The following is a 138,352-nucleotide window of genomic DNA, read 5'->3' on the forward strand; positions in this document are numbered from 1 at the left end:
CATGTTTCATCAAGACAAATCCATTCTAATTTCTTTAAGTGGAAACTAATTTTAACTGAGGGTTATGGGTGTAAAGAGAGTTTGGGCTATTTTTTGTTTTCCCCTGAGTGTGCATTGGGCTGAGCCCTTAGGGGCTTCGGTTCTTCCCCTCCTTCCCAAACAAATTGTGCCCTGGCAGCTCCTCTTTGGATCCAAGGTTGCTTTCAGCTCATGCCGGTTGCTTTTGGCCCCTTGGACCCAGTCCAGAGCCTTTCAGTAAAGTGATTTTCAGATGCCCAGATGTGTCCTGTGGTGCTCAGAGGGATGGAAGGCAAGGGGTTGGGGATGCAGAATGAGTGAGCCTACTCCTTGGGCTACAGCTATCCAGGAGGCTGACAGACTTGTAGGAGGGCAGGACAGGGCTGAGAAATAGGAAGGAGGCACTAAGATCTGGTCACAGCCCCAGGGACAGAGGCTGGGGGCTTTGACTAGGGAGTGGCCGCTGGGCCTCCCCGATGCCACAGCATCCACCGCTCCTTTCCACTGTCTGGCTAGTCTCTTCTGGAGACACATACCTGGCCCCACCGCCCACCTTACAGTCCCCAAAATCATCCACGGATAAGAACCCCAAACCTAGTCCCCCCCAACCATATTCTTCCTGGACCCCTACACTAGGCTTCTTTTCAGCCCACTAGCTGAGGCTGAGCCACTAAGCCAAAGGGCCCTGACATAAAAGATACATGGCTCTCATTCCAATCCTTTTCTTTGGGGTTTGGGATTTGAAAATCCACAGTGGATGTAGCTTTCTTCACATTGATTGACAATAAAGCCAGGCATGAAATATTCACCCAGGGCCACTCTCTCATACTAAATATTTAACACAACATTAGAGAAGGTTTTTCCCAGACTTCGCCAGGCACCGGCTGGGCGGCTGGCGCACTGCTCACCACTCATTTATGACTAATCTGACTCCCTAGCCAGCGGCAGCACAGCAAGCCAGACAAAGTTGGGACACTGGCTTGCAGCTGGGCTGCCTCACCTTTGGGAAACTTCAGATACTCTTCTGGGAGTCTCTCTAAGGACTCCAGAAAGGTAGTCTTGACACCCAGCTCTGGCCAGGAAAAGAGTGGACTTCTGCAAACTCTTGTGAACAGGCGGTGTCTCTGCGGGTTGGAAGGGTAAGAGTCCCTGAGATTTAAGGGAAAGGATTCACTTCTCTGGGGAAATCAGGCAGTGGGGAAAGAAGTCCTCACTCCCACCCTCCTGGTGCTGATCACAGAAAGGAGGCAAGACCCCCATACGTGAGAGCCCTCCTCCTCCCCCCAATCCTGGGGGAAAAAAGCAGCAGCTAGAAAAAAATACAATTACCCACTCCCAGCCACCACCCTCGCCCATCCCACCGCCCACCCCACCCCAACCCTCTCTCTCCTCCTTTGCTCGTGCTGTGGTATGGAGAGAAGGGGAGTGACGAGAGAAAAACGAATACAAATCTGCAATTGATTTTCATAATGTTTCTGCGGTGTTTGCAAACCAATCGCCTGAACGTCCCCGATCTTACCTAAGAGAGAACCCCTCCTACGTCTGCGAAGTGCTCCGAACTGATATATGACAATATCTACTTTGGATCACGTGCTCAGAGAGAGAGAGAGACTAAGACGGATAACGCGTCATCTCGCCTTCCCAAATTTTCCCCCCTCGCTAGACCGGGTCCAAAACCTCCATCCGGAGCCGGCAGGAGAGGAGAACGATGTTTAACTCGGTCAACCTGGGCAACTTCTGCTCGCCGTCGCGCAAGGAGAGGGGCGCAGATTTCGGCGAGCGAGGGAGCTGCGCCTCCAACCTCTATCTGCCCAGTTGCACTTACTACATGCCTGAGTTCTCCACGGTCTCCTCCTTCCTGCCCCAGGCCCCCTCTCGTCAGATCTCCTATCCCTACTCGGCCCAAGTGCCCCCGGTCCGGGAGGTCTCCTACGGCCTGGAGCCATCCGGCAAGTGGCACCATCGGAACAGCTACTCCTCCTGCTATGCGGCCGCCGACGAGCTTATGCACCGGGAGTGCCTGCCTCCTTCCACCGTCACCGAGATCCTCATGAAAAACGAAGGCTCCTACGGCGGCCACCACCATCCCAGCGCCCCGCACGCAGCCCCCGCCGGCTTCTACTCCTCAGTCAACAAGAACAGCGTCCTGCCTCAAGCCTTCGACCGTTTCTTCGACAACGCCTACTGCGGTGGCGGCGACGCGCCCGCCGAGCCCCCCTGCTCCGGCAAGGGCGAGGCCAAGGGGGAGCCCGAGGCGCCCCCGGCCTCGGGACTGGCGTCCCGGGCTGAGGCGGGTGCCGAGGCGGAGGCTGAGGAGGAGAACACAAATCCCAGCTCGTCCGGTTCAGCCCACTCCGTGGCCAAGGAGCCGGCCAAAGGAGCCGCCCCCAGTAGGTAGCAGCGGCCGGGGAACGGGCGGGCAGCGAGGGAGGGAGCGAGAGAGGGAGGGCGAGAGAAGGGGGGAGGCAAGGGGAGCGGGGACGGCCTCGTGTTTTGGGTCAGTCCGATTTTATGTGGAGTTTTATAAGCATTCAAAGGATTTTATTATAACCTACAAAGCCCTCTCTCCCAACGACTCGACTTTTTACGATGGAGAAGGGGTGGGGAGTGAGGGAAAAGGGCTGTTTGGAAAAGCCGAGTGAACCCCCCTCCCCCGTTATCTCCCTCGGTCTGTGAAATTTTTAAAAGCGCCACCATTGCGGGCGATATTAACTTTGATCGTGAACTTAGAGGAGCATTTAAGGAAGCATGGGGATCCGGGCTGCCGAGGAGTGGGGAGGAGGGGAGGGGTGGAGGGGGAGAAAGGGGAGGGCGAGGGAAACACAGGGAGAGATCCAGAGAAGGGGAGAGGTGGGGTAGAGGAGCAATGGAGCAGAACCTGAGAACGGAGAAGCAAGCCAGGGCGGCTATGATCCTTTTTAAAACTAGTTTTGAAAATGTTCAAACTATGTGTTCGCGGGTCCTCGAGCAGAAACCCAAGCAACTCGGGTCAGCGGCGACAGGGGAATGGGGCAAGGCGGCGCAGGACTCCACTGCGTTCCAGGCGGGGGTCTGGGCGTTTCTCCTGAGTCCGCGGCCTCCGCGCTTGCCTAGAACTGCGGTGTGGAAGGCGCTGCCCCGCGGGCGTCCCGGGGCGCCAGGGCCCCGGAAGCGGCTCTCTGGTGTCTCGGTGCCTGCTGGCCGGCTTCCTCCCCGCCTCCCGACTGCTCTCGCCAGATCTCACTGCTTCGCGCCTGTTCTCAGCTTTCCCCCCATATTTCTGAGGGAGGGGGTGGGCTTTCCGAACCACTAGGAGGGCGGCGCAGGAAGGGCCCGAGGGCGGAGGGGGAGCAGACAGGGGGCCCGAGGGGACGCACGTGTCCCCGGAGGGCTTTCCTTCTGTCCCAGACCCTGTCAGCCGCGGCTCTCGCCTGAGAACTGGGGACGGCGTCGCGCAGTGGCGGGGGGGTGGGGACCCGCTAGACCTGGCAGGGGGTGGAGGCTTGCCCGGGCGCTGCGGCTGCAGGAGAGCCAGCCGCCTGGCGGGAGGGCTGCCCGCGGTGGGCTAGGAGAAGGGCCGCTGAGCGCCCAGCGGGCTGGGGTCGCCCGGGTCTCACATGTCTCTCTCCTCCCTCTCCTCGCACTTGCCCCCTCCCCTCCCTCCAGGCGCCCCCCGCACCCGCAAGAAGCGCTGCCCTTATTCGAAATTCCAGATCCGGGAACTGGAGCGAGAGTTTTTCTTCAACGTATATATCAACAAAGAGAAGCGGCTGCAGCTGTCCCGGATGCTGAACCTGACGGACCGACAAGTGAAAATTTGGTTTCAGAACAGAAGGATGAAAGAAAAAAAGCTGAGCAGAGACCGGCTGCAGTATTTCTCGGGAAATCCGCTGCTGTAACCTGCAGACCGGGCCCTTTTGGGGGCGGGGGGAGGGGAAAATTATTTTATTTTAATTTTTTATTTTCTAACTCGTCTTCTTTCCGCCGATGGAAAACTGGACTGTGGCCAGGGCTGGCCCCCACCGCTGTGGCAGGCACTCCATTCCAGAACCTCCTGGACCCCTCTATCTGACTCTCGCTGTGGGACAGGGACCGGGCCTGGAAACGGGGTGAAGGGAAGTGTCTGATGCACGGCGAATGAACACCGTTGGCGCCGAGGCCAAGACTTTAATTTAAAAGAAAACACACCTCGGCGACAACGTCTTGCTGCTCGGATTAGGTGGGGAGGGGCGACAGTCGTGAGCGCCTGAGCCGAACAATCCTCGAACTAAAAGCCTTCCCTTGCCCAAGTGAAAAGATCCGCTAAGACAGCATGTCTGCCAGCGGAAACTTCTCGGGCTCCCCCCTCTACCCCGCCCCACCTTGCCCCACTACTTTAGGGGGCAGCTAAATGTGATCCTGCCTTGCTGTGAAATTTCTGTACCTTCAACCTGGTGTTAGGTGCGCAAAGTCCGTGTCCTACCTCCATTTTCGCCAAGGCCCCGCCCGAGCCTAGTTGTTCTCCCCCTGAATGTGTAGAACCTTCCTCTGAAATTTCTTAATTGGTGCATTGAGGTTTCCAAATCTTTTTCCAAGCAGTGCCCCACTTCATGGATTTATAGCTATAGTCTATGCAGTCGTTACCTCTTTTATTTTATTTTTTTAAGAAAATTGAAGATTGGGGTGGTGGAGGCAGTAGAGAGATGGGATTGGGCACCTCCCCCGTGCTGGGGCCTGGATTTTTGTAAATAAATTTCCCAAGCGTTTCTTTCCACCTGGAGGGGAAGGGGGGGACGCCCCCAGTGAGATTCCAATCACCCATCTCTCCTCCTATGCGTGAGTGCGTGTGTACATGTGCACTCTCCACCCTGCTCCCTTCCCAGAGGGATTGCTGTGAAATTTTTTTGGTGGCAAATAAAGATAAATTTCATTCTGTTCAATATTATGATTTTATTTGACCCTTTTATTAACCCCTCCCCTCTTAAAATCCTCCATGCTCCCATGGCGGCGGCGGAGGAGGAGGAGGCAGGCGGGCAGAGCCCAGCGGGTGAGGACAGGAAGGCAGAGGTGAGATAGGCCGGTGCTGGCCGGCCTGGAGCTCCTCTCCGCTGGCAGGGCCAAGAGTATGGCCGTAGTTTCCTCACATTCTCAAGCTGAGGACATTCCATAGCTACTCTGAAGCTCTCCTTTCTCACGTGCAGCTCGAGCTGTGTCCAAACGCCCAGCAACGGCTTTCTGTTTAAGTACACGTTTGTTGTGGAGTTAATTGTAACCATCATCGAATTTAAATTTATAGGAATTTTTTTGGCTCCACCGCCCTTCTGCCAGATGTCTCCGTCTGTCGCAGTTAAATGTGTAGTGTGGAGGGTAGGGCTTTTTTTTTTTTTTTCTCTATGAGAAGTCTGTATTGGAATTTTTATACACTGTTTTTAAGGAGGGAGGGGACAGAAGGAGAAACCAGCCCCCTCCCTCTCCTCTCCACAGCTCCTGGGGGTGGGAAGGTGGGGCCTGGCTGCTTTCCCTCTGGCACAAATGGCCAGGCTCTTCCAGACACAACAAGACACCTATACTGGGGCCACCCTGATGTTTATACATTGGGTGTCCCACAGTAGAAAGCCCCAGAGGTTTGTTTTGTAGGGGTTGGCACTGGAGATGGAGATGACCTGTGGGGACTGTCACCATACCCATCTATATTTGCTGCATGTTTCTTCTGTATAAAGATAATCATGGCCCTTGCAGTGCTTTCAGTGAGGGCACTTCATTGGTCTCTGTTTCAAATTCGTTATTTGGGGGCAGAGGTTCAGGACAACTTATCTCATCTTTCCCTCCTCTTTCTGTCTTTGTATAATTCAAAGAAAATGTTTTTGTCAATACAATTCTGTTGGATGAAAGGAAAAAGCATCATGACTATCAAATCTAGGTTCTGTCATTTTTGATGGTAGGAATCCCTGCAGCTTAGATATCTAAATTTCTAATTTGTAAACGTGGGTCAGGTCGTGAGACAAGATTTGCAAACTAGGGTGTATATGCAGCCCACAATTCCCTCATGTGCCCACACACAAACGTTTTATTTAACTCGGTGTGCCTATGGGTGCACATAAGAAGGAATATTATTTGTGTGCTTTTGTCTGTTGCATGGAGTAAACCTGACCACATACACATCTAGAGCTTGTGTCTCTGTGGTGTGTAACCACTGGCAGTGTCTGTTGAGTGTGGGCAGGAATGCAACTGAGGGGCCTCTGTACATTTGTGTGTGTGTGTGTGTGTGTGACATTTCTCTAGGTAAGATGTTTATCCACTAGCCACATTAGGAAGTATTAGCCTGCTGGTGATGTTTCCTGTGAAATTAGGATACAGGAAACTCTATAAGATGAACCTATTTATAAAGCAAAATATTAGCCTCCAAATGCCTGATTTTGGAGAAAAATATTTAAAACCCGCAGGTACCACTTTCTCTGCAATGTGGAGCCCAGAAATGTCCTCAGCTCCAAAAGAGAGTTCTGGTGGATGAGAGGAGAAGGTCTTCATGAAAGAAAAACAAAGGCTTCTGTGACCCAAGCCAGGAACCTGCCAGTCCTTGGTGACCCTCTAAAAAGGAGGAAAAAGGGTTTTTTGGCCCCCAAACAAACCCACCTTCAGTCTCCCAAGGTGTCCAACCCCCCTTGCAGGTCAGCAGCACTCTGGGCTCAACCTCTTGGGGTAATCCCCTCTAGCCGCAGCACTGCCCGGGAACAAAAGATCCTCGTCTAGACGCTGCCATAAAGCACCCCCCCACGTCTCTAAACCCAGTTTCATTTCGACCTTAATGACCCAGTCTGGCCTGTATTAGAAACCACTTCCGCCCTAAATAGTAAACAAACCTGTAGTGGAGGGTCTTGGCTCTCCCAACACACCCCAGACTCCCACCTCCTCAGCCCGTTGCCCCACATTTTTCCTCTTTTCTCCAGCCTTTCTCAGCTCCCAGCACCCCTTCCTCCCCGCCCCGCCCCCCCCCACAGTAAATAAACCTGAGGCCGAGTTCAAAGTTTCCCGGAGCTAAGGAGGAATGCTGGTTGTAAAAATCCAAGTTTATAGCGCACGTGGGAGTTTACAAGGGTATTAAGTGGTGTGGGCTGAGAGAGCACTCTGGTCCCCTCCCCCTCCCACCATGGGCTTTGGGGGTGCAGGAGGAATCAAGGGCACTCGAAATGAGAAATGGGTTTGGGAGTAGCCTTGAGTTTGGGGTTTCTTTGTCACTTAGACTCTTAGGTGGCTGAGGAATGGCGATGCAAGGGCCCCTTGTAAGAAGACTCAAAACCCCTGCCAAGCACCTCTGAGAGAAAGCTCCCTGGCTCTAGGTGTCCCAGATGGAAAGACTGGGGAGCCCTGTTCTGAGGGAGCGAAAGGTGCAAACCAGGTGTCTGAAAGGTGAACAGAGTTGGGAATACCTAGAGCCAGTTCTCAACCAGAAGGGGAGAAACTACCTTGGGCTAATTTCTCGAGTGGGCTGAGAGCAGAAAGGGCTCTTCTCTTAAGGGCAAAAAAGAACTTTGAACTTCAAGGGAGTCAAGGGCACCACCCCTTCGCTTTCCCCGCCTCTCTCAGGAATCTGTAGGGCAATTGTTTCTGGGCCAGTATTCCCTGAAGGGGGGAGCTACTGGGGTTTTCTGGTGCCCCAGGGTTGGATAATGCTGTTTGCTAACCCCTCCCTACTGAGAGCCCGCCAGAACCAGTGCACGCGACTGCATTCTTTATTATTCATATAAACCTTTGGAAAAGGCAACGCCCGGGAAGTTTTTATAACTTCGTTTGGCATAAAAATTTTACAAGATTCCCCATCCCTAAAAAAAAAAAAAAAAAAAAAAAAAAAAAAAAAAAAAAGTAAGTTTTGGTCTTGCCGTAGGATGAAATCACAAGTCTTTGAAAGGCAGGGGAGAGAGGGGCTCTGAGGAGTGGCAGTGCAGGGAAGGGAGTGTATGGAGCTGCCTTTCTCTGTCTAAGGCAAAAAGGCTTGAAGGTCTGAGTCAATCCTTCCTGAGGCCCATCTTGGACTCAGCTTTGGAGCCTCTTTGGACAAAGTCCTGTCCACTCTGCTCTTGCACCTTTACAAACTGTAAAAGTGTGGACAATATCAGCATGACAAGACCTTCCCCCATCACACCCTCTTGTTCTCCTGTAGGCAATACTCTCTCTCTCTCCCTCTCTCTCTACACACACACACACACACACACACACATCTCTCTGCACAGTACCCCTCCAACCCACTGCACAAAGCAAAGACCCATAACCTTGACTCAGACTGCTGATTTGGGAGGGTCTCTGCACACACAGTCCTGCATCCCTGCCTGCCGCCTGTGAAGTTGACAATGGGTTTGAAGAAAAAATCCAAAACACCAGGAAACTCCTGCCCAGAGGTTGCAGTGGTTGCAGGACCAAAGGAGACGGAGGGCCAGCAGGGCTGCAGTCCAGGAGCAGAGAACAAAGGCGGCCATGTGGGAGATGGCCTTGCCCACGGATGACCCCTGGACCTGCCCCTCAACCTGGGACTGACAAAATCCCACTCGCTCATTTCCCCTGACTCCAGCCTTGGGAGCACCAACTGGGCTCAACTTTGGGCCATTTTAATGTTTCAGCTCCGGAGGTCAGGACAAAGATGGGACAGACTTCTCCAAAGGTAGGCCTGGTAGACAAGCCTCCTTTGGGGTGATGGAAGTGAAAATACATGACCCCTGAATCCTAACACTTCAAGAAGCCATCAGCATTAGTGTGGATGTGCCCCAGAATCCTATTTTTCCTCCCTCTAATGGCGACTGCTGGGGCCTGGCTGCTGATGACTGGCAGCCCTACACTTCGCCTTGTGAGGAGGAGCTGAGCTAAGGCTGTAGGCAGGAGAAGGTCAACTCCAAGCCTTAGCAGCTGGGCTAGGGAGGCATGCGACTGAGCCTGGTGCTGTCCCCCTCACTAAGCCCAGCATACCAGAGAAAAATAAGAAAGGCTAGGAAAGAGAGTCAGGGAGAAGGAAATAATTGGAGAGAGAAAAGAGCAAAGAATGAATTGTATAATAAAGAAAGAAGGAAACAAGGAAATGGGAGAAATAAGGAAGACAAGAAAGAGAAAGGATTGGAAAAAGAAGGAAAAAATCAATTACAGGGAGAAAGGAAGAAAAAGAAAAACAGAAAGAAGCAAATAAAGAGAAAAGAGAAGGATGAAACAAGAAGGAAAGAAAGAAGAGAAGAAGAAAAAAGAAAAATAAGAAAGGAAAGGAAGGCAAACAGAGATCTTTGAAAAGGAATTATCCGGTAAGAAAGATTCGATGTTTTTCTCCGGAGCAAGCCAGCTTAACCACAGCCCCGACTCTAGCTAGAAACCTGACTTACTGGGGGCAACTTAGAAGCAAACCACTAAAGTGGGGAGCAGGGCCTGCCCCTAAGACATCCTCCCACCCTCCTCCCAAAGCTTCTCTCCGAGGTGTCTTCGGTCTGGTTTCAATTCAGGGAACAAAATTAAATAACTGGCCAGCTTCGGCAGGGCCAGGAAGCAGTCAGACTGGCGCGGGTTATCAGAATTCGGGATTCGGAGATCTTAGCGCTTTGGGTAAAAGTGAATATCTGTGGCTGTGTACACACATTTAAGTGCAAGTTAGACACGTGTATAGATGCTGAACTCCATAGCATCTGTGTGCAAGTGTATACAATGTCAAGACGTGAGAGATTCTGCTGGCCGCGCTGCCCGGGGGGCTGTGAGGTCCAGAGTAGACCAGAGGCCCCGCTAACCGTCCTCAGCCTCCTACCTCCCTCTAATACCTGTTTGAAAATCTTTTTCTTTTCTGGGTCTCTGGGTATTCCGAATTTTGCCTGGAATTTCCCTGCTCCCAATTCAACTGGGGCAGAACCCGGCGCTAGTGAAGAAGAAAAGCGAATATTTTCTTCAAGTTTTGGGAAGGGAAGGATTTATCTCGGCCTCCAAAGCAAGAGGAAAAAACCTGCAATCTCTGGTGTGATTCTGTTTCCTCTTGGCTTAAAAAGATTTCAGTACACACACTTTATTTTTATCTTATTATTTAACCCAAAAGGGAAAGACATTCTTCCTTTTTCACTTCATCTTTTCAGAATTTCCCAGTTGACTTTCTTAACCTGTTGGGGAAACTCCAATTTTTTGCTGGAGAAACCAGGGTGCTTCTGGGGTGTGTTGAGGGCTACAGCCAGGAAAGTAACCAAGGTCCTTTTTTGTTCATTGAGCATATTTTCCTTCTTCTGCTTTCACGTGGGGACCCCTAGCGCCCCAGCCCTTGGGCTGCCCTGTGGAACCCGCTGGATCCTCCCAGAGTATTCACAGAGCTCCTGAACCCTCCTCCTCTGCATTGCTCACAGCCTCACAGGCAGAAGGAGGCCCAGCCCCGTCCTTGCTGCCTTTCCAGGATCTGGGTACCCGGGAAGGGAGAAAGGGGCCAGGGCATTGGCCCTGGGTGGGATTTGTCAGGTCGTATGCACAGCCTGAGCCCCACTGTGGCTTGCAGCCCCTGGATTTTCATGTTCCCAAGTTGAGGTAAGAAGGGGGAGCCCCAGACTTAGACATAGGCATAGGTGTCTCGGCACCCTCGGAAAGTTGGGGAAATGGATTAATAAGAGTCCATATGTGGGTGATTCTAGCAACACAGGCCTCCCCTGGATCCTAATCCAGTTGCCAAGGGCACAGGCTGAAGGGTCTTGGCCCTGTGGGGCAGGGCGGTGGGTGCCTGGCAGTGGCGGCAGGCGGGGTGGTTGTGGCGGCCCGCATGCCTTTGAACGCCAGGCCCGGACAATAGGACCGAAACAGCCTTTGCTCGTGGCCTCGGGAAAGACCGAGCCCAAGGGGGCAGGGCTGGGACCCAGGCCCGCACAAATGCTCCCTTCGCCAGGATAAAACACTCACTTTTTCCTTCCTTTTACCTCCACTGAAGCAGAATCTCCAAGTCTGTGAAAACCCAACAAGTTATTCAGGTCTGCGTCCGAGCGGGCTCTAGTTTAGCAGCTCCCGGTTTTCGTTTATCTTGCATAATTAGAGGCAAACATTTGTCCCACCGGGGGTCCCACTTAATCTGATGAATTTGATTTCTTTTTTCATTAATGGGCCGTGTTTATCATACTTCTAATTATTTCAACTTTAAACACTATTCTTTCTTGTGAGGAGGTGGGAGTCGAGGCGGGAGGCTCCTCCCTGGAGTATTATTTTCGTTAATGATGGCGAGAATTCCGAAGCGACTCTGTCCTCTCCGTTGGCTAAGGTGAGAGATGGGCTTGGAAAGAGGTTGGGTGGTGGGGCCCCTGAGGCCGATAGGTCTGCTCCCTGTCTGCTGGTTCCCCAGGCTACGCCTTGGGGCTTGTCTGAAGTTTATCTCCTTCACACTTTGCTGCCGACTCCTTCACCCCCTCCCAGGCTGGGCTCAAACCCTTTGCGGCTCTTCCCTGGAAACCTTTCTCTGATCCCAGCCTGTCCTGGCTGGCCTGGGCAGAGGCTCGGGTAGCACTGTCCTGGCCCCCAGCTACTAACACCTAGAGAAAAAAAAAGAAAAGGCTGAGGTGGCCAAGGGCCACTTGGCCGTGGGGAAAAAGACCCACCAGACTCCAAAGTGGGGGGTAAGGGTAGGGAACTGGGACGCTAAATTCCTAGGAAAAGCACACCAGGCAGGAAAATAAAGGAGACGTAAAAGAGGGGGGAGGGAACCCCCAAAGCCATATAATTCTCAATTGCTTTGGTATTTAATTTCATCGTCCCATAAGTGAGGAAATATCAGTTCCCATACTAAATTTTTATCCCTGGCTGATAAATATGACGGGAAATTTTCGTTGGGTCCTCGTAAAAGGGAACGGTTTCGATCAAACTGGTGGGGAAAGACTAATGCAGATAATACAAACAGAGTGGCCATAAAGTCTTGCCCGTTTCCCGCGGGATGGGCGGTGGGACAAATGGCTCCCTGGATTGACTGCTGCCCGGACTGTCCCAAGTCTGGGGCCTAAACAGCCTAACCTTGCCCTGGATAACCCCCATGCTGAGGCCACGGTGACCCGGCAAATGAAAACACAAAACCATTTCAAATCTCCCCTGGCCGGTCCTGCAAGCAAATCATACACTCTACATTTCCTTCCAGTTTTCCGGAGGTTCAGGAATCCCTGCGTCTTCTCTCTCCACTCCTGGATGGGGAAATTCGGCGGATTTCTTTCTGCGGGCTTCTAGCCGCAGCGGGCTTGGGCCTCCTTAGAAGCGGTCTAGCCTCCTCACTCCTCCACGCCAGGGCGCTGGGCTCCAGTCCTTTCCCCGCCAAACTCCAGCCCTTCGGAAAGTCTGAACCCTAGGCTCTGTCCAAGGAAAAATGTGGGGCGACGGGAAAGACAAGTTGTTCTCCAGATTCCGTTTCCTGAGGAAGGGGTGGAGAGTTTAGTTCGCTTTGGAAGAAGGCGATGGAGAAACGGAAATAACTGTTTGAAACATACGGTTCCCCTTATTTCTTCCTTTTATTTAAAAACAACCACAAAAATAGACTGGTCTGTCTTCTTTCAAACATGCTCCCAGCCCGTGCGCTCTGTAAAGGACGCTTCTCTCGGTCGGGTTTTGTTGTGTCCTGTGTGCTGGTTTCCCGTGTGATACGTGACTCCTCCAAACTGACCGAGGCTCCGCAGGTTCCCTCTTTCTTTCCCGGAATATTCCCTGTTTTAGTGGGGGCAAGGTCAAGCGGAAAACGAGGACCGCCAGGGCCTGAAGTAAAACAGCAGAACCGGCTCCAAGGCCAAAGCCTTGTGGGCCCCTGAGATGGTGACCCAGGAGCCGTCCACCCTGCCAGGCCCAGGCCACAGCTCTCGGGTCGGGGATCGGGTGCTTCTGGTCTCTGGCTTCCTCTTTCCCCTACCCCGCGTCCATTCGGAACCTCCTTTTCCAAGCAGCCATGAAGTGACCGTGACCCCCTCCCTGGCCCACCCTAGAGGCTGGAGATTCCCGGTCAACCCCCACAGGAAACTTGCAACTCCACCAACCTCCAGCGCCGCGGCCCCCAAGCTTCCAGCCCCGAGGGCCAAGCCCGGGGAAAAGAGGAGGCGGGAGAGCAGAAACTTTAATCCTGTTTGGGATTCCTTAACTTTTTTTCCCCTTTCTCTGCTCATCAGATACCCCAAACCCCCCCAAAAAACCTCACCCCACTCCCATCCCCAAGGTAAGGAGCGGGAGTCGGGTCCCGGGAAATGAAAAGTGGAGATGAAGAGTGGGGAGAAGTACCTGATTCGTGTCTCGACCTTTTAATTTGAATTTGACTGTTTTGAGCCCCGGGTTGCCTCGCTCTCTCCCTCTCTCCCGCATTTTCCCCCTCTCCGCCCCCTTCTCCCCAGGAGTTACAGGCTGGTTACTGGATAAACAAACCCCCCTCTTCCTAGAACCCCCACCCCCACTCCCCTCCACCCGCCTACCTCCCCTGCCGCCCGGGGGGCGCTTCCTTTGTTCGCGGGGAAGGGCTCCGGTGCCCCTACCCCGAGGCAGCTGCTAGATGGCGCTGTTACTCCACTCTGCGCGCTCCGCCTGCCGACAACTTGACCCCGCTGACGTCACGGCAGTCTGAATCATCAAGGCCATTTTCAAATCCCATTGGTCTAGCCGTCACATGGTGAGAACCGAATGCGCGGATAATTATGGAGCTGATATTTCCCCCCCTCCCCTTCTTTTTCCTCCCTCCCCTCCAACCGCGCCCCCCCTCCCGGATGGGGAAAAAAAAAGATGTCAGCTCCTCTGCTGTAGTATTGCTCCTTAAAAACCCCTCTCTCTGAAAATGACATGCCCTCGCAATGTAACTCCGAACTCGTACTCGGAGCCCTTGGCTGCGCCCGGCGGAGAAGAGCGCTATAGCCGGAGCGCAGGCATGTATATGCAGTCTGGGAGTGACTTCAACTGCGGGGTGATGAGGGGCTGCGGGCTCGCGCCCTCGCTCTCCAAAAGGGACGAGGGCGGCAGCCCCAGCCTCGCCCTCAACACCTATCCGTCCTACCTCTCGCAGCTGGACTCCTGGGGCGACCCCAAAGCCGCCTATCGCCTGGAACAACCTGTTGGCAGGCCGCTGTCCTCCTGCTCCTACCCACCTAGTGTCAAGGAGGAGAATGTCTGCTGCATGTACAGCGCAGAGAAGCGGGCGAAAAGTGGCCCCGAGGCAGCTCTCTACTCCCACCCCTTGCCAGAGTCCTGCCTTGGGGAGCACGAGGTACCCGTGCCCAGCTACTACCGCGCCAGCCCGAACTACTCCGCTCTGGACAAGACGCCTCACTGTTCTGGGGCCAACGACTTCGAAGCCCCTTTCGAGCAGCGGGCCAGTCTCAACCCGCGCACGGAACATCTGGAATCGCCTCAGCTGGGGGGCAAAGTGAGTTTCCCTGAGACCCCCAAGTCCGACAGCCAGACCCCCAGCCCCAATGAGATCAAGACGGAGCAGAGCCTGGCGGGCGCTAAAGGGAGCCCCTCGGAGAGCGAAAAGGAGAGGGCCAAAACTGCCGACTCCAGCCCAGACACCTCGGATAACGAAGCGAAAGGTAAGGCCGCCTGGGCCGCGGGCGCCGCTGGGACGTTCCGGCACTTGGTATTCGCGGCCGGGGAGGGGGGCAGGGGAGAGGGTTGGGCCCAGGAGGCCCCAGACCATTTCGGGAATGCGACCCTGGCTTTCGACTAGTGTCCGCTGAGCTCCAGGCTGGTGGCTCGTCACTTAGCTGGGGAAGGTAAGCGGCGACGTGGAGGTGTCGGCCCGGCCCCGGCCATGGGTGCTAAAGCGGGGGCGGTGCGCACCGCGGGCAGCCTGCAGGCGCAGTGTGCTGCACCGGACTGGTGGCTGCTCCCAGGCGCGTGCTGGCTGTGGTTTGCTTTCTCAATGCTGGTGTCCTGGGGAGCTGACGTCCCCCAGCTCACGTCAGGGGCTTGCAAAAAGCCTAAAATGGCGATCTTGGGCCAGGGACTAGGGAAGGCTGGGGAGATGGGGGGGTTCTCTTTACTGCGTTTTCCCAGTTGAAAATTGTTTCCTGCGAAACGCGATTTGTTGTTTGTGGGTCTGATTTGTGCGTGCGGCTTGGGCTCCTGCGGCTTTTGGCTCGGCCGGGGGCCTTGGGCAGCGAGGCTGGAGCCGGAAGAGGTGGAGGTGTAGGGCTGCCCGCCACGTCCCTCCCTCCTCCAGATGCCTGGCTTGGATGGCGTTGGAACGGGGCATTTGGAATGTTGTAAGTTTTCTGTTTCCTCTTTTAATTTTTTCTTTTCCATTTTTTTCTAGTTAAATTATCTTTTTTCATTGGTTTCCAAAAGCAGCTTACAAATGAGTGGTTGGGAAATTTCTGTGTGCGTGGCAAGAGGTTTTCTCCTGAAAGGGAATGTGGCTTTGGTTGGATTTCACTGTAATTTTGGTTGAGAGAAAACCCAGCCAGAGTTCAAGCTCAGGGTTCAAGATTCATTTCTGCTGTGGGAGCTGGGGGCCTTCGGGATCTTTCTCTGATACTTGGGGAAAGAATGTGGAGGAAACGGGAGCAGGGGACGAAAGCTGAGGGGAACGACTTTTCCTGAAAAGTTGTAGCAAAGAGCCTCAAAAAAAGGCCCAACCAACGGGGAAGAATAAACCTGCTCCCTACAACACGGGCTACTGGTGACAGTATATAAGGGGCTCATTGGGTGTAGAGGAAGATGAAATACTGAGAGCGGAGCAGGCTGGGGGCGGCCTGGTGCTTTGTATATGGACGCGACGCACACGCATGCCTACGAGCGACCTGTGCCACACACACACATCCATATTGCATGATCCTTGCACACTCACGCATGCCCGCTCACACACGCACAGGCACTCTTTTGGCGGGCAAGGGCAGAGCCTCATCCTCTTGGGTCGGCAAAGGTGGCCTTGGTAAATCATCCCCATAGAGACACTGACTGGAAGATGAGCACTGGTGTGTTCATGAGGATAAGGGGGAGAGTGAGGCGCCTACAGCCTCAAAGCCTTTCCTGTGGCACGTGTGCAGTGTGAAGGTTTAATCTTATACCCTCTCTACAGACCCTGAGCTTGGTTAGGGAGCAGATTTGGGTCAGGAAAACCTGCATTCTAGCCCCACCAAAAGCAAAGTCAAGGTTAACAAGTTCACCTCTTAACTCGACCTGCACCCATTCCCATAGGCTCTCCCTTTTCTCTAGCTGTCCCCACAGCAACCTAATCCCTCCCACCCCAAGGAATCCCTCTTACCCTGTATCCTGTCTGTGCCCTTCTTTCCCCTCCTCCTGTTTTGATGTCTCCACCAGGCCAGAGGCAAGAGAGCTTTTGATTAAACTTCCCCATTTATAATTTGTCTTGTCCCCCCACCCGACCAAACCTAACAACCCCAGTAAGAAAATAAACAGGACGTAGTTAGATGTGGAAAGCCTGTAAACAATCTGGCAAGAAGCTGCAGGTGCAGAGACAGGAGAGAAAATTCGGGACATTCAGATTTTTTAGATGCAGCCTCAAGTTTGCCTTTTTTGTGTGTTTTCTGGTTCCTCTTAGGCCCCCGCCCCACCCCGCCCCCATCAAGATAAGATCCAGGAACCTGGCAGCCTCATTTGGAATAGGGAGGAGAGAGAGCTCAGAGTCATCAGCAGAGTCCTTTTCTGGGTGTCCTCTCAGGTCTTTGGACTCTGTTTTTTGCCCTTAAAAAGATGGCCAAGTTCCCTTCTGCTACTTGAGAAGCAAGGCTGGTCCATTTCAGCAAGAATGTGTGTCAGGGATAGAGGCTGTCAATAAGATCATGAGAAATACACAGTATTCTATAGTATCTCCTTACAAAAAAAGACTCACGTACATATCTATGTGTGTGTACTTATGTGTATAGGTATGTGTATCTCTGCAGGTATACATGTGTACTTGCAGGCGTACACATCTATGTATGCACAGACTGGGCAGAGGGTTTCTGGGAGGCTGCATTTCCTCAGGATATGTCTCTCCCTTGACCTTAGGTCCTTTGGCCAGGAAAGTTGTTTGAGGACCCCTTAGGATGCCCCAGCTCTGTTGCCCCTGACCTCTGCTGCTCTTACAAGCTCCCCTCAGCTGCACATACCTGGGAGAAATGATTAAGAGAGGAAGAGATGGCAATGGGAGACCTAAGGGAGCAGAGTCACTCTGCGGCAGCTCAGGTTGGGGTAAGAGCTGGGGACCCAGTACAGGGACCACTGCAATGGCCTCTGGCCACAGATCCTGGAACAAAGTCCCTCCATTGAGTTGAAACAGGTCAAAGCTCTCTGGGAATTTCTCTGGTCTGTGGGTAGACTCTGCTCTGGTCTGGGGCCTGGAAAATGCTTTTCCGTCTGGTTGGATTTTTCCAGAGCTGGAATGGAACAGAGAGAAGGGGGGACCTGGCAAGGTTTAGGGAATCTGCCAGGGTCAGCCAGCTGGGGGAAAGCCAGGGTACTCAGGATCTTTTAGATTAAGGTGGACTTGGGTAATTTAAATTTAATAAACGCTTGCAGGCAAGAACTTCCTCCCTTTATCTCCCTAAGTCTAAACCCCACAGAAATTGTAAGAACCCTGAGCCTAAGAGGAGCCCACCGGTCAGGCCCCTGGGGCAAGAGCAGCTCCCCTGTGCTCCCTCAGCCACCCCACAGCAGGCTGGCAAAGGCTGCAGCGCTGAGAGGGTTTTCGACTTCGAGGGATACTTATGTAAATAATGTTATTTTTAACAGAGGAGATAAAGGCAGAAAACACCACAGGAAATTGGCTGACAGCAAAGAGCGGAAGGAAGAAGAGGTGCCCCTATACTAAACACCAGACGCTGGAATTGGAGAAAGAATTTCTGTTCAATATGTATTTGACGCGAGAGCGCCGCCTGGAGATTAGCAAGACCATTAACCTTACAGACAGACAAGTCAAAATCTGGTTTCAAAATCGCAGAATGAAACTCAAGAAAATGAACCGAGAGAATCGGATCCGGGAACTGACCTCCAATTTTAATTTCACCTGAGCGCGCGGCCTCTTCTCCTCCCTTCCCCCTCCTTCCTTTCCCCGCCCCTCCTCCCTTTGTGCCTGGTGATATATATTTTTTTTCCTCCCTGAGTATAAATGCAACGCGCCTGCAAAAAAGGCAAAGACCTCAGACTCTCCTTCCAAGGGACCTATGGTTCGTGCTGCGAAGATGCTTCCACTTAAAGCATGAGAAATGGGGTGCCGGGGTGTGGGGTGTGGTGTGTGCCCTCATAGATGGGGGTGGGAGTGTGGCTGGTGTGTGTGTCAAACCCTCACTCACCCACGCACTCACGCACAGCATTCTGTTCTCCATGCAAAGTTAAGATCGAATCCACCCGCTGGTAGGGGAAAAAAAGGAAAAAAAATTAACCAGAGAGGGTCTGTAATCTCGCAGAGCAGAGGCAGAATCGTTCCTTCCTTGCTGCATTTCCTCCTTAGACTAATAGACGTTTTGGAAAGTTTGGCTAGTGTTCGTGTGTTTGTCGTAGCACCCAGAGCCTCCACCAAACCCTCTCCGTGTCTTTACCTCCCAGTCGCTCTAAGAATCTGCTTGAAGTCTCGTATTTGTACTGCTTTCTGCTTTTCTCCCACCCCTCCCAGCACCCCCACATCCCCCATCTACTAACATCTCAGAAATTTCATCCAGAGGAACAAAAAAATTAAAAATAGAACATAGCAAAGCAAAGACAGAATGTCCCCCCCCCCCCAATATTGCTCTGTCCCTGTCTGGGAGTTGTGTTATTTAAAGATATTCTGTATGTTGTATCTTTTGCATGTAGCTTCCTTAATGGAGAAAAAAAATCCTAATAAATTTCCAGAATCATAATCCTCAAATGGATGGTTTTTTGTTTTTAGTGATTTTTAGCGACACCACCCCCCCCGAAGAGGCTGAGTGTGTGGATGTGTGTGTTTTGTGTTTGACTCATCTCCTAGAGCCTTTCTAGAACGTCTCTTGGCGGGTTTAATGTAAGTGAGAGACCATAACGTTGATTTAAATATTATCCAGGTGACCACAATAAGTCAAGGTCATAAAACAGTAATGTCAGGACGGTCTTGGTGCGCGCGAGAGGTGGATTTTATGATCTGCAAATATAATGTGGTGCTGCAGTAAAAGATGCATTTAAAGGTGACTGGAGGAGGGAAAGAGGCAGAGAGCAAACTGCAATCTTGAGGAGCAGACGGATCTGATTGCCTGGGGTGCTGGGCTGGGCGCACCCCACTGCTGCTGGGGGTCACCCCAAGAGCCCCCCACCCATCCAAGGAAAGGAATAAACTTAACCGCTGGAGGGGCATGAGGAGCTCAGCCCCCCTAACCTCGACAGCAGCTAACAGAAACGCCAGGGGCAGCAGGAGAAGGAGGCAGCGACAAGGTAAGAGAAGTGGTTTCTTGTTCTTCTCTTGGCGGCGGAGTGGGGATGAGCGGTGTCCCCAGGTGCCCGGCGTGCAGTGGACAGAGCCTGGAGGAAGGTGTTTAGGGCATCCGTGCTTGCCGAGAACCCAGGCTTTCCTTGTGGCCGCTGGCAGCGGAGGGCAGCGACTGGGAGCTCCCTCTCCTCCCCTCCCCGGCCCATTGCCATGGGGGTTCCACGGTTAAAGGGATAAATTGATGGTTTTTGGCTTCTTTATCTTTTTGAGCACTTTGGGTCTCCTCGAGGCCGACACTCTGGTCTAGGTGTTGCTCAGTCTGGTCGTCTGTTGGTGGGGGAGGGGGAGTACAGAGGGTTGAAGCTTGAAGCTTAGGTTTTCCTGCTTTTCGCTGGTTTGGATGTGAGCCTCGTCCAGCCTCTTGTTCCCTGTGCTCCCTGGCTGTAAGGTTTTGCCAGGCAAGTGGCCTGATTGGAAGGGGCTCCAGAGCACAGGGCTATGATTCAGCCACCCACATTCGCTGAGAAGCCTAAACCGAGCTGAGAGGGAGAGGATCAGAGAGAGTCTAGGAGGAGAGTGCAGGAGAGCCAGATGGACAAGACAGAGGACCCAGCTCCAGAGTGGAAGGAAGATCCAGCTTCCCCCAGGGCCAGGGCCAGATGCAGGGGAATAGCTCCACTGCGGTGCTGGGGGTGGGGCGGGTATTTGGTCGCCAGCGGTCCCATTTCACCAGATTCTTCCTGAGCGATTTGCTTAGACCAGAAACTAATGAAGGCAGTCAGACTCCCTACCCACCCAGCAACCCAAAGTCTACTCTCTAGTCCTTAGGGAGGTTGTGGGGGCGGAAAGGGGGACGGGGCTGAATTTCTTCCTTCCCCAACCCCCTTCCCTTCTCCTCCGGATAGATGCAAAGCTGAATCTCCCGCCCTGCTCGCTCAGCTGATCTGTGGCTTAGGTAGTTTCATGTTGTTGGGATTGAGTTTTGAACTCGGCAACAAGAAACTGCCTGAGTTACATCAGTCGGTTTTCGTCGAGGGCCCCAACCCACCTCTCCCACTCCTACCCTCCCCAGTGGGACTGCCCCACTGCCCCCTCCCAGATAGGGCAAAGTGGGTGCAGACCAAGGAGGGCAAGCTGTGAGTGGGGTTGCAGAACAAGTCTGGAGAACCCTGCTTTATGCCATCCTCTCAACCTGTCCCAATCCCTGTGATTAAGAGAGAGGAGTTTTTCCTGCAGCTATTGTCTCCTGGGCCCAGCTGATGGAGACAGACAAAGAGGTTCCAGCCAATTCCAAGGAAATTCAGGAGTTTGAGTAAGAGGTGGCCTGGCAGGCCAGCTCAGTTTGGCAGCAGGGTGGGGCAGAATCATTAGCAGAAAGAGGAGCACAGAAAGAGAAGAGGGTCTCTGGAACGGTTAGCCTCTCCCACCTACCACCTCCAGTCGACTGGGGCTCAAGATTCCCCTTAGAAAAGTGGGGTACCTGGAGGTTTCAAGAGTTGGGGAACTCTGAGCGCCAGCCCAGCCCTTTCCCCTTCCCCTTCTATAGCTCCATCTCCAGGGGAAGGACATGTTTGGGGTGTTGGTAGGTTAGAGGAAAGCCATCAAAGTCCAAGTAGAACCCCTCACACACATACACGCAACTGGGAAACATCAGGGCAAAAACCTGACTCTGGTCTCTGTTTAGTCGTCTGTGGCCTGTAGGCCTCGGTCTCTGTGGCTGTGATTGTCAGGCAGCTGCCTGTCTTTGCACTATGTGGAAACATCTGGGTGAACAGAGGCTGCCCGTGCCCACCATTGCTATGTTGGTGGAAAGGTTGTTGGCTGATGCCAGGGGGAGGAGTGGAGGAGAATGGGGTAGAGGTAAATCTGAGCAGTGTGAAACTTTGCAAAGCTTCCTCTAGTCCTTTCCCCCTCTGGTTCTTCAATTCTGGCCCTGGTTGCTACAGAGAAAGTTCTCAGAAGAGGTTTCTTTGCCTGCCTGCGGGCGGAGTTGGGTGGGGGGAATAAATGGGGGAGGGGTTATGGAGACTGAGAAGCTACACTCCTGTTCTCAGAGATACTGGGGAAGAGAAGCCAAAAGGAGGTCAGGTTCTTGGTTCTCTTACTTTGAAATTATTATGATTATTAAAACATTATAAACGTCTACACAGGGAAACAAAATTATGTCCCTGTAACAAAATATATACAGAGTTCCATATTCTCACAGTCATCTGCTGAGGGGGATATATGTGACCTTGTATGAGTGTAGGGCTCTGTTTCTGTCTCCCTTAGGCTGTCTTAAATACCCTGTATGTATTTATACGCATACACATTTATTTTTCCCCTCTCTCTTATGCGAACATATTTGTTTTGACTCCCAAGGAAGCTGGAGGAGAAAATGGGAATAGAATTTCTTGTCTCCCTAGCTGAATTGTTGGTCTGTCTGTCCCCCATCCCTTTGTGGGAGAAAAAATTTCTTCTCTTGGAGAGAAGTATTCAAACCTCTCTATGGCTCCCAGGGAAATGGGGAAGTTTCCAGAGAGTCAGGCCAGCTGGTGGGAAGCAGGCAAGGGATTCCCCTAGTTTGGGAGCTCCTAGCAACCTTTGAGTCTTCAGGCTGCCCCAGGCACACAGTCAGTTGGGGCAAAGCGTGTCCCAGGCAGGGACTGGGTGCTCAGGAGCATTTGGCTTGGAGATAGAGTCCCTGATGGGCCGAAATTCACTAATGAACGACTTCTGTGATTTGGGTCTCTGTGCCCCCATTTCCGTTTCAGAGCTGTTGGGCTTATGTGTGGGAGGTCATAGAGCCAGGGGTTGAGGTGTCTCCTCCCCAAATGCAGAGAAATGGAGCGAGGTCTCATAGGGCCAAGGTGAGGGCTAGTCTGGTGGTCAGAGTCCACCCCCGGCACAAGGCCGTGGATCATGGCTAAGGCGATGGTAATTATTTATTCGCTTCGCTGGAAGGGAGTCTTCAGAAGGAACAGCGTGAAGATAAGAGAAAAAATTATCTCTCTCGTCTGTGGATATTAAGACGGATTTTTATTTCTTAAAAGACCCTCCCCGCCGAGAGCGCATAAGCGTAAACTTAATATATGCTCCGCAGCCCAACTCCAGAAATTGCAATAAAAGTTAAAACCTCCCCTACTGGTTTTTTTAAATTATGATATGGGAAAGAGGAGCAGGATTTATAGAGCTGAACTCTCAGTGTGTGAGTGTTTGAGACTTGCGGGAGGAGGAAAAGGCAAGAGCTTGCCAAGGCGAGCCTTGGTCTCTGAGATCTCTCGTCGGCTGCTGGGGCTCCGGCTCAGCCTGGCAGATCCGCTGTGGCCTCTCTGGGACCTCGCCCCGGCCCACGGCCTGACTTCAGCTCGGAGATGCAGCCCTTCCCGAGAACAGGTGAAGAAGGCGGCGGCAGCGGGGACTGGGGGCTTCGGGTGGGAACACCAGGGCTCAGGGCTTTGTGTGGGTCTTGCAGGGGGCGAGGTTCGAAGTCCTGGGCCGGGCCGCAGCCCGAGTGTGGCCCGGAGGGCTGCGTGGCCAGGAGGGGTGTCCGGGCAGGGCGCGAGAGCACCGGCAAGGTGGATTGTGTATGGACTTTGGCCGCAGACAGAGCAGAGCGGGCTCCCGGGCTGTGGCCGGCGGCGAGGAGGGCAACCGGATGTTGAGTCTGTAGAAAGGACCTTGAGGTCTGCTGGGTGTTTGGGCTGCCCTGGGGGTGGCGGCCCAGAGTGTGGAGCACGCGGCGCGCGGGGCGCGGCGGTCAGAGTGGGCGAGGCAGCAGGCCCTGCACACCTCTGCAGCTGCCGGGCCGTGTCTGGGACGTCTGAACTGAGGCCGACCAATGGTCACAGCATGAAAAATAAATGCAATGGAAGGTCTTTCTTTCTTTTCTTTTTCACGTAAGAGGTCCTTTCTTTTTTCTCTCTTTCGGAGATACCTGGATTTGGTCCAGAGCAGGTTGCCTGCGGGAGGGCGCCGCGAGCGGCAGCGCGCGAGGGAGGGAGAGAGAGGGAGGGCGAGAAGGAGGGAGGGAGGGAAGGAGGGCGGGCGGCGGCCGTGGTGCCCGGGGCTTCCCTCCCCAGGCGGGAGGCGGCTGCCCTGTATCTATGGCCGTGGGGAGTGGAGGAGCAGGTAACGAAGGCGCTTCCGAAGCGGGATTGGACCAAACCAGAGGGACCGAGTCTTCTGGGTCTCTCTGCCTGAGGCCCTGGAGGGAGAGAAGGTAGGGAGATCGGCGCCCGCCGGGCCTGGCAAAGAGGCCTCGGGAAATGTTGAACCTGTATGTGATCTCAGGCTCACACTCATGTTGTGGGTCTGTCTGCCTCAGGAGATGCGGTTTGCCTTTCTGTCTGAGACGCCCCAAACCCTGAGCTCTCCTTCCCAAGGCTGGAAAAAAATCGAGAAAAACGGCGGAATTTGCACTTTCATTCATTGGGTTATCTGCAACTCAGCGGGGCTGGTTAAGGCATCCCCAAGTTGGAAGGGCGCTTTGCTTATGTTTTCTGGATGCAGAGTCCTCTGACTCCCTTTGCCACGGGTTGAGTTTCCGGCTCCAGGTTCGCGTGTCGCCCTGAGGTTTGAGGCCAGACAGCTCGCAGTCGGGCAGGGAGGGCGGGGGAGAGACGAGCGGCTCTGGCCCCTTAATTGTACTTCGGACTCGTATTGTCTCTCCTTTCGCCACCTCCGCTTCCTCAGTCTGGGCTCCAAAGTCACTGCAAATTTCCTTGCGACACATACATTACACAAAAGATCAGGTAACAAGGCGCTCAGGGCCATTGGGGCTCCGGGCAGGGCAGGGAGCGGCTCTAGCTCTGGGGCGGCTCCCCCTCCAGCCACTCCCAGGCTGGAAAACCAGACCGTGTTGGGGGAGCCGGAAATAGCCCCGCTTGCTGCGGAGCGGCAGGGCGGGGGCGCCGGCGGGAATGCAGGCCCGGCAGGCCGTGGCGTTGAGAGAGCCACGTTCACAGGCCCTGGGGATTTCACTCCTGCTGGGCTTGGGGACCTGACTTCTGGTGTGTAGGGATCCCAGATACCCACCTTGGGTGGGGGCAGGACGCGGGTCTCCTCGCGGCAGGCCAAGAGAACTCAGTTTCTGCTTCCAGCGCAGGCCTTAGCTAGGAGGAGTTGTGTGTGGGTGTGTTTTTCCCAACAAAGAGGGATCAGGAGAGAGAAGGGGGGAAAGTAGAGGGGAACCAGGGAGGGGGCGGGGAGGGGGAGAGGGCAGTGGAGAGGTGAAATGAGCCCATTTCAGGGGGAGAAGGAAAATGAAAGCAAATGGAGTACGGCCTTCTCCGCGCAGGGCGGGTGCTGACGAGCCGGGAGCGGACTCCCTGCCTGCGGCAGCCGGGATGGCCCGCTGGGGGCACCGGAGAAAGCCTGTTTTAAATTTAATCCGAACTTGACGGTGTGGATTGAACCGGAGGGAATTTAAATCACTAAAAGGAAGGCGCGGGGCATGGGGAGGGGAAGACTCTAACCTGTCTATCTTTCTGTCTGTCCTTCCCACGGTGCTAGTTTGGTTGTGGCCGCAGCTGCCCAGGTTTCAGGTGACGGAGTAAGGGTGCCCCTCCCCCTCAAGGGTCTCTCCTGTGCCCAGTGAAGTCTTTTGGAGGTGGGAGGGAACTCTAAGAACCAGAGTGAATGCACAGCTGCGAGCTAAAGCTGGGGTTTCCCCCTCCCCAACAAGAACTCCCAGTGGCCTCCAGTCCCTGGGTTTGCCCCAGCGGTGCTGAGGAAAATTGAAGGGAGTATGTGGGTGAGGGGAAGTCTGGAGTATGGCAGAAGATTCAGAAGGAGTAACCGAACCCCAGGAAGACAGACCTTCCTTCTTGGTGCCCCTATATCCTTTGTGCCCCGCCCCCAGCACGTACAAACCTGGATTTGAGGGAAATCTGCAGGTCCGCTTCAAAGCCCTGGTCTGCCACCCACCCCCCTCCAAATGTGGAGAATGGGGGCTACAGGCCACATGCAGTTGTGGACCTGCGGAACCTCCGCCCAGTGGACTCCGGGACTCCCAGCCTCTTCTAGCCCCCCTCCCCAAGGCAGCATCTCTCCGAAGGGCGCAGGGAAAATGAGGCATTGGCTGGGAAGGGGCTGTGGGCGAGGCCTGCTTCCTGATCCACAGCCGTGCCTGCCTCTGAGTGGGAAGAGTTCGGAGTTCATACTCCCGGAAAATAAAATAAAATAAAATAAAATAAAAAAGGAAAGCGACAATCTCCTTGGTTTCACAGGGGATTTCATGGCAGCAGGGATCCCGCCGGTGAGCCTCACTGCCCGCTGCTGCCGCCTGCGCAGAGTGGGCAGGCAGGGTGCGCAGGCAGCTCAAGAGTTGAAAAGAAGGCGGTGTTCAAAGGGGCTAGGAGAGAAAGGGGCGTCTCTTTACGGCCCCAATGTCTATTTGAGGAACTCTCCCAAATAGCAGAGGCCCATAGGGGAGGCTCCTTAGGGACTCTTTCCTCCAGGAAAGCTGAGGCTGGGCAGCTGGCCTTGCCGCCTGGAGAAGACGCAAAGGAAGAGCAGGCGTGAAACCTCTTTCCTCTTCTGTTTCTTCGCTCCTTGACTAGAGAAGGGCTCAGCCCCCAGCTGCCTGAGCGGCTGTCTGGACCAATATGGGGTTCTATATCCCTGAGGCCTAGAGTACCCACCCGAGCAAGTCTCCTGGGAGGGGCAGGAGAGGCGGCCTCTTCCGCCTTTGTGTCCAGACAGAAGTGGCCGCCGCGCCCGGAGCCGGTCCGGCGGCAAAGGCCCGGCAAGCCAGCGGGCTGCACAATGCCACGGCTGCTCCGCCAGCTAGCCCCTGCCCCGTCCTGCCTGCCTACGGCCGCCCTTCCTTCGCCGCCCTCTCTGCACGCCTGCCTTTCCCGGCTCTCCTATCTCTTTTCATCTTGCCTTCCTTCTTTTCTTTAATTCTCCCCCTTTTTTTCCCTTTATTCTAATGCTCTGCTTCCTTCTTTCCTCTCTTGGGCCTGACTCCATGTTTCAGTTGGTCTGTCCCAGGCTGTCTCGGGTTCAGTCTCTCTCAGGCTCTGTCCCCTGATGTCCTCTTGGTCTCAGTCTGGCCCCGGGCCCCGCTGAGGGCTAAACGTCTCTGCTCATCGCTGCCAGCAGCCGCCCAAGAGCCGGGCCGGGTCCTCAGCCGCCCTGGACTGGGGGAGGTGCTGGCTGCACTGGGGATTTGGAGAAAGCCTCGGCAGGGGGACTGTAACCTCCTGTCTTTTCCTTGAACTAGTGAGGGAGATTTTTTGATTGACAGCTAACCCAACTCCATCAAGGCCAAAGAGATATTCTGTTTCTTGTTGTAAGTTGGGTTTCCCAGCTCAGTCCAGCTCAAGGGAGGGGAAGACAGTGGCGCCAAGGAGCTGAACCCCCAAGTCGCCTCTCCCCAACCAAACACATCCCTCATCCTCCCCCATGCGTTGAAATCCCAGCCCCATTAAGCCGCCCCCTTAGACAGAAAAGGAAAAGGAAAGAGCCAGAGAGGGGGAGGAGCAGAGACTTGGGAGGGGGCCTATGGAGCTGGGGTCGGTGCTGCCAGCTGCAGCTGTCTCCCCCCAACTTTCCTCCCCCGGAACACACATACTATACACACTCTCCCCAGCCCCTCTCCACCCCGGAGGAGAAAGATCCATAGAGACGCAGGAGAAAACTAGCCCCCACCCCCACCCCTGGCGTTTGGTCCCCTCCTGGGGACAGGAGAGGGAAAGAAGGGCAGGCGTGGCCGGGTCTGGGAAGACCCCTATCCTGCTGCCTCCAGAGCCTGCATCTCAACCTCAGCTCCTGTCTATTTTCCCTGGCCACAGCCTGGGACTCTTCCTTTCTGACCCTGAAATTGCACCCCTCCTTCAAATTCACTCTACCCTGCCTAAGTGCACCATATCTCTGGGGGCTTCACCTGTCCCTTTCTCCCCACCCCCCAGCCAACATCCATGCCCCCCTCTTCTTCACCCACACTGATAATTTCCTACTTGACTGAAGCCTCCCTTTACTACACCACCATGGGACAGTCTGATGCAAAGCAGAGGGCTGGGCACAAACCCTCAACTGAAGGAGGAGGGTAGCAACCAACTTATTGGGAGGAGGAATCCAAGTTGTCTGATATTCCTCTGCAATCACACTGCCCCCTCTGGAATTCCTGCATCCGACCCCAAAGAAATTGCTTTCTCCCGTTCCTCCGTTGCTTTTTTCCCGTTCCAAAAATAGCCTACAATTTTATTTAATGAAAGACACATTTATGAACAATCAAATTATCCTCATAAAAATTTTATTGAAGGACGTAAAAACAAGCTACTTGCCCACGACCGAGGTCGCTCTTTTGCCTTGCCCGCTCTCACCCTGGCTCTCTGCAGACAGAGCCCGGGAGTGACTTCTTTTTTTGGGGGGGTGGGGGTGGGGAAGTGTCGCAGAGATGGAGTTGGGGGCAAAGGAGGGTGCGCAGGAAGATGGGATGGGGACGCCCCACTTAAGCTGTGTAGATCTCTCCTACACTTCTTCAAGCTGGCAAAGAAAGATAAATAGATGTAGACAATAAATTTAAAATAAAGGCGCCTGTATATCTGTGCCAAAGCAAAGAGAAGACTTCTGAGGCTGCTGATAAAGGTGTATGAGATCCTGAGGTTCTACCCCTCCCACCCAGGGACCACCTTCCCCAGGCTTCCCTACCCCAGATTTGGGGGGCAGAGTTGGCCAGTGGCAGAAGAACGCTCCCTTTCCCTCCTTCCCTCCCTGTATCTCAGCTTCCCCAGTCCCCTCCCACCCTCCCTCCCTCCCCGCCGCTGCTGCTCCTGGAAGAAATACATACATACACACTATTTAAAAACGCATTTTTAAAAGCCACGTTCCGAACTGACAATCGCTGATCTCGGCTCGCGCAGAGACTGCGGGAGCGTCGGGGCCGACAGAGACGGATTACGTCAAGAAATAGTTCCTCCACCTACCTCGGTCGGCCTCCCCGCCCCTGCGGGGCTCCCGCGCCCAGCTCGGCCCTGCGGGTCCGAGAACCCTGGCTTCAGGGACTGGCATTTTCACCCCATTAAAAAATCCTCATGGTTGGGGGGAGGCCATCTGCTTATGGGTGGACATGGGCACAGGGGCTTCTCAGATGAGCTAGGAGCCGTCCTGAGGGGGTGACCGGTGCCTTGGGTACAGAGTTCCGGACCCCTAGGAAATCGCAGGTCGCGGGGAGCAGCAGAGAGAAGGGGGTGGGAGAGGGGGAAAAAAGGCAAGGAAAAAAAAGCCCCTGCGCATTGATCCGCGCCGTATTTTTGGGTAAATACGATCACGTGGGGGCCGGGGAGCCAATGAGCTGCGGGGAAAAGGCTGGAAAAATAATTACCTGCCTTGATTGTTCTGTGAGCAGATAAAAAGTACATATACAGTTCATACAATAATCTTATGTATGTAAAACCCCGTTACGATGTCGGCGACGGGGCCCATCAGTAACTATTACGTGGACTCGCTCATCTCTCACGACAATGAAGACCTCCTAGCGTCCAGGTTTCCGGCCACGGGGGCTCACCCCGCCGCCGCCAGACCCAGCGGTTTGGTGCCGGACTGTAGCGATTTTCCGTCCTGTAGCTTCGCGCCCAAGCCGGCAGTGTTCAGCACGTCGTGGGCGCCCGTGCCCTCGCAGTCGTCCGTGGTATACCACCCGTACGGCCCCCAGCCCCACCTCGGCGCCGACACGCGCTACATGCGGACTTGGCTCGAGCCGCTGTCCGGCGCCGTCTCCTTCCCCAGCTTCCCGGCCGGGGGCCGTCACTACGCCCTCAAGCCGGACGCCTACCCCGGGCGCCGCGCGGACTGCGGCCCAGGCGACGGCCGCAGCTACCCGGACTACATGTACGGCTCGCCCGGGGAGCTGCGTGACCGCGCCCCGCAGACACTACCCTCGCCCGAGGCGGACGCGCTCGCCGGCAGCAAGCACAAAGAGGAGAAGGCTGACCTGGACCCCAGTAAGTTGGGAGCAATTCTCCTTTACAACCGGCGCGGGAGGGGAGGGGAGGACGGGCGGGGGCAGCCGGATTACAGCCCTCCCGAACCGTGCAGGGAGCGCGGGAGAGGGGCGAGGGGGCGAGGACTCAATAAAAGCGAATTACCTTGGGGAGCTTTCAGGGGCAGGAGGTCTGAGAATGGGGCCCAGGGAGACAGGTTGGGAGAGGGCCGAGGGGAGCGCCTCTCTCAGGAGCTGGCTTTGATGAGAGACCCCTGCCCCCTCCTCCCAGCCCAGGCTTTTTGGCTCAGTCACCACTTTCGAAGAAAGGTGGACAGGGCCAGGGGATGGGGCTGGGGGCGAGGTTCAGTTTGTGATTTGAGATGGGACAGGGAAGAAGTGACGAGGACACTGTGGGCACAGAGGAGATACCCCCAGCGAGAAAGACCCCTGCTTCCCAGTCAGCGTGGAGGTCCTCGAGATTCACAAAACAGAAGGTCCATGGACTTCTCCCCCAGGAGCACTGGGTGAGGGGTCTGAGGTATTTCGAAGCCTGGGAACTTGGAGAGATCAGGACTTTCAAAGAGAAGTGGGGACGAAAGTGGGGTCTGAGTCTCCTTAAACTTGAGAACCCTCTTCTGAGGGTCTTGGAGGGGAAGGATTGAGAATGGGGATCAGGGATGAGGAGTGGGCATCTCCCCAGATTAGAGAATTCTACACACACACACACACACACACACACACACACACACTCCAATCAGGGAGACAGGCGCCTTCTGAGGATTGCACAGGAGGGCTAGGGTGGGGGGCAGGTGGGAGCTGCAGGGCCAGAAAAAGGGGAAAGAAGGAGAAACAGCAGGGGAGGGAGTGCAGACCCCTGGGTGTGAGGAAGTGTCTGGGGGAGTCCCAGGAGGGGGCTGCAGGAAATCTTTTCCTCCAGCCCCATAAGGGGCCAGGGCCTAATTATACCCCTCTGAAGGCTTCCTTCCCTGCCCTCAGCTACTCCCATAAACCTGAAATTGGAGGCTTGGCTCCTGAAGAGCCTGTCCTGGGGCTGGCAGGAGGGGGGCACTGGAGGCCAAACAGGAAAACTAAGATATAGGGGAGCCTGTCCCCAAGACCAGCAGCTCTCTGGGGAGAGGAGAAAGACTTTTCCCGTCTCAGCATCACCCTGAGAATTCGCCTCAGCAGGGTTGAACTCCAAGCGGGAGGAGGGTGCTGCAGAGGGTGGTGAGGGGTTTAGGGATTCTCAGGGTCAGGAAGCAGAACTGCTAAAATTTCAGGACTTGGTCGTGGGCTGGGAGGATGGGAGGGGGCAGAGGAGGAGGGAGGTGGGGAGGAGAGAGACCTTGCTATAAAAATAAAAAACAAGAGAGAGAAGCGTTTATGGGCCTATGAAACGGTTGGGAATTTGGACTTTTTATGAGGATATTCTCAAATTACTACTCTCGAAGCTGAGGACCAGACTGGAGGGGCTTTGATAGCTTTGGATTTCCTACAGTTTTAGGTGCTGGAAACTGAAAAGGGGGAAGCTGGGGAGGGGACAGAATGCAAAACGAGGAAGGAGGAAAATTCCTAAAGCAAAATGTGTCAAAATTCAGGTTCAGTTATTGCATTTGGGGAGCCTGGCTAAGTCTGGGGGTAGAGTAGCAGAAGTCCTGGGCTGGAAAGGGGCTCCACTGACCCCTGCTTGTGTTTGGCCCTCCAGGCAACCCCGTGGCCAACTGGATTCATGCCCGCTCCACGAGGAAGAAGCGCTGCCCCTACACCAAGTACCAGACGCTGGAACTGGAGAAGGAGTTTCTTTTCAATATGTATTTAACCAGGGACCGTCGGTATGAGGTGGCCCGGGTTCTCAATCTCACCGAGCGGCAGGTCAAAATCTGGTTTCAGAACCGAAGGATGAAGATGAAAAAGATGAATAAAGAGAAAACCGACAAGGAGCAGTCCTAAACCCTGCCCAGCCTGCTGCCTCAGCACAGCCAAGGGAAAAACAAAAACCCCACAAAATACCCCAACACAGGCGGGGAAGAGACGAAAAAGAAAAGGAAAGAGCAAGATAGACAAAAGCCAATCAGCTTAAAAAGAAAAAAAAGGAAAGGGAAAAGAAAACTCTTGCGATTTGGGAGGGTTCAGTGTTGAGATATTGGTGTTTTAGAGTTAGTTCTACCCAGCGAGGAGGAGGCGGGGAGAAAAACTGCGTTCTCTTTCCCCAGCGCAACCGAAATAAATGACACACACATATGTGATTTTTTTCCTCCTTTCTTCAAAGAAGCCAGTACTTGAATCGCTATATTTCTATTTTTTTTCCCTGTATCGTATTTGGTCCAGGTCATCCCTCCCCAGGCCTGGGGCACTCTGCGTGCAGATTTTGTACAAAAAAACACACACACACACACACACACATACATGATAATAATTCCCAGCCCAGGAGCTGAGGGGCGAGGGCTGGGGACCATGCCGAGGGCCGGGTCGGGCCCGTGCAGGCCGGCGCCTTGGGCTGTACATAGTGTTCCCTCTCATCCCCAGCGTTCGTCCCCAGCGTCCATCCTGTAACGTGCTTCTGTTTGTTATGGTAGAACAGCCCTGTGTTAATATATTGAAGTCACTTAAAAAACCAGAAACCCAGCTGTATCCAGTTCTCGTTATTTCTCCTCCCTGTGGTTCCCAGTCTGCTGTTGTGGAGGAGGCAAGTGCTCAAGTCGTCTAGCGGAGGCTGGAGCCAGAGAATGGGCTCCTTCTACCTTGGAAGGGCAAATGCCTGCTGCTGCTTCTCTCCAGTCAGGGAGGGGTGGGGGGCTCTGGGGGTGGGGTGGAGGCTGCTGAGGCCCAGGCCCAGGCCCAGCTTGTGCTTGCCCCGGCTGGCTGCCTACAAGTTTCCTGGTGGCTAGATGGAGTGCGCGGGAGAGGCACGGCATGAATGGCTTTCCTTGGCTGTAATTAATTGTAATAATTTATGAGTACATGAGATTGGAGGGAAGAGATAGGTGAAGATGAAAGTTAGGTGCTGGGTCAGGGCCCAGGCTGGATTCTTGCCTGGCTGCATTGGTGCTTTGGTGCTTCCAGGGATGGCTGGGAAAGAAGGCTGGGAGGGGGTGTGTGACTAGGAGGAAGGCCAGGCAGGCCTCAGGGAGCAGGACAGGCACTGGGGACTGCAGTGGAAGAAAAAGAAGAAAAACACAGAGAGTGAGAGAGAAGAGATGGGACATGGAAGGAGAGAGGAAAGAAAAGGAAGAAAGGAAAGAAGGAAGGAAGGAAGGAAGGAGAAAGACGGCAAAGCCAATACAATCAGAATTAGATGTAGTTTCTACTTCTCAATGCAGTCTCAGCTCCTCGCTCCCCTTCTCCTAATTCTTTTCTTTCCAATCTCTGTCTCCCCTACTCTGGTGTTTAGTTTGAATGTTTGTCTGGGGGTGACTGGGTCACGCTGTGCAGCTGCAGCACTTCTGGGGAATGGTGTGCCCAAGGCCCAAGGAAGCTGGCCAGAGATTAGCCAGGAGTGGGGTGCTTCCTGGTGGCTGTGGGACCCCAAGTGCAAAGATGTGGGGATGTGTGTGTAACAGCCCGGTGGGGCTGATCGGCTGTACTGCACCCCAGAGCGCCTTCCTAGAACCAGCAGTTTTAATCTGCTAATCAGAAGCAGACACAAGCTGCCGGGTATGCCTCGGCCCAGCGCCCCCTTTCTCGGAAATCCCCCAATCTGGAAACTATTAAAATCAGACTGCTTGAAATATAGTCCTTTAATATCTCAAGCTGCCCATTCTGCCAAAGGTGCAGGGTGTCGCTCTGAATATTTGGGGGATACTCCGTGAAAAAATAATTAGAGACCCCAGCCCATGTGCTGCTCCCGGTAGCATCACCTTACAGGATGGTGAGACACTTGTAGGGACCAGCCCCTTCCCCATCATTTGAATCTCTTACTCTCTCCTTCTATTAAAAACTCCAAGTCGGTGGCTGGAGGAAGGTAGGAAGGGGTGAAAATTTTGTTTCGATAATACTGGGGGGCAATCAAGTCGCAACAAGGGACTTCGCAGTCGCTGAAGCACCAGCTCCTCTTTCGAGCTTAGGAGACCGCCTCCCCAATTCCAGAAGCATTGTTTTCTTGGTCCATTTGAAAGGTGCTTTGCCTATAGTTTTTCTCCTTCCTCACACCTCTTTTTGGCCATTTTGCTGTTCTGGAACTCTGACTCCTGTTCCCCACCCAGTGAAGGCCAAGACACCCCTCTCTCCCCTGGTCGGGAGCGCTGGGATGCGGGCTTCTCTCCCAGACCGAGAGCGGCGTTTCCGGGCTTCCACCCCGCCCCTGCTCCCAGGCCCTGTCGCCTCCCTTCAGCGTCCATCAGCGCGGCCTGCTTCCTGCAGCCGGCCTGAGCAGCCTTACTGCGGGCAGGAAGGAGGGCCGCGGACTTGGAGGACCCTGAGGAAAGCATGGGATGCAGAACAGGCCCACCCGGCCCGGCCCACTGTTCAATCCCAGCCCAGCCTGCAGGTCAGGATTGGAATCATTTTTTATTCGCTATCATTTACGAATTAAAACAACAACACAACACGCATCTGGGGAAAGAAATGAAAGCTGGGGGTAGAAAGGGGCTAGCAAACGCCCTCTTCCCCTAATCTTCCTCTCCCACCTCTCCTCTGCTCCTTTGTCAGAATCACAAAACCCTAAAGGTTGTTCCACTTGGGAAGGCAGCGGATAGGTACATTTCCGCAGCCCCGAAATGCCACTTTTATGGCGCTGTTTGTCTCCCTGTTCTGGGTTCTGAATGGGGCCGAACAAAACAGCAGCGCGGAGCTGGCTAGACGTCTGGGCTTAATTGTTTTATGGTTTAAATAAGGTGGACACTTTCCTTTGAAATCGGATTATAGGAATGTTTTGTCTATGGCCCACGGAGAACAGGACCTCACTGGCTGAGAGGGAGAGGTGGAGAGCGCGCGCGCGAGAGGGATGGGCTACAAACCAGGGGTCAAACAGCCTGGAGAAGTCAGAGTCCCTCCCCAAAGTCCTGCAGGCGGCGGCGGAATAGTCGGTGCGGGGCCAGCATCAGGGTAAGAGGAGGGAGGACTTTAGGGTGCGCGCCGCGGGCAAGTGGTCGTGGGAGCCTCAGAGCGTGCATCCGCGTTCGTGGAGATGTTCCAAGCCCAGAAATGCGCCTGAATGGGGGGAGATCGCGGCAGTTGCTTTGCTTAGAGTATCTTAATTGGAGAAGGGAGGGTAACAAAAAGAGAAAACAGTGTGGAACCTTTCACAAGGTTTTATTTCAAGAACTTAGAAAACAAAAGAACAGCAGTCCTGGGGCAACTCCCTTCCGGGAAATCTCTCTCCTGCGCACCCATCTGGAGGTTCCTTCCTCCCACTTTCCACCTTTGGGGCAAGCCTGGGACCTCTTGTTAGCTTTTTCCCAGCCGGACTGCATTGGACCAAATGGACGCGAGGTGGCGCTGTTGCTCAATGTTAGAGGCGGCGGTGCCCCGGGCCGCCCTGGCCGCACTGACATTTGAGGCCCGGCCCGCAGCCGCTGCGAGAAGGCCCCGCGCCTCGGCCGGCCCGGCCCCACTGGCTCTGAGCAAATCAATCCTCTCACCTGCGAGGTGTAAATAATTCGCGAGTGGCAGCGGGAGATGGGCCCTCGCTCTGGCAGCGGGCTCGGAAGGCTCAGGAGGGCAGGCATCAAAAATAATCGCTTTGTGGAGGAGATAAGTGCAAAGCAGGCAGCGCGTAATTAACACAAAAAGGCAGAATGACCCGGACAAACGAACATAAATCCGTGGTACCTATGAGGGCGGTGCAGGCCTCGGGGAGAGGGACAGAGACGGCCTCGGCGAGGATGGCTGCTTTCGGTTCCTTTATTTCCAGGCTCGGGGAGCGAAATAAAGCAGATAACGTGTAAAAGAAAGCAAACAAACAAATGAAAGAACGGTGAGGGACCCCCAAAAGGAGAAACCAAGTCCGGCCAGGGGTTGCGGGACTGGTGGGCTCTCCGGGCAGGCGGCGGTGGCGGCACACTAGGGACAGTCGCATTCCAAGACACAAAGGCCCGGAAGAATAGCTCTCTGGCAGGGTTTTCGCTGGACCATAAAATGTCGAAATATCCCCCCACCCCACCCCCTAAATGATAAGGCGCAGGCCCCAGAGCGGATCCAGCCCTCTGGGCCTCCTTTTTCCAGGCTGGGAAGAGAAAGTATTTATGACAGTCTCCAGTGACCCAGATGCTGGGAGCCCAGAGTCCACTCTGTTCATCGCAGCACCCGAAGAGCAGGCTCAGAAAAGGCAGGGCTGGAGCCAAGGCTGAAGCGAGCTGTGGTAGGGGTAGAGAGGCCCTGTCCTGACCGCCACTGTTCTGGACCCTAGGGAGGCCTGCAGCCCTGGCACAGCCCTCTTCTGACCCTTCCCTCTTGCTGTTCCAATGCCAGAGTTCTGGGTGTCTAAGAGTTTGGGCAGCTCCTGAGATGGGGGTGGGATTCCCTAAATGCAGGGGATCCTGGAGAGAGCTCTTGCTGCCTGCACCAGTGAATCTCCTTTGGGAATTTGACAGAGAGTGGCCATTTCCCCAGCAATTACTTAGATAATAGGGGGACTGGGTTGGGTGGGGGGAGGTGTTAATTCTCTCTAAACCATCCTGCCCTGAACCGCCGTTCCTTCTTCCATCTCCAGAGCTGGGCTCCGGATGGGGAAGGAAAAGGTCTGGTTGCCTAACCACCTCCTTCCTCATCCAACCCTGAAACCCCCAGGATGTGGAAGAAAAACAGGTAGCATTTTGCTTTAATAATGCAAAGACCTAAAGATGCATCTGTGTTTGTCAGGCATGTGTGCATGTGTGCCTGGGTGTGCACATGTGTGTACAGTGTCTGTGAGGTGGCAGGGATGCTTCCAGGCATGTGTGTGCTAGTTTACACTGAGTATGGACTTGATGTGTCTCAGGGTGAAAAGTAGCACGTACAGTGTGTGTGTGTCCTGAGTGTGCTCCAGGATTTCCTGGGTGTAACAGCCTCACACCCTGGTGAGGGAGAGGACTGGAAAAAATAATTCTTACTCATCTTTTTCATTCGTATGCACACAGCACGCATGTATTCTCACCTTCTCCCTTTTTCTCTCTGTCTGTGTTAAGCCCAAATCACTGTACACACTTATGGCCAGAGAAGGGTGCTGATGGACTAAGGTTCTTTAATCCATTAGAATTAACTTGAATGTATTCAGTCTTGGGGATGGGGGAACCCTCCAGAGAAAGTGTGGATAAATATTTAAAGAGTGTCTGTTGACAGTTCCCATCCACATCCTGGCCTGGGCAGCCTGCCTGGGGAAGAGGGGGCTGCAGTGAAGCCAGGGGCCCCACCAGGCTGAGCTGGCATTTCCTATGGCGTGGGGGTATGTGGGGACAAGTAAGAGGCCTGCTCCAGTCCCCTCCAACTCAGATGCAAATAGTCTCCTAAGAAGAAATGTCCTGAATCAGCCCAGCTAGAAACCAGGGACACACAGCTGCCCTTTCCTTTTAGTTTCCATAAGCAGCTTTGCTCTCAGAGCCCCTAGCCAAGATTGTGGCCATTGCCTGGGTTTCCTGCTCCATGCAGGGGCTGGTGTCTGAAGGGGCAGTGTGGCCCTGACTGGGTATATGGAGTTTTCCCCAGCCCCACCGCCTCTGACCCTCTCCTCAAACCATAGCAGGTAGCAAGAGAGTTTCCTGGATCTAAGGAAGAAGACAGAACAGCTTTGGACCCTGGGGAGGGGCCAGGGGATGGAGGGTCTGATGCCTGAATTATTTGGTGGTATGGTGTGCTTGTTCCTCCTCAAAGTCTCCAGACTTAGGGACCCCCTAGGAAGCCCATCTTTTGGGTTAGGGGCCCTGCTCTGGCTTGCAGGTATTCATCCCCTTGGAGGTCTTATACCTGTTGAGGTAACCTGGGTTGACCTGCTGGCTCAGGTATCTCTCTCTCTCTGAGAAGAAGGAAAAGAGAAGCGAGGTTGGGGGCGAGAGGCACCTTCACATCTAAATTCGTACCCTGGAAAACTGGCCCCAGCCATTAGCTGGGGCTGGCTCACCACCCCCCTACACACACCACACACCCCCATCCCTCCCCCTCTCCTCCCCTCCCCTTCCTCCAGGTCCCCCCAGCCCTGTACCCCTCAACCCCCGCCATCTCTCTCTCTCTCTCTCTCTCTCTCTCTCTCTCTCTCTCTCTCTCGCCTGTCTTCATGTCGTGGATTGATGAACGCGAATCGCGTGTAAGCGCCGCCACCGCCGGGAGTCTGAGGAATTCGCCTGGGCTGTTAAAGGAAAGAGCTAAGTGAGAGAGCGCGAGCTCTACCTACCGACAGTGAGGAGCGCCGCCGCCGCCCGCTCGCCGCCCGCCGCCGCCGCCCGCACCCCAGCGCCGGGAGCTCTGCTGATCCGGCCGAGCTCAGCACCGAGGCGCCCCCCAACCTGCCCAGCCCCCAGCCCACCAGCCCAGCCCAGCCCAGTCCCGGGGAGCCAGCCGGCCTGGGGTTCGGTCCCGGGGGGAGGGGAGTTTCGGGGGTACCGGGCGGGGTACTTGTGAGCTAGAGGGGAGGGGGCCGCGGGTTTTCATGTACCCAGCATGAGCTCCTACTTCGTCAACCCCCTGTTCTCCAAATACAAAGGCGGCGAGTCCCTGGAACCGGCCTATTACGACTGCCGGTTCCCTCAGAGCGTGGGCAGGAGCCATGCGCTGGTGTACGGGCCTGGCGGCTCGGCGCCCGGCTTCCAGCACGCTTCGCACCACGTCCAAGACTTCTTCCACCACGGCACCTCCGGCATCTCCAACTCAGGCTACCAGCAGAACCCGTGCTCGCTTAGCTGCCACGGAGACGCCTCCAAATTCTATGGCTACGAGGCGCTCCCCAGACAGTCCCTTTATGGGGCTCAGCAAGAGGCGAGCGTGGTGCAATATCCCGACTGTAAATCCTCCGCCAACACTAACAGTAGCGAAGGACAAGGCCACTTAAATCAAAACTCGTCTCCCAGCCTCATGTTTCCATGGATGAGACCCCACGGTGAGAAGCCTTTTCTCTTTCCCCCTTGGTCTCCCGCGCTCCGGGGTTTTCCCCCCCTCCCTCGCCTCCTTTTTGTCTGCCCTCGCTTTTTCTCCTGGCTTTGGGGTCTCTCCCGCCCCACCCCCGTGCCTGTGCCTGGGTGGGTTTCTCGAGGTTGGGAAGGCTCCGCTGGGGCGGGGCAGGGAGGGGGTGCCTAGAACATTTAGGGGATTGGGGTGAAGGTGGGAGAAAGCTGGTGTGTGGCCGCAAAGGGTTAAAAATCGTTTTCTCCATCTCTGTCTGTCTGTCTCTCTCTGACTCTCCCACTCCCCATCTCTAAAGTCAAAGTTGGGGAGGTGGCTGGGAATGGTACCCTGAGTACCCTGAGACTGTCAGCCTTTGGAACAAACCAGTTTCTCTAGAGGCAGGGAGCCTAGAGTCCAGGACACTGGCCAGGCTGTCTTGGGGCAAAGGGAGACCCCTGTTTCTCTGCCCTAGCCGGAGAGTGGTGAGACTCTAAGGACAGGCTCTCTGGCTCTCTAGGGCACCCACAACCTCCTCTCAGAGAACCAGCCTGAGGGCCATTACCCCAACTTTTTTATACTTCCCCCAGTTTGGAGAAGACAGGGGAGCCTGAGAGGAGGGGGAAAAAAGAGTGCTCAAAAGGAGAGGGGCCATAGAGATTAGGGGTCCCCGAGGTCCAGAAGACCCTAGCCACCCCCCCAATCAAGGACTTGTGGGGTCTCCCTGAGACCTGCAGAGTAGCTTAGGTCATGAGCCCCTCCAAGGGTGGCCCCTCATGGCCCAATTTCGAAGTACAGGGGAAAGCGATAAAGCGACAAGTTCCGGCGGGGATGGCCCATGATTTATTTCCTGGTCTCCAGTTAGCAATCAGGCAGAGCGGTGATACATTCCAGCAGATCAATTATTTTTCTTATTGGAAAAGCATTAGGCAGAGAGAGACAAGGAGAGGGCAGTGGGCAGAGCCCCTCTTCTTTACCCCCAGCTTTTTTTCCTTTCTTTCGGAAACACTCTGTCCCCAGGCTTGCTCACTAAATGCCATGCTGCACTTGTAAACAAATCTGCAAAGGCCAGTTCCTAGGATTACAGGCCTGGTGGGGGAGATTCTACAGGGCTCCCCCAGCCCCTGAAAGGCCCCAGTTTCCAAACAGACCCCAGCCCCCACCCCCACCCCACCTCCCAAGGTGAAGCCAAACCAAAACAATCCCCCAACTTTCCTGCCCTTGTCTGTCTTCTGCTCTAGCCTTTTCCATAGAGGGGAGGGGAACTGAGGAGATCAGAGAGGGGAGTTTAGAGGAGGAAGAGTGGCAAAGGAAAACCAAGCCCCCACCCAAACGTAACCAGACTGGGGTTTTCTTCTGTCCAGCTCCGGGGAGGCGCAGTGGACGGCAAACTTACAGCCGGTATCAGACCTTGGAACTAGAAAAGGAGTTTCTCTTTAATCCTTATTTGACACGAAAGCGTCGGATTGAAGTCTCTCATGCCCTGGGACTGACCGAGAGACAAGTGAAGATCTGGTTCCAGAACCGAAGGATGAAGTGGAAAAAGGAGAACAACAAGGATAAACTGCCGGGAGCCCGAGATGAGGAGAAGGTGGAGGAAGAAGGAAATGAGGAAGAGGAGAAAGAAGAGGAGGAAAAGGAAGAAAACAAGGACTAAGCAAAAAAGAAAGACCCCCCCCTTTAGCAACTCCCTTGAAGTTTCGTTTTATGGTAGCAGATAAATTGAGAAGTTTACGACTGTCATTTGCTTTTATAGAGAATAGAATGACACTCACAACTCTAACTACCTGTCAGATACTTGCAGCTCTGGTTTTATTACCTTTGGACTTCCCCTGCTCTTTATTTGTTTGGGGGCTGGAGGGGGGAGACGGAGACACAGTGAAAAGTTCAGACTCTCTGTCTCACTCCTTGCCCCACACACACTTGTCCCTGCCCCCAGCCTTCTGAGTCCTTCCTGGATTTTAAGGTCTGAGACCTGGCCTCCGTGCTCCTCGGTCTGTCTCTCGCCACACTCCCACCTCCCTGCTTCTCTGGTATTTATTTTAGAGGGGAGCCCCCTCGAAATGCAGAAAAGGACTTGTGGTTTTGTTTTTATGCTAAGGCTAGTGTACTAGATGTACTTTTTCTAAAAAGGAAAGGACAGAAAAAAAATGAAGAAAGGAAAGGAAGGAAAGGAAGACAAATGTAAAGAAATAAGGAAAAAAGCAAGGAATATCCCCTCCCCCTCCCCCTCCCCAGGGCTCCCTGCTTAGAAAACCCCCTTGACTTTCTCTAGGAACCTGATGGAAACCTGAAGGAGATGTGGGTCTCTCCCCTCCCCCCATTTCCAGAAGGGTAGATAGGAGCCTGCAGTCGCCTCTAAAATCCTACCTAACCATCCCATGGTCACTCGGGCCCATGCCTTCCTCTCCTTCGCTGTTTGATTTCTATTCTGTTGGGCCCGGCTTCCTCTGAGCTGCATTAGTGTTAGTGCTCAGAAATCACCATAATCATGAAAATAATAATAATAAATCTTAAACATACTACCTAAAGGGAACCTGCAATAATCTTGAAAAAGAAAAAGAGAAAAATTTTAAAATCCTGCTATAGGAGAAAAAAAGAGAAAAAAATAAAAATCAAAAAAAGAAAGAAAGAAACCTCCAGCATATTTTATCACTACCTATAGAAAGAAATCCTGCTTTGAGAGTATTCGTAATGCGGTTTTGTTGTCGTTTGTTGCTGCTTATTTCACTAAGAAAACCCAACAACTGAGACTGCCTAGCCCGCCAGTCCTGTGCGCTTTTATTGTGCTTCTAACCCCAGTAGAGTAGAACTAAATTGCACTGAATGTATAGTTAACTCTGTCTTGAATTCTCTGTTTATGCAATGTGCTCGAAAGAAACAAAACGTTAAAAATATATCTATAATAATAATTTTTTGTCATTTGTCTTTATGTCCAGCTATGAATGTAGATTTTGTGTCCCGACAGCCCTGTTCCTGGTCCAAGTACTTTGTATTGTATACGTGAGTCATAATAATAAAAAAAAAGAGGAAAAATAATAGAAGCTGGAATGACTTGCTTTTTCTCCACAGCTCTTCCCCTTTCTCTACCCTCTCTCTCCTTATCCCCCTGTCCAACTCTCCGGAAAAGGTCTGCTTCACTGCTCTGGCTTTGGGGTTCAGAAACTCACGTAGAGAGAAGCCTGAGAATTGAGAAAGCATGCTGGCCTGGGAGGGCAGGTGAAAGGGGTGAGGGCTTGAGGGGAGGAAGAAAAGGAACAGTCCATTGGTTGAGAGAGGAAGGAGTCTATAGGTATGCCCTTGGGGGAATCTTGGCTCCAAACAAAGTGGGTTTCCAGATGCCAGGATCCCAATGGGAAGAAAGATTTCCTCACTCATCCACCCTCCTCCTCCTCAGCCTTGGGCTGGGCCCAGACAAAGAATCTGCCCTATGCAACTATGACTTTTTCTTCCAGGGTCTGGGGCTGAGGATGAGATAGTGGGATTCCTTTTGATCTCCACATGCCCCTTGTGGCCAGACCTTAGCATCCAGCACCCAGCACTAGAATAATGAACCGGGTGGGGATGTGTGAGGCTCAAGGCAACTGGCTGGCCTGTCTGCAGGGCTTGCTTGAAGATGCCTGAAGATGGGGGATGCTAACAATGGAGGATGAGGAAGCTTAAGCCTTAAGGAGAGGAGAAAGGAAGGGGAAAGTAAGTGAGCTCGTAGGCGACCAGCCTGAGCCCACATCCTGAAATTCAAATTCAATCCTCTGCACAGGAAGATTGTCATCACTGTCACTCAGCCCACTTGCGTCCACTCCAATTTCTATTCAGGCGGTTTGAAGTCCACTCCCCACTTCACCTTGGCAATTGGGCAACTTACCCAGCCCCCATAGTGTGGGCCACTGGCCTGGAGGATGGGCCTGCTGAGTGGACAGCCTGCCACCCCAGCCACAGTGGGGTAAGAGGGCGTCTTTATTGGTATCTTCATTCCCCAAAATGAAGAATTGAAGGCTCAGGGACCCAGGGGGTAGAAGGGTCTCTCACTTTTCTCTGGAGAGTCCTGGACTTAAAAATTCTGTTTATGCCAATAAGATTCTGGTCAAATAACCCCAAATTCCAGAGATACAAGTCTTCTGACTCAGTCAGGAGAGGGGAAAAGGGAGGGGAGGGATCTTCTGGTCTTAAAAACCAGACCCCCAAAGGCTGAAATATTTTTGAGGCCAGATTTTCTTTCTTTCTTTTTCTCTTTTCTCTCTCTCTCTCTCTCTCTCTCTCTCTCTCTCTCTCTCTCTCTGTCCTCCCCACCCCTCATCTGTCTAGCTCCTGGTCAATGATTTTCCCAGACCTAGGCCCAGGCCAACTCTTGTTTTGTGGAATTTCACCCAGGTCCCAGTCACTGGCCCCCATGCAAATCGGGCCTGAAAATCGGGCCTGAGTAGAGAATTGAGTCGGGCTTCCTTCATAGGGGACTCCTGCAGCCCGAGAAAGGCTGTAAATTGGAAGCACAGGCTGCAGGCAGCTGGGGCAGCTTTGAGCAGGAGCTCCGGGAAATCTGCTCTAACCTGGGGTCCCTGCTGTGAGCAGCGGCACCAGCCAGGTAACCCCTGTTCTCAGTGGGAGACACCAGCTATCCACCAGAGAGGCCAGAAAAGAGGGCATTTCGCTCAGACCTCGGGCCTTCCCACAGGCGTGTCCTCCATACTCCTAGGGATGGCTGAGGTCCCGTTTCGTTTTTAAACGTGGAATTATGATTGCTATTAATAAAAATATCTGTCCCAGTAGCCTAGCGGAATGAACCCAGCATTAAATGGCTCCGAAGGGCCTCTCTGCCTTTTCCCCACACCAAATGTCCCATTCATCCCTTGTCCTGTTCAGCAATGTCCGTGGCCCCAAGCCCGGCGCGTCGGAGGGCGGGGTGCGTCTGGCGCCCGGCTTTACTCGAAATGCCAGGCATGGAGAGGGCTAAGCCGAGGGAGCCCCAGCCACCCCTTCATGCAGTACCCGCTCCCCCACCCCTCCTGCCCACCGCCTCTGTTTTCTCGTTTGGAAAGAAATGGAGGTAAAAACCCGTTTTATGGGGGAACGTAATTGTGAGCGGGATGCGCTCTCTTTAGAATCGCGTCCTCCCAAATGCTCCTGCCGTCCCATTACCGGAATGGGGACCATTCGGCTGCTGCAGATAGGACTTTCTCTCCCATTCTTTACTTTTTTATTAGCCAATCAAAGTGGCTTCCGAAAGCCATTTGTGATTTGTGAAAAATAGTATCTTTCAAAATGCTGAGTTGAAGCATCTCGCTCATTGCTCCTTGAATTTATTATTCTAATCTCAACCGTAGAGCTGGAATAATGCAGCTATTAAGTTGGGGGGCAAATTCGTTTCTTTGGATTAAATTTTTTTTCCTCCCCACTCCCTCATTTCATCAGCCAAGGAAGGTGCGGACCTGCAAGAGATCTGGGGGTGGGTGAGAGAGGTAGTGAGCGTCCTGAAGGGCTCCTTGAGGGACCCTTGGATAGGCGAGTGGTTTGGTCTCCCCAGTCTTATCTTCCCCAGATAAGATGCCCTAATGACTGCCTGCTGGCTGGGAAAGTTACCCCGTCCCAACCAGGGAGAATTCAGGACAGGTTGTGCCACAGTCTAGAAGTAAAATTTCCGGTGAGCTGCCCGCAGCGCCGTCCCATTCTCCCTGCTGCCCATTGTGAAAAGCTGGGCCAGCGCTTCCTTGTCGTAATTTTTAACTACCTGTTATAAAATTTATGGGTGGGTTTGTAAAAAGAAACGAGGTCCCTGCATCCGGCCTAGGGAACTGCTTTGCTTACTATGGAGGAAGTTTGGGGAAGGCATGAGGTATCCCCTCTTGGTCAGGGTTGAGGCACCTAGCCATTGAGATTCCCATGCCAGCTTGATGCGGGACCAAGTGGAGAGCTGACGGCCTTCAAATCTCGAGCACGTGGGGAGAGGGACCTGGCTGCAACCCCTCCCCCGGCAAATAGTCTCTATGCGGGAATTTATTCTGGACTCACCTTCAAAATTAGGGGTCTGGAAAAACAGACTGCTCGAAATTTTAGCACAGAAGGTGGAATTCAGGGCAGTAAAAGGTTATTTTTTCAGGCCTCGGTAGTACATCCCAGCTGCCCAGACATTGAATCAGGAAATTTTTCTGAGAAAGGCAGGTGGGTGTGGGCAATCTGACACGATCCAAAAGGCTTACTGCCTTGCACCCCTCCCCGCAAAAAGGAAGTAGAGACCAAGATCTTGGGCTTTAATTTTATTTTTAATTGTAAAAAGATTTCAAATAAGCCACCATTTGAACTGGGAAGGGAAACTAGGGACGGTCTTGGGGGAAAATGTCATTCTCTCTAAGAAAGGGACCCCGGGGATGAGGGTCGTTTTGAGGGTCCTAGAAGTTGCCCCCAATTCTCACCTCTCCTGCTGCACTGCAGGATTGCCCAGGGTAGGTCTAGTCCCCTAGGTTCTTCAGACCACTCCAGGTCAGGTTTGGTTGGGTGGTTGCCAGTGGTCTTCGACTACTGTTCCTGTCTAGGGTGGAGTAGGGGCTTTCAGGGGTACCCCATAGAAGAGGGGATGTTGTTCTCTTACTAAAAAAAAAAAAAAAAAAAAGGTAGGGGTAGGGAGGCACCCTTTCAATCCCTGCAATTCACCAGCCATCACTGCCTCAAGGCCACAAATCTTTGCAAAGCTTTGAATTCCCCTTGATCCAACCTTAATGCCCCCATTTATTAAGGACAATATTTAAAACTCGGCAAGCCAGGAGAGGCAACCGACCCTCAGTGCTTGAAGCTTTCTTTCGTCTGGGCGTCCGCCCTCAGCTCTTTCTGCGCTCGCCTGCAGCAGCCTGGCCCGTGGGGAGTGGGCGGTGGGTGGGGGTAGGGGTGGGGTGGGGGTCCGGGGATGCTCCCTCTATGAGAGAATTGGGTAAACATGGCGACCGCGGCGCCCATTTGCACACGCTACACAAATGCATCGCATTCCCGGTTGTTTGCAGAAAATTTACAGCTGAGTAATAAAAGTTTACGATCGACTCACAAGTTGGATTGGCCACAAGAAGTCATGTGGATTCCATCCATGAACGTGAACTTTTTATTGTGGTTTGTCCGTTCCGAGCGCTCCGCAGAACAGTCCTCCCTGTAAGAGCCTAACCATTGCCAGGGAAACCTGCGCTGGGCGCTCCCTTCATTAGCAGTATTTTTTTTAAATTAATCTGATTAATAATTATTTTTCCCCCATTTAATTTTTTTTCCCTCCCAGGTGGAGTTGCCGAAGCTGGGGGCAGCTGGTGAGGGTGGGGATGGGAGGGGAGAGACAGAAGTTGAGGGCATCTCTCTCTTCCTTCCCGACCCTCTGGCCCCCAAGGGGCAGGAGAATGCAGGAGCAGGAGTTGAGCTAGGGAGCTGCAGATGCCTCCGCCCCTCCCCTCTCCCAGGCTCTTCCTCCTGCCCCCTTCTTGCAACTCTCCTTAATTTTGTTTGGCTTTTGGATGATTATAATTATTTTTATTTTTGAATTTATATAAAGTATATGTGTGTGTGTGGAGCTGAGACAGGCTCGGCAGCGGCACAGAATGAGGGAAGACGAGAAAGAGTGGGAGAGAGAGAGGCAGAGAGAGAGGGAGAGAGGGAGAGTGACAGCAGCGCTCGGTAAGTGTTTCCTTATTGGTTCAAATATGTAACTAATGGTCCGTAGCTGGATGGCGGTTTCAAGATAAGGACAGCAGCGGCTTGTCTTGGTTAGGGAGAAGAGGGGGCTGGCGAGAGGGTGGGCGCGTAGTTAATTATGGGGAGGAAAATTGGCGGGCGGAGAGAAATGGGGTTAAACTGGAATACTGGTAACTGGTAGTTGGGCGATTGTGTTGTTCTGATGTCACTGTGTGCCAAGTTGGGGGTGGGGAGGCAAGGGAACAGCACCTGTGGGGCTCAAGCCGGCGGTTTAGGGCGCCAGCTCTCTGCTGCCCACTGTGTCAGTACCTGCTTATTATAGATCTTCGGCCTCTTGGCTAATGGAACTGAGTCGGAGCGGAACTGGAAGCTCAAGCTCCAGGCAGGAGAGAGGACCTAGAGGCTGTGCCCATTGCCCCCTAAGCAAAGTCAGCTCCCCAACCCCCAAACAAACTTTCCAGCCTCCCCTCCCTGTCTGGCAGCCCCCTCCCTCCCAGAGAGCGCGACTGCTAGAGCTCACACATGCGCAGTGTGAGCCCAGGGCCGGGCCGCCGAGCAGGAAGCGGGCGCAGCTAGGCGGCCGGCGGGGCCTGTTAATTGGCAATTAGTGGGGAGGCTGGTGGCTGGTGCGCTTCGGCCGAAAGGAGAGCGTCTGCCCACCCCTTGCTCCCGCCCCCACTCGGGCGGATGGAAGGGTGGGAGGTGCCCTGCGTTGGGTGGAGGGTGGAGGTTGTAGGGTGGGGGTGGGGGATGCCGTACTCAAAAGCCATCTTGTGCTCGGAGAAAAGAGGCCTACCGGCTTTCCCTTCCCGGGTCCGGCGCCCCTCACCCCCAACCGCGGCCATCCCAGCTGGGATGCCCACTGGACCGGGATGCCAGCTCGCCACGCATGGCTGCTCTGGGCTAGGACCTGCCTCGCCTGGGGCGGAGGTGGGAATGGGGAAGGCCCTAGGCTGGGCGGGGACAGGCCCAGTCTTCCTGGCAGAGTCTCCTAGGTGCTGTGGAGGCAGTGAGGATTCCGGGGGCTGCTGGCTTATGGGGTAGGAGCGTCAGCCTGGGGTGGCGGGAGGGTCCTGGGCACTCGGGATCTCGCTAATAATTGGTGCTAATGGCCTGTTGTATAGTCTTAACCCGACGCATATGGTTTCGTAACACCGTGGCTTAATTTCTTTCAAATGTACGTGGCACTGAATGTGTTGCAGTTTGATATATGACCCCGCCCTGCTCCCCGGCCTGGGTCCGAGACTCTGAGGCGGCCCCATAAGTGTGAATTTCTGTTTATAAACGGCGACGCACACGCAAACGCCTACACACCCAGGCAGACACACCCGGAGGCGTGGGGGAGCATATTCCAGACGAGGTCCCAGAGAACCTGGGGGCCAGACTTACCTTCAATCTAAGCCAAGACACCCCCCCTACCCCCACCCTCTCCCAGAGGCGCGACTGGGATTCTGCGCCAAGTCCCAGTGGGGGAGGGGATCGCTCCACGATTTCCTGTTTAAACCCTGACCCATCGCCTGTGGGGGGGCGGGGATGGGGGAAGAAACCTGTTTTTATCAAATTTTTGAAAATACAGTTTGCATTCAGATCAAACCGCTTGGGCCAGAGCTGACGGTGAATTTTATCTCCCCTCCCCCCACAACCCACTTCCCTTCCTTTTCTGCCCCCCCAAAATTCCCCTTTCGCAGCCACCATAAAGGCCTCTGAGGTATTCTCCCGCGGGAAGAAATGGCATTTTCTCTCCCCCTCCCCCACCCCCCCCCACCCCCAGTAGGACTTGTGTGTCGGCAGAGGCGTCTGACGAGGGGCTAATTTCGCGTTCCTTGTTTACGATCGAGAAAAGCGCTTGGCTCTCCCCAAATGGGCCCAGCCAGCCGCCTGCTCCGGCTGCCACGCGCTCTCCCGCCGCTCAGGCACGGCCCAGTGGCTGACGCCCCGCGGATCCAGCCTGCGGCAGGCCGGAACCCGGAGTCTGTGGGACCTGAAAAGGGCAAAGGGAGTGCGGTGGGACACAGGAGGGGCCCGAGAGGCCCGAAAAAGGGAGCCTTTCTCCTGGCGTAATGTGGGAATCGCCGACCGGTGAGGCCTCTATTTCTCTCTTTCGCCTGCATTTTGTCCGCCCCCGCCCTTGTGGATGGCCGCTGATGGGGGGGAACACAAGTGTCCTTTGTCCGCCCCCGAAAGAAAACCTTTTCCACAGAAGGCCATTCAGGCCAGTGGAGATTCACCTAGAATATTAGAAAGGCCCCCTCCCACCCGAGGGGCGGGCCTGGGTGAGGCTGGGGTATTTCTCTTAATCCTAGAATGAGCTCACTGAGTGTGCCCACAGCGAGATTTGGGGGTGCTAGAGTTCGAGGTTGGCCGCTTAACAGCACCATCCTGAGGTGTCTTTATATAATATTTTAATTGATTTTCTGTCCCTTCCTGGCTACAGCCCTGCAGCTCCCCCACCCCCATCCTATGCCCTTCACCCCTAGACCCATCCTTACAAGACAGAGGCAAGCAGAGAAGGCATAGCAGCAGCGACCGGCCCTCTGTTTTCATTTTCCACTTTAGCCAGGGGATAAACTGGACCCCAGTGGACTCCAACACCAACTCTCTGCTTCCCAGTTACTTTTGATTTTCTTTCCCTTCTCCTTCTTTCTGTCCCTCTCTGGCATTCAAATAGAAGCACAAGAGGACCCACCAGTGGCAACTCTTAGCCTCCTTGCAGGCCACATTCCCTGCTGACGTGGTCCTTCCTGCAGGAGAGCCCTTCTGTGATTATCTAATAATAGCCAGGGTGGCTGAGAATAGAATCTGGCTCAAGGACTCTGCGCACACCCGGGGCAGAGACACTGAATCTGTGGGTCAGGGCCTGGCAACATTCCTTGGAGCCTCCCCTTCTGAGCCCACTCTTTGGGCACCCTTAGGCTTGCCTGCCCCCCTTACAAGGGGCTTTGTCAGCCCTGCCATCCGCTGTATTTCATGTGCTGGTTCCTAGCTAAGGAGAATTGGGCAGAGCAAACCCTTTCTCTCCCTGGTCTGACAGTTGTGATCCCGACAGAATGCGACCTTGTTTGGAGAAGGCGACCTTGTTGGGTTGGCTGTGTTCTGAAACCAGGCTTGGGAGTGTTATATATTTATTATATACAGGCTTAAATGTACAGACTCAGGCTTATGCAGAATATATACAGACTCATATTTCCTTGGTGGTTAATTGTATATTACCATGCCTATATTCGCTCAAATACCACTTTATGTGCATGCAAAATTTTGTTAGTCCTCACTAGATGAGAGTGGGCTCATGGAGGCACGGGGTGCACTGAGCAGGCCTTCTGTGCCTGCTCTGCTGGAAATATGTGCGCACTGGAATCGGAGTATGCGGGTTCCAGTAACCAATGGATGCCATAAAGGCTTTCTCAGACCTTATTGCTTTTGTTGCCCGAGCAGCTGGACTGGGGAAATACTAAATCCCTTCTGCTTTCTCTCCACACCTCCTGGCAAACTCTCCCAACTTAGAAATTATTTTACAAGGGAGACCAGTTGTCTTGAAATTGAGTTCTGCGGGATTCTTTTCACGGGCATGGTAGGGCTGCAAGCAGTTCTGAGTAGTCAGGGCCCTGGCGCTGGAAGCCTCACTGGAGCAATGAAGGGATCAGAGTGGTTAATAAGGTGGCCTCTGGACAGTGATCTGGGGCGGCTGCTGGCCAGGGTGCTTGGAGAAGCTTGTGGAAAAGGCAAGCCAGAAGGAGTAGGGATGCAGTGAATATCTGTTTCTCCCCCTGCTTGCCCCAGCCGGCCGCTCACCCCACCCCAGCCCGATTTGCCTGCATCCGTGGCGGCAGATTGGGAGTTCTCTAAGGTCTCCCAAATACCCAGATCTGGTTACTGGATGAACTGCGTTTTAATCCTCGTCGCTATCTGAGCCAGGGCAAGACCTGGTCAGGGAGATGGCTGGTCCGGGCAGCACGGGAGAGGACGCTGGGCCCGCCGCCTGTGGCCTGGAGGACTGAGTATGGGCTACCGAGGCTGAGAATTGATGAGCCTCCTTTCCCAGCCTTTTTCCCTTCCAGAGACACAAAAAGACAGAGCAGAGGGGAAATATCAATGTCAGTGGAAAACCCCATAAAAGAAAGCAGGGACCAGAGTGGGGCTGGAGGGGTTTTCCGCTACTCTCTGTAGGTGATCGGGTTCCTCCCAAGACTCTTGTCCAGACAGGCTGCACCAAGAGGTGTGCAGCTTTCTTCCACCTTCCTCCCGCCCTTCAAGGAGGGCAGCCTTAGGCTTTCTGGGCCTTGGTCACCCCAGGCACTGGGGTGACATTACCCCAGGATTGTGCCCCTTGCCCAGCCCACGGCCTCTGCCACGGCACCGCAGCCGCTCCTGTTTATTGTGTCTGTGAGTTGTTTACTTGTTTTGTCTGCTGCCACCCTGCGTCAGAAACCCGCCAAACCAGCGAACTCGCCCAGGAGAACAAAGTGCAGCGCTATCCCCGAACTCCCTCCCCTTTCCAGCAACCCCCTCCTGCCCTCACAAGCTCCTGCATTCTCCTTTTCGGAGGGGAGGAAGCAGAAATAGCCTTAAAACAGGGCAGCTGTTTATAGGGTCAGGGGAATTATGGGGACACCATAAACCTCTGGGTGTCCCTGTGGTGGAGAGACTTCTGAGCAGCCCTTCCCTTGCCTAGGTTTTTCTTCTTTCCCCTGGTGACCACTTGGTTAAGAGGGCCACACTCATTGAGAAAGTTGAGCCCACCCCCATCAACCCAGTGCCCCACTACCCCACTCCTTTCTGCAGGAGTTTCCCTGAGACACCGGTTGTTGGGTTTTAAATCAGGGTAATGCTGGTGGATTCATAAAGCTAGATATAGCATGTCATTCTCCTCCCACACTCCCTCTCCTCAGCCCCCCAAAATTGCGGTGAATTTAAGCAAATCCTACAAAATTAAATTGCCCCTTTGCTAAAGATCCTATATGTCTCCAATCCCGCCAGGTGTAGAGTCAGATAGTTGGCTTTTGGCCTTTAATTTTGCTCCTAGCTATTAAATTTAAAAGAGTGTCATTGAAGTAAGTAATATTCTCATTTCTGAAATTAATTTTCCCCTCCCAGTCTCTCTCTCTCTCTTTTTGCCAGCACAGATTAAATGGTTCTTTCAGATCTGCAAACAATAAAGGATAAAATTATTTATAGGGAAATGAGGATGCTGTTTTATTGTTGGCGTATTGTTCCAGAACATAACAACATCTTATTTTCAAGCAGGAGAAGTTAGACCAGGGGGAGAAAGAGGGGGAAAGAAAAAAACATGAAGGGAGGGCGGGAACCCACACACAAAACTCCTGCCATGCATAACTGGTAGGACATTTACAATTTCTATATGACAACTCACTGTGATGTCATAATACCAGTTCCTGAATTTTATAATTCTCATGAACCTCTCAAATGGGTTCAAGCAGTGCTTCATGTGGAGGGGTATAGAAGAAGCCAGGAGGCTGGGGATCCTTTGACCCAGCGCAGAGCAGCACACCCTGTATTGCGGCCTCTTCCTCATGTGACATCCTCTTGAGGCCCTATTCTGGGGGCTGAAAATATTCTGGATATTCTGCATTTTAATTTTTCTCCTGGGCCAAGCAGGGCCACTTGCTTTGCCCCCTCAAGTGTCCCTAGGCGTCTAAGCTCTCTCCCCATTCCCAGCTCACAGAGAGCTGTGTCCCCAGGCACTCCCCAAGCCCCCTCCTCAGCTAATACTCAGCTGCTTGGAATAGAGGTGGGAGGCTTGGGCACCAGCCCCCAAAAAGCCAGAAATGATTTTTTCCAGATGGAGCTGGAAGGGGGCTCAGGGCTGAGTGTGATGGGGTAGAGATGTTTGGGACCTATTTTACGTTTTAACCTTAAGTCAGAGAAGTGAATTGAGAAGCCAAACAGATGCCAGTGTTAGAGTTTGTATCTGCTGATGGTAGCAGCAATAAGTGAAGTGCTGGTAAGGAAAGGTCAGGCAGAAATCTGGAAAGAAAGAGGGAGGAGAGGAAATGTGACATGAGTTAGCAGAGCCCCTCCATATACCTTTCTTCTCCATTTAATTGTAATAAAGCAAAAGCAGCTCGGGTAGCCTCTCAACCTCTTAGCTCAAAAGAGGAGTCACCAGCGCAGGCCTCGGAGGTGTTTGGGGGCAGTTCTCAGGAGCTTAACATGCCCAATCTGCCCTCTTCCTCCTTTCCCCCCCGCCCCCGCTGATCCCCAGCTCCCTTGAACTGGTCAGCCCCGGCCCTGTCCCCAAAATATTAGCACCCCCAAATGGGATCCATTTCCGTGTTAGGTGTGTCAAATTTCACTTTTCTCCATGCCTAAACTTTGAAAGGAGGAGTGTTCCTTTTTGGAATGCGGTGTGTGTTGGGGGGGCAGGTGTGTGCTCAGATAGCTTCCCCCATCATATCTATGGGAAACTGGAAGCCCCTTAGGTGAGCCATGCTTTGGTGTTCCCAAACAGCATTCCCTGCATTCAGGTTCTCTGGCAGACCAGGAGGCTCTTTGCGATCTGATCCTTTGACTAGGAGTTCCATGGAGATCAAAGGAGCTTATTTCTACACAAAACACCAGGCATTTGGAGTAGAATTTATTTTTTAATTTCTAAATAAAAAAGTCTAATCATAGACCAATTGGGCCAACTGAGCAGTCGCTCCAGAACAGCAAAGCCTTAACCAAATAGTGTGATTATGAGGGGAGCTGAGCAATTACTGAAACTCGGCTTTCTCCGTAAGAGGGATTTTAGCCCTCGCCCAGTGGCACAAAAGGAGCCAGCGGGGCAACCGTTCTTCTCTTGCTCAGAAAAGTGAGACTTGGGGGTGGTGGGGGCAGGGTCGGGCAGCTGCGGTCTCGTCCAGGCAGCTGAGCACCCAGGCCAAGCGCTGAGGCTGAGCACTGAGTCCTGAGGCTCCAGTGCTTGGGTCCCTGAGCAGCCTCCGGAGGCACCGAGCTGTAGTTGCGGCGCGGCAGCCAGGAATGGAGTATGTGTATCTGTGTGCGAGGGTTGGTGAGTTACAAACATCCGCGCAGAGTTAGGGGATCTGGGGAGAGAGAGGAGACAGGGAGAACACAACTAAGGAGGACCTCTGGAAAATATTGTCCCCAAATAAAAATTCCAGATCTCATCCCTCTCACTTCAAATATCCCTCCCCAAGAAATTAATATATTTCCCAGAGCTGAGTGGAAAGCAAAAGCCAGCAAGGTGAGGCCTGCCCACGAACTTCTTCAGGCTGGGTCCAGACCCACCCACCCTTTCCCCAGTTCAGAGCTCACAGGCCCCCAGCCTTTCCCTGGCCTAAAGGGGAGTAAGGCTGGAGTGGTAGCATTTAACTTGCCTAGGGAAATTCCCAAGTGCCCAGGCTGCAATGCCACCCTTATCCTTGGGGACTCCAGGCCAGTGACTGCACCCCACTCAGGTCCAAGGCACAGGCAGTAAATTTCTCTCCTATAATTAGCACTATCAAAAGCATGTGTTTTGCATTGGAGAGGACTGGAGAAGCAAGTGGCAACTTTTCCCCGTATTCTTTTTCTGTGTTTTTTGAATTCTGTTTTTGAATCCACTAATTAAGGCTTCTCTGAAAGTGAACATCTGCTCTGGACACCAAGCCCCTTCCGAATGCCTGATTCGGGAGGCCAAGGGGCCAGAGCAGCAGCAAGGAGACCTGCAAGCCTGATGGGGTTGGGGGGTAGTGTTTTCTGATTTCTCTAGGCTTGTTTTATAGAAACAAAGAACAAGTTCTCTCCTCTCCTTCCCAAGACTTGTGCATATTTACAGAGCACAACTGCAGTTTTAATAAAACATCTGTTCTTGCTTCTGCTGATGAGTTTCCATAATTGTTTTCAGACAAATTTAACAGGAAAATATAAATATATTTAGAAAAATCTAAGTCCCAGCTTTCCCCCTATAGACAGCCATTCTTTTGCCAAAAAATAAAATTAACATGAAATGGGAAAAAGAAAATATAATCCAATGTAGGGAAGATCGGGCTCATCTGACCTGCTCTCCCCCCTTGGAGCGAATCCTTTCAGCAAATTTCAGCTGCATAATTAAAGATCTAGGAGAAAGAAGAGGGCTTCTTCTTTCCTCAGGAATGAAAGGTAATGGGGGGAGGTGTTGAAAATTAATTTTGCCAAAAGTCTTTAAGCAGTGGAGGAATTTATTTGTATTTCTGTTTCCCCTTCTCTCCCCCTTCCAGCATTTCTGCCTTTTTCACCCAGCAGCTGGTTTCTGTTCATTATAAATCGGCGAGACCTTTCAGTCTCTGCCCTCTGTTTAGGGACGTCATAAAACACTTAACTTTCCGGGGCTGAGGCTCACATTCTGCTTCTCAGGTCGCCAACCTCCCTGAGCCCACCGACTTTAGGCCCCAGTAGAGAATCTCCCCAACTTTGGGGCCCCTTTCCTCTCCAGACATGGTTGAGGAGGGGCTCAAGGAAACCTAGGCATCCTTGCTGGGGGCTGTAGTCCATGCTACCCCAGAAGCCCCTTCTTTCTTCCAAGGTCCTTCCCTCCCCCACCCAGACATAAAAGAGATTTTTAAATACATAGAAAATCAACACTCATTGAAAGCGAAACCTCATTAAGACATCCTATCTTCCATCATTCAATTTGTTGTACATTGCAACAATTTAATATCTTGAAGGAAATATCACTGACATGATTTATCCCTCTAGCAATCTCTCTCTGAAATTGGGAGGGGGGGACAGAGTTACTCTCTCTTCCGGCCTCTTCTACTTGTTACACCACTATCCTTAGGGCAGAAAGGAGGCTGGGAACTCTGAGAGAGGCTACTTGTGTCCAGGGGTGCACTGACTTGTTCCCTAGCTCAGCCCCCAGAGTACTCCTGCCTTGTTGTCTCTCCCCCACCTCTTGCCCTCCAGGGGGCCTGAAGCCTCAGCCAGCTGTTGGAAACCTCTGCTCAGGCATGCCATGAATTCGAGGACAGCTGGATTCTAGGGCAAAAAGCAACTCACATTGGTGTCTATGTTTGTGTACCTGCCAAGTCACCCCAAAATGAGATAACTCATCTAAAAATTTTTTCTTAATTTAAAAATCCTCCTCTACCCTTTCCCCTTCATTTCCTTGGGGAGAAGAAAGTGTGGTCTAGAAGGAGGAACCTTTATAATTATTGGAGTCTTTCCCCTTCCCTTCCAAATACCGACAAATTTCTGTCCTTTCTAGAGGATTGGGGCCGTATTTTTTAAAACCAACACAAATTGTCTGGCAGGAAGACTCTTCAACCCCCTAACGAGGTTCATGTATTAACTAACATGTTGTCTCTACCAGCTCCTGCACACTGTCTGCTTTTGGGTTCGAAACTTTATTTTTCCCCCCTAGCGACACTCCAGGGAAACCTTAACGTTACAGAAGATGAATAAACGAGTTTTTTCTCAGCATAGTCCCGTTTATGGCTTTATTGCTACCCATTGATTACTCCGCTTTGTTACACAGAAGGAAAAGATCATAAAATCCGGCGACATCCGGGTTCTTGTTATAGCCAGCTTTCCCCCCCGCAACCCACCCAAAAATGGTGGGGGGGAAATATGAGCTTTCACTGCTCCCTGCACACTCCCCACCACCTTTCTTTGTCAACTCAAGGCATTTTCAGCCTATATCACGATATCAAATTAAGTTTGGACTAATCAGGAGAAAACCCCCATCTGCACACTTTCCGCTGTTTCAGTTCGCCTACTGCGGCTCCCTCACAAGCCTCGGATTCAGCTGCCTTTTCGTAACCGTCTCTTCCCTTTTTTTAGCCCCAAGATGGGGGAATAAAATGGGGGTTGAGGCTGCTGAGAGGCCCATCCCCACCACGGGTGACTGGCACTTGGGTGAGAGCTCCTTAGAACCCCTTTCTGAAGTCTCCAAGCCTCATAGCTCAGGTCCAGGGGCGCCTCCACTGGCGGTGCCCTGAGTCTGGAGGGGGCAGGGGGGCTTCTGACCAAGGCAGGGGCTTGAGCCTGCAGGAAGCTAACTGTCCATCAGAGCCCCACCAGCCTTCTCTTTCTGGCTGGATCCTGTGTGAATTACCCCACCGGCCCTCAGTGGCTCCAAATCATAAATTCTCACCAACATAAACAGGAGTTGATGTCTCTAGAAAGATTCTCAGAGTTTTCGTTCTTCCTTTCTCTCTCTCTCTTTCTCTCTGTCTCTCCCCCTCCGGTGCCACCTCCCTACATTTTACTTCTTTTTCTCCTTTTTCTATTGCATTTTTATACATTTTCCCTTTTAGGCAAAAATGCTGGAAGAGTTTTCCCAAAAGAGGGGTCCTGAGGAGGAGGCAGGAGGGAGCCAGGAGGCAAAGGAGAGCAGATGCTTGGCCCATTTGCCCACTCCAGCTCTGCCACTGTATCCTGAAGTCTTGCCCCTTTAGACCTAGTTGTTCCCCACATCCCTACTACATTCAAGACTCTCAGCCACACTCTACTTACTCAGGGGAATAGGTTTTATGAAATTTCTTTCTACTTTTGATTTTTTTTAATTATTGGTGAAAAAAATACTAGTTTAGTGATGGGACTCACTCCATGGAGTGTCAAACCAGGATTTCCTGCAGGATTTCTGGGGACCCCCTCCTATGCTGGGAGGGAGTTCCTCCCTTGGAGAAATCAGGATGTAATTTTAGAAGGGGGCAGATATAAAAGATGAAACCAGATTGAAAATACAGGGGTTTCTCTAGCCCTGGCTCTGGCCACAGCACAGCAAAGTTAGCTGGGGCTGAGAGATTTCCTGGTAGTACAGCTCTCCTTCCCTGAGTCCCAAGGCCCTGCTCAGGTACATGCACCCCTCCTTCACCACCAAACCAGTTCCCTTACATATATATTTTTAAAAGAAATCCAAGTCTTACTTTCAAAGCACACACTTAGTCTCAACTAGGGAATCAACAGAAGCAGAAGCGATTTTTTTCCCCCTTCTTGACATCTGGCTTGCGATTGGCTGGGAGGGGGTCAGCTGACTTTGTCATTTTGTCTGTCCTGGATTGGAGCCGTCCCTATAACCATCTAGTTCCGAGTACAAACTGGAGACAGAAATAAATATTAAAGAAATCATAGCCCGACCAGGTAAAGGCAAAGGAATGAATTCCTACTTCACTAACCCTTCCTTATCCTGCCACCTCGCCGGGGGCCAGGACGTCCTCCCCAACGTCGCCCTCAATTCCACCGCCTATGATCCAGTGAGGCATTTCTCGACCTATGGAGCGGCCGTTGCCCAGAACCGGATCTACTCGACTCCCTTTTATTCGCCACAGGAGAATGTCGTGTTCAGTTCCAGCCGGGGGCCGTATGACTATGGATCTAATTCCTTTTACCAGGAGAAAGACATGCTCTCAAACTGCAGACAAAACACCTTAGGACATAACACACAGACCTCAATCGCTCAGGATTTTAGTTCTGAGCAGGGCAGGACTGCGCCCCAGGACCAGAAAGCCAGTATCCAGATTTACCCCTGGATGCAGCGAATGAATTCGCACAGTGGTGAGTTTTACAGCTCCGAGATATAAATTAAATAAACTGAACTGGCTTTATGACCGGCTTCCCTAGAAGAACGGGCGGAGAGAGTTTTTTATGGCCCCATAAAAACAATCACGCTCGTCTCCTCGCCGAGACAGGGCCCCCTCTTCTGCCCCCTCAGCTCGCCTCTCGCTTGCTTGCAGGGGCCTGGCCCCCTTGGCCCCTGACGGATTGGGGGGCTCCAAGGCGAGCTGAGGGGGCAGGAACAGGGCAGGGGATGAGGGGAGGGAGCAGAAGATAGGGGAGCCCCCCAAAGTGGAGTCAGTCTGAAGAGAAGGGAGGGGGAGAGGAGAGGCAGATAAGTGGGGAAGGAGAGGCAGATAAGTGGGGAGAAGTTTCCAAGGAACTAGGATGCTTGGGGAGATGGGGGAGCCCAGTCCTTGAGAAAGGGGGCCCTCATCCCCATTATCTGGGATTTTTCAAAAATCTGCTTTTAGACTTGCAGCTTTCTGTTTGCCTTTTGCTCCGCCCCCCCCCCCCCCCCCCCCGCCCCGCCACACCACACACCTTTCTTTGGGACACACAGGTCCCACCTTATGGGAGGTCTGAATGAAGTTGGGGTCCTCGCTGTACCCCCAGTGGGTGTGGGGCAGGGCAAAAGGGAGAAGACTGGAGCCCTAAGGGGGCTGTGAGCTGCTGGCCAGGTTGGGAGGGTCAGGACTTTGCTAGGCAAAACAGTCTGCAGAGGACGCTTTGCTGATTGCTTTTAGTATGTTTTGTGCCCGGATCTTTAGGGGTCGGCTACGGAGCGGACCGGAGGCGCGGCCGCCAGATCTACTCGCGGTACCAGACCCTGGAACTGGAGAAGGAATTTCACTTCAATCGCTACCTAACGCGGCGCCGGCGCATCGAGATCGCCAACGCGCTTTGCCTGACCGAGCGACAGATCAAAATCTGGTTCCAGAACCGCCGGATGAAGTGGAAAAAAGAATCTAATCTCACATCCACTCTCTCGGGGGGCGGCGGAGGGGCCACCGCCGACAGCCTGGGCGGAAAAGAGGAAAAGCGGGAAGAAACAGAAGAGGAGAAGCAGAAAGAGTGACCAGGACTGTCCCTGCCACCACCCCTCTCTCCCTTTCTCCCTCGCTCCCCCCCACAACTCTCCCCTAATCACACACTCTGTATTTATCACTGGCACAATTGATGTGTTTTGATTCCCTAAAACAAAATTAGGGAATCAAATGTGGACCTGAAAGTCAGCTCTGGACCCCCTTCCTCACCGCACAACTCTCTTTCACCACGCGCCTCCTCCTCCTCGCTCCCTTGCTAGCTCGTTCTCGGCTATTCTGCAAGCCCCTTTCCCCGTCCAGGCCTTGGGGGTTCGGACCCTGAACTCAGACTCTACAGATTGCCCTCCAAGTGAGGACCTGGCTACCCCCACTCCCTCGACGCCCCCACCCCCGCCCCCCGTGCAGAGAGCCAGCCGGCTCCTGGGCCTGGGGCCTCTGCTCCAGGGCCTCAGGGCCCGGCCTGGCAGCCGGGGAGGGCCGGAGGCCCAAGGAGGGCGCGCCTTGGCCCCACACCAACCCCCAGGGCCTCCTCGCAGTCCCTGCCTAGCCCCTCTGCCCCAGCAAATGCCCAGCCCAGGCAAATTGTATTTAAAGAATCCTGGGGGTCATTATGGCATTTTACAAACTGTGACCGTTTCTGTGTGAATATTTTTAGCTGTATTTGTGGTCTCTGTATTTATATTTATGTTTAGCACCGTCAGTGTTCCTATCCAATTTCAAAAAAGGAAAAAAAAAGAGGGAAAATTACAAAAAGAGAGAAAAAAAGTGAATGACGTTTGTTTAGCCAGTAGGAGAAAATAAATAAATAAATAAATCCCTTCGTGTTACCCTCCTGTATAAATCCAACCTCTGGGTCCGTTCTCGAATATTTAATAAAACTGATATTATTTTTAAAAGTTTATACCGGGAATTCTGTTAATTCGCTCGCCCGCCGGCCTCGGGGTGAGAGCTGGAGCAGGCTCCAAGCGCTCCCGCGCCTGCCGGCCGCCTGCAAGCCCCCAGCCCTCTGCACTCGCCATCCCTGGAGCCCAGGCGCCCGGCCCCGGCCTTCTGTTCGTTCTCGCGATCTCACTGAGGGGCTGGGAGGCCTCTCTGGGCTCCCTGCGCGGAGCAACACACACACCCTGCGGGAAAAAGGCCGCGTAGGATTTTGTTGCGGGGGGAGCCCGGATCAGTCGGTTTGGGCACCAACCCCACGCAGGCCTTTCTTCCTGCCTGTGGCAGCCGGTGTTCTCGGCGTCCGAACCCCGAGGCGCCCCGAAAGACCAGTAAAGAAGCACTATCCAGGCACCAGGGTCTCCTCCACCCACTCCCGGGAGTTGGAGGCGGGGGGCGCCGTGAGAGCAAGCCCCAGGCCCGCGCCAAGCTGGCTGTTGCGAAACGTGGCGGAGGCGGAGAGCGGAGGGAAAGAGAAGACCGCGGGACTGGAGCTCTGTCGGCAGGGATTCAGCGATTCAAGGACATCTCGAGAGAGAAAGCCTGGAAACTGAGCTCTCGCCTGCTCTGGGACTCCTGACGTGGCCAGGACAAAATTCCTTCTTCATTACAGCTCCAGCCGGGGTGGTTCCTTACTTTTCTCTCCTCAAACGGGTGAAGAGGCGGGTGAGGAGCGCAGCCGGACCCTAACCATTTATCAACCCTGGCCTTCTCTCTCCAAGCCTGGCCAGAGAAACCTGAGTGGGCCTACAGGGAGAGGTGTTGAGGGGGGTCTCCGGAGGGAAAAAAATCCGCCAGTTTTCCAGGCCCTTCAGATTCCCTCCAGCGCCCCCACCCTCGCCTCCAGCGCCTCCACCAGTGAGAAGGGGGCCTTCTCCTGGCAGGGGCGGAGATTTCCTGGGAAGAAGCAGGCAGGGAAGTATGAGACTTGGGGCTACGGGGGAAGAGGATGGGGCCGAATGGCTGCAGATACCCTGCGAAGGCTACCCAGGCGCCTGCCCTGCCCACCCCCCAGGTCCGCCCCATTCCTCTTGGTAGCTCAGAAATTGCTCTCTTGTGGACCTTATGGATTCAGGTCCCTGGAAAGCCTAGCCCAGAGACCTTTTCCCCAAAAGGCACAAAACGGGCCTTTTCCTCTGCCATGCTCATGTAATATTTGTGGAGGCTTCAATCTTGCTTCTCCATGCCCTCAATTAACATCTATTTTCTGTCTAAAACCTCTGGCATAGGTACCACATAAGGATCGCACACAGGGAGACAGAGCAGTCCTCCACACCATTGTCTGGCTCTGTCCGTGTCCACACACACACTTGAAAATTGCCTTGTTGCCACTCTGGGGACCTCAGCACGGTGAGGTCTAGCCAACTCCACCTGGCTCCTCACCTCCAGATCCATCCCAAACAGCCTGCAACACCCTCAGCTTCATGACCCCACTATCTTGTTCTGACCACTCAGGATCCCTCCTCCTGGGCGTCCTGTCTACCTCTTCAGAGGCTAATTCTACTTTCTCTTGCTGATAGGCACCTCTTCAGCAGTAGTGGGGCCTTAGGGCCTGAGAGGCAAGGGACTTCTAACTTTGGTTTAGGGAACCTAAGTTAAACCCCACTGGTTCTCCAGCCTGGGCATAGGCCACCTTACCTAACTAAATCCCCTTTCCTCAGCCATTTTTGAAGATTGGAAGACCCTGGAGGTTGGGAGAACGGGGCTTTCATTACAAAAAACACTCTGTGCATTATAAGTGGGGCCTCATCTTTTCCCAATTTTAAATAGAATTTAAAAGGCTAGCTCAGGGGTTGCCCCAACAACCAGCTTCTTCACAGTGTAGGAAATCCAGCCACCGGAAAGCAAGCTGGAGCTCCAGGATGCAATTCCCCCACATAGGCACCAGGTGTCGCTGTGGGCTTGTTGTCCCGGCTACCCCCAATTCCAAGAACCATTTTTTTTTCCCTCCCCCTTCCCTCTTTCTCTCTCTCACTCCCTCTCCCCCTTGGTTGGGCTTTGCCAACATATCGAGATTCGTTTCGCCGGCTTCCATCACTAACCTCCCGGAGGTCATCAAGCCAAATTTATGAGTGGCCGCTCGAGTCACGTGACTCTATTTAAGGCTCCCTTATTTGGGAAGAGCGCATAGGATAAAGAAAGAGATATCTCCACCTATAAATTGTGCACTTTGGAGAACAAAAAACCCCTCAACTTCAAAGAGTCACAAATCACCCTTAATCAAAAAGGGTGCAGAAAATTTTTTGGGCCCTCCCCGCCATGAGCTCCTACGTAGCCAATTCATTCTATAAGCAGAGCCCCAATATCCCTGCCTATAACATGCAAACTTGTGGGAACTATGGATCGGCCTCAGAGGTGCAGGCATCCAGGTACTGCTACGGCGGATTGGACTTAAGCATCACTTTCCCACCGCCTGCGCCTTCCAACTCTCTCCACGGGGTAGACATGGCTGCCAACCCCCGGGCTCACCCCGACCGCCCCGCCTGCAGCGCCGCGGCCGCTCCGGGACACGCTCTGGGCAGAGACGAAGCGGCTCCTCTGAACCCCGGGATGTACAGTCAGAAGGCGGCTCGCCCGGCGCTGGAGGAGCGAGCTAAGAGCAGTGGGGAAATCAAAGAGGAGCAGGCGCAGACAGGGCAGCCCGCCGGACTGAGCCAACCACCGGCCCCGCCACAGATTTACCCGTGGATGACCAAACTGCACATGAGCCACGGTAAACTTTAGGACTTCATTTTGCGCGCTCGGGTCCGCCTGGGTTTTATAGGCCATGCGGGGCAAATAAAGAAAAAAAACCTGCGGCCATAAATTTTACGATCCAGGCATCAATGGCTCGTAAAACTGTCCACTAAAAGGCTTAGAGGCTGTGTGCGCCCAAATTTACGACGACATAATTGGATCATAGGAACAAAACGTGTATAAAAGGCAATATTCAATTTTTGGGGGAGAGGGAGGGAGTTAAAAAAATAGAGGGATCTGAAGGGTGAGGAGCGCGGGGCTCCAGAGCGGGGATCCCCCCGCGGCTCCCTCCCTCCCTCCCCTGCGGAGCCGGCTCCGCCGGCGCTTGCGGCTCCGGAGGATTCCAGCGACTCGGGAGGGGCGGGAGGGGGTTCCCCGGTGCTCGGATCTCGAGGGTGCTTATTGTTCGGTCCGAGCCTGGGTCTCCGTCTTCCCCCCAACCCCCCCGCTCAGCCCCTCCGGCTGCAGAGTGAAGGCTGCGGTGGAAAGTTTCCTGCCTGGGCAGAGGCGCCTCTCCCGGGGCTGGGCTGGGCTGGCCCGCCTGCGGCCCGCGTGGCCTGTCTTGCAGCTCTCGCCTCCTCTCCCTCCGGCCGCGGGTGGGGGCCTGGGCTGGGGTGGGGACGGGGGAACGCTGCAAGCTATTCACCCCTTCCTGGCTTGGGGTGGGGTTTATGTTCCAGAGACGGACGGCAAGCGGTCCCGAACCAGTTACACGCGCTACCAGACTCTGGAACTCGAGAAAGAATTCCACTTTAACCGCTACCTCACTCGCCGCAGGCGCATAGAGATCGCCAACAACTTATGTCTCAATGAGAGGCAGATCAAGATCTGGTTCCAGAACCGCAGGATGAAGTGGAAGAAAGATTCCAAAATGAAAAGCAAAGAGGCTCTTTAGAGGCAGCGGGGGAGGCCCGCAGAGCGCGCCTCTAGCCGGTTCCGGTCCCTGCGCCTCTCCTTTTCGCCTTTCCTCTCTATATTGCGGGGCGGAGGCAGGTGCTGGAGCACTGGGCTCCCGGGCCTCACAGACAAAAGCGCTTTTCCTTGGCATTCCGCATCCCTACCGACCCAGGGTTCCCGCGGGGCTGTCCGCGGTGCCCCATCTCCCCTCAGCTCGGCTCAGCTCGGTACCCGGGGCCCAGGGCAAGCTCCGTAGGGCTTCCCCGGAGGGCTGCGGCGTACAGGCTGGCGCTGAACGAACCTTGGCCGGCCCTCCCGAGTTAAGGTGGGCCCGGCCCGCGCCACAGGACCCTCGCCCGACCCCCTAGCCTCGCCCTCTCCTTTGTTCCCGGCTGGACGGGTTAGACAGCCGAAGGCTGGTGAGAGTCTGGCCCTAGACTCGGGGTGCTTCCTTGTAGCGACTAAACTAGATTTTCACTTATGAATGATTTGCATATGAAAGGAGAACATCGGCCTAGGGCCCCCACGGTTGCTCTATGCTTTCCAAACCTTATCTCCACAACCTCTTCCCCCCAAAACCCGGGAACCTCCCCAGCCGGCGCCTGCTGCATGCCCTCTCAGGCCGGCAGCCCCAGCCTGCTAGCTAGCTCAACTATTGGGGTTTCCTGGCACTGGACCCCAGCAAGTGGTCCTAGAGGCCCTTTGCTGTCCCATAGTCCCTGCCACGACTTTCTGTGCCCTCCTGACCCATTGCTGTTGTCCAACTATTTATTGACTCTGGGTCCTTCCTGAAACTATATTTTGTCATATCAAATAAAGAGAGAACAGGACTAAAGATGCAGTGGCTCCTGTCTGTTTGGGGCATGTGTTGGGTAAAATTGTCTAAATGGGCTGTGAGATGTAGAAGGAGACCCACAAACTTTAAGCCATCCCTGTAAAAAATTTTCTAGCTTCTAGGGGCATGAGTAGAGGGAGGTGAAATTGAGCTCCTTTCCTGATACTTGGCTGCAACAAGAGCCTCTGGGGGGAAGAGAAGGGCACCTAGGCTTAGGGTACTGGCTTTTCCCATGCTGTGGCTGTCCAAGGCCTTCATGCCTCTGCACTGCACGAGGCCTCTGGACTGGCAGCAGCCCCCACTGTATGCCAAAGCTGCGGTGCAGGAACCAGTGGCTCCGCTGTGCTCAGCCTTAGGCCCTTCTGGGCCTCTGAAGATCTTTCCTGGGCCTAGGTGGTCCCTGAGAGGCCTTGCTGGACATAGAGGGAGGGCTGAGCCCTCACTCTAGGGACCCATTTGGTCCCATAAGGGCCTCTAGAGAGAGGTGGTATTGCTTGGTAAGGGGGTGTTGGGAGAGTTGGAGGAGGTGTGCCTCAGTATCTAAGATACTAGGGAAGAGGGAGCAGGGAGGACAATCTGCAGCGTGTATCAGCCTGGCAGGAAATGTTCAGACTGTTTCCACCACCTTCTAGGGCCTCGGGCTATGCAGGACAATTAACTGGGAAAGGAGCTGCATAGACCAGGGCTGGAGTCACGTCTGTTTGCCATCATTTATCTCAGTCTCTGGGATTTTGTGTGGAGGGGACGATGGGTTAAAGGTGGGGGTGGGAGGAGGCAGATAATTCAGGTAGTGTCTGAGGATCAGGTCCTTCTCCAGGCTCCTGGGATGGGCTGGGGGAGGAAGCACTTTACAGTAGAAACAAATGTGGGAAGGGTCCATAAAACTTTACTGCATTTCCTCTCCCACCTCCCACAACGGGGTGATTTCCTGGAGCCAAGCCTAGGCCCCCCACACTGGTGGGGTGAGGGTCTGGAGCTTGGGTAAGGGATTGCACCAGCAGCCAAGAAGAAAAGGGAGCAGAGAGGCTCTGGGGAGGGGCAGGGGAATATTTATGATTATTAATGCTGATGCTCCTTGGATTTATTATAAGGACTAACTTCGCTGCATCCCACTGCCTAAGCTACCCATCAGTCATTTTTTAAAAGACCCAAGAGCCTTTCCTCACCCCATGCTTGGCACATAGGCAGTCTCAACAAATGCTTATTGAACAGTGCCCACAACTACCGCCCTTCCCCTTCGCACTGCACTCAGTCCAGGTTAGGGTGCCTGTTGTCTCTCCTCAACTTGCACACAGCAGTCAACCCAGACCAGCGCTCTGTCTCTCTCTCTCTCTCTCTGAAATAAAATGTGTAATTTTCTTCAGGGAGTTATTTTAATTTTTTCTCCACGCTGAGTAAAACTATTGGGCGAGCAGTGAAGCGTGGAGAAGCACTGGCGTCTCCGGTGGGTAACAGTTAACTAAGAAAGAGGCTGTGGCACCCGCACCCGCCCACTCCAGCCTCCCAGGCTGCCCAGGCCCTGTGCTTCCTCCCCAGGGGACAGGCGCACCACCCCAGGGGGAAAACTAAGGCCTTTGCCATAGATAGGGGCAATGTTGGTTAGAGCTGCCAGGCAGGGCACACCAGCCCCACCGTGCACTGACTGCCTCCTCCCGGCAGGGTTTGGGCCTCTCCTTCCCTGGAGGAGCTGAAGGTCTGACTCATTTTGGCCAGGCTTGGGTGGACACAGAGTGCCTGCCTGCCCTCCTCCTTCCTGTCACAATCTGCAGGTCTGCCCAGGCCCCAGCCTCGGCTTCTGCAGCATCGTCAGGAGTCAGCGGCAGCAACCAAGCCAGAGGCCTCGTACCTACTTCCCTACACTGGGGGTGCGTAAGGCCCAGATCCCTGATTTCTCCCTGAACAGAGGCTTCTGCTTTGGGGCCTGGGGTAGTTTCCCCACCAGCCAGCCTCCTAGAACATATTTCCAGGTAACAGGGTCTGGCATTGCTCTGGGGGAGTTCATGGAGGGGGCTTCTGGGTTGCAAGCGGAGACCATGGAGCCTGCCTCTCCACTTTGCCCTGGAACCCACCCCCTCTGGCAACAAGAAAGAAGGGGAAGAAGCATGACTTACCTTCCCAGGGGAGTGGGAAGAGGAGGGACACGGCCCACTCTGAGCAATTAGAGGAAAGAGGAGGAAAAAATAAGAGGACAAAAATATCAACACGACCTCGAAGGCGACAGGTCCTTAGGGAAATAAGTAAGTAAATAAATAAATAAGGATCCACCCTCTCCCCCCTCTCCACCCTGCAAGGGGGATGTGGGGGTGGGGCAAAGGAACAGCACCAGGGCTTTTTAGTGTAACTGAGCATTAGAGAAATAGGCATGGCTTCTATGTGAATTTAGGAGTTTGAAACTTTTGGAGGTTATTTATGTGAATAGCCCGAAGGCAAGACCGTGAGTGGCTCTTGGGGGACCACGTGATATCATTAAACCAAGTTTTATGGTGTAGGGAGAGCTGACAAACCCACAATATATTTACATCATATATAATCTTAACTGTCCAGCCACGCAGCTGCTGGTGAGGTTTAATGCTAGGACAGAGGGCCTGGCAGTTAGAGGGGATTACGGCGCTGGGGACGATGGTGAGAGAGGTTACATCTTCGCAAATGAATCCCAGGCGAACGCTGTGAGTTAATTCTCTCTTTCTCTCTCTCAGACCCTTTCTCCCATTTACCTAACCGCCCCCCTCACTTGATAGAAGGCAGCTCCCACTCATTAGGGGGAGGGGGAAAAGGCCTTCCTAGGCTGGGGTGGGAGAAGAGAAGAAGCCGCAGAAAAAGCCGCTGGGAAGTAGGAAGATGGGGGAGCTTGTCTACCCGGAGCAGCCCTCCCCTTCCCACTCCTTATTCTCTCTGACTGCAAGTCAACTGGGGTAGAGAGGCCTTGGTTGTTTAGAGTTTTGCCGGGCCTTCCTGACCCTTTCAGTTGAGAAGAAAGCAAGCGGCAGCAACAAGGGTGTTTGGTGTCTGTACGGGTATGTAAACTCTAGACACAAGCTCAAAATGCCTCTGGGGCCCCTTGTTCCAGTGAGGGGTGAGTTCAGCCCTTGGCCAGTGGCCCAAGCTGGGAAACTGGGGAGAAAGGCAGGGAAGGAGGGTTTTGTGGCTTCTAAGCCCACAGGCTACTGCTGCCTGAACTGGCAAAAGCATCTCAAAGGTGGCTGTTTGAACCCAGAGGTCCCAGAGTGCCCCCTCCCTCCCTCACCACCAGGCTTGGATGGGCAGCTGTCTCAGCCTCCGTAGTTTGGCATCTTAGTCCGTCTGAAGCCAGTGTGGTTTCATGCTTCCTCCTCTCCTAGCTGCTTGGGTCTTCCTGGCATTCCCAGCCCTTGCCTCAGATAAAACTAGGCCCTAAGAGCCCTAGAGGTTCCTGCTGTGAGCGGAGTGTAATTGTGTGTTGAATGGGTGAGGGAGCAGAGGCAATGTCTTTGCTAGGCTGGGAAAGTAAGTTCCCCAACCTTAAGGACAGAGTAGGCCCTCGGGGATGGAGCTAGCGGGGCCCAATATGAGTACTGCACCCTGGGGTCAATCCTCAGGCTAGGGCGCCCTTCAGGTTTCTAGGAAGGAGCAGCAGAAGCGTTGGGCATGAGAGGCACGTGTCTTCCACACCTGCGAGTGCTATCCCTCCCTGTGCGTCACCGGGAGCTAAGCCAGGAAAGTGACAACATGTGAATTCAGGCTCCTGTACTGGCCAGCCATGAATAGCCAGGGCTTTGGAAGCAGGGCTGAATGCCAGCGGACCCATAAGGGCAACTCCTCCAGATTGGGAGAAAGGGGTGGGGAGCAGAGGGAGTGAGCCAAATATGCACCTTCCAGAAGGGGGGCATGCCTGGGGAGCAGGGGTGTCTGGGCATCTGCTTTGTGGAGAGGTGCTGTTGGGGAATGAGAAGGGAATGCTGTTAGCCTCGCCCCCGCTGCTCAAGGGACTGAGGAAGAAGCGAGAAGCAGTCAGACTGTGGGAGAATGAAGGGGGCACAGAGGCTCAAATAAATGGGGAGTCTTAGCTGAGCCCCATTCTTCAGTCTAGGAGTCTCTCACTTGCATGAGGAGCTGGGGAACCGACATGGAGGATTCCCTTGACGCCATCCCTCAGGGCCTCAGTCTCGGCCAAGATTCAGCCTCCCCCACCCTCCTCCCTGATACCTTTATTTTCCTAGGATCCCAGGGAATTCTCTCCAGCAACGCATTGGAAAAAACTAATTATCAGTTTCTCCCTTCCTCACTACCCGTCCCTCTTGGCTCTCTCCTTCCCTCTAGTCTGTGATTTTGAGAGTTTCTGGAAACTTTCCTATCCAAGCAATGGAGACACGGGAGTTTCTCTTGGTCTGTAACTTGACTCTTCCCCTCCCTCCAGCCTCCCCAGGGGGCTCTAGGGAGCGAATGCAGTGGTCTTTAACCGGGAATTTAGCCAGGGCCGAAGTCCCACACCCAGGCAAGACTCCACCCTGACACCCGCCCTGACTCTTGGCCAAATCTCAGTCCCATTCCCTTCCTCTCTGTGTAGACGGGCATTCGAGGGTGTTTAAAGATTTACACAGCGTCCCTTGAGCCCTTTGATGACTTCTTCACCCCCTTTTCTGTTCTTTAGGCTTAAAAGTTCCATTTAAATACCACCCCTCTTCCTGTGATAATTGATTCTCCTTCCCCTCAAATAGTTTGCCTCAGTTTTTTACTGTTTTGTAAAAAGTTTCTAGTTCCACCTGGAAACAGGGCAAACACAAAGGAGGCCTGAAATTCTTGGTTTTCCCACCCACTACCCCAAACCCTAATTTGGAGTCTCTCTGGAGCAGAGGATGGGCAGGCAATCAGGTGCCAAGCTTTCCAGCCAACTCGGGAAGCTTTTAATTTGGTTCCTAGGTCTTTAACCCAAGGAGAGGTCAAGCAACCAATCAGAAGTGCACTAAGCAGGGTCACATGGTCCCCACCAACCAATCAGCAAAAAGTACTTGGGTCTCTCTGTCTCGCTCTTCCCATCCGGCCCTGTTCCTTCCTCCCTCCCTCCCTTCCCACCACAGCCTTAGCTCCTGGGTTTATCCTATCTCAGATTTGGAAGGCTGGAGTGATACCCAGCATGTTCTGGCCTCCTCTCTCAGTCCCTGAACCAGCTCTGAGGAGTCTTTGGCTTGTCTCCTCAGTTGCTTACAAAGTTGTATCTGGGAGTCAATCTCAAATGCACAAGGATGTGAAGTTGTGGGGGCATCCTCTGGATTATTCCCACGTTCGCCAGCGTGATTCTACCCAATTTTCTGGGTGTTGTAGGTATAGACTCTAAATTATACTATAGAGCAAATTCAAATTCTGGCTGAATTCAAATTATTCCCCATAAACTTACAAGTATTCATTCTCTTCTGATTTTCATGAGGGCAGGTGGGGTGAGAGGAGAGCGCTTTTGATTTATCTTTCTGGAAATGCTCCAATAGCCATTAGCTTTATCAGACTGCCTCAGGCATGGTTAGGGAAGGGAGCAAAAGTGGAGATTTTTTGAAAGTTCTGTTTGGTACCTTTCGTTTGTCGAATAACTTTGAGCTAGCTAAGGGTTCTGGAAAGGAATGAGCACAGAGAATTCCGACTTTCCTCACTATCCACATTAAATAGTTGATGGATTTGTTTAAACCCCTTCCCTTTCCATTCTTTTAACAGGATATAATAATAGTAATAATAATAATAGACTAGGTGACGATCCTATGTCCTGGCCAATAGCCATCAAAAGGTACAGCTACTGAAGGTGTGGATTTCAGTGTTTGAGTTTACATGGATTAGGCCAAGTACAAGCAATAGGCGAGAAACTATTGCTGAGTAAGAGCATCTGATGGCACAGGGAGTGCACAGCTATGACAGAAATGCTTGTGTTTCCTGAACACTTGGGCTGGGTCCAGACCCAGGCATTCTCCCCCAGCCACTTCTCTAGAGCTTTATTTCAGAGTGAATTTTCTGGTTGGGTTCTCCTCCCCTTCTCTTCCTGATCTCTTGCCCGCTTTGAGCTAAGGGGCAGGAGTTCTGATGGACTGTGCCACCTGGACCTCTAAGCACCCCCCTGGGGGCATTAAGAGTACAAGAATGGGAAGGATAGTCCGGACTGAGCTGGGCTTTGTCAACAACCCCTTCCTTGTTTGTCTTCTGGGTGGAGCTGGTTTGGGGACAATGCCACAGGCCAGGTGGGAAGGATAAGGATGAAAAGCCAGAAAAAGAGCAGCTCTTCTTAGAAATCATTGAGCCCTCACTTCCCAAGTTACCTTCAACCACACTGCTCCATCTGCCTCTTTTAAGACTAAGTTTCACTCTTGTCGCCCCGGCTGGAGTGCAATGGCACAATCTCGGCTCATCTCAAACTCTGTCTCCTGGGTTCAAGTGATTCTCCTGCCTCAACCTCCCAAGTAGCTGGGATTACAGGTGCCCACTACCACACCCAGTTAATTTTTGTATTTTTGGCAGAGATGAGATTTAATCATGTTGCCCAGGCTGACCTCAGGTAATCCACATGCCTCATCCTCCCAAAGTGCTGGGATTACAGGTGTGAACCACCGCACCCAGACTTTTCTTTTCTTTTTTTTTTTTTTTTTTTTTGAGATGGAGTTTCACTCTTGTTGCCCAGGCTGTAGTGCAATGGCAGGATCTCGGCTCACCGCAACCTCTGCCTCCTGAGTTCAAGCGATTTTCCTGCCTCAGCCTCCTGAGTAGCTGGGATTACAGGCATGCACCACCACGCCTGGCTAATTTTGTATTTTTAATAGAGACAGGGTTTCTCCATGTTGGTCAGGCTGGTCTCAAACTCCTGACATCAGGTGATCCACCTGCCTTGGCCTCCCAAGGTGCTGGGATTACAGGCATGAGCCACCGCGGCCAGCCCCATTTGCCTCTTTTATGAGTTAGAATTAAAGGACACACTTATTCTTCCCCAGTGAATGGTGTGGCAGATTGTTGGAGACCAACTCTCACCCTCAATGTGGACTTCTCACACTGGGGTACCAGATCTCGTGAAGTGTTAGGAAACAAAGACGGGGGAGATTGGTTCTATCCACACAGGCACTGGGAAAAGAGATTTTATGAGTGCCTCGACCCCTCCTAATATCTAGGTAAATTTTCTCTTTTTGACTATTGTTCTCTGTCTGTAACTGCTTTGGACTGAGTTTTTGAGAGGGGGAATGCTGAAACATCATTGTTCTAGGATTTAATTAGGTCTTTTTTGCTGAGAAGACAAGCACCACCACCCTGAGCCTCTTCTTTAGTGGGACTAGGGCCCCTGAAGCCCTTTGAGGTGAAGGAGAAAGAAAATCTGAAATCAGTGTGCCAAACTAGGGTTTTGGGGTGAAGGATTCAATTTAAGGAGAAGACGATGCTGTTTGAGAGCCAAGAGAGTCACATCCTTTCCTACCCCTCCCCACTTTTATTGGCTCCTTGTGACCCATATTGGTGTGTCTGTTCTGATAATATCTCCGCTAGCTCCTTTGATGGGGCTCCAGGAGCCCAAGGAATTGCCAGACAAGGTCTGGGCTGAGGAACTTGGGTGATACAAATCTCTTTATTTTTGAGGCCTACACAACCCTTGTAATCATCTCCCTCTCCCAATCCTAAGGTTCACTGAGAGGCAAAAGGGGAACAGAGATACCTCAGAGGAAGCGGTATGGGTGTGCAATGTGGGACTTGGGAAAATTGGACTCGGTTATGCAGGACCTTGTTCAGCCTCTAAGGACCACATTTTAGCAGCTATGAGAAGAGGTTGAACACTTGGGCTGGGCCCTGAGCTCGTCCACTGCTCCAGGCATGCTGGAGAGCAAGTGCAGGGAGAAGGCTCCTTCTCTACATCTGTACACATGTACAGAGAAAGTTCTACAGTGATCTGCAACCCCATATGGGCTGGGTGAAATGTGTAGCCTGGTCACCTACGATCCTTTCAGTTCTGCACCACAGGTCTCAGAGAGGCAGTTCACGCTTGGTTCTGCCCTCTAAAGAGTCTCATTTCCCCCAGCCCCTGGCCCTGAACACCAGAATATCTGAACACACAGAAATACATATATGTGCCCAAGGATGGTGTGGTAGAGGTCAGAAGCCTGGGCTGGACACAGTAACCAGCATGGAACCAACTTCCCACTCCTTCCCTCCCACTCCATTCTTCCTGTGAGCCCAGCTTGGAAACCATTTGTCCTCCCCACCCCACCCCCACCCCTCAAGCCCTGAGCAGCTGTTGAGTTTCCTTCCTTCTGCCTTTCTGGAAAACCCAAACCCTAGAGCTGACTCCAGGGATGATGGCAGCCAGGCTTTCTGTGATCTTCAATGTTGTATTGGCCCAGATTGAGTTGTCGGGAGTTGAAGAGACATGGAGGGTCTAAGGAGGCCAGAATCTTATCTGATCTAATCCCCCTCTCCTTCTGTTCCAAGCTCAAACTCCAAACTCCTCAGGGCTCCCTTTCTCAGACATTAGAGATAAATCTTGTCTAGTAAATACTTCTTTTAAAAGTCAACTTTCTGGCTGGAAAACACAGGCTCTGTGTGTGTGTGTGTGTGTGTGTGTGTGTAGGGAGTAGTAAGGGTCAGGTCTTCCATTTTATGTTGTGTCTCTCCCCATCCCCTGGGTGGAGGATGGGGGCATGGGCTGAGGTTTTATTGAGGGTGCTTTTCCTGTTGGGAGTAAAGACAGGCTCATAAACGCCTAGAGGAGGGTGTTTTGATCTGGTAACTTCTCAGGAAGTAGCATCTGAGGTTTTGCTTTGTAAATCACTCTCCCCCAAAGCTGGCTTGGCAGATTGGATTGCACTTCCCCAAGCCCACCTGAGGCCCCTCCTTGCCTCCCTTCCCCAGTAAACTAAAGGAGAAATATAACAGAGCATCTGGAGTCTTCAAAATCCTCTGCCTCCAATTTCTTTTTTAAAAGGGTAGTTGGTGATTTTTTTCCCTCAAAGTTTTCCCCTAAAAAATAATAAACGTTTCATTTCCTTTTGCCCATGCAGTCCCTGGTCCCCCAACCCCTCAGTCACAAATAAACTAACATTGACGGTAAATAGCCTCAGAGCCTGGCTGTAGATATCAGGACTCTTGTGTTCTGGGGCTGATCTCTCCCTGTCACTCTTTCCCCAAGCCCCAAACCCCCTTTGACAAGGTAGAACTTCAGATGTATAAAAGAAAGAGTTCATGGGAGCTAAGAGTAAGAGGAGATGGGAGGAGGGCATAGGGGAACCCCATCGTGTACCACATGAATGGAGGAAACTCTGCAGTCTGTCACTGGGTTTTTTTTGTAATTAAGATGGGTGCAGGGGTGTGTGTGTGTGTGTTTGTGTGTGTGTGTGTGTATAAGTCCCCAGCCTTCTCACATCTCTATCTACCAAACAAACAATGTATTTTACCTAAATAGCTCCATTTCCTAATGATAATGAGTCTTCCCCTCCTAAGGATCCCCCACCCCCTCGCTGGCAAGTCCCTCCCTTGTGCCTGGGGCTACAGAGCTGAAGGAAAACAAAGTTAAGAGCCCTCTAACTCAGCCTTAGTTCAAGCCAGATCAGGTCAGGAAGCTTTCAGGCCCAGGCATCAGGGCTTATATTCATTGCCAGCAAAATGCCCCTATATGCTGGAAATATGTCATAGATTATATGAGTTCTGGGCCCTCTTAGTACTTGCGAAGGCTCTGGTCCACCCTCATTTCTTTCTCAGAGAAGCCTGGGCTGGGATACCCCAAACCCACAAGCACTAGAGATTCCTCTTCATTCCTAGGACTCCGTGCAAATAATCTTCACAGAGAGCTGAGCGCTCCCATAGTTATATACGTGAAAACGTATTTATAGATCGTTCTATGTCTATATCAGGATGTATGTTTTATATTCCTTTTTGCTCCACATTTAAATGCAGATTTATAGATCTTTAGATTTATAGATCCATAGTGAACATAACAGTCCTCGGTCGAATTCCTGTGTGCACTTTACCAATCTTTCTATAGTGGTTGGATGTATATGCTAGGATGTATTGGTACAGCTCTCTTGAAACACCTAGGTGAATATTTGGAAATTTTTTTCTTGGTTGGAAAGAACTATGTGTGTGTTCAATGTCTATTTTGAAAATTTTATCTAGATTTATGCAAGATCCTAACCCATAAAATAGCTACATATTGAAGCTACATATTTAGAGATCTTTACGGTCTCTGCATTTTTGCTGAAAAACTTACATGTTTGAATGTATGTTTAGAGATGGTTTTGTAATGCATGCATCTGTGTATAGGGGCATAGATCTCCCTTCTAGAAGGACTTAAACTTACTGCATCTCTCTGTCTCCCTCTCTATCTCTGTGTCTGTGATATACAAAGATATTAGGTGAGTGGGGGTAGGGAACAAATATATTTTGGATGTTTGGCTTATTAAAGCAAGTAATTCTGTCTCTATTTCCAAGGCCATCTCCAAAATCTAGTCCCACTAAGTTATCTGTCCATCGAAAACCTACTCTAGGGGTCATAGCCTGCCTCCAGGCTGCCTCTGTGACCTGAGATCCAAGCCGAGGCTCCCTACCTCTCAAGGTAGCCACTAAAAAGAAGGGGGAGAGAAGAAAGGGGAGAGTCCTCCAGCCTAGTTCCTCTTGGATCCCCAGGGCAAGAGGCTGACAGGGGCTTGTATGTCTCCCTGCACCCCCAACTGGGCCTTTGAAATGTGGGGGAAAAGGGGATCAAGTCCTCAACTGTTTTTGTAGGGTGCCCAAATGATGCCAGGATTACTGCACAACCCAAAGGTTCCTCCGTCCCAGTTGTTCTCGGTGCCCAGGGCCCAATTAAGCGGCCGCCTTGCGCCCAGCAGCCCCGCTCTTATCGGCTGGGATTGATGCCTCGGCGGCTCCTGTATATCATTTCCAAGATTTTTTCTGTCCAACTCCTCGGCTCCTTTGGCTTCCGCGGCTTTGACTAATGATTGCTACAGATGCCAACGTCTCCAGAATCCTAATAGCCAGGCAGGCGGACTCTTATTTACCCGGCAACATTGCTGTGGGGGAGGGGGCCTGGGGGGCAAGTATTGGGGTGTGGTAGGTCAGGGGACAGGGAGAAGGTTGTGGCCAACTCAAGTGTCACTTAACTTCTTTCCAGTCAGAAAGACATTCCCAATCCCCTTCTCTCCTTGAGGGAAATATATATATATACAGTTAATAGTAACTCATTGCTGCCTCGTTCGAAAAGATCAAAGAACGAACACAACGTGGGAGAATAAGCAGAGCAATGTTTATTTGTTGTAAATAAATGAGAGATTAAGTGGAAAACCAGCAGTTTGGGAAGCAAAAAGAGAAAGGGAAAGAAATCAGCCACGGTGGGAGAAGGGGCTCCTTTTCTTCATTTCTTGTCTTCCCCTTTCTCTCCCTACCCTAAGTCTACTCTTCTCATCAATTTCTCCCCTCTTTCCCTTCCTTCGCCTCACCTTCAATCCCTCGGGTGGGGGGGCTGAACAGCGTGTTACCGGGCGGAGGTGCGCGCAGCCACCCCAGGCTGCTGTCAGGTGCCCGCTGGGGCTGCCAGGGCGAGGGGGCCTCTGGGCTGTGGAGCGAAAGTCAGATCCACCGCCTACTGCGGGGTAGGGGCCGCAGCGGGGACCGCCAGCCCTGTGGTCCCTCTCGCGCTGACTGGAGTAAAGTTGTGGCCGAATTCGCATCTCTTCTGGTGCTTCTCGCCCGCCAACGCAGGGCCCAGGTGTTTGGGGCGAAGGGGCTCGAGCTCCCCGCAAGCCTGGAGCCAGGCGTCGCGCTTCCTCCGGGCTCAATCCAGACCTTCCAACACACACCTCATTTGGGGGAGGAGAAAAGCACAGGACCGCAGAGAGCCCAGCTTTGAGGCCAGGCCTGAAGGGATAACCCACACAGGGAACGTTTTCCTATCAGAGAATAATGGAGCACAAAATAATTCAGAAAGCGAATGGGCAGGACCACAGCCTGAGAGTCCCGCGCCGCGGGGCCGCTGCAGAGCCGGTTGCCCGAGCATCGCGGCAGGACCATTTCGTTGGAATGTAGGGCGAGGCCGAAGCCCGCTCCGGACCCAGGCCGGGAGGTGCGCCGGCCGCCGAGGGGCCGCCTGTAAATTACAGCCCGCCGGGAGGACTCGGAAATACAAAAAGCGAGCCGAAAGATTTAAACATTCGGAGGCAGAGGCATCCCGAGGCGGCCAAAGCGGAAATCAATCACGTAATTAAAACAGGGAGGGGGCGAGGCCCGAGGCTGGGGGTCCCGGGTTCGGAGGAGGCGGCCAAGGTGCAGGCCGAGGCTGGCGAGCGGCTTAGGGACGTGGCTCGCCCGCCAGGACCAGAGCGCGCGGAGGGGCTTCGGGGAAGTTTATAACACATCGCTATTGATTCCCGCTTGGCTAGGAAGAGCAGACTCTGGTGCCCTCTCCCAGGCCAGACCCTGAAGCCTCCGATGGTCCCTTCTCCGACTTTCCCATTTTTGTGGGGTTGAGACGCGCAGTTGCAGTTGAAGGCCGCTCCCCAGATCCCACTGGTGCCACGATTTTGCCAAGGCAAGTTTGCGAACCCAAATGGCATCAAGATGCTGCCTTTGGGTTTGAGGGGTTGGAGGGAGGTGACAGCCCAGTTTCAGGCACTTAGAAATCTCTCTCGGCCTTGATTCCTCCAACCCAGGATTCAAGGCATGCCCGGAAAGACTCCGATCTATGGGCCCAGGCTTGGAAGGGGTGTGCGAGGCAGACGGGGTTATTAAAGGGAGAGCTTGGGGCTAAGCAAACTGGACCCCTTTGGGCAGGAAAGGAGAAAGAACAGTTCCTGGAAGAGAAAAAAAGGCACACCGGGAGCTGTGTTTTGTGAGGGGAAGATGTTCTTATTATTGAGGTTAATCATGGTAATGATCTGGTATGGCTGGGTCAGCCCAGGAGACCGCGCTCTCCAAAGTTCTTTCTCACAGAGGTTTCTCTGGAGGAGTCAAGGGTTCCCCAACTTCACTATGGTTGGGGAAAATAAAATAAAGACATCTGATTCTTTCCTCTGCCTTTTCCTCTCTCTTCCTTAAAAACTCCAGAAAAAGGGAAACCTTATAAAATCTCCATCACCCCACTTATTTTTCCTCGGCTCTCTCCAGTTTACTAAAATGCACGGTCTTTGGGAATTGAGTTTTTCTGGAGCACCCTTCTTGTGAAGCAACAGAGATGACCCGACCAAGTCCTCATGAATTCTGACGCTGACCCTGGAGAGGACCCAGGATTCACTTGCCTAGTGTAGAATTCTCTCTCTATCCTTAGTTTTTCCCAGTCTCTGCCTTCTTTGGTCTTGGGTGCCTAACCTCATGGGTCTCTGGCAGTTCAGAGGCCAAGAACAGATTAAGGCACTTTGAGATACCCTCATCAACTCTTAAAAGTCTTTCCAGCTTCCTGTCATCTTTTTAATACTGGGAGTACCAGGCCAGGGACCCCTCCATAAACTAACCTAAGGCCAGCCTGATTTCTAGATCTTTTCAAGCCACATTTAGGTTCCTTGAAAAATAAAAGTCCCCCTCCCCAGCAAGAAATTCAGGTCACAAACCTGCAGCACAGCAAAGTTCCTGCATCCACACATCAGAATTTTCATCAACAACAATTTTCATAGTAAAAATTAAAGCTTGCATCAAAGTTAGCAAGGGACACCCCAAACCAAGTTTTAAAAAGGATATCATCCAGCAGTCTTGAAGAGGGATGGGGGTCAATGAGGCTGAGATGAGGGAGGAAGGTGGTGGGGAACCCAACCTCTAACTAACAATTTCTCCAGCATAAAAATGAAACATCAGATAACATCAGATTCGTTAGCCCAGGGCCTTCATTTTTCCCCTTCCACATTATAACTAGTTATTGAACTCGCTGGAAGATCTAAAGGCCATTTGCGAAGAGACAAATTTCAATGGAGTTTCCCCATCAATAACCCCATGGCAGTGACCTATTGGAACAAGTCAAACACCCGAGGTGAAATGCAGGTCACTCTGTCTAACCGATATTAAAATGCGGCCACTTTTTAAAAAGCCACTTTAAACAAGATTTGAGGAAAATTGAATTCCAAGGAAGGCAAGGCAAGGTGGGGGAAATCCATGAGAGGACCTTGCCTATGGTCTCCAAACAAACAAGAGAAATTCATCTTTAATATTTTAAAGGGGGGCAAATTAACATTCCATGATTGCTTTTTTTTTTTTTTTTTTGAGACTATAAGCGATTCCAGGAGAAGAAAAAGGTTGAGTATTTTCTGGTGACACATCCAGGTTATTAAAATCATTTTAGACCAGTTCATTACTTTTACTGACAAGAGATTTAAGAAAAAATCAATTAAGCATTTGCATATTCTTTTGCATACATTAGCCCTGGCTGCTGGCATTAGAAAGGGACAAACACATACACACACACACACACACACACACACACACACACATGAAAAAAATGGGCTATGAGCCTTGATTTAGTTTGGGGTTTTCAAGTTGCCCAAAGGAAAAAAAAATCAAAGTGAAATGAATTTCCTGATTGCATACCATCTAAAAGTCAATTTATATGAGTGAAAGGAAACAGACATGTTGCAATTTTTAATCCCTAAAACAACAACAACAACAACATTCACACACATAAACCCTGCATTTCAAAGAGTAGGGAAAGGAATGACCCTCCTTTTCCTTCCCTTTGCCCTCCAAATCCTGAATTGGTTCACCCATTTATTTTTCTCCCTTGGAAAAATCAGAGAAGGGTACGATTTTAATGCAGCAGAGAATCTATGGAGCCGCTGAGCTCTCTCAGCCGGCAGCTTGTTACTGGGGAGGGGAGGAATATGGGTTATCCAACGGTCAGTATGGTAATCCAGGCACAATAAGGCCTCACACACAATGGACACATATTTTTCTTCAGCGATGTCAGAAGGGAAGCGCTTTGTACTGAAACATGTTTCCGAAAGAGAAACCAAATCGAGATTTAGAAAGGAGATGGGGTGGAGGGGCAATTGCAGAGAGCATTTGGATGCTGGCAAAAGGTAGTCAGAAAAAATAAAAATAAATAAAACTGGGGCAAAGTAAGGTGGAAGACAGGGCAGAGGTGCAGTCCCTGGGCCAGCAAGGCAGGAGGCAGGAGGGTGAAACACAAAAGAAGACAGGACCAGATACAAGGATTCATCACAGATGAGAGCTGCTTTAGTACCCCCACCCCCTCCCAATTAAGCCATTGCTAAGTGCAAAAGCCCTTTGAATGGATTTTATTTCTGTGCTTGTAATAATATCCAGGTGAAAATGTTTGTGTGTATGTGTGTGGTATTTTACCCATGTGACAGGTGACTTCCTTGCTATTAAGCTATGAGAGCCCAAAGGGAGTTGCTGTTGTTGTTTTGTAAATGATGTAGATGAGTGTGGGCACATTTGGGGGAATCTTGGAGATTTCACTTTCTGGATGTGCATGTTGAATTAGCTGCACAAACCTGGAATGAAAACTCTACATATTTATAGCTGCATAAAGAGGCATTTAATATATTAATAAATATTAATAGTGTGCATGCATATATGTTAACCATAATAACCAAAGACAGACTTGACATTCAGTTGGGGGCATCTGAACCCTCTGTGTCTACTACTTATACTGGCCCAAAGTCAGTCTCCTTGACCTACCTGCAGAAGCTCAGAAACCTGGCAGGGGTGGGATGTGACAGGCAACATATTGGGGAGGACTCCTTAACAAGTACAGGAGGGTGAAGATTGAAGAAAAGAGGGTTAGTGTCAGGGCAGGGATGGTAAAAGGTGAGTGTGAGGGCTGAGAGGAGGAGAGTCAGGCTCACAGCTCACCTTTCCAGGTGAGGCAGCCGTATCTAGGTACAGGCCTAGAAGGGAGACTGGGAGTGGGGCCGGGAAGGTTTCCTCCCTCTTCATCAACCCTCTCCACAGGGTACCAAAGTTTGCTGAGCTTTGGACTTCCCCGTGGAGCCATCTGGGACTACCGTTCAGACTTAGGTACTAGGATTCAGCACTGGTTTCCCTTTGCCCTCTTTCAGCAATTTATAATGAACCCACCCCCACCACCAATGATTAAAATAAGACAACCCTCACACAACCCAAACCACTATTAACCAAGCAGTAGCCTTCCTCCGCTCCCTCACTCACAGTCTCAAGTTCCTCTCCAACCAAACCAGCCTGTCCTCACATGCAGAGGGTTCCAGACAAGAGTGGGCAAGTGTTCTCAGCCAACTCTGAGAATTTGGAAATCTCCATTAGAGGTGGTCAGCCTCTGGGGAACTCCTGTTCTTTCACCTGGCCCGGTGACAGTGGGGATGGGCACTGTCCTCTTGGAGAGAGAGTATTCAGGGACCACCAAGCACCAGCTCCTTGAGAGCTAAGCCCTGGCCCTGCTGAGCCTGGGGTGGAGGTGGGGGCCTAAGCATTGGAGGAGGGAAGGCAACGAGGGCCCAGGCGGGAATCGGCACCCTTTGGGCACGGCTGTGGTCCAGCTTCCCTCTCATTCCAGCCCTCTGGGGAAGCCCTAATTTGGAAGTGGGGACCCTCTCCAGCATCCCAAAGGTGATGAGAAAAGGATGAGAATCTCTTGCCTTCAGTCTCCCTCTCACAAGGGCTTTATTTTTTTTTTCCCTTTCCCCTCCTCATTCCCTTAATTGCAGATGTTCTAATTAAACCCTCAAATAGTTGTTATGCCGTTTTAAAAGGTACTTATTCAAGTGTCAACCAGGCTGGGCTGGGAGGAGGCAGCGTAGGGCAGCGAATTAAAGGTAGATTGACTAATCACGGCGGCGATCATAATAATAAAATCAGAGGGAAAAAAATCACATTACGACTTTTCGTGGAAAGGAGGGAGCAGGCAACCAGCGGCCGCCAGCCCTGCGCCGCCGCCGACACAAAGAGTGCGGGCGATTCCGCGAGACTGATTTATGACGTTTTACAGCCCTATAAAAGCTGTAGCGACGAGGCAAGCGCTCCTACCACCGCTGGCAGATTTAGTCTAATAAATAAAACATAAACAGTTAACTTTATGTGTCACTTTTATTGTTATCAAGTAAAATATAGCCGAGCCCTGGCAAGCTATGATTTTAAACTATAATTGTTATCAAGTACAACAAGGGGACCAGGCTCCCTCCCTGGGCTCTCCCCTCCGCTACCCCCCCAACTCTGAGTTATAGGCGATCAGTTAATTGGAATCGGTGGCATGACAGGACCACCCCTAGCTGGGGGGGGGGGGGTGGTTAGGAAAGCAGCTTTTCCTGGCCCCTCCCTCCTCTATGGCCCTGTCACCCCCCATCAGAGTATTACTGTGAGTGGGTGGCAGAGAGAGAGCAGGGGGTGTGAATGGGCTGAAGACCCCCAAGGCTGGCCGTGCCTCCCCAACTTTGTGAGCTTAGCCTTCCGTTTTTGGAAAGCAGCCTGGAGCTGGCCCTTAGGAATTCGTGTTTACATGTAAACACACGTGTTACATGGATACAGCTCCTAGCCAGAAGCAAGCAGGCTCTACCCACACAGGCCTCCCTCTTAGCTAGGTCTGCCCTCTGTGGGGACAGAGAAAGAACTCTCAGGGTCTTGGCTGGGCACCATCACAGGGCACTGACTCCTGGCAGAAAGATCTCCTCCTTGCCCCAGCTCCTTGGAGATAATTGTCAGAAAATAGCAGGCCGGGCTGACTTGGGGAGTGGAAACAGGAGCCAGCAGTAGAAGAGATCCTCTGCTCTGGGGCTGGGGCAGGGAGGGTCAGTGGGTAGCAGGGGAAGGCGAGACTTCTGAACTCTGCTTTTGCCAACCACTTCCTGTCTCTCTTCAGCGGGGGCTCAACCCCCAGACCTCCAGAAATGACGTCAGAATCATTTGCATCCCGCTGCCTCTACCTGCCTGGTCCAGCTGGGACCCTGCCTCGCCAGCCCCGTGGCCAGAGGGTTGGGTGAGTGTGTATGGGGAAGAGGGGCTGGACTCTGGTATCCTTGGATGGGGGGCACTCCAGGCTCTCCAGCCTCCTCGGCTCAGCCTGGGCCCCTCCCCATCCAACCTCCACTCCAGTCCTCATTCAACTTCCTCTTCCTGCGAAAGAGGGGCGCTGCCCGGTGACCTACACAGACTGAGACACGATCGCCATGAATGGAGACCTCTGGAAAAGCTGAGGAGCCGAGGCCCACGGGGCCCAGCAGAGGCCTGAGGGGAGACCCTGGGCGGGGGCTGAATCACTGCCTCCCGACAGCCCCCCAATGCCCGGGCTTTGGAGGGGAGCCGGGAGCTTCCCATCTCCTTTTGCAGGGGAGGGTTGTCAGTCTGGCGGGATGTGCACTGGGGGCACCCCAACCCCTGCCAGCTAACCCCACATCACCACCCACCCCCGCCCCCCGAGCACCACCACCACCACACACACAAAAAAATTGGATACATTTTGAATAAAGCGATTCGGTTCCTTATCCGGGGACTGGGTTGCTCCGTGTGATTGGCCGGCGAAGTCACATGGTGAAAGTAACTTTACAGGGTCGCTAGCTAGTAGGAGGGCTTTATGGAGCAGAAAAACGACAAAGCGAGAAAAATTATTTTCCACTCCAGAAATTAATGATCATGAGCTCCTATTTGATGGACTCTAACTACATCGATCCGAAATTTCCTCCATGCGAAGAATATTCGCAAAATAGCTACATCCCTGAACACAGTCCGGAATATTACGGCCGGACCAGGGAATCGGGATTCCAGCATCACCACCAGGAGCTGTACCCACCACCGCCTCCGCGCCCTAGCTACCCTGAGCGCCAGTATAGCTGCACCAGTCTCCAGGGGCCGGGCAATTCGCGAGGCCACGGGCCGGCCCAGGCGGGCCACCACCACCCCGAGAAATCACAGTCGCTCTGCGAGCCGGCGCCTCACTCAGGCGCCTCCGCCTCCCCGTCCCCAGCCCCGCCAGCCTGCAGCCAGCCAGCCCCCGACCATCCCTCCAGCGCCGCCAGCAAGCAACCCATAGTCTACCCATGGATGAAAAAAATTCACGTTAGCACGGGTAGGCAACTTTGCTTTTTGCTCCCCCCCTCCCTTCTTCCCTAGAGCTACCCACCCTCCTCGGCCCCCTCTGGCCCCTGTCCTCCTTTCTCTCCTTCCCCCTCTCTCTCCAGGAGCGACTCTGGGTTAGCACAATTGAACTGGATTTACGAGCGAGAATGGGTAATTACATCCCCCATAAATTTTATGGCTTAGCTACTCTGGGCAGTCCGAGCCATGTGCTACGATCTGTTATGTATGTGTGAAAACTATGCTCGCTTTCTAAGGGCGCATAAATAATTCAGTGTCGTTACAATGAGGATTCCCCTCTTATTACACTACAAAGTCTTCAGCTTCCTTCAACTTCTTTATAACCCATTTAAGCTTGATGACTTTATTTCCACCACTCCCTCCTCTTGTTCCTCAGAGCTGAGGATGGGGTGAGGGTGGGGGGCGGGGAGCCTGCTGCCTCTGAACCCCACTATTTGCTTTTCCCCTCCCCCCCAGTGAACCCCAATTATAACGGAGGGGAACCCAAGCGCTCGAGGACAGCCTATACGCGGCAGCAAGTCCTGGAATTAGAGAAAGAGTTTCATTACAACCGCTACCTGACCCGAAGGAGAAGGATCGAGATCGCCCACTCGCTGTGCCTCTCTGAGAGGCAGATCAAAATCTGGTTCCAAAACCGTCGCATGAAATGGAAGAAGGACCACCGACTCCCCAACACCAAAGTCAGGTCAGCACCACCGGCCGGCGCTGCGCCCAGCACCCTTTCGGCAGCTACCCCGGGTACTTCTGAAGACCACTCCCAGAGCGCCACGCCGCCGGAGCAGCAACGGGCAGAGGACATTACCAGGTTATAAAACATAACTCACACCCCTGCCCCCACCCCATGCCCCCACCCTCCCCTCACACACAAATTGACTCTTATTTATAGAATTTAATATATATATATATATATATATAGGTTCTTTTCTCTCTTCCTCTCACCTTGTCCCTTGTCAGTTCCAAACAGACAAAACAGAGAAACAAGCCCCCTGCCCTCCTCTCCCTTCCACTGTTAAGGACCCTTTTAAGCATGTGATGTTGTCTTAGCATGGTACCTGCTGGGTGTTTTTTTTTTTTAAGGCCATTTGGGGGGTTTATTTATTTTTTAAGAAAAAAAGCTGCAAAAATTATATATTGCAAGGTGTCTGGTTTGGGTGAATTTCAGGGGAAATGAGGATGGTCTGGTTTGGGTGAATTTCAGGGGAAATGAGGAAAAGAAAAAAGGAAAGAAATTTTAAAGCCAATTCTCATCCTTCTCCTCCTCCTCTTTCCCCCCTCTTTCCTTAGGCCTTTTGCATTGAAAATGCACCAGGGGAGGTTAGTGAGGGGGAAGTCATTTTAAGGAGAACAAAGCTATGAAGTTCTTTTGTATTATTGTTGGGGGGGGGGTGCGGGAGGAGAGGGGGCGAAGACAGCAGACAAAGCTAAATGCATCTGGAGAGCCTCTCAGAGCTGTTCAGTTTGAGGAGCCAAAAGAAAATCAAAATGAACTTTCAGTTCAGAGAGGCAGTCTATAGGTAGAATCTCTCCCCACCCCTATCGTGGTTATTGTGTTTTTGGACTGAATTTACTTGATTATTGTAAAACTTGCAATAAAGAATTTTAGTGTCGATGTGAAATGCCCCGTGATCAATAATAAACCAGTGGATGTGAATTAGTTTTACCTCAATGTCTGATGGTTTCTTTTTATCCCCCTCCTCTCTCTGGCCTGGTAACATCCCATCTTCTCTATAGTTGCCTAAGTTTACTTTAAACAAACACACAAATCTTAGCTCTCCATTAGTCTTCCAATGTCCTTAGAGGAACCAGCAAGGGGGTTGGGGTATGGCATCTTCAGAAGAGGGGATGTGGAAGATTAAGGCTGATTTCTCCAGTCCCCTTCCTTCCGCCTGAGTCTGCAGAGAGACCAGACACCTCTGGGGGCACTTCAGTGGAGCTGAGTGTGGAGGGTGTCTCACTTTTCTATAGTTAGGTACAGTTTCTTCTTTTTGTCTGTTCTCTCTCTTCCCTTCTCCCTCCTCTGTGCTGAGTAGGCCTGCCTAATTTGTAGACAAGGGGGCAAGTTTAGGGAGTGGGAAGGAGAAGAGTTTTCTTTCATCTTTTAGGGCTCTTTTGGGATGAGGGATTAAGGAATACATCCCCTCAACATTTGAGTTCTTAAAAGAAGAAAGGTTTCGAGCTGGCGGTTCTGAAGCAGCAAAGTGACCTGTCAGGATACCTTCTCTGTTTGTTTAGACTTGGAAAAAAGACTGGCCAGAGGCCTGGGAGGTACCCTTGTTATGGATAGGCCTCAAAGGCTGATGCCTGGAGATAATAAAAGACTTTTACCTTTTTATTCTCTAACTTTTATTATGGACCTGCCAGGTGTTGCGAAGAGACTTAGGGAGAGTCAAGGACCACCCTCTCTTCCTATAACCTCCCAGGTCCTGGCAGCGTATGGGGATAGCCTGAACAAGTTTCTCTGGCTGTAAAGAAATAAATTAATTAAATAAATTTGTTTCCTTGGGGCTAAAAAAGAAACAAAAAGTCTTGCCTGGATTACCTGAATACATTCAAGCCAAAGACTCCCAAATAATTCTGGTCCTGAGAACCAGGCCCTAGCAAGGCCTGCTTAATTTTTTGCTTGTTTGTTAGGAGAAGGTGGGAGGAGAGCTGTTGGTGACCTTCTTCTCGGACGATTTATCCATATTTCAAGAAGAAAGGCAATTAGAAGTAGAAGACAGAGGGAGAAGAGATCTAGGGTATGCAGGGAAGCCAGGGACACCCCTTCCCCCATCCCCAAATTCTGGAGTGAAAGGCAACAGCAGGACTAAGTTGTACAAATCACACTGGTGTGCTTTGAATTTATTTCCTTTTGAACCACTTGCTGGTTGTTACTTGGTGTGTGTGTGTGTGTGTGTGTGTGTGTGTATGCATGCCCTCACAAGTGTGTGTGTTGGGGGAAGTCTCTTAGTCCTTTAGGTCTACTTTTCCTCCCTCAGTGGTACCCTGGAGACAACAAAACATGCTGCCTACAGTTTGAGGAGGCGGGCCAACAATTATCTGGAGTTTTTTATGTAATCAAGTGAATTAGGGGCCAAATCTGACTGTAGCCCCTATCATCTTGAGGCGATTGCCCTTGGAACAGAAAAAGGGGGTTCTAGCTGTGCTTGGGAAAAGGGAAGGAAGGTCTAAGGGCAGCAGGGTGTCTTTTCAAGCCTGTAAAGGAGCGAAGATGGAAAGCAGGGAAGGGGTAAATTGAGATCCATGGTCCTTTCCTAAGTTTGCTCGTGTGGCTTTCAGGGAGTTTATCCCTCTCCTCCCAAAAGCGGAAGAGATGAGAGTGAGGAGGGAGAAAATTACTACATTTTATTTCCTAAGTTTCTCCCCAAAATTGCAGAAGGGACACTCTAGTTCAGGAAAAGCAGCATAAAAGGGTCAGAACACTTATTTTATTTCCCCTTCTTTATGTCTTCTGTTTCTTCTCCTTCCTCTTCCCTCACATACATGGTCATTCTCCGTGTGTCTCCTTCTGTTCTTTCTGGTCTGAAAAAGGGGAAACATCAGAAATCCATAATTCTTGACAAATGAACCCAAACTAAAATCCCTTACATTTGAGTTTGAAGATTTTGGCCTCTGGCCTTCCCTCCAGTGGGCTCCATTTTCTCCCCTTTCCCCAAAACTCTCCTTTGCCTTGGACTTGGCCACCCAGAATGGCAGGGCAGGGTTGGGATGTGGGGGGGCCAGTCTAGGCCGAGGGCCCCAAGCTCCAGCAGTCTTGGTCCCTGCTGCTCTGCCTGATGCTGCTACAGCCTCGCTGGGAAGCTGAGGGCTGGGCTTTTATTTAAGTTGGGTTGAGCAGTGGGGAAAGGCTGGGGGGAGGACACAGCCCAGGTTCACGGGGAGGACACAGCATTTTCTCTCCCATTGCCTTTATATTCGGCAGCGCCTCTGACCTCTCCCCCACCCCCATCTCTGACCCTCCCAAGCCAGCCCTTGCTCAGCCCTGGTCTCCAGATAGGATGCCACTGCTTTTGTAGGACTGGGGATTTCTTGCCCAGAGTAATGGGAGAGGCAAGGCGCATGAATGCCTGTAAGTGCATTGTATCCCTCTCTCTTCAATGGCTAAGTAAAAAGAAGACGGGTGAAATGGCGACACCAATCTTCCAGGGTTCCTTCTCTCCAAGCGCCAGGAGATCCCCACAGGCCAAAGATCCCATTGACACGTAAGTAGTTAGCACTCGGTCTGCTCCGGGGGTGAGGAGCACAAAAGTTTAAACTCTATTTGCCACTCAATTTTTGTCTCAACTCCTGGTCTTAGGCAGGGAAGGCGGGAAATCCAATTGTGAGCAGAGGGGTTCTGCTTGGAGAAAAAGACGTTTCTGTGCTGAGTCTGTGTACCTGGGGAGTAAAGAAATTTGGCTCAAAAAAGAGAGAGTCTGAGAAAGTGAGACTGAGGGAAAAGGACTGGGGCACTTTGCCTTTCTGAGGGTCTCTTGCTGCTGTTTGTGTGAAGTTTCCTAAAAAGTTTTCTCTGCAATCTGTGCTTCAGTTTTCTTTCTGCTTGGACTTGGCAGATTGAAATCCAGAGACAGCTTCCCACAGCTAGGGGTGTGTGTGTGTGTGTGTGTGTGTGTGTGTGTTGGCAGGAGTGGTAGGGAAGTGAAAACAATTAAAAGGTTTGCTGGGAGCTTGGGGCCAGGGTGTCCTTCTCTGCTTTTCTGGGATTAGGGGAGACTGACTCTGAAAGGGGCCCTTAAGATCAATGCTATGACCGGGAGGAGCAGTGCTCTGGAGCAACTGTACCATCTTTTTCTCTGCTTTTTGCCCAGTCCTGGGGGAGCAAGCTATTGCACTCTCAAAACCACCGCTCTGGGTTTTCCACAGTTTCTATCTGGCACTGCACCTATGGAGAGCTAATTTTAATTTAAATGTTCCCCTTCCAAGAGACCCCTCTCAGGCTTGGAACAAGAGATGGAAGATCCCAGAACACCAGAACTCCAGCGGCCACCAGAGCAGAGGGAATATTTATTACCTCTCTGGATGTCATTACCTAAGAATACAATTTTATGAACTTCCTAATCTGTTAGCTTGATTTATCTGGATGGGCAGGAGCCCAAAATAAACATTTGGGGGATTTGTTTAAAAAAAAAAAAAGTCTTTGCCTCTTACCAATGTTTTTGATAGAGCTGGCCACCCTTCTCAGCCTGCTTTTTCTGCACCCCGCATTGCCAGCCCCATTTTGATTTTTCTCCTGCAGCGTGTGGCTGCTCCGGGTGTTGGAGTTTTAGCTGCCTCTTGATAATTAAAAATGGGGGCGGTGAACTCTGAGCTACAGATCTGTGAGGAGCCCTCGAACATTTTAAAACCTGCGCAGCTCAAGGAGCTCAGACCCCTTTGGAGCTTGGGGAGCAGAAAGAAACTAAAGCTGATCTGGAGGTTTGCTCATCAGCCCTCCAATGCCAGGAGCCCCTGGCTCTCCCTCCACTCCTCCGGGTTTTTCTTCTCTTCTCTCTGGTGTCAGTTCTGCAGCTCTTTGAACGCAGGGCCAATCCAGCAGAGCCCACATCCAGGCCTGCCGTGATAAGGGCCTCTGCAGCCTCATCTTCCTGCTTCCACTTTCTGCCAGGCCTGGAGGATAAATCAGGAGGAAGGGAAGACAAGGATGGGTAGGGAATATCAGACTATGTTTGAGGGCGAATACGGTTACAGAGCCTAATAAAGAGGAAGGGACTATTTTAAATTTCCAGGCCCCATCAACAATTTTCAGATTCCTGAATAGGCAGCATCCTCTAGGGTCAGCTCTGCCTGCCTCAATGGGGTATGAGTGAAGCCAAAAAAGTGTCGCCTCTACTCACTCCTCCTTTCTGACTCCCTCTCTTCCTAGCATCAAAGATTGGGAGAGGAAAGTATACAGTATTTTATTTTCCAGGCAGAAAAAAACCCTGGAACCGAGTGTGCAGGAGGCACTGCCAGATAGCCAAACCCTAGGTTCCACTCTGGAGCTCTGGCTTCCCGGGAAGCCTGGCCGTGAGAGAATGGGGCAAAATGTGACTGTCTTCATGGGGTGGGGGTGTCCCAGCTCCCTTTCTCACAGAGGCCGGGGTCTTGAGGATCGCGAAATGGGGCCAGCCGGGGCAAAGACGAGGTTTCAGGGGCCGGCGGCAGCCAGGCTCCTACTCTCGGTTCCACGCCGCGTCCGCCCTGGGCGCGGTGTCGCCTTCAGCTGGGTCACGACCCTGGGCCTGGGCGGACAATAGGGCGCGGGGCGGGGAGCGCGGGCTGCGTGGCCGGCTGAGCGGGTTCATTGCGCGGTGAACTCCGCTCGGCCTGAGGGTCTCGCCCTTTAGATCCCAGCCTCTCCTTTCTTCCTCCTATCTCACCTTCCATTTTTTCGTGGAAAATTGAGAGGACCCTCAATCGCTCCTTGACCGATACCCTACCGCTACCACCTCCAGATAATGAGATTTCATTTTCTTTAGAAATGAAAAGATAGTTTTCTCCGAGGTACAAGAGCAGGAAATGGGACCCTCTCAGGATCTTTGTGGGGATGGAGAGGGGAGATCTAGTTATCAGTAGAAGCGTTCTGGACCCGGGACTTAGGAAGGCCCTGAAGGATCCCAGGCCATCAAACCAACAATCCCCTCCATCAGAGGAATTCCAACCAAGAATGTCTCCTTCTCCCCCAGTTATAGGGAGAATTGCCCTCTTCGGTTTTCTGGCCTTTGTTTCTGGATGTCAGGTTAGGCTTACGGCTTTTGTAAAAGGGGAAACATTTCTCAAATCCGATGGGCAGGGACAGAGCTGGGCGTGAGTCATTTGGGAGAAGTCCTCCAAACTGGTCTGTTCTTGTTGAGGCGATCTCACCCCACCACAGTGATAGCCTGGCTCTTATTTGAGGCTCTGCCCCTTTGGGTGGTACCATTGTGTTTGTAACTTTGTACATGTGGAGTCTTTCCATTCAGCTGGAATAGATTTTGGAAAATAAGGTTACCGAATGGGGCTTGAGTTTTAGCTGGAGGAACAAAAGGGCAGCCAGTTTAGAGAAAGGAAAAAATGGGGGAGGGAGGCAAGGAATAATCATAATACATACTTGCTTGGGCCTCCCCACCTCATCCCTATCCTGCCTGACCCAGCTCAGGTGTGATGGGGAGATGTGGGCCTCCCAGCTGGAAACCTCCCCTCAAGGATTCAGTCTCTGATAATTTCAAACCTTCCTGGAATGTGACTGCCTCCAGCTCTGTCTGTCTTTTCTTGGCCATTTCAGAGTCTCTGCCTAGCATTTCTGCTGCTTTCCGAGTTCCATATTTCCTCCTGTCCTGGCCCTGGTTCCAATCCTTGGACCCTCTTCCAACTGTAAAAGCAGAGGAAGAACCAAAAGGTGGTGGGTGGCAGTCTGGGAGGGACAACTGAGGTTCAAAAGTTCCTGGCTGAGCCTCCAGTCCGGGCCACCTCAGGGGCTGATCTGACCACTCCAGAGTGCCCCCTGGGCCAGCAGCAAATAGAACAAAATTTTATAGCCGGGGCAAATGCTGGCCATCTCACCCGGATTCCCCTTCATCTCTCTTCCACTGAAGAGGCTCCAATCTCCACTATACCTTTGTTCTCTTTTCTTTCCCCCTCCTCCCCCTCCTCTTCCTCTGTTTGATCCTGCCCACCCCCCAAATTGTTTCTTTAGATGTGAAAGCATCTGTTCCTGTCTGACCCTCCCCCAACACCCTCCTCTTTCTCCCTCCCTCCACCTCAAGCAGTCAAAAAGCCCCCAAATGGAAGGCCTCTGGCCTCTGACCTATTCTGATACACCAACGTCCAGATACCTTTGAGGCCAAACCTTTAGGCCCCTCCCCGGTTACTTTTCTTTCATTCTACCAGCTGGAGAGGGTCCTGGAATTGAATGAGTTGAGTCTTGGCCCCTAGGGACCAGTCTCTTCTCTGCCTGGGACAATTATCCATTTTTCAGGTAAAAGCAAGGAGTCCAAGTTTGAAAGGTTTGGTGATGAACTATTTAGATAACTACCCCAGTCCTCTGTTGGGCTTTTGGGGGCTCTAGATTTTGAACATATCCATATTCTGACCATAGACAGATGTCCTTTTCTAACCTCTACCTGGCCATTTCTTTTATCACCCCTTTCTGACCCTTCCCTTAATTGCAAAGTCATTTTCTGAGCAATAAGAAAGCCACTCCAATCCCTCCCAGAATTCACTAATCTAAACTAGGAAGATCAAGGCAGTTTCCATACTGTGCACATTGGAGAGCCTCTTTTCTCTGTTTTTCAAAAAAAAAAAAAGAAACCAAAAATTACTCCCTCACATCCTCCTTCTCTCCACTCATACCCGTAGAATATATAGAGAGTGTTGTAAACCCAATCGAGGTAGACAGTAGCCTGTCTTTTCCCCTTTGTAGTCAATCCACTTGGGTCCAAGTTCAGATAATTCAGGCCCAAGGCCTTTGAACTCTGCTTGGTAGACCTGTCTCTAGCAAAAACCTGCTTTATATCTCCAGGGCACCAGACTGGAATAATCCCAAGGTCCTTGTTCTGGTGCCCACAGATGAAAACTGGTAGAAAAGAGTAAACCTTCCTCATTCCCTTCCCTCCAGCTCCATCCTGAGATCCAGCCACTGCCTGGGATCCTGCCTCCTCTTCTATCCTGGAAGAGTAGCAGTTGGCCAAGAGCCCCAGATTCATGCTCCCAGTGGCTTTGCCACCCAGTTTCCATGATGTTGAGAGGCAAACTACCTACCTACCACTCCCTACTCTCTCTCTCTCTCACACACACACACACGCACACAAACACACACACTGGTTGGGCAGACCTGGACCAGCCCAGGATGTTGTTCTTGTCTGGGGGAACCTTACCTAAGGAGGATACAGGAGGTAAGAGCCTGAATTTTGTGATAGCATCTTTGCTAATTAGTTGGGAGAGAAGACTGGATTGGATCCCTCTCTCCAGTCTATAATTTCACACAGACCTTTCTGTACACATTTACCTAGAGACATATCCTCAAAACATACGTGACACATACATTCAAGGACCTTAACATACTTATTTTTTATTTTTTCTGTTCACATGTGCATGGGTAGGTGACTTTGCTGAAGGTGATGGTGAGAGAGAGAGTGTGTATGTGTGTGTGTGTGTGTGTGTGTGTGTGTGTGTGTGTGTGTAGAGGTGATGAATAACAGAGAATGACATCCCAACCAGCGCATCTATGAAGTGGGTTCTTTGACTTACCACTGATGTCACTGGTGCCAGAGGTTTTTGCTGTCCCCTTTTGCCCTTAAACTGCTCTAAAAGGCCTGCTTCTTTGCTGAGACCATGTGGCCTAAGGTCTCACTCTTGATCCCATAATTTGGCTCCTTAGGCCTGGGGTGGCTAAAGAGGAATGAGGCAGGAGTCAGAAGATTCTCTAGAAGATCAGATCTCTCACTTAATCTCTGGAAGATCAGATCTCTCACTTAACCCTCTCACTTCTGTGTCAAGGTTAATCAAAACCACGAACATTTATTTAACACTCCAATCTATCCCATTTTGCCCATAGGTAGGATCTAGAAAACATCCATTCCACAATAGCAGCAACTGCCAAATAACTATCTCCTAGGGTTGTTAATTGCCTTACAGTGGTATTAGAGGATTAAATGGATTAATGCATGACGAGCACTTAGATTCTTGCTTGGAATAGAATAAGCTTTCGGTGAGTGCAATCTGTTATTATTAGTAACATCATCAGGCATTTTCTTAAGTGCTTGCTATATACCAGGAACTGGACTAGATTCATTGTCTCATTCAAGCCTTATAATAGCACTGTGAGGAAGTTATTATATTCCTATTTGACACAAAAGGAAGCTGAGTGAGCCTCGGGAGGATAAGGATGTGCTCCACTGGCAGAGCCCAGACTCCAGTCAGACTTGCCTGGCCCCAGAGTGGGTGTTCTGAACCACTCCAGTTCTTTGCTCATGATAGGCAAGGAGCACTGGTGAGAGTATGGGGGTCGTGTCAGCCAAGGGCAAGCAGGACCTAGATTAGCTTGGGCTTTGCTACCTGGCTTGGTCTCACCTAGGCAGATTCTTGTTCTCATCAACACTAGGCTCCAACCCAGTGGTTCTCAAACTTCTTAGTCTCAGGACCCCTTTACACTTTTAAAAATTATTGGAGTTTCGGGCCAGGCGCGGTGGCTCATGCCTGTAATCCCAGCACTTTGGGAGGCCGAAGCGGGTGGATCACGAGGTCAAGAAATCGAGACCATCCCGGCCAACATAGCAAAAACCCTGTCTCTACTAAAAATACAAAAATTAGCCAGACGTGGTGGCGCATGCCTATAATCTCAGCTACTTGGGAGGCTGAGGCAGGAGAATCACTTGAACCCGGGAGGCGGAGGTTGCAGTGAGCCGAGAGCACGCCATTGCACTCCAGCCTGGGCAAAAAGAGTGAAACTCCATCTCAAAAAAAAAAAAATTATTAGAGTTTCAAGGAGCTTTTGTTTATTTCTATGGGTTACACCTATCAATATCTACCTTATTAAAAATTAAAACTAAAAGAATTTTTAAATTGTTTAAAAAGTAATAAATATTATATGTTAAAATAACTTTTATGACAAAACTATGTTTTCCCAAACAAAACAATTTAGTGTGAAGAATGTCATTATTTCACATTTTTGCATCTCTTTAATGTCTAGCTTAATAGAAGACAGATTTTCATATCTGTTTCTGCATTCAGTTTATTTTGATATGCTGTTTTGGTTGAAATATCTGAAGTACATAGCCTCATATGCGGACATATAATTGAGGCAGGAAGGACCTGCAGAGCTCCTCAAAAGGTCTCTGGGATCCCCAGGGATCCTTAGACTACAGTTTAAGAACCACTGAGCCAACCAACTGTGATAACCAGCAGAAGCCACTATAATAATATTACTGGACACCCTTTTAGCTCTTTAGTGGTGCTTCTGACTACAAAACCCATCAACATTTCACTATTTCATGCTGTATTTGAATTGTGTTATCTTAGGTAAGTTACTCAATTTTTCTATCTCATAGATAGATAGAAGATAGATAGATATAGACAGACTTGCTATGTGTGTCATAGGTGCATTATTCATTATTGTTTAGCTTGAATATATAGAGTAAAATATAAATTTATAGATAAAATAGCTTTCACATGTTTAGCATTTTTGAGGTGGGCAGCTTGACTATTAATATCAATCTTTTTTTTTCAGAAGGGGAAACTGAGCCAAAGAGGGTTGATGTGACTTGCTGAGGATGACACAATCAGCAACTGGTGGGCAGTAGGGCAGAACTCCCGTCCTTTGACTCCTAGACCTATGCCCACCCTCTCAGAATCCCTCTCTATACAGACATGGCTGCAAAACATGCCTGTGTAGGGTGGATGTGTGCCAGGCACAAACCATTTATGAAGTATATATAATGTTTGTATTTATCTGAACATATTTATATCTGAGAGAAAAAATGTCTTACATTCCTGCATGCAAAGTTACAGCTTTGCTTGGTACAAGGCATCAGCCTGCCAGTGTTTCTCCTTCCTCATCAAATTATCTACGTGTCTGTAGTTCTGGGCTGGATATATCCACTGTTAGGGATACTCCTTCCTTCCAGGTCTCCTGCTGGTACATTCCCACTGAGAGCAGGTAGATAGTCCAGCTTGTCACATGAGCACACAGAACAGGCACACCTGAGGGTAGCAGTCTCGTCCCCTTCTTTTTCTTTTTCCTCTACATCATTTCTAACATACCTTTTCAAAAATTAGTGGTCTACAAGTGTACAACCAAGGAAAGCATCGTTGTATGAGCTGAGGTGTAGATGTGTCTCTGCAGATGCAAATGTAGAACATTGGGTGCCCGTATACCTGTCTAGGTAAGCCCCATGTAAATGTATGAGCAACTGGGGTCTCAATTCTTTCATTAATCTGATAGGTATTTATTCACAAATTCTATATTTTATGGCTGTATGAGGCTCATGTTTATGCAGGATCCTATGAGAAGAAGCCTCGGTGGGAAGTCAGTCTGTCTGAATTCTAGCCAAGCTTTCTGCTCCTAGCTGCCTCAAGCAAATCATTTACCCAGTGAGAGCCTCCACTTCCTCATCCGCATAATGGGGGGAAATAATGATAGTCTCAGCTACATCTCGGGATGAGGAGTCTGGTGGGGAAATAGTAGGAGACGTCTGAGTATGATTCTTTTTCTTTCTTTTCTTTCTCTCTTTGTTTCTTTCTTTTCTTTCTTTCTTTTCTCTCTCTCTTTCTTTCTTTCTTCTTTCTTTTTTCTTTCCTTCTTTCTGTGTTTTTTAGATTTGGGGGTGGAGTCTCACTATATTGCCCAGGCTGGCCTTAAACTCCTGGGCTCAAGCAATCTTTTCACCTCAGTCTCCTGAGTAGCTGGGACTACAGGCACTATGCCCAGCTTTAGAATTCTTTTCCTTTATGGAAAAGTCCAAATAAAATAGTAGAGAGAATAATATAATCAAACACTAGTAATACAATCATCATTTCACTTCAACAATGATCAGCCCACAGCCAGTCTAATTTCATCTATTCCCTACCCAACAGTACCTCTTACATTTTGGAGCAAATTCCAGACATAAAATTTCTTATGTAGTAAACATTTCAGTGAATACCTTTAAAAGTTAAAGTTTATTAATAACATAACCACAATATGATTATAATACCTACCTAAAATTTCTTAGCAAAACTCTTTAGATTTTTTTTTTTTTTTTTTTTTTTTTTGAGACGGAGTCTCACTCTGTCGCCCAGGCTGGAGTGCCGTGGTGCGATCTTAGCTCACTGAAACCTCCACTCCCCGGGTTCAAGCTATTCTTCTGCCTCAGCCTCCCTAGTTTTTAAAAAGTAAAAAAGATCTAAGAAATGTTAAGCGGAGGCCAGGCACAGTGGCTCACGCCTGTAATCCTAGCACTTTGGGAGGCCGAGGCAGGCGGATCACGGATCACGAGGTCAGGAGATCCAGACCATCCTGGCTAACACGGTGAAACCCCGTTTCTACTAAAAATACAAAAAAATTAGCCGGCCATGGTGGCGAGCGCCTGTAGTCCCAGCTACTCGGGAGGCTGAGGCAGGAAAATGGCGTGAACCCAGGAGGTGGAGCTTGCAGTGAGCCAAGATCAGGCCACTGCACTCCAGCCTGGGCGACAGAGCAAGACTCCGTCTCAAAAAAAAAAGAAAAAAGAAATGTTAAGTGGCTAACTCCCCTCTGTCTCATGCTTAGGGCTGATGAATGTCAATAATAGAAAATGAGAATGGGGAGAAAAGGATGAACTTTCCTTTTTTATTTTTATCTTAAAATCCCAGGCCACCCCCATCTCCTCCCCTCTACTCATTAGGTCCATTACAAATGGGCTGAGAGGGGACCCTGGAGGTCTAATGTGGTGGAGGCAGCCAGAAGGCATCCTCGGAAGACACTGCAGACCTCATCTTGGATGAAAATCGGAGTGAACCAGAAGGAATCTGAGCTGAGGGCCTGCCAAGCCATTCTCCAGCATCAGATTTCTTCCTCGGCTCTCCAGGCATTTGAAAGATGTCTGAAGTCTCTTTGGAGTTACCTATCTCCAAAGACATGCAGATACATGTAATAGCATATAGAAACCCAAAAGGAGATTGCACAGAGACACAAGTAAATCCACCTGCCCATATACCAGCTATGTACAAACATATGCAAACACTCAGGCAGATGCAAATATATACATACAAATCAGCAAACTCAGGCATGCAGGAAAACAGAGATACAAACCCAAACACTCAAACATATATAAACATGCAGGGATACAAACATGCAGGTTCTGGAACCAAATAGAAAAGCCCAGAAGTGTGAAAATACACTTTGAGACATTTTTACTACCGACCAGTTAACATGGCCAAGCTCCAAGTCTGGCTCACTCTTTCCCTCACATACCATCAAATAGGCCAAATGTTGACAAAAGTACAACCTGAGTCACATTCACAAAACTGTGTACCTGGGATAAGTCATCCCAAGGCCTTTCCCCTGCCCTTGTCAGCACAAGTTCTCTATCATTAGTGCTCTGTCTCCCCAAAAGGCAGGAATAAGAGTGGTGTGGTGTGGCACCATGTAAGTGTGTGCATGTGTCCCTATGAAGACACATTTCTTCATTCTGCCAAGTGAACTTGTTGAAAAGGGGAAAGAACACTAGCCATGCACAGACCTCAAGTCACCGTAGGCTGATGAGGAAACATTGCTTTGCTTACCTTGTGCTACACCTGTAGGTTGAACTGATTTTTCCCCAAATCAATTGACCCACATGGGTGTTTTGGCATCTTCTAGACATGATGTGGGTGTGCTTTCTCTGGGCCCGAGAGAGGCTGTGCCAATTGTCTGGGGTTGATTCTTCTGAGTGAACTTACCAATCAATTAAAAGAATAAAGGTGATGGAACTGGCTGGATCAGGTTGTTGGCTAGGCATTACATGGCCATGGAGTGATACTGAGTCAAAAACGATGGGCAGAATCCGACAGTTTTAAAACAAGATCCATCAATAGATGGAGATAAACCAGTGGGGCTATTTAGCACTGTGCTCAGGAAAACCAGTCAACTGACTAAACTGTTCTCATTTCAACCAATTTTTTTTTTTTTTTTTTTTTTTTTTGTTGAGACGGAGTCTCGCTCTGTCGCCCAGGCTGGAGTGCAGTGGCGCGATCTTGGCTCACTGCAAGCTCCGCCTCCCGGGTTCACACCATTCTCCTGCCTCAGCCTCCCGAGTAGCTGGGACTACAGGCGCCCGCCACTTCGCCCGGCTAATTTTTTGTATTTTTAGTAGAGACGGGGTTTCACCACATTAGCCAGGATGGTCTCGATCTCCTGACCTTGTGATCCGCTCACCTCGGCCTCCCAAAGTGCTGGGATGACAGGCGTGAGCCACTGCACCCGGCCTCATTTCAACCAATTTTTGTGAGACGCAGCAGAAGCAACAGCATCCGAGAGTCAAGGGACCCAAATGTGTTTGCATTGAAAGCTGGATCTACACTGGCATTTAGGGTAAGGGAAGGGTTGTGTAAATGACTGTAGATTCGGAAGGATAAAATGTGAGTATGTATCAGGAACTTAAAACTATTATCATTGGCAAGAAAGTAAAAGTTGTATAGTGAATTGAGCCTTTTTCTTTGTATGGAATCACAGAATGTTAGATATTGAAGGGACCTTAGAGTTCATGTGGAAACTGAGGCTTGGGGAGTTTTAAATGACTTGTCCAAGGTCACACAGTGAGTAAATGGCTGAGACACATTTAGATACCATATTAGTTTGCTTGGACTGCCATAACAAGTAACACAGCATGGACAGCTTAAACAATAGAAATTTATTTTCTCATAGTTCTGGAGGCTAGAAGTCCAAGATCAAGGTGTTAGCAGGGTTGGTTTCTTCTGAGGCCTCTCTCCTTGGCTTGTAGATGTCTGTCGTCTCCCTCTGCTTTGCCTGTGTCCTAATCTCTTTTTTTTTTTTTTTTTTTTTTTGAGATGGATTTTCATTCTTGTTGCCCTGGCTGGAGTGCAATGGCACGATCTCAGCTCACTGCAACCTCCACCTCCCAGGTTCAAGCGATTCTCCTGCCTCAGCCTCCCAAGTAGCTGAGATTACAGGCGCGTGCCACTACGCCTGGCTAATTTTTGTATTTTTAGTAGAGACAGGGTTTCACCATGTTGGTCAGGCTGGTCTCGAACTCCTGACCTCAGGTGATCCGCCCACCCCGGCCTCCCAAAGTGCTGGGATTACAGGTGTGAGCCACCGCACCTGGCATGCTGTTCTCTTCTTATAAGGACACCAGTTATATTTAATTAGAGCCTACCCATACAATCTTGTTTTAACTTAATTACCTCTTTAAAGGGCCTGTCTCCAAATACAGTCACATTCTGAGTTACTGAGGGTTAGGACTTCAAGAAATGGAATTTGCGGAGACACAATTCAGCCCTTAACTGACACCATGACTCTGGATTCCTAGTCCACTGCCATTGTGCCCATGTCAGACTAAGTCATCTGGTGGATCCTATTCTTAAGTTGGCTCAGTTTTGTTTTGTTTCTTAGGGATGGGGAAGCTGTTTAGAGCCAACATGAGATTAAAAACTGTTTCCTGGAGCCAAGGCCCATTGGGAAACTGAGTGAGCATGGGCTGGGGAATCCGGGATTAGGCTGACCACCAAACACTGGGAAACGGAAGTTTCTAACCAGAATCTTGGAACTGGAAAGAACTCAGTGAGGCTAACTTGGCCATCTCAGATGGAGGAGAACTTACCTGGTATGTTCAGAGAACACAAGTGTCTGAGAGCTCTCATCACTGATACATTCTTTCTTATGTGTATTCAGATTCTTCAGGCCAAGCTCAAACCCCTCTCCCTTGCCTCCAGTCCTCAGAGTTGGACAGTAAGATAAAACTCATCCAATAAGAGAGGTTTTCTCCCTTGAAGCTTGAAGAAGGTTTGACAAAATCTTAAGGAAATTTTTTTTATTCAAGAGAGCCTCTTTCTCTCCTGATCTGAGGCTGGAGGTGTGGAATTTAGAGGCAAAAACTTCCCTTACCCCGTTGTTGTCTGTCCTAAGACCTTCAGCCCCTTATCTGGGCCCTGGCCAGCTCTAGGAAATGGATTAAGATGAGTTGATATGTAATGTGGTACAGAAGCAGGGAGAGGGGAGAGGCCCTCTAATATCGCAGAGATCACAGATGGCTCCAGTGGGATTATGGGGCATGGTGTATGATGAGGCTTGTGCCAAAAAGTGGCCACAGCCAGGAAGAAGGGGCCATCTTATTATGATGGTTGGTGACTCTCCCTGCCATGGAGAGCAAGCTTGGATTCTGGGGTTTGGAGAGAGCAACTCCAAAAATATCCAGCTGAAACACACACAGCCAGAGTCAGCATGGTGCTAGGAAGAGTACTGGTTCAGGGATCAGAACACCTGGGTTCTGATGTCTGTCTGAGCCTCAGTTTCTCTTCCTTCACAATGAAGTGGTTTGATTAGGTTATCACTAAGATCCTTCCAGCTCTGAGACTCTAAGCAAAAACTGAAGGATGCTGGGGGGCAGGGAGAAGGAATACTCTTTGTAGCAAATCAAATGATGGACTATGTGTCTCTGTGAACCAAACCAGGCACAGAAAACTCTCCATCTTCATTCCAGAGTTGGTGGGGGGTGGGGGAGTAGGGGGTGTTAGCTGTGGTGTCTCCTTATTTGACAACTCAACCTTTTCCACTGAGCCCCTGCAGACACACCATGGGGAGCTGTTTCCTTAAGGACTCTGCCCCTGAGGGAAGAGAGGCAGAAACAAGATGGGGCAGGAAGTTGGAAAGGGTGTCTGCATGATGCCAATAGCCAGGTGAAAACAGAGAAATCAGCCCACTATCTGCTTAGTTTCAAATAGAATAAACGGATCCAATTTTGTAGCTTTCATCTGATGTAATGGATAATGAGATGCAGGATCAGCCTTTTGCAGTGATTCAGTTTAAAGCCCCTGGGAAGGATCTGTTTCCCCCTCCCCAATTATCCTGCCACAGAAATGCCTTAAGTTCCACCATTAAAGCATATGGTGTTAAGTACAGTCCTCTGCAGATCACATCCTTTAAAATACAAAAGCACCACTGGGATACTTCATCAAACAAGGATAGAACCAGAAAAGTAGTGCTTAGGGGGGATGCTTAGGGAGATGAGGGGCCCTGAAGATTAATCTCTAGATACTTCTCAGTTTCACATTGCCTGATCCTTGTGGGAAAGCTAGATTCTGCCTGAGGAAGTGGGAACTCAAGGACTCCCCTAGAAACCAGATGCCTGCAATTATGAGCATATTTCTAGTCCTGGGAAATGGGTGTACTCTAAGTGGTGAGGGTAGTTATCATGCCGAAAAATCACAGAGGCTGCCAGTAAAACTTAAATCAGGGGGATGGAAATTCCGATAATATACGTGCATTTGGGTCAGCCACTATAGAAACCAGTGTAGAAGTACTTCATGGGGCCCTCTGTAGGTCCAGAGGATATAAAACTATTCCAGAGGGGGAAAAATCCATTCCATTTCTATGATTATCTACTGTATATCTAACCCATAAGGCATGATTTGAAAATATTAAAACCTAGCAGATAGGGAAACACACAGCCAGGGTTCAAATCTAGTGATGTGACCTTGGGCAGGTGACTTAACCTTTCTGAGAATAGATTTCCTCATCAAATTCAGTATAAAGCAACTGGCATATAGTAATCTTCCAGAAGTGGAAACTATTATAGTTATGAGTACCGAGGGAGCTTCAGGACACCATTCATGAATCGGCACTAAGCCATGGAATGAATGGTCACCATGGTCAGAGCACATCAGAGGTCCAGACCCTGATAAATTCATGCATAATCTTTTTCTTTCTTTCTTTTTCTTTTTTTTTTTTTTTTGAGACGGAGTCTTGCTCTGTCGCCCAGGCTGGAGTGCAGTGGCGCAATCTCGGCTCACTGCAAGCTCCACCTCCCGGGTTCACACCATTCTCCTGCCTCAGTCTCCCGAGTACCTGGGACTACAGGCACCCGCCACCACGCCCAGCCAATTTTTTGTATTTTTAGTAGAGATGGGGTTTCACCGTGTTAGCCAGGATGGTCTCGATCTCCTGACTTTGTGATCTGCCTGCCTCGGCCTCCCAAAGTGCTGGGATTACAGGCGTGAGCCACTGCGCCCGGCGCATAATCTTTTTCTTACCTGGGTGAATCTTGTTTTTTCCCAACTTAATCTTATCTTTCAGGATCTGCCAATAAAAGAAGCAGAAAGAGTCCTGAACCCCTCCATGCAACCTGGAAATTTTAGGTTTGGGCCAAGGTTGGCCTTACCCACAGACAGGATGGGTGGCTGCCTTCATGACAGGATTTAAGAAAAATCATAAACCACCCTCACCCAAATTTGTATTATGCCACCTGCCACATGGGTCTAAAATTCCATTATTATAGATATTTCCCCCCATCTGGGCAGTGGCTTCTGAAGACCCCTACCAAAAACACACAGTTGCCTGGGAGAACGTGATGTCAACACATTGGTGAAAGTTTCCCAACCTGTAATCTAGCTTCTCCTTCAGTAAAGAAGAATGGTCTGGAGTTCAGGACAAGTAAATTTTGATAGGACTGGGGTTCTTAAAGGGCCAGAGCACAGGCCTTTTCCTTTCAGGAGGCACACAGTAGAATGTATGGGCAGCAGAAAGACACCAAATGGGCATGGGACCTACTAAGAATGTCGACTGGGCCATCTGTGATTTAGGGAGCTGAGACATTGAGACAATTCTAACTTTCAATTCACCTTGATATTGACTCTACCTAGCTCTTGTACCTTCCAGCACAGACTTGCATCCTCCCAAGAGCAATGATGTACTTGGGCAAGAGGTAGAGAGGCAATACTAGTGTCTGGGTAGTCTGAGCAGGGATATCCAGGATCTCAGTGACTGAGACCAAGTAGCTCTGTCTCTGACCAACACTATCATGACAACAGCTAAAGGTCTCCACTCTGGGTTGGGGTCAAGGAAATGAGTAACTAAGAGTGTGCTCTGCAGATCACTGGGACTCTAGAGGGTCTTTTAGTTGGTCCAAAAGTCCACCCAGAATCCATCATCCAAACACACGTGACTGGTTCGTGTTTTGTTTTTTGTTTTGTTTTGTTTTTGAGATAGAGTCTTGCTCTGTCACCCAGGCTAGAGTGCAGTGGCGCAATCTCGCCTCACTGCAACCTCTGCCTCCCAGGTTCAAGCAATTCTCCTGCCTCAGCCTCCCGAGTAGCTGGGATTACAGGCACCTGCCACCACGCCCAGCTAATTTTTGTATTTTTAGTAGAGACGGGGGTTTTACCATCTTGGCCAGGCTGGTGTCGAACTCCTGACATCATGATCCACCTGCCTCAGCCTCCCAAAGTGCTGGGATTACAGGCGTGAGCCACCACGCCTGGCCTGGTTTGTGTTTTAATTGTAATCTCTGAGGAGATATAAATATATATTTGAAAGAGCAAAGAAATTAATATTTGAAAAAGTATAACTATTGTCATGGTTATTTACTAAGAAAAAATGTGTGTGTGAATATTGAATATGTATGTATGTGTGTAAACACACACACACACACACGTATTCTTCCCTCCCTCCCTCCCTTCCTTTCTTTCCATTGCCAAAAGAGGCCAATAAGATATGTGACAACTGGCATCTCTGCAATCTGACCAGAACAGCCTGAAGGCCACCAGAGTGGATGTTACATCTGCAGGACTGGCCGCTTTCCTACCAATGTTTTTCAACTCAGATGTTTTGGCATCATGGCAGCACACATCCTCTCTCTAATCCAGTCTGCACCTAAACCCTGTGTAGGCAGTTTCTGCCGTAAAAAGAGCAGCCTGATAAGTGAGAACTTGGTTCCTCCTACATTACCCTAAATATTGCTGTGAAATATTAATCAGGGAAATAATATTAATACTTACAACAACTACAACCAAGTTGTAGGGCCTCAACTACTCCTCTCCCCAAACTTTCCTCCTCTAAATTATGAAGAAACTTCCTTAAGAAGGTTGGAAGGCCAGGCGCGGTGGCTCACGCCTGTAGTCCCAGCACTTTGGGAGGCCGAGGCGGGCGGATCACAAGGTCAGGAGATCGAGACCATCCTGGCTAACATGATGAAACCCTATCTTTACTAGAAATACAAAAAATTAGCCGGGCATGGTGGCAGGCGCCTGTAGTCCCAGGTACTCAGGAGGCTGAGGCAGAAGAATGGCGTGAACCTAGGAGGCGGAGCTTGCAGTGAGCTGAGATCACGCCACTGCACTCCAGCCTGGGCGACAGAGCGAGACTCTGTCTCAAAAAAAAAAAAAAAAAAAGAAGGTTGGAAGAACTGGGAATGAGAGAGGAGAATTGGGAATGGGAGAGAATGTGTTAAGCAGGTGTAAAACATAGGAAGGGGTTCTATAAACGCTCCATCTCTGAGACGGGGGCTTTGTGGATGGGAGGAGAAGGAACTAAAGGGCGGTAATTAGCTTATTATTGTTTCCCCTGGGTGTTGTGAGAATTCCTTAGGAAACACTTGCAAAAAAGCAGAGGGAAGACAGTAAATACACATCTAATGATATGCTAAATAAATTATTATTGTTATTATTATGACTATAATAGCAATTGTAACTTGCTTCCTGCTCAAATTTCCACTAAAGACGGGAACTGACCCCCTTACTGCCAGGCCTCCACAGCTGTCAATAACCCCCAGCCCCCGCCTCCCCAGGAATCAGTTGAGTAATTGGGCAATATAGACTAGGCTTCAGTTAACAGCCGTTCTTCTGGTTTCTGCAGGAGAACCAAACAGGAGCTCAACATAAGCAGCAAGGCCTCTGCCAGGTACCTGTTCTAGCAAAGAAAAGAAGAAAAGGAAACTTGCCGAGAATCGTGGGGGTTATACTTACAGAATAACTTCTTGATTTCCAAGCAAGAGAACTTAGGGAGGGCAAAAACTGAGGCAGGCATTTAGGAAGGGGGTGGGTCACAGAAACAAAGGGGAAATATACAAATTAGGGATACTCAGTCTAGAGATCATAGGCTTCTAGGACTCCTGCAACTATCAAGGGCACTTCCAGAATTTTGCTAGGAAGCGAGCCAATTGTTTTTGTCAGCTTCTCAAAGGGGTCTGGGACCCAGAAACAGCTAAGAGCCATTCCAGCCCAGGTAAAAGGGACCCAGGACTCTTTGGGGTTAATAATAGTGGCCAGTGTCTATTGGTTTCCTGCCTTTTGGCTAAGGACAAACCAATAGACACTGTCCACTACTGTAATCTGCTGTTTACAGCAACTGTCAGCAACCCCCCCAACCCCCCTACTTCTAGCCAGAGCCCAGGCACCTGCCTTGAGCCCTTCTTAGGCAAATATATGTAAATGTAGGACCCTCAGTTCTCCCTCCCTGAATTTCTTTAGGGAAAGCAACAACCATCCCTGTAAGCCATAGGTATTCATGGGGAGGAAGGAGAGGGCTAGCTGTCTGAGAGGGAAACTGCCAAAGGCTGCAGAGTAGGAAATGGGATTCCAGGTTTAAGATAACTCCTTTCTGGACCTCAGTCCTTCACCTAGTCACCTAGTCACAGGGTGGATTGCCTCTAAGGATACTTAGGGGAAAAGGAACCAAATTCGGGAGGGTCCTCCTTGCTTTAAGGCTTGATGGGAGAGGGAGAGGCCAACCCTTCTCTGCAGACGGGGAACCTTACTAGACAGAGGAGCTCCAAACCTGCCCAACCCATCCCGTGAACCGACGGCGCCTGGCCTGGCTCCAAACTCCCGAAAGCAACTATTTTACAGGGACCAAAAAGGGGACACTGGTGATAATAATTAAAAAAAAAAAAATGAAACAATCTGATTGGGGCACTACTGGATCAGAAAATGCGTGACCTTTTTAAAGTTAAATTGTTAAAAAATTTTAACTATTAAACATTTTAAATATTAAGCCTGATCTGTTTGGTAGCCCTGGAGCAGGGCTGAGGCATAGAGAGAAACCTTTCCTTCAGCCAGGTTGTCTGTCTTGCACTGATTTATTTTTGTTTTATTTGTGGATTTCTTAATGGACCCAATGGTGGTTCCTCTTTGCACCCCTTGGGTTGACAGGCAATTCCTTCCTAGCCCAGGTCTCAGCTCTGGTTTAGTTTTCATAACTTGGGGGTCCAGGGAGCCAGGAGACTGGAGATAGAAAGCAGAAGTGCACTGGGGCGGTGGATCTGCCTTGGCTTACCCCCAGATTTCCGGATTCCAGGTGCCTTGCTCCAGTCCCCACCCCACCCTAGGCTCAGGATGCTCTCCCACCCTACTAACCACTGGTCCGGTCAAAGCCCAAGCTGCTGCCAGCCACCATGTTATCTCCCAGCCTGGCTAGGGTGCCTGCTAGCCAGCAGTGGCTATGGTGGTGTGCAGAGTGAGGGTGAGTTTTTGTATTGACTGCCATTCCGTTTACCTCAACATTCTGTGCCAGGCAGCAGACAGAGTCCCTGCACTGCAGGAATTCCTAGTCCTGTGGGCAGGGGTGTGTGGAGGGTGGCACATGGTGGTTAGCCTGGTCCAGGGGTCTCCACTCCCTTCCTAGCATCCTAGAGATCCTGGAGGCCAGGTTGGCCACGGAGACTGAGTTCAGGACAATTCCTTCACACATTCAACGAAGTTATCTGTAACTCCCTGGTTAAAAAAACAAACAAACAAACAAACAAAACACCAAAAACTGACAGTCGTGGGAGGTATTTCCCCACTGGGCTGGTTGGTAGCAGGGGAAGAATTGTGGACTCCTGGCCCAGTGGCGCCTGGAAGGAGGCTGACGTAAGAGTGGTGTAGCTGTGAGTGGGAGAAGTGAGATCTAGTGGGGTAAGTCCATGTTCCCTGTTCCTAAAGTCAAATTCTCCCTGAAAAGACCCAGGGCAGCACTGTTAGGGAGCTGAAGGAGTCCCTCTGTACCTAGAGGGAATTAGGCCACTCAGGCCTCAGAGAAGGAGGGTGGGTGATGAGGACAACCTCCCCAAGCCCCCATCAGAGCAGGCCCAATACTTGCAAATTCACTCCTCAGTCCACCAGATTCTGGTCCCATCCTACATCCCCGCCAGGGCACAGGAGGCCCAGATAAAAACAAACTTTATTTGGCCAAATTAACTCACTTTCCTGGATTACCTCACTTATCGGAAAGCGAAAGTACACCCCACGCACCTCGCCCTGTCTCTGCCTAAACCTCTTTATCTCTGAAGCCCACTCTTTGAGACCTAAAAATTAGGGTTCAACAGAAACGCTCTAGGACTACAGGAGGGACACGACAGTCCCCTATCCTACAGTGCACTAAAAGCCAAACTGAAGGCTGCTTCCTCGGTGGAGAGTATCTCAGGGTGAGGTGGCAGGACTGTTCACCGCTTCCCATTTTACAAGCTCCTTGTCCACAGCTGTCTGCGCCAGCCCCTCACAAAACCGGTTCTCGCCTTCTGGTGGGTGCTGGTGTTTACCCCTTTCCTCCCACTATCTGTTCAAACCGAGCCCACCCACCCTCCATTCACCTCCCCTCCTTAAGGCTCCCTGAGCTCTATTTACCCTTTTGTAACTCCATCCCTCCATAAGTACACAACTCTCCTAGCTGGTTTCCTAGAGGGCAGATACAGTGTTTCCAGTTGGCCCTCTGCAGATATCTGTGAACAAGTCTCTCCCAGCCCTTACATATAAATATGTCTGTTCTAGATAGACGGGCCTAAGTCCCAACGTAAACACATCACAAGATAATTACACCTTATATACATACAGATCTCTCTATAGAGTTATATTTGAAAGTGTCTATAACTCTAGAGAGAGATTGCAGCATGCACATATAGGACTATAATTATTTATGTCTATTTTTATAACTATGTAGTTATAAATAGATATGCCTATATATAGTGATAATAATATAGAAATATCTCCATAGCCATATATGGCTCTAAGTGAATGCTCTAACTACTCTATTTCACAATCAATAAGTATATATCTCCTGATACATAATTCTAACAATATACATTTTTATCTATATAGCTGTTCAGAGATATAAATCTGTCAGGATATCAAATGTACATAAAGCCGGATGGCTGTAAGAGAGTCATATATTTTCCCATATATAAATCTGCTCCTATAACTACTGTATATGCACAAATACAATGGAAATAATTATATTTCCCTCAAACATAAATCTGTAAATACAACCACAGCACATTTAGGTACGGTTAGACATAGAGCAATATTTCCTAGACATCAGTCTGTCAATAGAGCCACCAGTGCCTCCAAACAGAGAGTTATAGAGGGAGTTATAAATAAACTCTCCAGATGTGAACGGATCAGTAGAACTAGATGTAAACATGACTCCAAGCCGTTCTTTCTTCTTCTTCTTCTTCTTTGTAAGATATTCCTGAAGCAAGCCCAGTCATATAACAGGGTGCGGAGGTGTCTGGGTACTGGTATTTTTCCCCCCAAGGAGGGTCGGAGGTCGCTGGACTTTGGGAAACCGAGCAGGAGTGGGTAGGGGACAGTGCCCGCTCCCAACGCAGCCCAGAAGCCCCTTCTGTCTGTCTCCTGGTGGCTGAGAGCTCGGGCAAGCGGAGAGGCCTAAGGGAGAAAAATGAAAAAGCAGAGTCTGGCTTGAGTCGTTTGGCCCTTCGGCCTAAAACCCTCTCAACAGGGAAGCCCCGACCAGGCGTCGGAGCGGAGAGAGCCCACGAGGCCCAGAGGCTGGGGGAAAGGGGCTGCAGGCCGGGCTGCGGAGGCCGAGCGGAGTCGCCAGCCAGTGCCTGACCGCCCGGCGCCCCATCGCCCGGGGCCGCTGCCTCGCCGGCGGCCTGGAACACAAAACCTGGGCCCTAGCCCTGCGTCCTGCGCTCAGCACTTCCACCTGTCTTATTTTATTGCTGTTTTGTCCGATTAGGTATCGCAGCGTCCTCCACCCGGTGTTGTTTTCAAATGCGAGGGCACCCAGGGCTTTCTGAATGCGTGTGTGTGTTTGTGTGTGTGTGTGTGTGTGTGTGCTAGCTTTAAATAAGTGACTCAGTGGATAGTGTATTTCTCTTTTCAGACCAAATGGGTCACCGGCTACTGAAAAAGAATCCAGACCTCTCAAAGGGTTTGTGACAAATTTTTTAGAATTTCTCACGCTCATTTTTTACGACGATTTTCTCTTCTTTTTTCTCTTTTAAAAAAGTTGGCTAATTTGTGTTTCTATATTCCTCTTTAATTTTATTTTTATTGGGGGTACAATTGTTTTTAAAGGAGGGATTTCGTTAGACCCGAAACTGTGGGGTGGCTTCCTCTCTAGCAAACTTACTATCTCTACGCCTGTGATTCCCATCTCCCCCAAGAAAACAAACTAATTAAATAACCAGAAAACTGTACCTGGAGAGAATGAGGTAGATGTTGCAGGATCCGGGACCGCGGTCTTTGCTTGCTTCATGAAAAATCGGCTAGCCTCCAAACTCGCGAAGGAAAATTCAAGGCGCCTCAACTCCTCCTTTTAAATTTTTTAATAAAGAGCCTAGAAAGGGAAATTTGCCTGGGCCTGCCGGAGCCCCAGCCTGGCTCTCCCAACTCCCCAGCGGCCATAAGTGTTTTTCTGCTTCCGTTCGGGCCCCCAGTCTTCCTGGGCATCTCTGAGCTCCTGCCGGATCAAGGCTGTGGTCATCGCCTCATTCATCTCTGCCCCTTGGCCTGAGCCTGCACATTTGGCCTCCTTAAAACAGGGGCTCCTAGAGAGTCCCAAAAGCCATTAACCATCCCCATATGTGGGATCCCTTCCCTGATCACACAAAGCAGAAGCCTGAGAAAAAAAGCAATAAAGAGTGGCAATAAAGAGTGGCCTCCTGGTTCTCCTTCCCCTCTTCTGTCCCTTGTCTGGGAAAGGGGTTCCCAACCCCAGCCCCGCCAAGAGCATATTAAGAAGCTTTCTTCCTCCCTTCCTTTCCTATTTCCCCCTCAGATGCTGTGATCCTGACTCCTTCTTCTGTCTCCACCTCAAAATATTTCCTCTTGCATTTTATTGTTATTCTGTTATGGAGGGACTGTTAACTACTGTTTTATTATTATTATTCATTATTTATTGTTACTATGATTGTTAGAGATTTGTTCACCACCGTTCAGGGGACAGCAGCCTGGCCCAGGGGGAAGCCTACCTCTCTCTCTCTCTCTCTCTCTCTGTGTCACACACACACACAAACACACATACACACACACACCCTAACACAGTGCACACACTCACGCATATATGCTCACAAATGCCTGCTGTGTTCAGGCCCCTGCACAGCAATCCGAAGAGGCAGGCATCCTACCCCAGCACGCAAACAACACACTGCCCATGCACACCAGCATTCAGGCAGAACACCACCCCCAGACCAACGCCAAAACCCACACGCACCGAGCTTGCAAGGAAAGGAAAATACGTAAAGAATCCCTTCTCTCCCACAACCTGGAGGGGCGAGTCAGGCCTCTGTCTCTTCCCCCGAGTCGCTTTCGCTTTCTCTCTTTTTTTTTTTCTCCTTGTTTACAGCTTCAGAGAGCTCAAGGCCCATAAATCTTGAGGGGCCTACAGAGCGCAGAGCACATTTGTATGCATCGTTAGGACTCGCTAATACCTAAGCCCATTAAGGAGCGTGTATGCGCGTGGTTTCCGGTGTGTATTAACTTATAGTTAAATTCTGGAGGAAAGGGCATTGTGAATTAACATATACCAAATCCATCATGGGCTTTTGTCATATCAGATTAGTCAGTCATAGGTTTGGGGGAGCAACTTGCCTGGGTCGGGGTGTACCCACCCTTCAAACTTTGTGGAGCAGGCCCGGGGGTCTTGGGAAACACGAAGGCATTCCTATCCAGCCCCAGTCATTCGGATCCCCCAGGCCTAGCGGCTGCACACCTACGAGATGGCGGAGGGACTGCAGACCTGGGTGCGGGAGGCCAGCGCCGGCGAAGAGAGGCGGGCGAGGGAGGCCCCTCCAGCGTCCTGCTGGGGTTGAGTTGGGGCGGCTCGTACCGCGGCCGCTGGGTCGTCTGGTTTCCGCTTTCCGAAAGAAATGAGAGGAGAGGCAAGTGGAGTCGCTGAACTTTAATTAAACCGTAGAGAAGACAGTGGGGGGAGGGGAAAAAAAACGATCGGAGAAGGAGGAGGAGGCGGCCGAGAGATCGAGGAAAGGAAGTCCTGGCGGCTTGGGGGAACTTGGAGATCTCTCCAAGGGGCTGAAAGCTGGAAGTTGTATGCAGGTGTTCCTTTCCCACACCCCAGCTACTCCGCCCCAGTCGAACAGGCTAATTCCGGCCCTCTTATAAAAAAAAGAAAGAAAAGGTAAAGAAAAAGAAAATCTAATTATGTGTCATGTTTCAGCCAGGTGTTCCTGGTTTCAATGACTCAGACCCTATTGGAGCCCCGAGGATCTGGATAATTGGGCCTGCATAGACAGAGATGAAGGGTGCCATTTCTAAAAGGAGGAAGGGGAGAGGAAAGTCCATCTCTTGGGGTCTTGTAGAAAATGCCAAAGACCAAACAAACTAAATTATTGTGTCCGTGTAGATCTATTTGCCTATTTACATACAGCAGGCTGTGGGGGTGGGGGGTGAGGGAAGGCCGGGAATAAACGACCAGGATGGAGCGGGCTGGCAGGAGAGAAAATGCGCCCCCCGCCCTTTGCGGGAACAGCTAAGGGGCCTCCTCAGCTCGCAGTTCAGGCGACCGCGCGGCGGTCCGGTCCGGGGCCGGGGGCCGGGGCCGGGCTGGGGGAGGGGAGGCGGGGGCGGGAGGGGAGGCGGAGGCGGGCCCTCCCCGGGCGCTGTGAACTTTAGCTGGGCCGCCGCCTGTCAGCCCCAGAAAGCGTTAAAGGTGCAGCAGCCCGCGCCAGCCTCCGCAGCCGCCTTTGTACGCGTGATTTATGACTTCAATCTTGGTTCACCGAGAGTTCACACGGCTTTCGCTGCTGTTGAAGGTTAAAAGATGGTCTTCGCTTGACAAGTGGGACTATTGAAAATTCCTTCTTCTTTTTTTTTTTTTATTTATTTTAGAAGCGAAGAGCAGAGGCTCAGGAGAGAAAAAAATTGGGGGGGGGGGGGACGGGGGACAGGGGTTGCAGGTGGGCCAAAATGGTAGGTCAGGAAGGTTTGTCTTTTTATATTTAGGATTTTTTGTTTGTTGCTAGGATTTGCGTGCGTGTTGGGGAGAGGGTAGAGAATAAGAGGGAGCTAGGCAAGAGATGTAAAGATCTCTCATATTTAGAGGCCAAAGAAGTGGAAAAAAAAAACAAACTCGTGCTTCCACAGTTAATTATCTGGGTAACTTGGGTCACACCCCCTAACTGATCCTCCTCTAGAGACCGGAAATGGGCCAGGTAAGGGAGAGAGTTTGGGTAGAGGGTAAGGTTTGTGTGCTTCTCACTGGGTGTACTTGATCATCCACCTTACCTGGGTAACTACTTTTTTTTTTTTTTTTTTTTTTTTTTTTTTTTTAGAAATGGGGTCCAGCTCTGTTTCCCAGGCTGGAGTGTTGTGGCACCATCATAGTTCACTGAAGCCTCAAACTCCTGGGCTCAAGTAGTCCTCCCACCTTAGCCTCTTAAGTATGTGAGACTGCAGGTATGTGCCACACCGCCAGGCTGGGTAGCTGCTTTTCAATGTGCTTCTGCACCCACAGATTTGGACAAGGGTATTTTTAGGCCGCAGTCTTTCAACTCTCTTCATCCTATAGGTTTAGCCTGCCATTTACATTTGATGCACATGAAGAGGCTAATGGGAAGGAAATCTGTAGAACTGGAATTGGAAGTCCTTTCGAATCCCAAATCCCCTTGGTCTAAGAGCCAGTCTCTCTTCTTTCTAGCATTTTGAAAAAGGTCATGCCACAGCAGAGATGGTGGTCAAAGACCTCCTAAAGACCAGGATCTAAGGCCCCTTTGTGATCTAAGGCTCTGAATACTTGGAGAGACAAAACTCACTCCTTCTTTGTAGATTCAGAGAGACAGAGAGAGAGAGAGAATGAGGAGATACCTTGAAGCTGAGGGTCTGCTTGGCTCTTTGAGGTTTTTTTTAAGACGTTTTTAAAAAATTTTCTGGAGTGGGAATTTGGGATTGTGTGCACTGGGAAGGGGAACAGCAGAGAGCTGGGTCTGGAGTTGGGTGTGCCTCCCTAGCCCTATTTAGGCCCCATCTCCATTATCGATGCTAGGTAAATGTCTTCTTAAGAGATAGAGCCAGCCCCTCAAATCCAGATCTGGGAACCAAAGGCATTCACGCTAGAAGGGGCACTCCCTGCTTCTCTTTCTACATAGCGTTAGAGAGGTGTTTTCCCACCATGTGAGGACTTAGATAAGAGAAGGAGAAGAGCCAGAAAGATGTCCACATCTCGCCGGGACACCTAGCACCAGGCCCTCCTACAGGGGACCTCATATGTAAATAGCAGAATGGGGAGCAGAGAACAGAGAGACCCCAGAAATCCAGAGTCCAGGCTCTGAGGTCACTTTGGCAGAAATGGTCCTCTGGCCTTATGAAGAACTGTTTAGAAGCTCAGGGGGTGGTAGCTGTTAGGAGGAATCAGCCAAGGAAGCTAATGAATCTCTTCCAGGTTCTGTTTGGGAAGCAGAGGAATGAACTTAATGGCCTCTGGAAGACATGTCTGTACTGAAGTCCCCTTCCCACCCTTTCTGACTGTGTTCCTCCCTGGGAAATCATTCCAGTGGGCTTGTGCTTATCTGCAAGTCTTGGGTAATTATGAATTATTAATTCATCATTAAGACTTGATTGTGACCGTTGCTTTCCAGTGGACCCATTTATCTCCTTCTTTGTGAGGCAGAGGGCAGCCTCTGTTAGCCCTTGGCTTCTGTAACAGGCAAACTGAGGCCAGCCCTTCTTGAAGGCAGTCCTTGAACTCTGCCCTAGGTGGGATGGTTGCCTCATTACCAGTCAAGTCACGTTGCACCTCAGAGTATTTGGGCGATACAGCCACCTCACACAAACTTCAGATTTCAAAGTGCTTTGTAGGCTCCTGGAGAGATAGAGTAGGGGATTGGGAGTGAGACTCCAACAGGGGAAGAAACTTGGCCAAGCTGTGTGTGGAGACAGGAATTAAGGCCAGGTGGGAGGACTCCCAGGCACAGTATCTAAGCAATCTGGGATCAGGAATGGGCATTTTGCCTTCCTTACCCTAAGGAGATGCTAGTCTCCCTCAACTCTCTGGGGACCCTGAACACACATCTGGCCCCTTTTCTTGACCTCTCTTTCCCCCACCAGCCTCTCAATTGAGAGGCACAGGTTTCAAGACACATCATCCCCTCAGATGGTTAGGGGTGGGAAAGTCGGATCTGCCAGTTGTTTCACATCTGTGAGAGGCCTGGAGAGGGAGAAAATTGCTTCTATCCCATGAGGTAATTCCTATCTAAATCCCTGCTATAAGCTCACCTCCCCCAGCACTGAAACAATTCTCTTCATCCTTTTTTTCCCCTCTTCTTCCCTCTGGAACTACAGGCAGGGAGATTGAGGGCAGAAGAGGCAGCTCCCAACAGCTGTATCTAGAGGAAGAGACGGAAGTAGGAAATGAGGGGAGAGTGGCTTAAACCTGCTATTTCCCACAAGTTTTATCTCCATTCTTCAAACCCAGGTCAACACCCTGAAGCCAGGGCCATGGGAAGCCCTCTCTCCTTGTTCCCCCAACTCTCTCTCACAGAAAAGGAGCTCTGCGTCCCTCCCTGAGGCCAAGGGGCTGCTCTAAAAACTGCTCTAAGAACACTACCACTTTCTACAGGACACCTGAGGTCCCAACCCCCATGTATCTCTCAGTGCCTGTCTGGTCAGAGGGAGCCAGTGGCTCTTGCCAGCACATCACCATTTTGTGCCCCACCAGGGGGTGGTCCATGGAGTCATCTCAACTTTCAGCCCAGACCTCACTCACTCTTTCCCCAAGCCACACCAACATTCCTTGGTCTCTCCCAAGCCAGGAGGCAGGTAGGAAGCCCATCCAGAGGGTCCCCTGGAACTGGCTAATATAGTTTAATTTACTGTTTGGTGGTAAATAAAGAGAACTTGGGAAAAAAGGGAAGGAGCAACTGTGCCTGGCGTCCTTCTCAGCCACTCCTCCCCTGGGCATTGGCTTTCTCCATGAAACAGTGCACTGTTGTTCTTGGACAACCATTCCCCACCATCTTCGTTGGAAGGGCTTGAGTTTCACCCTCCGTTCACCCCCATTAATCACCCCAGCAGCTAAACATCACCCAGCCCCCTCTGGCCCTTTCTCTTCTTGCCCTTAGTATTCACGGTGGAGCATTCCTCACTGATGCACGCTCACAAAGACCCCTCCTCTGACACGAGGTCCCTCCCACTCCCCAACCACCCAGTCCACGATGGGCACTGCTCACTGTTCTGGATGTTCCAACTGCCGGCGCCCACTCCTGGACCCCGTTCCGCCACTCCCCAGCTATCTCCATAGACACTGCCCCCTTCCCATGCACGTGTCGGCTTACCACACCCTCCTTCAGGTACCTCCTCTTAGCCCCAGAAACCCTCTTCAGTCTCCCAGCCACCATTTTGCCCTCCAGGCCCTATGCATGTGTAGCCCCTGTCTGCTTCCCTATACTTCTCCTTGCTTCTCTCTTCTTTCCCTCCCCAAGACATTCCGTAGGCACTGCATATGGTGGACCTGAAGCCCTTCCCTTCTGGCCTTGAGAAACTGAGAGGCAGTGTACCACAGTGGTTAAAAGCATGGGTTTGTGATTCAAGTCCCTGATCTGACACTTGCTAGTTGTACAAACTTGGGCAAATTACTTAACCTCTCTGAGCCATCCATAAAATAGACATACCCACTGACCTTATAGAGTTGTTCTGTAGATCAGATTAAATTTTATTTGCATAGATCCAAGCATTCAGCAGGGGCTTGATAAATGGTAGTTATTGTGTTACAAGCTTTTTGTGAAGAAAGAGAGATGTTCTTCAGATTCTAAAAAGTGAAGAAATTGCCTCCTCCAGCACCAGAGAGGGAAGGATAAAAATTACAGTCTTGCAGATAAGCAGGGCCCATTAACTGGGCAGTGATACCCTTCTATTAGCTCTAGAGGGTCTCAACTTTCGCTGCACATTGGAACCCCCAGTGAGTTTTTTTGTTTGTTCGTTTTTGTTTTTGAGATGGCGTCTTGCTCTTGTCACTCAGGCTAGGGGGCGGTGGCACATCTCGGCTCACTACAACCTCTGCCTCCTGGGTTCAAGCAATTATCCCTGCCTCAGCCTCCTGAGTAGCTGGGATTACAGGTGCTTGCCACCATGCCTGGCTAATTTTTGTATTTTTAATAGAGACGGGGTTTCACCATGTTTGCCAGGCTGGTCTCGAACTCCTCACCTCAGGTAATCCGCCCGCCTCGGCCTCCCAATGTGCTGGGATTACAGTTGTGAGCCACCATGCCCGGCCACAAGTTTTTTAAAATACTGATGCCTGGGTCCCACCTCCAGAGATTCCAATTTGGTTGGCCTGTAGTAGGGCCTGGGCATCTGGATTTTTAAAACTCCCCAGGTTGCTAATGTGTAGCCAGAGGTTGAGATGCAGGCCCTAGGAAATGATACAAGAGATAAGAGGAGGGCTGACACTTCTGCCAGAACAAGGGAGGGGAGGGATACTCAGCTGAGAGCTGCTTCTCAACTTTGGACATCCCCTCACCAGTGGCACTGCTTCAGTCGGAGAGGTTTTCACTTAGAATTAGCTTCTCTTGAGATCCCAGAATTTCAGAGACTCTCACCCTTTTCATTTCCTATAGCTATTAGAATTTACAAAGGGACCACCCCAAGAGGAGACAGAGGAATCGACAAATTGACCTCTAAGAGGCTCATCTCTTATCCGAAAAGCATATGGTCCCCAGACCACCAGTGATAGAAGCAGAGGCAGATACCTCCAGTAGTGGGAAAATTTGTAGTTACATAGTAAATGGAGTTTCTACCTGGTTGCTACAATAATAGGCCAAGCAATTAGGATACAAGTTTCCAGGATCTTTTCCTATATTTCCAAAAAGATAAATCACCCCTAGGAACAGAATCTGCATATTGTAATTAACTGATAAATATTTCATGCCTGGTTCAGGCTTTCTCCTCTTCTATTTAATGGCCACAAACTTGAGCACAGAGGAAACAGGAGTGAGGAGAGTGGGGGCTGGCTGTAGGGGGGAGGTTCTACCTTGGCTTCAGGGAGGGAGAAACTGTCTTAGTTAATTTTTTACTGTCCTCCTGTTCTTTTAAGAAAACATTGCTCACCTGGAGAAAATCAGGTCCCACGTGGTAAAAGGTGTGACTTGGGCTTGTTGGCCTCAGCCCTGACCTCCCCCAGGAGAGGCCAGTTTTTGGTGACCCTGGGGGTGCTGGGAACTGAAGGCTTTGGAGTCAAGGGCCCAGTGTTTGAACAAGAGCTCTGTTCTGTCACTTATTAACTGGATGGCTTTAGGTAATTTACCTAATTTATGTGAAACTCAGTTTCTTCATCTGTAAAACAGACATAATTTTTACCTTGTAGGGTGGCCTGTGCTCACTTGGCTCTCAGTGCATGATAACTATTATTATCAACAGTAACAATGAATAATTAATAGCCCATTGGATTGTACCCTTTCCCTTCCTCAACCCTGCTCCAATGTGTAGGGCACCTAAACTACTGAATGCTTACTGCGAGTATGGTGAATGCCTTAGCTCAATTCATCAACATAATTCTTTGAAGGGAATATCTTATCATCCCTACTTATCTGTGTTTTGCAAACGAGGGAACAGGGCATGTAGAAGTTAAATACCTTGCCAGGTGTCACACAACTAAGTGGTTAAGAGCACAGGCTCTGCAGTCTGACTGTGTAGTTTCAAATTTGGGCTCTGCCACTTAATAATAGACTCTCCTTGACTTACGATGAGGCTGTGTCCCGATAAAGCTGTAGTAAGTTGAAAATATTGTAAGGTGGATATGCATTTCATACACCTAACCCACCAAACATCATAGCTCAGCCTCGCTTACCTTAAAGTGCTCAGGACACTTTCATCAGCCTACAGTTGGGCAAGATCATCTAGCACAAAGCCTATTTTATAATAAAGTGTTGAATATCTCATGTATTCAACATGAGATATTTATTCATCTCATATATTCAACATGAGATATTTATTCATCTCATGTATTCAACATGAGATATTTATTCATCTCATGTATTCAACATGAGATTCAACATGTTATAATATACTGTACTGAAAGTGAAAAACAGAGTGGTTGTATGAATATTAGAAGTACAGTATCTAATGAATACATATCACTTTGGCATCATCATAAAGCTGAGAAATTGTAAGTCAAAGCATCATAAGTCGAGGACCGTCTGTAATCACTGCAGGATAGAACATAAACTACTTAACCTCGCTAAGCCTCAGTTTCTTCATCTGTAAATTGGGGATATGAATGGTACCTACCTGAAAGGTAGTTGTGAGAAATGCGTGTATAGTGCTTGTCTCAGTCCTGGCATGTGGTAAATGCCTAGTAAATGTGAGTTGTCAGTACCATCATCACACTACCCAGCAATTCAGGGCCATGGCGTCTCCTGCTCTTTGGTGGTGTTTGGGAGGTAAGTGAGTGTGAGGGTCCTCCAAAGGTCACAGAGCTGCTCTTTTAACTCCCCCTGACAGACACACACACTTCAATATCTAGGACTTGGGAAAAAGGACACTAAGCAGATTATGACTCCATTTCGGGAATTAAATCAAAACTCAAGACTAACTCAATTTGGCTTCTGACGAGAGGGAAAGGTTAAAAGGGAGTGAGGAGGCGGCTGGGTGTGCGTTCAGAATTGTAATTGGTTCTGGATCCCACCTCCCAGCCCCTCCACAGGGCCAGGCCCAAGGAGTATCCCCCGGGGGTGAAGGAGTGAAGGAGCCTTAGAACCCTGTGTTATCTGAATGTGGGTGAGGTGGGGAGAACATGGCCAAAGAGTTGGGAAATTATCCAGAAACATTTTCCAAAGGGAGATCTTCCCACATACCACCTCAGCCTGGCCCTGGATTGCAGGGGAACCCCAGAACGGATGGGGTCTGGGGGCTTAAGACAGGTAAGTGGCCTCAGTAGAGGGGAGAAAAAGTCCTGCTGGAGACAGTCGCCTCCCTGGAGAAGTACCTGGGCTAGTGTTCTCTTTAAAGACGTCTAAGCAGTCCTGGTATGCTAAAAACATTATGTGTATGTGTATAAACATATGTTCTGTGTGTGAGTAGCCACTCAGCTCTTACTCGGCTTCGCACATTTAGCCCAGATTATTCTGAGCATTGTAAACTAAAAGTGAAATTCGGTTTCTACTTAAGAGAGAGCGTCATTTTCCTCAGTATTATCTCCCGGGCCCACAACACTCCACCAGGCTTTAAAGGGCATTATACAGAAGGGAGAACTGAGACTCCGGGAGATGGGTGGCTTGTTCAGAATCACAGAAGCAGCGTGGATCCAAGGAGGGATCTGTTCCCAAACAGAAACCAGTGTCTTGGGAGAGAGAGAGCAGAAGCCCCCACCTCTGCCCTAACGTGAGGCTTTGAGCCTCCCGCAAAGCCGTGAGTTCAGAGCGTCCGGAAGGCAGACGCTGCGGAGGGAGGAACTCCCGGGCTAGCCAAACAGCGGGGCCTCGGGCAAGAGCGTCGCCAGCGCGTCCTCATTCTGCGATTACTGTCAGGGGACCATCCATCAGCGCCGCCCGGGACGCTGGGCCAGACTGCCCGCCGCCCGCCCGGGTCTCTCCAGATCGCATTAGCGTGGGGCGAGGGCGCAGTGCGGCACCGGCTGCTGAGGGAGAGGCGTGGCGGGGAGGGGGGCGGGGCGGGGGGACGAGGACATCGCGGTGGGGCCACTGCAGGGGCAGGGGAGAGACTGCTCTAGGACCCTCCTCCTTTTCTTCCAACCTCCCGCCTCTGGGATCTAAGGTGGGTGAAAGCCGCACTAGAAAGGGCGGCTTTTGGGAGGCAGGCGGCGCAGAACACTGAAGGTATCAGGGAAGGGTAGTGATGGGGGCAGTTACCAGAAGCAGAGAGGAAGGAATACCTGTAAGGGGGAAAGCCAGAGAAATTGTCTGGGGAGGGGAGAGACTGAAAATGGGGGTGCAGAGATTGGGGGTTAGTGGAAGAAAAAGACTTAAAGGGAAAGGAAAAGAAGCTGTAGAGGGAAAGAGAATTGGAAAGGGATTGACGAGAGAGCAGGGAAATAGGAAACCGCAGATCGTCAGGGGCCGACAAAACCTTAGAAACAATCTACTGCAGCCCCTCATTCTACAAATGAAGAAATGGAGGCCCAGAGAGGGGAATCCCTTCTCCAAAGACCCACTCCACCTGCTGGCTGGGCAGGCTCTTGACCCCAGGCTCATTCATTCAACCCATGTGTTTTGAGCATCTGCTGTGTGCTGGGCACTGGTCTGCCGAGATGATGCAGGATCAGCTCCTGCCCTCCAGAAGCTACAGTCTTTCCTCAGGGGCTTGGAGGGGCTGAGCATCCAGGAACTCCCTCACCCCCAGCCAGGAGGGACTCCCTGAGCCCCACCTCTCCTGGCCACTGAACCTTCCTTGCCCTCTGCTGTTATGCCTATCTCCTCATGGAGGGTGGCAGTTCCCTGGAAGATCTTCCCTCTCCACTTTCCTGGGGACTCCCCAGGTGTGGAGACAGGTACTTGACAGTTTGGCCAACTTGTTCTATCTCCCACAGCCAACAGGGTAGGCCTAAAAGCAAAGTCCATATTCCTTGCTGGGTTTCTCCTCTGGGCATGGACAAATCCCACAGGTTGCACTGAGATCCAATCGAGCTGTGGTAAGGAGGATTGAGGCTGGACATGAAGAAGTACTTCCAGGTCCCACAGTCTGGGACCATTTTCTTGCTGGGGCTTTAAAGTAGCTGTCCTGTGAGCACAGTGTTGGCACCATCTTCCAGGGAAGGACTTGTCTTCCTCAGTCTCCAGTTAGCCTTGTGCGAGGCATTATGCTGGGAATGTTGGGGTTCCAGATACCTGGTCTCTGACCATGGGGTTTCTGCTCTAGACATGGGTGAACTGACATCTCCCTGGCATCCTCCCAGTCACTGCCAGTTCTGCAACATCATGGAACCCCTGAGTCCTTCACAACTCCCAGATCATCTCATCCTTCCTCCTTGCTCTGGGAAGACCATGTCTGAGTAGTTCCAACTAACCTCTCACCTTAAACCCAGTCCCTGACAACCAGAAGTACCTCCTTAGTCTGGACTTGACCTTCCTTGCTGCCATGGTCCATCAGCAATGATCAGGGCTGAAGCAGCACGTTTTTTCTACAAACACCCCTCCCTCCCAGTGATGCTCACCCAATCCTCGGTGGTCAGGCAGGGAGTGGGGACAGCTTCCTGCCAAGAGCTCTGGAAGGCAGCTCTGCCTCCTCTACCTGAAGCAAGCTCCTGTATACTCTGAGATGGTAGTGTTCATTTTAAAGAAGGTACCATCTTTCCTCCACAGCCCAGCTTACATTTGAAGGGAAACAAATGTGAGTTTCCGATCCCAGAATCTTAGCCACTGTACCAATCTCCATGGATGCATGGGACTCAGGAAAGAAGAGAAATGAGCAGAGTGAGAACATGAATAGATTCCATTTCCTACCCCTTGTTCCAGCCCAACTCCCAGGGAAAGGCCCACAGAAGGCAAGAGAGGCGGACACTGAAAATTCCAGACTAAAGACCAACAGACAGATTTCAGCATTATTCCTTCTTGTAGGCAAAGTGGTGCCTAAGGATCTAACCAAATGAAAAAGCCTGAGAAATAGGCTATTTCTGCACCCCCTGACCCTTCATGCAGAGCAGGATATTGGCTTCAGCCCAGGAGCAATGCTAGAAGTTGAGAGGTTTGGAGTAGACTGTGAAGCAGTTCCTCCAAGGGCATGCCAGATGAGGGGGTTGGAGCACCCAGCCCAGAACAGCATCCAAGGAAGGAGGCCTTGGCAGTAACTCTCTGTGTCTCTGTATTAACTTCACATACATTGTCTTGTGTGATCCTCAGTGCCAGGTTCAGCACCAGGCACAGAATACATGCTTGCTGTACAAATGCCTAAGTGAAGAGCCAGGGGAGGAAGGTCAGGATCCTCAATTACAGATGAAGAAACAGACACACAGAAAGGTTAAATGACTTGCTCAAGGTCACATATCTCATCAGAGACAGGGCCAAGTTTCAGTGGAGAGCCACTTTAGAGGTACGGGGGAAGGGAGAAGGGAGGCAGGAAGGGAGGGAATGAACCATCAGACACCACACCAGGGGGAGAGGAGAGCTGTCATCTCTTTCTCTTTGTGAAAAGAGATTACTTCCTGGGAAAGATGGCATTTAAGACCATACAGTTTTAAAAATAACCCGTTGAAGGTTGATTTGTAGCATATGCAAAGTTCTGCCAAAAACATGGAGAGGTCAATGAGTAGATGGGGTCATTGAGGATCAGAAAAGAAAGACAACACTGAGAGTCTGGACACCTAAGCCCCAGAATTTTGCTAGTTTTAAATGCTGGGTGACATCAGGCCAGCCACACCCCTCTCTGAGCCTCTAGAGAATGGAGATGCCAGATGAGGAGGAGGGTACACGTGGGCAAGAGGAGGCAGGTCATTGCCTTCAGGGTAGCAATTGGAGGCATCAAGTTCCCACTTCCCTAGACCTATTCTTTGTTGTTATTATTGTTGTTGCTTTCATCTGATTTTAATTGTTTTATGTTTTTTGAATAGGAAGTACATGTACATGGTTCAAAACTCAAAAGGCACCAAAAGTTATACAGTGACAAGTAAGTCTCCCCGGAACCTCAGAACTCCCAGGCCACCCATGTCCTCACTCCATTATAACTGCAGTAACCACTGAATTGTATAACCTCCAAAGGTATTTTCTGCTTCTCCTGGCTTGTACCCTGAGGCCACAACAAAGCTGAGTTGAGCACTGATATTCTGAGGAGAGGTGGTACACATGTTTTGGCCCCTGGACAGGTGGGGCCTTGGAATGCTAAATACTCTCAGTTTCCACTCTGAGAAGATGCAGAAACTTGAGGTCAGGAGAGAGGACATTTCTGCATGCTTAGAAGCTCAGAAGCCTCGCAGGTGAGAGGATGGAGTTGGGAGCCAGGCAGAGGCAGGAACCCTCTCCGGGGCTCTAGTACCACACTCCCACCCCAGAGCCTCACACTGCCCTCTGGTTTAGCCTGGCTCAGGTGTGCACCCAGTTAGGTCCTGCTCAAGTTTTCCAGCGAACAAGGCCCAGTGCTTCCCCTCCACCACCTGTCACATTGTTGGGAGGCCTTTCTTGATGTCTCACTCCAGTTCCTTCGACTTTAGGTGCAGCCCATGGCTTTTGATTCTGCCCTCAGTGGAGACGGAACATGCTCTTGGAGGTGATAGCTTCCAGTGACCCAGGCTCTTCCTCCCACTTGCATACACAATTTTCCTTCAGGCCCTCTAATTCCACCTCAATCTTTTTTCCAGACTTAGAAGACACATGCCTGTTCTTTCAGCTACCCTCTCCCACCTGAATTCCCAGTCTGCCTTCATTCCCAACCACCTCATTCTTGCCCTGCACATCCCTTTGGCATTATTATCCCCAAGTATGCTTTGGTCATGAAGATGGTAAAATCCCAACCTACAGCCAAGTCCTCCACCAGATTCCAGAGGTAAATCCAGCCTAGTCTCTTTGTTAACTGAATCTCTCCATTTTGGGTGACGCCCTAGCCCGACTCTTGAACTTGTGCCCAACACTCTGACTCTCAGATCCTCACACATGGCCTGGTGTGAGATAAGGCACAAGTTCACCCCAAGCCTGGGATGGCCTCCCCTCTGTTCTCTTCTCCAAACCCTCCCCTGGTGAAACTCATCCTTTGCATTTACTCACTAAGCAATTATAATTGAGCACTATTCCAAGTTCTTAGAATACGTTGGTGATCAAAACAGAGAAAGACCCCCCGCCTGTGTGGAGTTTACATTCTAGCAGAGAGAGACAGATAATGAACAATATTCTTACTAAATAAGTAAATTATATCATATATTAGAAGATGATAATTGTTACAGAAAAGGAATAGATCAAATAGAGAAGGATCAGCATGGAGGGGAAATCTGAGGTTTTTAATATGGTTGTCAAAGGGATCCCACTGAGAATATGGTATTTGAACAAAGACTTAGAGGTGAGAGAGGAAGTAAGCCCCATAGACATCTTGGCAAGAGTATTCCAAGTAGAGGGAGTGGCTGGTGCTAAGGCCCTGAGGCAGGAACATGCCTGGCAAGTCTGTGGGAGCGAGCAAAAGTGGGAGGAGATGGCATCAGAGAGGTAAGGAGGGAACAGACGATGTTCGGCCTCATAAGTCAACTTAAGGACTTTGCTTTTTACTCTGAGTGAAGTAGAGAGGAAAGATATGATTGGACTTCAGGGTCTTGTTTTGTTTTGTTTTGAGAGAGAGTCTCACTCTGTCACCAAAGCTAGAGTGCAGTGGCACAATCTTGACTCACTACAACTTCTGCCACCCAGGTTCAAGTGATGCTTATGCCTCAGCCTCCCAAGTAGCTGGGATTACAGGCACCTGCCACCACGCCCAGCTAATTTTTGTAGTTTTAGTAGAGACAGAGTTTCACCATCTTGGCCAGGCTGGTCTTGAACTCCTGACCTCATGATCCACCCACCTTGGCCTCCCAAAGTGCTGGGATTACAGTCGTGAGCCACTGCACCTGGCCTGGACTTCAGTTTTTAAATAGTCTTTTTGTCTTTTGTGTTGAGAATAGATCACAGGGGGCCAAGGGAAGATGCAGGGAGACTTGTTGAAAGGTCATTGCACTAATCCAAGTGAGAAACGTGTGGCTTGGACCAGGATGGCAGCAGTGCATGTGGTGAGAAAGGCCCAAATTCCAGATTTGGTGTCAGTTTCCTCTTCCTTGGCTTCCATCATTTTGCTCTCTTTACTTCCTCTCTTCTTTTCTAGGTTGTATGTTTTCTCTCTTCTTGAAGGCTGAGAGCTCTCTGTGGGTTGGGCTCAATCTCTGTTCCTGGGATCCGGGGCAGGACCCCAGGCAAAGGGCAGACAGGCCCCATGCTGCCTGGGAACAGGCTGACAAGCCACGCAGCTTCACAGCCCTCCCCAGTTACAGGGTCCCTGAGCCAAGGGGAAGAGGCTGCTGTTTCTAAAGAGGATGTGATGGACAGTTATTGAAGGCGCTCAGCTGGGGGCTCCACTCTAGTCTTAATCTGAGCCACCCTCAAGGAAATCATAACCAGCTCTTAAAAACATGTTAAGACCAAAGCTGATGTGTGTGTTTGAGCGGAGCTTCAGACAGCTACTTAACACTGGGGGCCTCTGGGCTTTTGATTCCTCCACTTCTAGCCTGCCATCTCCCCCCAGCTGGCTGGTGCTTATCAGCCAAGACGTTGTTTAAATCACACTCATTTCCTATAAACATTTCACTTGAAATGCCATCCTCTGCTCCAGAAATTCATCTATCACCGGCCTAGAGGTGTAGTTGAGGAGCCTTGGGGTGATCGCTCCCCATCTCTACCCCTGCCCCCAGTCACCCCTCCTCCCATGACCCATATTCTCAGGTTTCACGCCATAAGAACTACTTCCCCTCGGTGTAACAGGGCACTTAGTGCCAGAATTATTTATAACATTGAGATGGCAACAGGGCAATGGGGAGCAGCCCAGCCCATGGACACTTTCTCTTTGAAAGCTCGATCAATGGACCTATATCACAGTTTACTACTTGGTGTCTCGGCCTCTGCCGTGTTTCATGCTTGCTTTGGGGGATGGGGAAACAGGGGTCTGGACCAGGTCAAGGCTGTCCTCAGAGTTTAAGATGCTTATAAACCAGGCCCCTAATAAAGTTACGCCTTCACTGTACCTCTATTCCTCGGCCAGGCACTTCCCTGCCTCAGGTGAGCTCTCTTCTTGGAAATGAACCATTCTTGGGGCTTTTTCTCAAACAGCAGCCCTCTGCCTCCCCCAGGAAAGCTGGCATTATGTCCCTACCACAGTGGCAGAGCTAGGACTTGAGCTGAGGAAGTCATCTGATATGGATCAGAATGGGGATGTGGAAGATTCCGGGAATTCTTCCAAGGAAGGACTTGAATTGGCCCCACCCAGTCCGGAGTGGAGGTAGAGGGATGGATGAATTCACTTCCTAAGGACTGAAAACCTTTTTACCATCCTCTTCCTCCCCAGCCATAGTCAATTACTCGTTGTCCTAATTTGAAGGCTCTGTTGTCTGGACTGGAGGATTTTTACCCATTTTCCAGCCCCTCTCCCGGTCTCATTTATTTGGGCAGTGTCACATTAAAGGCATTGCCAGACTTCCTAGTCCTTCCCAAAGGGCTGACCCAACTCCTTCCCAGACGGTGAGGCACCTCTGCCTCCTTCCCTCTACACCTGTGGACCCACCACACTGGGGAACTCCTAGGTGAGTTCCAGAGAAAGCCCAGGTGAGAGACTATGAGCTACTCGGAAGGGATCAGGGTAGAACCCAAGTTGGGACAGGCAGGGTGGCAGTCCCAGTCTTTAGGGGGGTCAAGTAATTCCCCTTTACAAGCCAAATGAAGAAAAAAAGTTCTAAGGGGAGCATATGACTCCATAAAATAAAGGACATAATTGGGAGCGATATCTAATTTATCTATTGAATGCCTCCTACGTACTCTTTTATCACTTAGATGGACAGAATATAATTGGTGTGCTGAACGCCATCAATCTCAGGGCCTGGGCTTCCTGTGCTGGCTACACCTATTACTGTCAGATTATGACACTGTAATACCAAGATCAATGACATTTTAAATGTGCTCCAGTTATGGGCAATTGCTGACAATAAAAACAGTGACAAATTGATGAAACTTGGGCAGCGATGATCTGGTGTCAAAAATAAACCATAAATAATCTGATTTCCAAACTGAGAGAGATGCCTGGGACACCAGCTTAGGGGGGAAAGGCCCAGTGAGAAGAGAACCTATCCTGCCCACATGATCTTGGCCACTCAGGAATCCACCTGCTCTGGAAAACTCCCTCTAAGCTGACCTGCAAGGCACCAGCAGGAAGATGGAGAGGTGGTCTTTGGTTAAGGCTTGGGTTCCCTTTAGAGAGAATCGTCATCACTGAGACTCTGGGAAGTGTCTGTGTGTGGCTGCCAAGGTGGGGCCCACACAAACTCACTGAGATACTGGTGGGTGGTCTTTCATGTCCTGCCCACACTGAGGAATTAGGGCAGACTGATTGAGTCATAGAACCACACTTAGCCAATGTTAAAGCTAAAAGAGACCTTGAGAGTCTCTCTTCATGGAGGGTCAGGCTCTGTCCTCCAAACTGGCTCAGCAGAGGGACCTGGATCTTCCCTAACTCTGCTTCAACTTGCCCCAGGCATTATTTCCCCAGGCTAATCCCCTTCCCTACCCTTTGCAGGGAACTCCAGGCCTTCAACCAGCAGAACTATTTTGGTGTACATTAAGGTGGGCCTCCTCTAGCTCCCTTTTTTTTCTAGATGGAGCCTCTCTCTGTCACCCAGGCTGGAATGCAGTGACACAATCTCCACTCACTGCAAGCTCCGCCTCCCAGGTTCATGCCATTCTCCTGCCTCAGCCTCCCTAGTAGCTGGGACTACAGGCACCCGCCACCACACCTGGCTAATTTTTTGTGTTTTTAGTAGAGACGGGGTTTCTCCATGTTGGTCAAGCTGGTCTCGAACTCCTGACCTCAGGTGATCCACCCACCTTGGCCTCCCAAAGTGCTGGGATTACAGGCATAAGCCACCATGCCTAGCCTCCAGCTGCTTATTTTTAATGGATTATCTTAATTTGTAGTATTCCTTTCATACATTTTTCTCACTTTAATAAACACAATTTTAAAATATGAATAGTAGCATTGCTAATACTACTTTATATGATAATACTTTAGTAGTATCGCTAATACTACTATTACAAGGATAACTACTATTGGGAAGCATTTATTGCGCAACTACTATATGTAAACTCTGTTCCAGGTGTTTCATGTGTATTATTTTTCATCCCCACAGCAGCCCTGTGAGGTGGGTATTGTTCTTCACATTTTAGAAGTGAGGAAACAGGCTTAGAGTTATAGTGATGTGCCTAAGATGACACAGCTGATAAGCAGTGGAGCAAGAAAGGAGCCTGGGATGTGGCTCAACATTCATCTTTTTTCCATTGCCCGTTTCACAGACCTTTATAGTCCCATTTATAGACAGGGCTGAGGGCCTCCCTAAAGAACCTATAGCTAGTCAAAGGCAGAGCTAGACCTAAGCCTAGCTTTTCTGACACTTCTCGTATTAGACCTGCATTGTATGTATTTTTTTTTTTAAAGACTGGTCAAGTGCAGTAGTGAGAAGGGGGAAGGAGCAGAACAAGGAGTTTGATCTGTAACTGACTGTGAACAATCAATTGAGATAAGGCACTACCTGCGGACCACCCCCCCACGCTCTTTTCAGATGCACCACAACAGTCCTTTCCCCCGGTCACCACCACTCACTCAGTCAGGGGCTTCAGCCTTGGCCTCTAAGAGTCAGCAGGGGGTCACAGTTGGCTTTGAAACCAAGCAGACAGGTATTTGAATCCTCACTCTGCCACCTTACAGCTGTGTGGCCTTAGGCAGGTGGTTGTGAGAATTTAAATGGCATATGCATATAAAAGCATTTGGTGTAGGGTCTGGCACATAGTAGTGCTCACTAAATGGTAGTCATTAAAGATATAAGCTGGGACAGTGGCAGCTAGTTTAACAAACCACCACACTCTGTAGCACCTCTCACCTGGGTGCAAGTGCCCCAGGCCACACTGCAGTAGCTGCGTGCTGAGGGTGTCCCAGGATATATAAGAAGCCTCTCCGAGGGCCACAGAGGTTTTTTGATGGCAAATGGTTTAAAACATCAGTTTTATATTAAGATGTATAAAATATACTATGTTATAAAATGCAAAGTTTGCATCATTTTAGAGCTAAAACTTAAGGCCACAAAAGAATCTGCTATTTTCTTATTAATAAAAAATCCTATTTTTATATAATGCAAATAATGAAGATGAAGTAACCTATTATTTAATTAAACATGTCTTTAAAAAAAAAAAAAAAAGAAATAATTGGTCCTTGCTAATGGCCCTTTAGGGCAAGCCCCCAGACTGCTGGGGTCCAAGTTTACCCTCCTGCCTCTAATATCAAAGAGACTTTGGCAGAAAAGTTTGAGAAACCCTGTCAGGGACAGAGCCTACACAAGGAGCAGGAAGTCTGACTTCCTCATTCTTTAAAAGAACAAAACAAATAGCAACACTGTTTTTTCTACCTTCCTACTGTTTTACCTTCAAGTTTAGCATTAAGAACATGAAATGTTTTGTTTAAATTTATGATTCTTATTTCTGATTCCTTTCTGTTTAATAATTACTAGCTGAATCATTAATCATCAACCAAGTGAATGGTCACACTTTATAGAAGGCTACAAGGCGGAACACAAGATTAGTTGGATTCTTGAGAAAGTACCTAAAGGCTGCTTGCGACTTAGACGCTCTTAAATTTTATGACTGTGGTGGGAATTTGAGCATCCAGGCCTTGCTTCTGATGGTCCTCTCGTTCCAGTGCCCCAGTTCTAATCCTCTGTGGGTGCCCTCCATAGACACAGCCTTGGGGCTTCCCAGGGCTCAAGGCATCCATGTTTTTAAAGTGCCCAACAATGGCTTTTGATTCATCAGAAACTCCACAGGACACCCACCTAACTGGGGCTCTGTACCTAATTCAGCAGCACCCACCACCAAGTCTTTCTAAGTTTTGTTTTCTTTTTAATAGTACATGCGATATATGTTAATTATAAATAAATGTAATAATTCAGGTAGGTGAAAAGGAGAAGGAAAAAAGGCCCCAGTAGTTTCCCCACTGAGGAAGAACCCTGGTTAGCGGGGCAAGTCACGTGGCTTTGGGAATCGTGTTGAATCTACACCCATTTAAGGTAGAAGTCTATATAGCCTGATTCTTTGATGGTTTAGAGCTCTGCTCAGTTTAGAGTTCAGGGAGGTGGCATCTACAGGGTGTATTGCTCTGATAAAAATTAGCAGCCTGCCCAAGTTCAAGGTATGAGGGGACTGATCACAGATTGGTTTAAGAATCATTATGTTGGCCCTTTGGTGACTCTAGGAATTAGATCCAGAGTACAAGGGGCCCACACTTCCAAGGGATCCCACCACACCTTCAAATAGCAGGCTCATGGAAAGGGGATTCCAAGATTCTCCCCCTCCAGCTATGGCATTGCTTTACAATATTTAAAATTCCTTGACTAAAGAGCAATTCTAAATTGCAAGTACTCCTAGGACAGGGACTGGCTTAGATCCATGACAGCTCCCTCTCTGAAAGAAGGGCGTGCCTTACTCCACCAGACCAAACAAAACTAAAGTGACCTCTCTGCTCCCCCCAGAGAGGGGCACTGGGGATGGTAAAAGCATTTCTGCCCCTGAACCGGGGGATGAAGTAGAGAAATGCCACTTAACCATAGCCAGGACCCAAAGAATTGTGAGACCAAGCTACCAAAGGCTCAGGTGAGGGGCTGAAAAGAGCAACAAAAACAGAGAAGGACAGAACTGTGAGCCACCAGACTTCATTTAGGAAGTCAGTGCTAGGGTAACAGGAAGGATCGGGTGGGCTTTCAGGAGAGTGGAACGTGTTAGAGAAAGAACAAAACTGAGTGGAGACGCAAGGCAGGAGACCGTTTATAGGTGAATTAGCAGCAGAGGGTGGGTGGTGGCTGTGCCTGGGGCAGGGGTGGTGGGGTGAGGAGGTGGGGGTGGCAGTGCCTTTGAGGGAGCTCTTGCAGAGGGCAGCCTTTTGAGGTGAAGAGCCAGAGCTCTGGGTCTTAAAAGTTGGAAAGCAGGTTGTATTTCACATCCTTCCCTGAATAGAGAAATTGAATTTGGTCAAGAATAAGTCCTAAGAAGCAGTTGTGAGCACCCTACCTGTCCATCTTGTTGATGAATATGGAGTGGGAGCAAAGTTGAGTGTGGGCATCTGACAAGGTCTTTATGATCCTAGATGCACTTACTATACCTTCTTCCTCCTCCTCTGCCTTGGCTAATGGGCTGTGGGTACCCACCGCACAGAGGGCTATAAGACACTCATTGTGGCTGATGCAGAAGCTGGGCCCTGCCCTCCTGGCCTTCTGAGGAAAGTGATTATTGTTTTTGGCTTGTTTTTCAACTATCCCTTTGCCCCCAGCAGGACTGAACCTTTCCACTCTTACCATCTCTGGGTCCCTTCAGATCTTTTATAGCCTTGAACTACCTGCTACAAGATTTTTTTCTGTCCTAAGAACGGAAGTCCGGGCTGCTTCCTAACATTAATCCCTTCCACACGGCACAGCCTCGTTTCCTCTAGATCAGAGAGATGGCTTCTGGATTCATCTTTCCCTGCAATCCAACTTCTCCTCCTGGGGCCGTCATACTGGAGACTGGGACCATCATCCAGGCTTTTGCACTGGGCCAGGACTTTGGGAGTCATCCTGGATCCATCTGCCCCTGTCAACCTTTCTCTGTCAACAGATATTTATTGGGCATCTTAAACAGCCAGGCCCTGTTCATGGTGCTGAAGAACAGCATGTATAAAACAACCCTGCCCTCACAGGGCGATCACCAGTGACCCGTGGTGTGGATTCTCCTTTTACCTCTGTCTCCTCCTTCCCACTGTCACCATTCTTGGTCCTCCTCTGTCACCTGGAATACTCCACTTGGTAACCAGCATGATCTTATAACCCTAGTTTTACCCTTGTCAGCACTTTGCCAAAAACCTCAAAGAAAGACTTTTTAAAAAATGTGCGATGGAAAAATAAAGTTATAAATTATATCATAACCATTGGACCTCTTTTTAAAATGCACTGAAGCCTTATAATGTTATTCATGGATATATATCTATGGTAAAAATAGAAAAAATATATGATGGTGGTGCCTCTGAAAGGGAGGGGAATGGTACTGGGGAAGGGACAAAGGGAACTTCACCTTTATCTGTAATGACCTGTTTATTTTGAAAACTCAAGAGCAAAATTGACAAAATTTTAACAGTAACTTAACAAAACCTCAAGTCTGGATAGTGGGTTCAAGAGTGTTACATTATATGGACAGGCAGTGACTCGTGCCTATAATCCCAGCACTTTGAGAAGCCAAGGCAGGAGGATCTCTTGAGCTCAGCCATCCTCCCGCCTTGGTCTCTTGAAGTTTGAGATTAGCCTGGGCAGCATAGTGAGACCCTGCGTCTAAAAAAAAAAATTAACAGCAACTCAGGAGGCCGAGGCAGAAGGATTGCTTGAGTACGGGAGGTCAAGGCTGCAGTGAGCTATGACTGAGCCACTTCACTCCAACCTGGATGATAAAGCAAGACTCTGTCTCAAAAAAAATTAAAAAAAAAAAATTGTTGCCTGTAATCCCAGCACTTTGGGAGGCTGAGGCAGGTGGATCTCTTGAGCTCAGGAGTTCAAGACCAGCCTGGCCAACGTGGTGAAACCCTGTCTCTACCAAAAATACAAAAAAATTAGCCAGATGTGGTGGGATCAGTCTGTAGTCCCAGCTACTCAGGAGGCTGAGGCAGGAGAATCACTTGAACCCAGGAAGTGTAGGTTGCAGTGAGCCAAGATCTCACCACTGCACTCTAGCCTGGGTAACAGAGGGAGACTCCGTCTCAGAAAAAAAAAAAAAAAGGAGTGTTACATTAGTTGTCTATATTGCAGATACACTTGTCAAAATTTAAGCCATAAAACCCTCAGTGTCCGTCACTGTTCCCACCCCCTTAGCCTGGCATACTGGGTCTTTCACAAGCTTGTGTCAACCTCCTCTACAAACTCATCTCTACACCGAGGGACTTGCAGTTTCCAAGTGCTCTGGCCTTGGGGCCTTTGCCCATACTGTTCTCTTCTGAATGCCCTTTCCTGCTTTGCTACTTTGTTCTTGCCCTTCTGGATTCAGCTCCTGGGAGGCCCTGTGGATGGAAGTCAGACGGCTCAAGTAGGCAGCTGGTTAGGACCCAGGAGACAGAAACGTGTCTGGGGAGGACAATACTTTCTTGTCCTGGTTTCTATTCAGCTGCAACTAGAGAAACAGATCACCTGTTTCTTGTCCAAAACTAGGATCAGTGAGAAGAGGGTGGAAAGAGTAAGATCCTCCACAGTGCCCTCCCACCTCCCAGCCTCCCCCCACATAGCCTAGCCCCAAGGCAGAAACTTCCCAGCAGAAAAAGGAAAATTGATAACCTCATTCTTTGGTCTGGCTCTGTTAGGATTATCATCTGGTTTCCCCTGCTGGTGTTGGAAGAGCTGTGTTGGTGCAGGCCAGTGCTATCCTGTGACTAGAGGGAAGAAGCTCTGCCTGGGCCTGATTTGGCCACAAGCTCCTAGTAAGATGCTGAAAAGGAACACAAACTCTAGGCCCAGGACACCCTCCCCATGCCATCCCATGCCTGACTTCTACGCACCTTGTGAGCAGATCAGATTTGGTGTTGCTTCTTCCACATCATCCTCGCGTCCCCTTTCACAGACTCGGATAAATCCCCTCATGGAAACCTATGGATCTACAGCATATCTGTGGATACGCCACCCCATGGCAGCTGTCCTTTCCCCTTCATAGCATACATCACCCTGAATTATAGCTGCCTGTTTATGTATGTGTCTTCTGCACCAGGCAGTACTCTCTGATGGAGCAGGGATTGGGTCTGTCTTGTTCACGGTTGCATCTCCAGCACCTGCAACTCTGCCTGGCTCAGAGTAAGTGCTCAATACTTTTTGTTTTTGATTGAATGATAGAATGACGAGTGAACTCTATTTCCCACTAGACTGTGAGCACCATGTTGACAGGGACCATGCCCTGATTATCTCTGGATCCTTAGGGCCTGTATAGCGCTTGCCACATAGGAGGTGCTCAGTAGACACTTATCGATTTGAGTAAATGGACTTCAGTTTCTCCACTTACAATCTGAGTAAGAGGAAGATATTCTTTGCCCTCTCTCCCTCCTTCTCCAACCACATTGGGGGTTGTGGTTGATGCTGTGAGGTCGTTCCTGCCTTATTCAACTTCATGTCCAAATCTTCCAATGGCAAAACACAACACGGTGGCCAAGTCTGAGAGTCCAGGCATCCCTCCCATAGCCCATAGCCAAGTATGGGAAAAGGGTGCTTTAGGGTCTCTCTCCATTCACTTTAGTCTCCAGCATTAGCCCAGATCCCACTGTCTACCCTGAATTCTTCCTGCTATTGCACAAGGCTTCTTTCATGTTACTGTATTGTCAGGGAAAATATAGCCAAGATTATCTGCTCCTCAACCTCAAGTAAAATATAGATTCTGCCTAATTTTAGAACCGGTGTTAGCCAGGTGTGGTGGCTCACGCCTATAATCCCAGCATTTTAGGAGGCCAAGGCTGCAGGGGGATCGCCTGAGTCCAGGAGTTCAAGACCAGCTGGAGCAATACGGCAAAACACTGTCTCTACGAAAAAAGCAAAAAAATTAGCTGGGCATGGTGGCACACGCCTGTAGTCCCAGCTACTCAGGAAGCTGAGGCAGAGGATCATTTGAACCCGGGAAGTGTAGGTTGCAGTGAGCCACGATCGTGCCACTGCACTCCAACCTGGGTGACAGAGTAAGATCCTGTCTCAAAATAAAAATAAAGAATAAAACCAGTGTTTCCACATCTGGAACTTTCTTTTCAAGTTTATATCACCTCTCCTTCCAAATCAGGTCTCCCCTCCTCCAGGAAGTACTCCTTGATTAAGCCAAAAATGTTTTAATTTTCACCACTTGTCCTATTACTCTGCATCCCCACAGCACTTGTAGTTTGTACTTATTCCCTATCCCGTTTAAGTGTGTGTTCATCATCCTAACCATACTGCATAAGCAGGCACTATTTTAAGTAAGCTTGATAGATTATCAGAAATTGACAAGAAAAAATACACACCAAGAAGAAAGTAGAAGAGAATTTTTTCTTTTCTTTTCTTTTTGCTTTATCATAGAATTTCTTGTCTTGGTGCTTACAAGCTGTGTAGCACAATGAGAGGAGCATGTGATTTCTGCAAAACATTTCAGGAAGCACAAAGTATCTGTAAATACCCAGGAATAATGACCATGTCTTTTATTTGTATTATTTTTCTAATTCCTCCACTCTATAGGGTTTGCCCAAAGTCCTTGATTTAAGCCCTTGAGTGTTGGTTGGCTGACTTAGCTTTGGATTGTGGTCCACTGAGATCGCTGGATCTTTTTAAGCTTTAGAGTTATGCCCTGCCATGTGGATGCAGGTGGAGGAAGGACTTCTCAGTGTGACCCATGAGAGGAGTGGCTCTCCTGGGCCCCAGGCCCCAGGCTGCATGCGTATGGGAGGGAGGAGGAGAAGCAAGGAAAGGAGGAGAGACAGAAGTATATACTGAGCTGGTAGTTGGGGGAAGGGTTGGCGGGTGGGGAGAAGGGAAGAGAGGAGTCTGGGCCAAGGCCAGAGGTGTTTCCCTGGGGAGTCCTCAGAGCGGGCAGCCGGACGTCGCTCCATCCTTCCCGCCTGACGGATGGGTCTGCTGCGCAGGCACAAGCTGTCGGGCCAGGCCCTGCCAAGGCAGAACAGAGGCGCTTCTGTGCGCGCTGCTCCGCTCCGCTCCGGAGGATGGGGCCCGCCCGGGAAGCCAGGGAGTGATGGAGAAAGCAGACGTCCCAGAACAGGAGCCGCGGGGTCACAGAAGCACGCCTGCCTCCCGAAACAAGAGGCCACAGGATGAGGTGGGAGGGGACCGGGAATCAACGCGGGGGAGCGTTTGGGGGGATTGTTGGCCGAAAGAAGAGAGGCAGAAGGACGCGCGCTGAAGGAGCCTGGGGATGAAGAGCTCGGTGATTTGGCCACAAGCCCCCTCACCTTTAAGAACAAAGCTGTCTGCATTCAGTTGCAGAGTTTTGTTTCCCGGTCAGATGCTCAGAGACCTTCCAACCTGTCCCCCACCCCTCAGCCTTGCCCATCTCCACGGGCATCTTCCACGCCCTCGCCCGGGACTCGGAGTCCACCACCCTCCGCCTCCGCCTGGCCCGGCCCGCGAGATCCCTGCCGCTCCAGTTAGGAATCTGGGATCCGCAGGCTCCCAGACCCGCCCCTGGCCCGTCTCCGACCCGCCCGTCAGCCGCCTCCCCCTCAGCGTTAATTAAAACTTGCGAGATGGAGAGGCTGGCGCGGGCGGCTCCGTTTTATTTGCAGCATCTTTCATGCCGCTGACGATCGTAAAGGGCTTTAATATTGAAATATGGGCCATTTTCCCAGCTCCAGCCCTCGCCGCGCGCTCCCCGCACCCCCACACCCAGCCACCCCGAGCTTGATGAAAGAGCCCCTGCAAATCCATTAAGGAGAGATAATTGAAAACTCCGGGGTGATATTTAAGACCGCGTGCCGACGCGGGGTGGAGGGCCTGACTGCGCCCGCTTTGTCCGTCAGTGCTGATGCGTGCCAGTCCCTAGCGCTCTAGGCCCACCAAGGCCCCGCCGACGCCCAGCCAAGGCCCGCCGTCTTGGCGGTGCCTCCTCACTCCCTGCACTCAAAGGGCTGGCTCTGCGCTAACCTGGCTCTGCCGAAGACTTGCCTGGAGACCCGAGTTCCAAAAGGAGCCACAGGGCACGCTGTGTGACAGATGGATTAGGGCCAGCATGCACAGGGGCCAAAGCATCTTGTCCCACTCCTTCAGCTTCGGTTGGGTGCACCACCATCAGGCACTGCTCAAGCTTCTGAGCACCGCATCCCCTCTGCCTGCAAGCTTTTCCCTCCAGCACTTTCTACTTGGGGAATTGCTGTTCCTCCTTCAAAACCAACCCAGTTCCACCCCAAGTAATGGTGCAGTGGGGTATGGAACGTGGGTGGGAGTATAGACACACCAAGATCCTGGTGTGACCATTGTTGCAGCTGCATGATAAGGACACTATACTGCTCTGTTTTTGTATGTTTTTAATGTTCCACAACAAACATGTTTAGAAAGCAGCTGAAGCATCTTCTTTTACGCCTCCCTCTCCCATAAATACAGACTACCTGTTATCTTGTACATTGATGTTCCTTAGCACATCAATGTTGCCATTATCTGTTTAAAGTCTTTCTGCCTACTCAGCTGTGACATCTGCAGGACAGGGATCAGATCTAATTTCACTCCTTAGCCCTTGCTCCAGGCCCAGTGCAAGGCACATAACATGCGCTCAGTAAACGGCACTGAATAGGCTGCTCTCTGGGTACCTAGAAGTCTCTAGGGCTTAAGGTTAGGATACAAGCACATGAAAGGAGGGTAGGGCAAAGCATGGAAGAGGGGTGGGGTCTGTGAGGCTGGGTTGGGGGTCATGTCTCTCTCCCACAATGACTGGCTTCAGGATGTTCCCAGAAAGGCAAAAGGGTGGAGGACCCTGTTCTGCACTGTGATTTAGGAATCCTTAGGTCTCTACCTGGGACTTTTGGGGATGTTTCTCCACTCCACTGCATTTGGCTTACTCTTCCAATCAGGTCAGACACACACACACACACACACACACACACACACAACCCACCACCACACACCTTAGACAGGGAAAGAGTGGGGAAGAGGGAAGCAGAAGAGATTATTTGAAGACCCACTTGTGCAAAAGGCATGAGTACTTCAGGCATTTCCGTGGATACCCAGCTAACCCCCTACCACAGGGCCTTTCCTACTTACCCCTGTTGCCCAGTCTTCGCCAACACTGTGTCCAACACCCATACAGAGGTTGTACTCACAGGATGGCACTATCGAGGAAGAGGGAGCTGTTCTGACTCAGCCCCCCTAACCGCACATTGGCCCTGAAACAACAGTTGCAATGATCCCCTCTCTATGGCCGGAATGAGATCCAAACCATTCCAAAGTTCCATTTCCAAACAAGGACTCCTCATTAGAACCACAAAACATCAGAGCTGGAGGCAACCAAAAGAGCACTGTGTCCCCTCTTGGTATCTATGGGGCAACTAAGACCTAGAAAGGGTCTGTGATGTGCCCCAGGTCACAAAGCCATTGGTAACTGGGCGGGCGGGGTGGCTCATGCTTGAAATCCCAGCACTTTGGGAGGCCAAGGCAGGTGGATCATTTGAGGTCAGGAGTTCAGGACCAGCCTGGCCAACATGGCGAAACCCTGTCTCTACTAAAAATACAAAATTAGCAGGCAGTAGTGGAGCGCGCCTGTAATCCCAGCTACTCAGGAGGCTGAGGCAGGGGAATTGCTTGAGCCTGGGAGGCAGAGGTTGCAGCGAGCTAAGATCATACCACTGCACTCCAGTCTGGGCAACAGAGTGCGACCCTGTCTCAGGAAAAAAAAAAAAAAAAAAAAAAGCCATTGGTAACAAAACCAGTGCTAGAATCCCAGCAAGTTAGTGGTGGAGCTAGAATTAGAATCCCAATCTCTTGACCCACTTAAATATATACAATTGGTATTCGAGGTGCTTTTCACAAACATTATCTCATTTAATTCTCTCTCTCTCGATAGGATCTCACTCTGTCACCCAGGCTGGAGTGCAGTGACATGATCATGGCCCACTGCAGTCTCAAGCTCCTGGGCTCAAGCAATGCTCCCACATCAGCCTCCTGAGTAGCTGGGACTGCAGGCACGTGCCACCACACCTGGCTAATTTTTGTATTTTTGTAGAGACAGGGTTTCGGCATGTTGCCCAGGCTGGTCTTGAACTCCTGGGCTCAAGAAATCCTCCTACCTTGGCCTCCCAGAGTGCTGAGATTACAGGCATGAGACACCGTACCTGGCCTCATTTCATTCTCACAAACCTATGAGATAGCGTCACAATTCCCATCTACAGATGAGAAAAATGAGGCTCAGGGAGAGCCATGATTTGTCCAGTGTCATACACAGGTGGAAAACAGATCCAGGATTTGAACCCCAGTTTGACTGGTTCCAATTCCAGTGCCCTTTCCACTCACTTCTCCAGTATCTCCCCCTACACCCCACCCAGCCAAGTCAGGCCAGTTTCCCAGACACTCACCCTTCATCCCTGGACATCTCCAGCCAGAGGTCTTTTTTCTCCTTAGCTCACCTTCCCCCACCCAGGGCAATGCTCTTTGCCCCAGATTTGGAGGTGGGGGTGTAGTAGTCCCCACCATGGTTCGGGGTACAGGCCTCCATGAATTGAAGCCATGCACAGCCTGGCCTCCTGTGCACAGCCCTACTCCTGTTCGTGGCCACGGAGGCCTCAGCCAT

The 138,352-nt window shown here is 50.8% G+C and overlaps 6 protein-coding genes and 4 long non-coding RNA genes across 22 annotated transcripts in view; 6 read left to right on the forward strand and 4 right to left on the reverse strand.

Moving 5' to 3' along the window:
• Positions 1-2,350, reverse strand: part of LOC129049322 (uncharacterized) — an 11,577-nt gene extending 9,227 nt beyond the window's left edge. Inside the window, exon 1 of one of the 2 annotated variants that reach the window (XR_010135655.1) lies at positions 1,538-2,350. This is a non-coding gene — a long non-coding RNA (uncharacterized LOC129049322). The remainder of the gene's footprint in view (positions 1-1,537) is intronic. The other variant, XR_008512350.2, reaches the window with a different exon arrangement.
• On the forward strand, positions 1,691-5,874 carry HOXC11 (homeobox C11). 2 transcript variants are annotated; one of them, XM_003778046.4, is made up of 2 exons: positions 1,691-2,408; positions 3,664-5,874. In XM_003778046.4, the coding sequence occupies exons 1-2, from the start codon at positions 1,727-1,729 to the stop codon at positions 3,894-3,896; spliced, it is 915 nt and encodes a 304-aa protein (XP_003778094.1). In that variant the 5' UTR covers positions 1,691-1,726; the 3' UTR covers positions 3,897-5,874. The 2 variants fall into 2 exon arrangements, with proteins under 2 accessions (XP_003778094.1, XP_063567872.1); XM_063711802.1 differs by having other exon boundaries at positions 1,727-2,412.
• A 4,122-nt stretch (positions 5,875-9,996) lies between these two features.
• LOC134759446 (uncharacterized) lies at positions 9,997-14,851 on the reverse strand. Of its 3 annotated transcripts, XR_010135657.1 has the most exons (4): positions 14,666-14,851; positions 13,961-14,051; positions 13,389-13,568; positions 9,997-12,639 (listed from the first exon to the last, which is right to left on the reverse strand). It is a non-coding gene; the product is annotated as an uncharacterized LOC134759446 (long non-coding RNA). The 3 variants fall into 3 exon arrangements; XR_010135659.1 differs by lacking the exon at positions 14,666-14,851 and having other exon boundaries at positions 13,389-13,533; positions 13,961-14,071; XR_010135658.1 differs by lacking the exon at positions 14,666-14,851 and having other exon boundaries at positions 13,961-14,071.
• On the forward strand, positions 14,242-84,426 carry HOXC4 (homeobox C4). Of its 7 annotated transcripts, none has more exons than XM_063711803.1 (4): positions 14,242-14,495; positions 81,535-81,651; positions 82,293-82,737; positions 83,223-84,426. In XM_063711803.1, exons 1-4 carry the CDS (start codon positions 14,379-14,381, stop codon positions 83,576-83,578), a joined length of 1,035 nt encoding a protein of 344 aa, XP_063567873.1. In that variant the 5' UTR covers positions 14,242-14,378; the 3' UTR covers positions 83,579-84,426. The 7 variants fall into 7 exon arrangements, with proteins under 7 accessions (XP_063567873.1, XP_063567874.1, XP_063567876.1 ...); XM_063711806.1 differs by lacking the exon at positions 14,242-14,495 and adding an exon at positions 34,158-34,238; XM_063711805.1 differs by lacking the exon at positions 14,242-14,495 and adding an exon at positions 45,704-45,842.
• LOC134759447 (uncharacterized) lies at positions 22,285-26,520 on the reverse strand. The gene is made up of 2 exons (XR_010135660.1): positions 24,302-26,520; positions 22,285-23,987 (listed from the first exon to the last, which is right to left on the reverse strand). It is a non-coding gene; the product is annotated as an uncharacterized LOC134759447 (long non-coding RNA).
• HOXC9 (homeobox C9) lies at positions 26,948-31,816 on the forward strand. Its single transcript, XM_003778047.5, has 2 exons — positions 26,948-29,214; positions 30,901-31,816. The coding sequence occupies exons 1-2, from the start codon at positions 28,677-28,679 to the stop codon at positions 31,143-31,145; spliced, it is 783 nt and encodes a 260-aa protein (XP_003778095.1). The 5' UTR covers positions 26,948-28,676; the 3' UTR covers positions 31,146-31,816.
• HOXC8 (homeobox C8) lies at positions 34,179-41,240 on the forward strand. The gene is made up of 4 exons (XM_003778048.5): positions 34,179-34,238; positions 35,845-35,939; positions 37,416-38,199; positions 39,566-41,240. The coding sequence occupies exons 3-4, from the start codon at positions 37,764-37,766 to the stop codon at positions 39,856-39,858; spliced, it is 729 nt and encodes a 242-aa protein (XP_003778096.1). The 5' UTR covers positions 34,179-34,238; positions 35,845-35,939; positions 37,416-37,763; the 3' UTR covers positions 39,859-41,240.
• On the forward strand, positions 34,201-59,282 carry HOXC6 (homeobox C6). 3 transcript variants are annotated; one of them, XM_063711814.1, is made up of 3 exons: positions 34,201-34,238; positions 56,990-57,335; positions 58,106-59,282. In XM_063711814.1, exons 2-3 carry the CDS (start codon positions 57,182-57,184, stop codon positions 58,411-58,413), a joined length of 462 nt encoding a protein of 153 aa, XP_063567884.1. In that variant the 5' UTR covers positions 34,201-34,238; positions 56,990-57,181; the 3' UTR covers positions 58,414-59,282. The 3 variants fall into 3 exon arrangements, with proteins under 3 accessions (XP_063567884.1, XP_063567885.1, XP_002823404.2); XM_063711815.1 differs by lacking the exon at positions 34,201-34,238 and adding an exon at positions 45,237-45,842; XM_002823358.6 differs by lacking the exon at positions 34,201-34,238 and having other exon boundaries at positions 47,991-57,335.
• HOXC5 (homeobox C5) lies at positions 59,457-63,780 on the forward strand. Its single transcript, XM_002823331.6, has 2 exons — positions 59,457-62,030; positions 62,734-63,780. The coding sequence occupies exons 1-2, from the start codon at positions 61,577-61,579 to the stop codon at positions 62,946-62,948; spliced, it is 669 nt and encodes a 222-aa protein (XP_002823377.1). The 5' UTR covers positions 59,457-61,576; the 3' UTR covers positions 62,949-63,780.
• Positions 84,427-107,216: 22,790 nt separating the features above from the next.
• Positions 107,217-110,363, reverse strand: LOC100936441 (uncharacterized). Its single transcript, XR_656292.4, has 2 exons — positions 108,594-110,363; positions 107,217-107,813 (listed from the first exon to the last, which is right to left on the reverse strand). It is a non-coding gene; the product is annotated as an uncharacterized LOC100936441 (long non-coding RNA).
• Positions 110,364-138,352: the final 27,989 nt, after the last annotated feature.

This window comes from Pongo abelii, chromosome 10 (genome assembly GCF_028885655.2).
Source record: "Pongo abelii isolate AG06213 chromosome 10, NHGRI_mPonAbe1-v2.0_pri, whole genome shotgun sequence".
Lineage (NCBI taxonomy): Eukaryota > Metazoa > Chordata > Mammalia > Primates > Hominidae > Pongo > Pongo abelii.

Excerpts from the sequence above, each read along its gene's own strand:
- HOXC4 (XM_063711803.1), top strand. The coding sequence starts at position 14,379 with ATGAGATCAAGACGGAGCAGAGCCTGGCGGGCGCTAAAGGGAGCCCCT. Across the intron at positions 14,496-81,534 it reads CTCGGATAACGAAGCGAAAG|CGGGGGCTCAACCCCCAGAC; the intron begins GTAAGGCCGCCT and ends GTCTCTCTTCAG. Across the intron at positions 81,652-82,292 it reads CCCCGTGGCCAGAGGGTTGG|AAATTAATGATCATGAGCTC; the intron begins GTGAGTGTGTAT and ends TTTCCACTCCAG.
- HOXC6 (XM_002823358.6), top strand. The coding sequence starts at position 56,936 with ATGAATTCCTACTTCACTAACCCTTCCTTATCCTGCCACCTCGCCGGG. Across the intron at positions 57,336-58,105 it reads GCGAATGAATTCGCACAGTG|GGGTCGGCTACGGAGCGGAC; the intron begins GTGAGTTTTACA and ends CCGGATCTTTAG.
- HOXC11 (XM_063711802.1), top strand. The coding sequence starts at position 1,727 with ATGTTTAACTCGGTCAACCTGGGCAACTTCTGCTCGCCGTCGCGCAAG. Across the intron at positions 2,413-3,663 it reads AAAGGAGCCGCCCCCAGTAG|GCGCCCCCCGCACCCGCAAG; the intron begins GTAGCAGCGGCC and ends CCCTCCCTCCAG.
- HOXC5 (XM_002823331.6), top strand. The coding sequence starts at position 61,577 with ATGAGCTCCTACGTAGCCAATTCATTCTATAAGCAGAGCCCCAATATC. Across the intron at positions 62,031-62,733 it reads CAAACTGCACATGAGCCACG|AGACGGACGGCAAGCGGTCC; the intron begins GTAAACTTTAGG and ends TTTATGTTCCAG.
- HOXC9 (XM_003778047.5), top strand. The coding sequence starts at position 28,677 with ATGTCGGCGACGGGGCCCATCAGTAACTATTACGTGGACTCGCTCATC. Across the intron at positions 29,215-30,900 it reads GAAGGCTGACCTGGACCCCA|GCAACCCCGTGGCCAACTGG; the intron begins GTAAGTTGGGAG and ends TTGGCCCTCCAG.
- HOXC8 (XM_003778048.5), top strand. The coding sequence starts at position 37,764 with ATGAGCTCCTACTTCGTCAACCCCCTGTTCTCCAAATACAAAGGCGGC. Across the intron at positions 38,200-39,565 it reads TCCATGGATGAGACCCCACG|CTCCGGGGAGGCGCAGTGGA; the intron begins GTGAGAAGCCTT and ends TCTTCTGTCCAG.